Consider the following 144,179-nt stretch of genomic DNA (forward strand, 5'->3'; position numbering starts at 1 on the left):
CCCAACATAATACCCCCAAAGCCTGTAAACACCTCTGGGCCCAATAAATACTTATTTTCCTATAGTATCTCTTTAATCTGATGGTTTTACTGAATGTGAAAGCAGAACAGGTCTAACTGTTGCCAAGGGGGTTATTGTACAAAAGCAGAATGTTGAAGAAATGCAAAGCAACAAAAACAAATAGAAAAAACAGAGAACACAAATAGTTTTCACAGAACAATGGAACTAAGGCAGGATCTGTACACGGGAATGTACAACAAAGGACTGGTCAAACAGACAACAAACGCAAAACCAACGCTTCTGTCACTTCCACGTGTAAACCTGCAAACATGGATGGATTAGTGGGCCCTGGCCCTGGTCCAGGGTCCCAAGGGGTCAGGGGGGCTCTAACAACTTAGTTGAACTTTGACATGTGAATTTGCACCATTTTGCTAACCTTTCAGGAAACTACGGAGCCCCAGACATGACATGTGGGAAAAATAAATAAATTGTGGCCACAATATAGGTATAATGTGCGCACAAAATACTAATTTGTTTCCACAACATACTAATTCGTGGCCACGAAATAGTATTTTGTGCGCACATTATACCATATTGTGGCCACGAAATAGGTATAACGTGCGCACATTATACCATATTGTGGCCACGAAATAGGTATAACGTGCGCACGAAATACTAATTTGTGGCCACGGAATACTATTGTGTGCGTATGTTTTAATATCATGCCCATGAATTACCTGGACACCGGTAGAAGCAGGAAGATTTACACGTGCGTAAGGTGAGTGTCTTTTCTTATTCTGTTATCATCAATATGTTGTTGCACAGCATTTAATCATGCGGTTATTTATATTTTATATTTTGTTTCAACGGGCAGCCTTAATGCCTAATGACGTCTCGCTGCACTTACCAACTTTATCCCGTTACTAGCTTTAACATTTTTGTTAGTATGGGGCCGTAAAGCCATGCTTGTTTGTGTCTAGGAGATGCAACACACTACGGAGTGTGCTGAATTGTTTAAATAATAAACTTTGAAATAGTTTGAATTGTTTAATGTGTCACATTACTGTAGCCAGTGTTGTGCCTGAACGCGTTCATTGAACGATAGTTCATGAACTCGTTCATATTTTGGGCGAACGTGAACTGAACGTACTACTGCCTGATGAACGTTACTGTGAACTCGTTCATTCTGTAGTGATGACGAACTGACCGAACAGCCGGTTATTAACCCGATTCGTGTCACTGAGCCGGGAGAATCGAGTGCCATACGTCAATGAACCGACTCACTCCTGTTTTTTACCTCATTAGCGCCTCCACTGGAGTGGTGGTAGAATCAATCAGGAAATGGGCTACCTCGAGCAGCACGATTCATTGGACCGAAAGAGTTGTTAAGAGAGTAGAGACCGTGCACCCGGCTACTGCCGAGAGTCTGCACTGCCGAGAGTCGAGACCGAATGTAACCGTTAACAACCGCTCAAGTATATAAGCAAACTGTTTGTCTAACGGTTCTCGGCAAGTTTGAGTTATTAACCAAGCCTTGTTTCTGATGCATCTTAGGTGATTGTGTTCGGAAATTCACACATTATTGATTGGGAAGTGCATCACATACAAATACACATGTTATCTTAGTTATGTTAAGTTGAATGTTAGAGAAGTGAATGTTACAGGCTGTCACGAGCAGACCGGGCGGGCACTCGGCTACTGCCGAGACCGGGAGTAGCCGGATGCCGCAGCCGCAGGCACGTGAACCGTTGACCGAATCTATAGACTCGGTTCGCCAATCAACAACCGTCCGGTTGAACCGACTCGCGTAAAAGAGCCGATTGTCACATCACTATCATTCTGGTGTCTGTGAACGCCACGCTCTCTCAGTTTAACTTCGTCCAATAGATTTCTATAGAGCCTTCCAGGAGAAGACCCGGCTAAAACACACCGTAAACACGCCTTCATATGTAGCGGAAAAAACACCCAATCTGGCAACACGAGCCACCAGCGTCGCACCGCCGCATGCGTCATCAAAACAAAAAGCAGCGTGGAGGCGACGAAGCAGCAAGGAGGCTTCGTATGATCATTCAAATGAGTTTTATGACAAGGTCAGTGAGGATGGAAACATCTGACATTTCTGTGCAAACTTTGCCCGCCGGCTTTCAAAAAGAAAATCCGCACTTCAGTCCCATCCACAGCAAACCTGAAACGGCGCATTGAACTGATTGGATATGAAGATGAAATCTGACGCATATTTTCAGGGTGAAAACTGATCAAATAATTGCTGTCTGTGGTAGGCTAATAATTTTGAAAAAGAATAGCTCGCAGCAACATATGGAAAAAAAAGAACTATGAACTAGTTGAAGTTTGAACTATGAACTGAACTAGTTAATGTTAAAATGTGTGAACTGAACTTTGAACTAGTTCATGTAGAAAGTGAACTTTCCCAACACTGACTGTAGCAGGAATAATGTTAATGAAGCCTGGCAGGGCAAACCTATGGAGTAGGAGAAGCAAATCTCCCAAAAAGAATAAATAAAATGACTAAAAAAAGATAGGCTATGGAGGGATACTGAGTGGTTTCTGTTATACCTCGTTTATAAGTTTGCGTTATGCTCTCAAAGATTGAACAACATATTTGTCCAAAACTTTGTTTGAATTTTCAGGGTATTATGAAGATATTTTTCCAATTAGTAGTGCTATTAGTCAGACTAGTGTGACTCTAATAAGTACAGTATATGATACTATTATTTTTATTTCCTGTGGTTTACAGGTGAAAGCATGGATGCTCGGCTGCGAGAATTTTTGAAGGAGCGCCAAATTGAAGAGGATGTGATTCAGAAACTTCAAGATGAAAATGTAAGCCACTAGTTGCTGTGTATGCTTTTGTCAAGTATGTATGTTAAGAACATGCACACCAGAACAGGCATACTAAATGTGCAATGCAAATTGGGCCGCATTCAGTTTTTTAAAACATTCATTTGACAGCAAAAGTGTACACACTCTAAGAAATGTTACATGTTTTATGTAATGAAATCAAATACAAGAAAAAATATTAATAACTACACCCTTTACTGAAGCTATATCCTACATTCCTTAAATATACATTGACATTATATTCTAAGATGTATGGCATTCATTCCTTTATTGATTTAGAGTATCTTATATTTTTTCAGATTGATGAAACTGTCATTCCACTAATGACAGACAGTGACCTGGCCAAGTACATCCCTAAAGCTGGGGATAGAGTCTCCACTGTGGCCTTTTGCAGACAAGCAGCACTAACACAACAAGCACCATCCAGGAAAGAAACCATCCTATCAAGGCTACGTCAAAGACTCTCCGGAACTGAGGGGACACCTAGAGCTCCACAAAACAAATCATCTAAGTGGGCAGGAAATGCAAATGCCAAACGGAAAGTGAGGCGGGTTGAGGTTGGCTGGATGGATTTCGATGTGAAAGAGCAAAGGTACAAACAGGTGAAGTCTGTAAGCGGTGGAGGAACCAGGCATCTCTCTGTTGACAAAGATGAAACAGTAGCAGATATCAAAGTTATGGCTGAAAATCTTTTCTTCCCCAATGGCCTTTCCAAAAAAAAAAAAGATCTTTCCCACTATTCAACTCATATTGAGAGCTCCCAGACACATGTTAAGATGTCCAATAGAGTAGAAGAGTTGTATAACCAAAGCAAGGTCAAAATTCTCAGACTTTATTTGTGCACCAAAAAGAAAACAGGACCGCAGCCCGCAGTAGGAGAGGAGGATGATCTCTCAGTAACCCAGCCCCCATTGATAGATCTCACTGAACATGAACAGAAACAGGCTGTTGAAAATCTGTTGGTGGAAAACAGAAATTCAGAGTCCCCAAATGTCGATGAAACTAATTATGGAGCTTCCTCAAGTGAAGACTTGGAACTGAATGACACATTACAGTGGGATGGTCTGCTAACTCTGGGTTCTGTAGAAATATATTGGGTTTAGAATAAAAATGTCCTGTAGCCTGGGATGGCCTCGCTGTCTCCTCCTGTCTGGCATGTTTAAGATAAGACGGGTTCAAATTTAGTGGAGCAAAAGTGCTCCTGTTTTGTTTAATAAACAATTGGAACAGAATGCACCTAATGAAATCTCTTAAAGGAACAGACAATCTCTAGCGCGCAACTTCTCTATCTTCTCGGAGACAGAAAGTCTGAGGGATATCCAACCAATTGGCGGCCCACACGCAATGGCGAAAGGAGGAACCTGAAGATGAATAAAAGAATAGGGAAAAGGAAGGTCCGGTGTCAGACCCGGAAAGACTTTGTTGGTGGCTAGGGAGAGAAAGTCTCGAAGGAGCGGCTGATCCATATGCATATGAAAGATCTGTTTGCAATATTATTTTACTAAAGATTGTTATAGTTTAACTGAACGAATCCTGAGTATTCATTTCTTGGTCTGCCTTTCAACGAACACAATAAGTAAAGGGGAAACTTTGAGAAGTGACTGGTGGTTCTTAAAAGACTCTGGCATTTTGAGCCAGAGTAGAATCGGTCGCTTTTTTTCCTACATGGTGACCCCCGACGTGAGGTAAAGACCAGGAAACCAACAGAAGCCAACCAGAACTTTTTGGCTGGACTTCACACACTCAGACTCTTCTCTCCGGATCCAAATGGTGCACCAAAATTAAAGGTAAGAGAATTCCTGTTTTGTCTTTAAGAAAGACCAAAATTCTCACATTCGGACCTCAAAACTAAATTTCTTTTGGATCTGTGAGGGTAAGACATCTTGGGTTTTAATTAAAAATTGGGCTAACCAGTACTGTAAGTGATATTGCACGCAGAGACAGACGCCTCGAGTCAAGGAGTGTCGCCTGGGAAAAACTGAGAACACCTCGAGTGAGGAGTGTCGTCCAGTTTAACTGAGAACGCCTCGAGTGAGGAGTGTCGTCCAGTTTAACTGAGAACGCCTCGAGTGAGGAGTGTCGTCCAGTAAAAAGACACCTCGAGTGAGGAGTGTTGTCTAATAATAAATGTCCTGTGATTACAAAGTAAAGACATCTCGCGTAGAAAGAGCTGTCTAAAGCTGACTGGAAAACTGGGTTTCGAGATATGGTCTAAGAGTGACACCTGGTGGAGGATTGGTGTCACTATATAAAATAAGAGTAAAAAACAAAAATGCAAAAGTGATCTCACAGGGCGATTTGCCCACAGCGATCCAGTCTCGAAAACCCAGGTGAAAAGCAGTGTACTAATGTGTTTGGCGTGATGATGTGAGCAGTCAGTGTATTCATTTGTGTGGCAAATGTTTATCTAGTTTGGGTTAGTAGACTGTTAGCGTGTTGGTTTAAAAATGGCTAGAGAGAGTACTTTGAATAAATTATATAGAAATAATATAATATAATAATCAACATACTTGGTGGGACAAAAACGCTAAGTAGTGGATCTAGAAAAGATAATAATATAAAATCCTCGGTATATTAAAGAGGGTAAATAATTATTGAGGAAAATAGTCAGGAAAGCTGACAGTGAAATCCAAATGCAGGGAGAGTGTGAAGTGGGTCGCACAGCTGCGGACTGGATCAAATTACGCTTTGGGCAAAAAAAGGGGAGTGAACTGTCTGTGACTAAGCGGCTGCAACACACACACTCGTTTTTTCACTAAGGAGAAGTAGGGAAAACTTTATTGACAGAACCCTACATACACACATACACACACACACCCCTGTTAAGATAGAGCACTAGAGGTGCAGACAGGACGACAGCCAGCGAGCAACTAGCTCAAATTTCACGCATACACACACACCCTCTCACCGAGAGAGGAGGAGTCCAAGAAGTTTTGAGCATACACATAGCGGTTTCACATACCACACACACACTCACTTCATGCAATGAAGAAATGCTTTGCACTGATACACTGTTTGTTTGTTTTTGCTATTAGGGACAATTGATAATGTGATATGTTTCCCGTATCAGGTAAATAGATGTCAAATTAGAAGTACTTAGGTTTGCTCTATAGGCATAAAAAACTTTAATTTGTAATGATTTTTAGAACTATCAGACAGTGAGTAGTATAACTTTGGGTTGCAAACTAAAGATAAAAATAAAATAAACAACATATTTATGTTTAATACTTATTTTATTGGTTATATTGAAACCAATACAGGTTGATATGAGATTTCAGTCTGTAAACAATTAATTTAATATCATACTCTAGTGAGTTATTGGGTTACTATATCACAAATTGCTTAAAACTAAAGTATTAAGTTGAGGTTGAAAACATTCTATTTTGGTAATTTCCTTTTCTTTTAAAGAAATTATTCATTGAACTTTTTGTTGCTTTTATACAAGTTACAACTACTAAACAGATTATTTATATGTGCTGCGTTTTTGAGTCATGAGCTTGTCATGCCTCAAATAGAAGGGATATAGTAGCAATAATAAATAAGGTGTTTAATAAATAAGGTGTTCACATCATTTTTTAATTTAAAAAACTACTTTAAAGAAAATTTATTTTTGTTTTGATAGACTTTCACTATTTGCAGAAACATAACCTTTAAAAGTAATCTAAAAGAGAACAGTTACAAAACCAAAATTTTTATCACAATTTGGATGGATTTTATAGAGCTAAACCAGCATAAGGGAAATAAATGCTGCTTTATAATATTTGATATTCACTAAAATAACTAGAAGTTTTTCCAAGTGATAATATTGATAAAAGAACAATCGGGTCCATCTCACTCCCCCTCCAGCTGCAGGACTGGTGAAAAAACTGTACCAGGAGATTGACCATCACAGCACCTCAGACCACAGCACAGCTAGACACGATAAAGGTTTGTGGTCTGGCTACAGTTCTCGGCCCAAAGGGAAAGGGATGGTGGACCAGTGCTAGGCGTCTGGTTGTGACTTCAGTATCTGGAGATGCACTGTGTCAAAACAAAGAGCCAGCAGCAAACCACGCACCCTACCCAAAGCCTTGATGAGCATTGTGTGATGAACTAATGACGCTGAAATAAGAAGTCTCCGGAGGGGTCAATCATATGACCCCGAGGCCTGCTTCACCAAAGGAAAAGACACTCAATCCTATCTGGAGGTACGGAGCAGTAGACGGACTGAGAGAAGGAGGGGGGGAGCAAGAGACCGTTCTGCTCTGACACATCTGACGCACTGTGAAGTTAAGTAGCACACAGACTCATATTCTGAAAATACAAACACTATTAGGAGAAGATGATTAGAAGTACTTATTTTTACTTTTAAGATAAATGTTCAGTTGGTGTGTCAGCAAATATTTAAAGTACATTTCACTGTTCAAATTGGATTGATGAAAAGTTGATAAAAATGATCCATTCAAAGACTTCCTAAAAACCTTAAATTGTATTTTTCTAGTTTTTTTTGCAGTTGCTGCATCTTTCCTGAGACCTGTTGAAGTTGTGAGTTTTAGTGAGAAGGTTTGAAACCATGATGATTAAAACCAGGTATCAACAACTTCAACACAGAGATTATGATTAAAACTAACCTCTAAATGAAAATGTTTAAATGTTGATGTGAATGCTTAATGATGTACATTATGAGTAATGTACTTAGACAATGGTATACACCTATTAATTTAATACTCTCATATTTATATGTGTACACGAAAAGTAAGATATAAGATAATTAAAAGATAAAGCTAATAAACAGTAAAAGATAATGTCACTTGAATACACTAAATGTACTTTGGAATTAGGATAATGGGTTTCCTATTGATAGATTGTATAGGAGTTAAATTTAACAGTTACTTTCAATCAGAAGTCAAGTATATTTGACCTACTGCTTGCCTTTATCGGAGGGATATTTAAACGATAGTTTTCCTATTAATTAAGATGTGTTTTTTCCAAATGCCAAAAGCTGATAAATTGTGAGAATACAAAAGTAAAGTGCTAAAAATCAATAAAAAATACAGTTGAGTAGAAATTTTAAAAATAATGCTGAGAAAGACTAAATATATTTTTTATATAATTTATCCCCTGTCTCAGAACTCTAATCAATAGACTGATAATAATGGCTTTATCAAAAGAGGGTGCTCCCCTGGCTTATCAGATGTTAGCCATGACTGAATTTACTCACCCTGCCAACTATGAGAACTATTTTGACGAGGCTGGCACTTCCTCCAACGAGGAGGAGGAAGGAGTATAGTCACGCTGGGTCTAAATTACTCACAATCACCACCCAGTGCCCCCCTCTCCCTGAGTCCCTGTTTCCTATCTCCAACTGTTTTTCTATCTTCTTATCTGCTGTCAGAGATTCCCTTCTTTGTTTCACAGATATTGCGCGGGGCAGAAAATCAGCCCATAGTCAATATAGCCTTAAGCAAGACATAGGTTTGAAGTATGATTTTACAATTTTTTAATTAATTACAATAATTACAAAAGATGTTTGTTTGAAGTTTGCATGATACACAATGTTTAGGGATTTCCACAAAAATAATTGTAACCATTGGTATAGTCATAGAAAGAGCAATGGATTATGCAGCTTACATTAGGAGCTAAAATCTACATATAAGACCCATGCACCACACCGCTCTGACATGATATCTACTATCACAGTTAACTTTTGATTGCTTATTATTGATTACTAAATTGCCAGTAAGTCATACGTAGGTCTCGAAAGAGGGATCCCATTATTTTGTTTTGCCAATATTAGGATTATGTTCCACAGCGTGTTGCTGTGGAAAAAGAGGGTGTAGAAATATATTGGGTTTAGAATAAAAATGTCCTGTAGCCTGGGATGGCCTCGCTGTCTCCTCCTGTCTGGCATGTGTAAGATAAGACGGGTTCAAATTTAGTGGAGCAAAAGTGCTCCTGTTTTGTTTAATAAACAATTGGAACAGAATGCACCTAATGAAATCTCTTAAAGGAACAGACAATCTCTAGCGCGCAACTTCTCTATCTTCTCGGAGACAGAAAGTCTGAGGGATATCCAACCAATTGGCGGCCCACACGCAATGGCGAGAGGAGGAACCTGAAGATGAATAAAAGAATAGGGAAAAGGAAGGTCCGGTGTCAGACCCGGAAAGACTTTGTTGGTGGCTAGGGAGAGAAAGTCTCGAAGGAGCGGCTGATCCATATGCATATGAAAGATCTGTTTGCAATATTATTTTACTAAAGATTGTTATAGTTTAACTGAACGAATCCTGAGTATTCATTTCTTGGTCTGCCTTTCAACGAACACAATAAGTAAAGGGGAAACTTTGAGAAGTGACTGGTGGTTCTTAAAAGACTCTGGCATTTTGAGCCAGAGTAGAATCGGTCGCTTTTTTTCCTACAGTTCTGAGGCAGTTATTATCATAAGTGGGGATGACAGGTTGGATGTAACTGTGGATGAACCAAACCTTGAAACACCACACAAAGAGGATGGTGTACCTTATCAAACAGTGGATGAGTTACTGTCTGATCCAGTGCTTGCAGGGGAGACCAATGTTCCAGCCCAAGCACTTCCTGAACCACAACCTTCTCCTGTAACGCTGATTGTAAGAAGAGGTCACTGTCTTGGTGACTTGATCAGTGCCTTCAAGGACCCAAACATTCTTACAACCGAGGTCAACATCAAAATGTGTTTACCAAATGTAGAGCTTGAACAGGGTGAAGGAATTGGTGTTTTGCGAGATTGCCTGACAGAATTTTGGATGGATTTCTATGACAGCTGCACACTGGGGGTTGAGGTTAAAGTCCCCTTCATCAGACATGACTTTCAGTGTGAAGAATGGCAGGCTGTAGCTAAAGTGTTTGTACTAGGGTGGAAACAAGCTGGTTACTTCCCAGTGAAACTTGCAGTACCATTTCTGGAAGAGGTATTGTATAGCTCGACAACCAGTAGTTTCAAGGATTCCCTTTTGCTGTACGTATCACAAGAGGAAAGAGCTGTACTTTTGAAGGCTTTGGAGGACTTTCATTCAGTGGATACAGATGAACTTCTCAATGTACTCGATGCATATGAATGCAAGCAAGTCCCTAACAAGGACACACTGCTCCCTGTTTTAGCACAGATAGGACACAAAGTAATCATCCAGGCCCCAATGTATGTCATGAAGTGTTGGCGTCCTGTTGTGGGCTCTATAGCCAGTTTACTGCCACCAGAGGGTCTGCATCATTACATTGCACAAAAAAAACCAACTGCAAAAACAGTGAAGCAGCTTCTAAAATTCCCAGAGGAGATGACAACAGCCCAATCAACAGTTTCTCAGTATCTGAAAAGGTACATCGGGGAAATTGATCACAACACTCTTCAGCTCTTCCTTCGGTTCTGTACAGGATCCGATCTCCTGGATAAGGCCATACTGATTGAGTTCATGGAAACCACCGATTTCCTCCGCAGACCACAGTCCCACACATGTGGATGTGTATTAAAGCTGCCGACGGGTTACCACAGCTACCCAGATTTCCGTAGTGAATTTAACAATATTCTCACAAGCTCAATGTGGGTAATGGATGTGGTGTAGGTAATAATACCAACAATAACACAACGGATGTGACAGCTCCTTGAATGGATGGTGCTGTTATTTTAGCTCTGTAGTTCTGTGAGCCTCTTATGTGGGACATTTTATTTCATCTGCTCTGAAAGTAGTTGCTGTGTTCTTTCACATTCAAATGGTTAAAGGGATAGTTTATAGTTATATGAAGTATTTATCTCTAGTCAGTGTTACCTGCAGTAGACAGTGCTCAGCACTCTGTTTGTAGATGCAGAGCATCGTGCAGGAACAGAAAACATATTTAAGCCACCTAAAAGAACCACCACTTTTAAAAAATCATCTGAACGCTATGTTTGAAATATTGTCAGCTTCACCTGGTCATAAAACAAATGTTTCTTTTAACAGTAAAGCTCATGTATTGTGTAGGTTCATTTGTACCTGCTGCATACTATTCCTCCAGTTAGTGCCAAAAGAAACATATGTTTAAGTCTAGGTAAAGCCCTGACAATATTCCAAGTAAAGTGTACAGTTAAACAGTTTTGGAAGTGGGACTTCTTTTAGGTGGCCAAAATAATGTTTTTGTTGCTGTGTTACTGCCTCTGTTGTTAGCAGTGTATCACTCTGCTTTTAAAAACTGGGAGCTTACTGACCACTGTCTACTGCAGGTAATATAGTGATAATGTACCTCATACTACCTCACTTAAAAAAACAAATTATCCCATTTGTGTTGTTACAATGTTGTTTGTAGCAACCCCATCAGAAACAAGAATGTGAGCCTTGACTGATCGTTTTAAGGTCTTTAAAACTGAGTGAGTTGTTTACATAAGTTGTTTACACTTTATTTCAAGTAACATTATTTTGTAACTATGAACCTGGCTAACAGGAGGCTTGGAACACAGTTCCTATCCTGTTATTATTCGTGTTAGTGTACATACAAAATACATGTGTTGCTTTCAGTTATAGTGTATTTTAAAAAAGGTCAATTAACTTTTCAAGTTTGTACAAACGTTTGATGTCATCTCTGTTACATTCTATACATCTGCACGCTTTTCTTACAACATTGTTTTATACATGCTGTGATTTGTTAGAGGACACAATTTATCCACCGTGGGATTGTTTTGGTTTAATTATTCAGTTTTATTCTTGTCCACCATTATTTAAACATTAGTCTTGCATTGCCAGACCTATTTCCACAGCGCTGCGGAGAAAGAACATCATAATGCATGTACATAGGTCTTCTTGTTTAATTGATCATAACAATATATTTGTGTTGTCATTACCAGTCTGTGGGGTTGCTGTCCAGGGTGCTACTGTCCTTGTTAGAGATGAATAAAAAATGTTCTGTTAGCATTTGCAGACAGTTTTAATCACACACTAGCTGATGCCGGTAAGAAGTCTGTTTATGTTGATTTTTTTTTTACTTAACTCTAAATTTTTGGCAGAATACCAAAAACACATAACAAACATAACTTTAAATGATATGAACATAAGTATTGTAGCAGTTGTAGTGTTTACAGTTTGACAAGATAATACCAATATGGATCAGCATGAAGGATTATAACTCTAGCTAACAATAGCTATCAGGATGAGTTCAACTATTGACAGATTGCTAAAACAGTATGGTATAAGGTCTTTTCTGATTATTTTGTTTCCAACAAAGGCACAAGAAAAACAAGATATTTCCGTTTATCTAAACTGCCAGCTCAAATAACTGTGGACGAATCGAGTCCCTCAGCTGAACATATAAATCAAGTGACTGGGACATGGTAGATGGGTACTCCAAGCCTGATTCCTCCATTGTTGTTGTGCACAAATCAAACACGTCCGCATCACATGGGACTGAACTTAAAAATGTGCAGCTGTCTTTACATGTGGTCAAATCTTCAGTAAGTGGAACAAGAAAATCTTCTGTCCCCCAAAGGTGAGGGGCCATGTACATGACATCAGGTATCCCACTGGGCACGTCAGTGTTCTTGGAGGGCCGTATACGGTGAGCATTCCAAACATCCCGTATATCATTTAATACCTCCTGTTGAAGAAACAATAACGATTAGGGGATTAGTAGGCCTACAAATTAGTACGCAATTCAAACATGGATTAAGTGAAATGCCCACAAAGCAGGGCTCCTGCCTTATATTGAGTAAGAAAAAATATAGTTTTTGTAAGCAAATCGTATTGTTAGCCTATATGTCTTCTTTCACAACAGTCTAAGAACCAGTAGGCCTACATCACAGATAAACATAAACGCAACTGGCCTACATTTCTAAGCTTACATGAAGGTAATGCAAGTTGACGGCAGAGGTTCTGATGCTTACTGTCATAATATATTTACCTGAATGACTGGCATGAAGCAGTACTGTGTTAAAGCTTTGTCCAGAAAATCCCCAGAGAAAAAACTCTCATCCTTCAGTTCTCCTAGAAGCGTGATCCATTGTTCGATTCCTTCTTTTCTCATCACTCCCCACCAGCTCTCAATTCTCTGGTTTGCTGTACTTGGCCCTGTGATGTAACTTCTCTCCGCTGCTCTGTCATCTACATCATCTCTCCGTAGATACCGCTGAATGTCTCTAACCACCACGTTCTCTGTTCCCAAGTCTGTTCGTACGAGCCTTGGGCAGCCCCCACAGCGCTCCACTGCTTCCACAAAGTAGCCCCCAATAACTTTCGGGTCGCTGTTCGTGAAGGCGGCCCGCAGCCAAATTATATTGCGCGAGAAGCCATCGATGCAGCCATTAATGCATATTCCGTATGGCTTCAATTTGTCGTATGAGTCTATGTGCCACACAAAGTTAGGTCCTTGAGCAAAATACTGCCTCCTTCTGAGACGTCTGGTCTGGCGAGCTTGGGAGCCGATGGGGTCCAGTAGAGAGAGGAGGATCCTGACGTCTTCTTTTCTTATAGAGATGCCTTGTTGTATACACTTTGTATACATCCACCGGTAACCGTGATCCTTTCCAGGGCCTTTCAGTTGGTCAACAATGAAATCTATACCGGCTTCCAAGTCGTACCTTCGCCAGTAAAGCATCCGGGCTTTCAATATTCTGTTTAAATGCCTCTCTGTAATAACGATTCCTTGCAATACCAGGCTTTTTAGAATGTCTTTGTAACTCATTCCCAGCCTAAAATACAATTCAATCAAATCATCTCTGTCCATGACTGCATGTTTAGCTTGCTCTGTATAGCCTATGCCCCACACAGGTATAGCAGAACATGCCGCATTATAGTTAGGCCACGTCATTATCCCTAAAATTCTATTTTGTGGCCACAAATTAGTATTTCGTGGCCACAAATTAGTATATTGTGGCCACAAATTAGTATTTCGTGGCCACAAATTAGCATTTCGTGCCCACAAATTAGTATTTCGTGGCCACAAATTAGCATTTCGTGGCCACAAATTAGCATTTCGTTGCCACAAATTAGTATATTGTGGCCACAAATTAGTATTTCGTGGCCACAAATTAGTATTTCGTGCCCACAAATTAGTATTTCGTGGCCACAAATTAGTATATTGTGGCCACAAATTATTATTTTTTTTTCAGATGTCATGTCTGGGGCTCCGTAGGAAACAGAGAGCCAGAAAGAGTCAAAAATGGAGGACGTTTTTTTTTTTTTTACAGTTTTAGAGAAGCAGGCAGGACCGACAGGGAAGCTGCAGCAGCAAAACATATATTAGCCACCCAAAAAATAAATCAGTTTAAGTGAACGCAAATATTTCCAACTCTTTGCTGTCATGCAGCCCTTTCTCAAGGGGAACTGAATTTGTAATATCCAGTTATTCCACGATATGGGTGAATACTTGATTCTGATTGGCTACAGGGCCATTAAAAAGTGATATAGGACAAGTAGTTCAGGTGAAACTGACTGTTGACCGTTCAAAATAAATGTGCTAAATTAAATGGAGAAAAACCATCTTAATATCTTTATTTACTGTGTAGTCCTTCAGTGCCTCGTTCTCTGAACACCACAGGATGGCGCTAACACACAAGCTGAAAGAGTTTCCCTGCCCCTCTGAACTGACTTTCTTTCACATTTAGACATCACATCCAGTTACTACTTCAGGCTTACTGGATGGGAAAGAATGTTCCAGGTATTAGTCAAACCCTCAGGTGTTACCAAGAAAACAGACGTATTGTAAAAATCTTATTTTGATTGCAAAACGCATGCAAATATAAATTAGTGGTCTTAAAAAAGCGTGTTAATGCTCTTCAGTGTGTCCATTATAAGGTCATTTATGGACTCTAATTGGACATTAATTCCTGAGAATGGACACCTTAACCCATGTGCTCTTTCAAAGCCACCAGCCTTTTTATATAAATAAAGCACTATCCTACCTGTCTAGCTAATCCACAGCACGTATTCGTTCAGAGCCAGCGTGACTGATAATGGAGGATCAGACTTATGCAGAGCCACAAGAGAAGGAATCCTCATTGCCGAAATAAGCGAAAAAGGGAATAATAGCTTCTTGGTACATAACGGCTACCGTAGTTGCAACACGCATATGAAAATGCGATACGCTAGAGAGCACTGTTCGTTTGAACGCAAAATACAATTTCACCGCTAGATGGGAGAAATTCCTACACAGTTTACTTTTAACAAAGTTGTCTTTATGATCATATATTAAAACACTAACTGCAGAAAAGACAATTAGAGAATACATTTTTTTCATAATCTCTGCCTGTCCATTTCTGATTATGCATGACATCATGCATGACATTACTGCAACAATACGGATCATAATTGTAGCAACAATAAATAATTAGAAGCAGTTACTGTTCATGATGCATGTGTGTCTGCCATCTTGATTTCAAGAAGTTGCAAGACATGATGAGACATGAGCTGATTAAGTAATGTTACCATTTAACTGCACATAACTGGACTCCAAAGGAACACCTAATATAGGCAATAGATAATACATTTTTTGTAGTTGTGAACATCAGGTGTTGAAACTGGTGGTCATTATTTTCTGAGAAGAAGGGTCTCTGGTTGAGGAGTTATTGTCAGAACGAGACTTGCAGGTCAAAGCCACAGCCCACAGGAACATGAATACACCTAAGAAGAAAAGAGAAAGGCTGTGAATACTTCTGGTAAAAAAAGCAAAGTACTTTATACAGTGCTGCTCATGAGTATAGGAACCCATGCTAAAGTTGACTAAAAAGAGGAATAAAAAAATCATCTTTTGTAAATTGATCTTAATGCCTTAATTGAAAAAAATTAGGAAAAATCCAACCTTTGTGAATGAATAATGTATCGTAAATAAATAAATGTTCTTCCTTAAAATACATGGGGCATAAGTATAGACACCCCTATGTTAAATTCTCATAGAGGCAGGCAGATTTTTATTTTTAAAGGTTATTTCATGGCTCCAGGATACTATGCATCCTGATGAAGTTCCCTTGGTCTTTGGAAATAAAATAGCCCCACATCATCACATACCCTTACCATACCTAGACATTGGCATGGGGTACTTTCCATAAAATCATCTCTCAATTCAAATCAAACCAGCTATTATATATATCTGAAATAAGACCATGCCAATCTCTAGGTAAGTACAGGATGTCTGCCAACTAGTGGAGGGGAGTATGAATGACATATAACACTCTATTCAGAGAAAACAGCTGTTTGATTCAGTACCGCGTCCTGTCGCAATTTTGCGACTTTGGCGCTTAAAGGTTAATATTCAACGAGCTAAGCTGCTTGACTCTGATTGGCTAACAGCTAGCCAATGAGAGCCTGGCTATCAGCAACCTTTACCTAGCGCAACTGGGCGAGCTAATGAATAGTAATGAGCCTAGGAAACATGATGTCAGACTGACCATCTTTTGTAATTGGCCTGATTTCTCTGCTTATTTCTTTCCAGTGGCTAGAGCTGACAGAGGAGTTAGCAGTTCATTTTCAAATTCACAACATAACACAAACACATATGGACCTAACATATTTCAAAAAATGTAAGTAAAAACGGTTTTGTGTGGCAGGGCAACTTTAAGATCAATTTCCAAAAGATCAACTTAAGCATGGGTTCCTATACTCATGAGCAGCACTGTATGAGGATCGTGCACATACTGACCCTGCAGGGAGTTTAGTATAGTGAATATGTAGATCCCAGGGAGAGAGATGTAGGTGATACTCGCTAATCCCCAAGGTAAGCCCAGCACACAGCTGAGGCCCAGCACTGTGGCACAGTCTTTCAATAACTTCATCCCTTTCTCCCTGTTTATCTTCTTCCAGCCACTGCTTTGAGCGCCTCCACTACCTGCCCGTAGCCCCCAGAGCTTAAACACCACCAGCCCCAGCATGCAGGAATTACACAGTATCATCAGCACACATGGGACGGCCACGGTAGTGATGAAGCTGACCAGGAGCCTCTGTGGGAACTGGCTGCTCATCCAGCATCTGCAGGTTATTAATAAGAAAGAAAAAAAAATAAAAGCCAATATTTAGTTTTTCTATTTAGATCAAGTTAGTCTCGCTTTGCCAGACCATCCTCAAAGGCGCTGTGGAGGAGGGTCTGGCTAGTCCACACAGCATTCCGGGATGGGTGAAAAACGTGCTCTGGTTTATTGGCATTTCTTTAAACCAATCACAATCGTCATGGGCGGTGCTAAGCGCCAGATGAAGCCACGGTGCCTCGACAAAATAGCCTCGGGAAGGAACTTGTTTTGGTGGAACATGTGTACGTTCAAAAGTAGTTTTAGTCGTGCAACAGAAAACTCAGATTGGACAGATAGTCTAGCTAGCTGTCTGGATTTACCCTGCAGAGATCTGAGGAGCAGTTAACCATAGTCCAAATAAATCCACCGGAGTTTAGAACATCAACACAAAGAAAGCGGAAGGAAATGGTCATCGGCGAAATGACATGCTTCCGGCAGAATTTCCTGCGGCACCGGAGCAGTCCCTGAAGTGGAACGTCGTGGATATATAGACTAAGATCAAGTTAACTTTGAATTACAAATAATCTGCTTCTTGGCAAGGAACAAAATAACGCACGCTTAAAATCACACTATGAACAATATTTGGTTAGAATTCCAAACTCCTGTGTGGTTGAATATTTAAAACATAACAATAAATCTTGGTTTCTTACATCTGTGCTGTTGAAGTCTGGTTGTTGGCATTCCTCAGATTGTATTTACCATAAACACCTGAAATCCCACAAACCACTGCAACCAGTGTTGGAACACCTGCATGAAGACAAGAAAGATACAGAATTTACTTCAACAAGCCCTGACCAGGGACGGAGCCAGGGGGTGGCTTCTGGGGCTCCAGCCCCAAATGTTTTCTCAAAAGCCCCGGACCCGGGAAATATTCAGTGAACTCTACAAAAATGGCTTTCAAGAATAGTACTGCCGTTAACCCCCCAAATCCTACCCTATGTTATGTCACTTAAAAATAGTAACATCAGACACATTTTGGCTTTTTTAGGTAGAAAAACAGAACACGTCTGTTCTGAGGTTATATTTTATTTTATTAAATTGAAAGACCAAAATAATGTTTAACATCATAATCAATAACTTGGGATACCGTTTTCAAATGTTCTGGAACCTGTATTGTTTACATCCGCTGCAGACTTATTCTTTTCCTCTTATTGCATTGCTGCTTTTTACAGTGCATTAACACCTCCATTACCAGCATTCAGCACTAATGTCTATCCAACTCACAATCATCATGATAAACATGCTTGGGGGGGGCCAGGAACAAATAAGCTGAGGGCACCTTCTGACTCCCTCTTTGCAGTAATGTGTATAAAGGGTAAGTCTGGTGATATTCTATATTTTTTATTGTCAACAAATCCCATTTAGACCAAAAACTACAATAAATAAATCCGACTACCAATTATTGATTGTGTTACAATTAAGCAATAGCTGACGACTGACCGTGGTAGACCAGCTGTAGCTGTTCTCAGTGACTCTCCGCTACTTGCCCAGCACCGTCAGACAGACAAAGCTAGCAACTAGCAGAATACAGTAGTAGTAGTAGTAGAGATTGAAAAGAGAGCTAAAACAAGAGTGAATATACAACCCCTCCTCACCCAAAAAAACGGCCATATGGGTCAATTATGCAAACAGCTCATGACGACCCAAAATGACATTCCTGTTAGGCCTGTTGACCTGTCACAGCTGAAGTAATTATCACGAGAACAAGTGAGGAAGTGAAGTGACCGCCGTATAAGACCGCCACATTCGGCATAAGGAGGAAGGCTGGGGTGGTGGATGGGTAAAAGAAACACAGTACTTTCCCTCAGAAAACCGGGGTTTGGGTCCCGTGTCAAAACTAAAGGTCAACTGTCATTAGGAAATGAACCAAGTTTTACGACATCTTCATTTTAGTAGTTTTATGTGACTAATTCTAAGCCAAGTTTAGGCATGAGGATGTTTTAGTCAGGTTGACAGATATATGACAATGTATACTATTGACACTAATATTCTTTCTAATCTGCTGGATGTGTAAATAATACACTGTTTGCGAACAGGTTCAATTGCACCTGACTGCAGTACGCAGATCGGGGTTGGGCCAAATGTGGGCGGAGCTACACGTTTGACTCCGTGGGCGCACCATCTGGTGGCGGACATCAGGCAGCACATTCTCAAACGTTTAGCTCCGCCCACATTGAGCCACTCCTCGATCTGCGTACTGCAGTCAGGGCTTACTCAACAGGTTTGCCATATAATGTAAAAAAAAATATGTCAGTTTACAACTTGTTTCTGCTGCCCCCAAGTGGACAAAAGATCTGTTGCAGGTTGAAAGCTCTTATAATTTCAGCAAATGAAATGACCACAGACCAATTAACACACAATGGATGTAGGGACCTAATTTAATTTAATGAATTAAATTTGTCGCTTTTTCCGACGTTTTGTTGCTTTTTTCAACATTTTTTTTTTTATTCATTGTAAATAAACCTAATTTAAATGACGTTACACCTCATTTTGAGTTTACGAAAAGCAAAAATTATCAATTATTTTGAGTTAAGATCAGAGGATGCTGAGTGAATCACAGACTGGTTTGTGTCAAAGTTCAGTCAGGATGCTGTTTTAAAACCATTTAAATTTTTTTTTTCAAATCCTATAAAATGTAATAAACCACCCACAATTAAATGGAAGTTATCATTAATTTTACCTGCGAAGAACGTTGTATGTGTTCCATACAACATAAATGCATGCATCCAAGTTATTTGGTTGAAAGAAATCCATATTTCTGATATAAAAAACTTAGAAAATGGATCAAATTTGACCGAAGGAAAACACAAGGGTTAAAAACATAGCTCTACTGCACCCCAAGTGCAAAAATAGGATAAATTGGAGAAATTGCTCTGAATTAAAAATGTGCATTATACAATCTGAAAACATGAATATAGGACTGTATACACTCATAATATATGGGACTGTATGTAGAAATATTCTCACATTTCAAAATGAATAATAGTTGAAGGCTTTTTCTTCATGAATAGTCCAACTCAATTTGAGCTGCACAGGGTATTTTAATTTGGCTATTTTTCGGAGTTATAAGCAGCATTTCAAGAGAGCAGATTTATTATTATACACCTTTTGACAGAAACACCGTCCCAACCAGACTCTACTCACCCCATCCCACCATGCTGAGCTTTAGCAGGTATCTCCTGACGTAGATGTTGAAGACTCGGACTAAGAGAAGGTAGAGGTGGAAGCCTTCCAGAGCTGCCCAGCTGAAGGTGGCCAGCAGGGACCAGTGTAAAAAGAGACCCAGACCCTGGCAAACCCAGCCCTCCTCATTCTCATTCAGATGCCACACCCAGAAGCTGCACAGCAGGAAGGTGAGATGGAGGCAGAGCAGCGCTCCTGTTAGTTGCAAATGCACCCCGATAGCCTTCTCTGGACGCCGACGTCTAAAAGGAAAACAATATGATAATTTTTCTATTGCCTATTTGGCAGATACAGTACTATATATGGCCATTACTGACCTACATTCTACAGATACTTTCACCTCAACACAGTCCTATGGGCCCAGTGGAGCCGGGCTGAAGCAGTGTGCAGGTCTGTAATGTTTAAAGCCATCACAATGTGGAATAGCTTGCCAACTATCCCAGTGGAGGCACCCAGTAAGGCCAGTTTTAAAAGACTACTTAGAAAACAGTTAAACAATAAAACAATCATGTAATTTAACTTAGTTGTTGGAATGTGTTATTATTTTTACCCTAATTTACAGAACTAGTTACACACAGTAATGTTATTTACTTGCACTATAAGTCACTATAAGTTTTAAAATTGTATGTATATGTTGTGATTGTGGGATCTGAATGAATAAATAAAGAAATAAAGGACTCCCACTTATCTCTACATATGTATTAGCCCAAACTGTTTTGATGTTACCTTGTCTACTGATTAAACACTTTCTTGAAAGCAGTTTCATGTATGCTTACCACTGATGCTATTAAGATAATTCTGTTTTTTCCTGTTATGAACTTGCATTCTGACACAAAGTGAGATCAACCACAGAGCTTGTTTTCACCCACAGTATCTAAAGACAAACCTCTGCGACCTATAACACCCATCTTTGCAGCCATAAGAATGAAACTGGTACACTTTAAGACTCAAACTCCCCAGGTGATCTGCACAATAGATCATTCCTGTCGGTGGCCATCAAACTTTTCAATTCATCCTCACTCTGTCGCAGTATGGACATTAGTGGACTGGGATGCTGACAGACAGGACTAACACTAACTCTAACATTAACATTCTGTAACTCTGGCAAAGTGCAAAAGCTCTGTTGAACTTGTAACCCATAATTACATCCATTTTGCACACCTTACAGCAGTTTGCACATTGTGTGCATGTCTGTGTTTAAAGGACATACTTTTTTTAAGTTTAACATAAGTGTTGTTGATTTGTTTCTTGAAACAAGTTCAGTGAAACAAGTTTCACATAATGGAAGTAATAATGTCATCATCTCTGTTAAACTATCATTACAGGACTCTTTTAATATAATTCACTCTAGACTTATGGGAATATTAATTTGAAGTCAGGCTTTAAAACTCACTGTAGACATATATAGAGGATCAAGCTGATGACTGTGAAGAAGACGGAGAGCGCTGAGCCAATGTAGGTGATATAGCTCAGGTTCACAGCATCACTTTCTCCCACTGATAACACAGGGTTCTGGCATAGAAAAAGAGACAATATATATTCAATTTCAAAATGGATTTGAAGTTCACAAGTCTGACGGAAGAAGGTGTGATTTCTGTTAGTTTATTTGTTCTGTGTTCCTCGAGACCGCAGAGGGTGGGGGGTGGGAGAGGGTTTTTGTTCTTATTCAATTTGTGTTTCTCTGTTCTGTATGTCTAATGATAAAAAAACAATACAAAATTGATCTTAAAAAAAAAGAAGTCTGATGGAAGCCTTTTTAGTAGATATATTGTAGATATTGATTCATATGTGTCTTAGATACCACTCTATGCCTCTGTAAATTACATTTCCAACCACCTGTTTTGTATGCGCATTTTCAATAATAGTACAGCATTCACAAATGCTGGAAATTCCAAAACAGGACAAAATATCACTACAACGAAAAACCTTTTTTTGCATGGCTGCATAAATTCACATTTAATTTTGCCCATTTTCTGGAAATTCAGTTAAAATGTGTGCTATATCTGATGATTTTGTAACCCCCAGTAATAAAATCGTACCCTCAATTAGCTTATAATCGTTCAGCTACAAATCTGTGTGGTAACGTTGCTCACATAGAGCGCTTAAACACGCTGCGTTCCTTACACTTTTGCTCTTGTGTTTTTGAAAACATCACTTAAAGGCAAATCCTTTTGCACATTAGGTAGCATGTTGCGGCGGAGAGAGAATGTTCATTTTACCACAAGCACAGCAAAGAAGCTCATGTGGTTGCAGCTGCAAATAAATTCAGCTCCGGTGTCATCGGTATCACAGCCCTCTGTGCTCCAGCTACCTAAAAACACACACATACAATATGATGTTTAAATCTGAGTTGATCTTTTAATTTGGGAGCAAAAAGACTGTGGCTGGCATTTGTAGCCTACCTGTTCCATCATTAAGCATTGACTCCCGCCAAAACACACATGTCCCATCTCCCACCTGAAACACGTTCAAAAGTGTATTCAAGATATGATGAAAGCAGATTCATCCATATATATATATATACAGTGCCTTGCGAAAGTATTCGGCCCCCTTGAACTTTTCGACCTTTTGCCACATTTCAGGCCTCAAACATAAAGATATAAAACTGTAATTTTTTGTGAAGAATCAACAACAAGTGGGACACAATCATGAAGTGGAACGAAATTTATTGGATATTTCTAACCTTTTAAACAAATAAAAAACTGAAATATTGGGCGTGCAAAATTATTCAGCCCCCTTAAGTTAATACTTTGTAGCGCCACCTTTTGCTGCGATTACAGCTGTAAGTCGCTTGGGTATGTCTCTATCAGTTTTGCACATACGAAGACTGACGAAATTTTTGCCCATTCCTCCTTGCAAAACAGCTCGAGCTCAGTGAGGTTGGATGGAGAGCGTTTGTGAACAGCAGTTTTCAGTTCTTTCCACAGATTCTCGATTGGATTCAGGTCTGGACTTTGACTTGGCCATTCTAACACCTGGATATGTTTATTTGTGAACCATTCCATTGTAGATTTTGCTTTATGTTTTGGATCATTGTCTTGTTGGAAGACAAATCTCTGTCCCAGTCTCAGGTCTTTTGCAGACTCCATCAGGTTTTCTTCCAGAATGGTCCTGTATTTGGCTCCATCCATCTTCCCATCAATTTTAACCATCTTCCCTGTCCCTGCTGAAGAAAAGCAGGCCCAAACCATGATGCTGCCACCACCATGTTTGACAGTGGGGATGGTGTGTTCAGGGTGATGAGCTGTGTTCGCTTTTACGCCAAACATAACGTTTTTGCATTGTTGCCAAAAGTTCGATTTTGGTTTCATCTGACCACAGCACCTTCTTCCACATGTTTGGTGTGTCTCCCAGGTGGCTTTTGGCAAACTTTAAACGACACTTTTATGGATATCTTTAAGAAATGGCTTTCTTCTTGCCACTCTTCCATAAAGGCCAGATTTGTGCAGTATACGACTGATTGTTGTCCTATGGACAGAGTCTCCCACCTCAGCTGTAGATCTCTGCAGTTCATCCAGAGTGATCATGGGCCTCTTGGCTGCATCTCTGATCAGTCTTCTCATTGTATGAGCTGAAAGTTTAGGAGGGACGGCCGGGGTCGTTAGCTTTGTAGTGGTCTGATACTCCTTCCATTTCAATCTTATCGCTTGCACAGTGCTCCTTGGGATGTTTAAAGCTTGGGAAATCTTTTTGTATCCAAATCCGGCTTTAAACTTCTCCACAACAGTTTCGTGTGTCTCCTTGTTCTTCATGATGCCTCTCTGCGCTTTGAACGGACCTCTGAGACTATCACAGAACAGATGCATTTATACGGAGACTTGATTACACACAGCTGGATTCTATTTATCATCATTAGTCATTTAGTTCAACATTGGATCATTCAGAGATCCTCACTGAACTTCTGGAGAGAGTTTGCTGCACTGAAAGTAAAGGGGCTGAATAATTTTGCACGCCCACTTTTTCAGTTTTTATTTGTTAAAAATTTTGAAATAGCCAATGAATTTCGTTCCACTTCATTATTGGGACCCACTTGTTGTTGATTCTTCACAAAAAATTACAGTTTTATATCTTTATGTTTGAGGCCTGAAATGTGGCAAAAGGTCGAAACGTTCAAGGGGGCCGAATACTTTCGCAAGGCACTGTATATATATATATATATATATATATATATATATATATATATATATATGTGCTCTTGGGGTGCCTTCACAGCTGCTTTTGTTATTTTACCTGTTTGTTGTGTTTGAAGGTTAATTTGATGGGTTGGGAGAGGTTTTTGACAGGAAGGTTCCCTGCCCTCACTGCCAGGACTAACCCCCCCAAAACACGGACAGGCTGGTCTGGTGGTATGAGCAGTATCGCTTTTGACAGAGTGGGTCTCAGCTGCAATGAAAGAACGTTTGACAGAAGATTGTTGATGATGGAGATTTGTGTTTTTGCACTGCTGTTGTTATGCTTGATGTTGATGTTGAATTTATTAACTGATCTTTTTCTTAGAGCTGTTATCACCGCACAGACATTTCTTGATATTTAATTTTTTTTATAAATGGTTAACTATATGCACTGCGTCACACCATATTGTGTCACGCCCCCGCCTGCCGTGACTTCCGCACGGTGACAGTCTGGTGTGTGGGTGAATGTGTTTTGTTTTATTTCTTCATTTTGTTATGCCTGCAGTGTGTTTGGTGTGTTTCTGTTTCCACCTGCATGTTCCACAGTGCCCCCTTCTTTACCACCTACTCTAGTCTGCGCCTGATTTCTGTCCCCCATTCTTGACATCTTATGTATTACACACCATTAAGGTCATATTATTGTTTGTTGTATTGTATTTGTATTAAGTTGTTTTTAATGGCTGCATCGTGGCCTAAGTGCCCAAGACAAATTTCCCACCTTGTGGCAAAGGAGAAACAGGACATTAATACTAGGGTATTGTTAATTAGAGGTGAATCAGCTTCCTCAATCAACCTCCTCCATTTTTTATAGAACACAATGGCTGGCTGTGAGTGTACAGAGTTCATGGAAATCAATGCAAACCAGCATGAGGGGAATGTCATACCTTGTATAAATATACAGACGGAGCTAACTGAAAGTAGAAGCCAGTGTCAGCGCACAAAAGTATGAACGGCCTTCTTCTGTATCTATCCTCTGGAATTGCAGCTATGTTTGTGATTTCCCAAACTTAACTTCTCTTTATGTCCTCGTCCATTGTGATCAGATTAATAAGGGCAACTAAGGAGGAGTTAATATTCTGTGGCTCAAATGTGACTGACCTGGAAAAAAGTGCTGTTGATCAGAGAGGCCACCAGCAGGGTCTCCTTGTCAGGCACAGATCCCCTGCTTCTCTGGAGAGCCGAGGCTGGGATGTAAATGCTGTGTTCAGGAGTGGGACTCTCTTCAACCTAAAAGCCATAGTGTATACACAAAACATGTAAAAAAAAGTATGGAAAGGATTTATCTATGGTAATTAACTTATTGTTAATAATTTTAATTGCTTCGATTTAATTGCTCTGATGCTCAGACTGTCTTCTGAAAAACAAGCCAACATACGTTGTTTGTTCAACCAGCAATTACGACTCATATTTACGTTTAAAATGGGGGGCGCTCTCTAGTGGCTGAGGTGATTATGACGGGGGCGAAGCATAAAGTAAAACGACGAGTATAAGAGTGTCAAAATCCATTTAAGGGATGGGTCAAACAAACATTTTACTATGTTTCAGTTTAATTAACGTGTTTAAACTTAACCAAATAGTTTTCTCTTATTCTTATTCTCTTATTCTTTATTTTATAAAGGATAACACACATTAATCAACCAGCCGGCTAATTTTCAACTGTAGTCCTTTGGCCAGATGATTTTAGACCACAGTTTTGGTGCCTATACATAAAGAAATAGTTTTTTTGCCAAACCTATCCAAACTGCGAAACATTTCACAACGTTATATATGTATGTATGTATATACGTTAGATATAAGGACAGAAAAACGCTCCTGTGGGTCGTATTTAGTGCCACCACTAGGGTGCTGATTTATGAAACGCTCCTGTGTGTGACATTAGATGGGCAGAATAAAAAACCTATACAGTTGTGTGGTTTGGAGGACCTGTTGGATGTTGTACACATGTTCCAAGGAAAGACAATACAGTGTAACATCCTCAACTCTACTACACATGCTTGTGTATGGTGAAGACAACTAACACTATTTTTCTCCTGTTTTGCTTATTTATTAGTACATTTCATACAACAACTTGAGATTGACCTGATAAGACAAGAGCTGGGAGCTACCCAACCATATCCTCACCTTTTCAGACCAGCTCACACTCTGATAAATGAAGTTTGGGATCGGTCGTCTCGGTAGCCTACAGCTTCCAATGCTGTCCTCATAGCACCTACCAACACATAGTTCACATATTTCGTGATTTTTTGTTTTGTAGTATAAAGGCGGAGATTGATTTGGTGAATATGGATGATGCTCAAAGACTGAGATGGCTGTTCACATATGAAACATATAAATTAGCCAATTATCTAGATAAAGCTTGGGAGAAGAGGAAAAAAGCTATCGAGATGAATTGTAGATGAGAATTTGTTGTTTGTGTGTGGTATGTGTGTACGTGTATATACATATGTGTATATGTATATATTTGTATTCATGTATTTCTCCGAATGATTTGTATATGCGACAGGAAGATGTTTGTTAAATACATCAATTTGTGGTGTCTTGTAATCCCATGTGGGATGGGCCAAAATGTTTGGCATGACACAGAAATAAAAATAAAACATAACTAACTAAATATTTTAGCAATCCAAACACTTACATAAACTTGAATAAGCATTGATTTTAGGTGAAAAACCAACACAACTAAGATGCCTTTTGTCCTTTGACATTATTTTAAATGATTACATTACACAGTCATGTATGGGTTGTGTACCACATTGGCCAGTGAAGCCATTTAGGAAAACACTGTGGTAGAGAAATGCCCGGTCAGGTTTAGTTCCTGAAACGCTGACACACTGGTTCCCCTAACAACAATATGGTAAGTTTATGATAATTAATCAATTGTTGTTGTTTACGTACACATTTTGTTTCAGGGTCTCACAATCATGTCAGAGATATCCCAGCATTCATTAGACAGAAGCGAGCAGCCACACTTATTCATTAGTGTAAGAGAAGGATGTATTGTTGTTCAATAAGAGGAGAGTAAGATATACAGTATCAGCTTTATATGTATGAGTATGAGTTACCTGGTCCAGGGGCCACCACCTTGTTTTTGTTGTTTTAGACATTCATCAAGGACATTTTCACAGTTACCTGTCAGGGGGACAGAGAAGAAAGAGAAAGAGTCAAAGATAGTACAATATATGGCTATAGGTCTGCCAATGCAATAAGACAAGTGACATGTTGTCAGATTGTGATCACCACTTACTCAGGGAAACTGTGACTTTTAGTGTTGCAAAACTGGTTGGGTAAGAGTCCCTAACGCTGTGTATCAGGGGAACCATGAGTGACTTTGTTTTTCTCACGATGTGAAAATCTACGACCTTAATATATTCACAGTTAAAATGGTACTCACTTCATAAACACACAGCCATAAAATACACAACAAACGTGAAAAACTTACCGGCAGCTTGGGCCGTAGAAAACCACGCAAGTGTGACTAAAGAAAAAGTAATCCACATCGTCTCAGTGATGCTCAGACACATGTGATGTGACTGTTCCCTGCACAGCGGTGTTCTGCTTGATGAATGATCGGGGAGTTTCACATCTGCATTATGTCACATGGTGGTGGCTGATTGGGGGTGGAGAGCTGATAGGGACGAGAAGTGATTCATGTCTGACGCCTTTTAAAGGGTATTTTAATGACTCAAATCCTTTAAGATGCTGATGTTAATTTCCTTTTTTTGTCACATTGTTGATTTATTGATGAGTAGTGCTGCATTATCACTGAAAAGAAAGACAATAAAATCTCCTCCTTTTACAATGTGACTGTTCATAGAAAAAAATTATATTATTTTACTGTGACTAAATCTTCAAGATTACAGAAAAAAGAGGCTATAGAGAAAAGAGGAAGCTTTTGAAATGTTAACTGTTTTCCTATACGCAAGAAAAAAGAAATAGTTAAGACACAAGGGTCAATAAGTACTGACACTTCGGGCTGGGGAAGTGAAACTCTGCAACCACATAATGTTCTCAAAAGTTGCCAGCCCATACGACGTAGGAAAATGACAATGCTATTCATACTTGGATTATTTATATTAATTATATTTTTTAATATAGTATCTGAATAATTCAAAGCTATACATATGACTTTAAGGATTGGAAACTATTTGCAAACACGTGACCATTGCACTATACTGATATATTTAGACTTAATTGTAAAAATGTACATTATTCTACAGTAGGTTAGTGACAGAAACAGCTTCCCTTAAATCACACTCAGAGCTAAGCAACAATAAAAGTTTATGTGTAAAGGAAATTTCTACATTACAGAACACATTGTTTACATCACAAGTTTACAGTTTAGGGAATTTCCAACCTAACATGTCAGGAGGGGTACATATAGGAGTTTATGTTGCTATGGTTACATGACAGGGTAATACCAGCTATTCAATTCAAATCAATTTTATGTACAGTGTCAAATCATAACAGGAGTTATCTCAGGACACTTTACAGATAAAGTAGGTCTATAATTTACAGAGACTCAACAATTCCCCCAAGAGCATGCATTTGGTGCGAAACCGGTGATGAAAAACTTCCTTTTAACAGGCAGAAACCTTGAACAGAACATGGCTCTATAGGTGGGCCATCTGCCTCGACAGGTTGGGGAGAGGGAGAGAGAGAGAGAGAGAGAGAGAGAGAGAGAGAGAGAGAGAGAGAGAGAGAGAGAGAGATGCACAGCAACTATCTAACTAACTAATACCGGTAATACCTATAATAAGGCTAGAAATATGAATCATAATCATTATAGCATTAGGTATAATGGAATGGCATAATGAGCATTATGCAATATGCATTGTAGTAATAGTAAAGGTCACTGACCAATGACTAATAATAACAGTAGTAGTAGTAGTAGTAGTAGTAGTAGATAGTAGCAGTGTGCGTTCGAGCAGGACCACTCCAGCAGCCGCAGCCACGATCCAGGTGCCACCACAACCAGCTGTGCTATGCTATCAACGATTACATCAGGGCTTGATCACCTGGACTGGTGGCAGGAAAGGGTGTCTAATCAAATTTGACTGCTGAAGTCTTCACAGGAGTTGAACTCAGTCTGTCCTCCATGCGTCTCTTCCTCTGCTTCTTGGCTGACAGACAGATCCACAGGAAAATAAAGAAACCTTGACAAAGACATAAATAAATTATGAAACCATGAGTGGAGTTACAAGCTGGTGAAAGAGAACTGTTGATAAAGAACAATGTATCAACATATAGACAGGTTGAAAACCTTTTAATGGAGAGAAACTACTCAGAACTGAGAGCAGACCTTGTGCAGAGTTGAGGATGCAGAAGAGGTAGAGGATGGGGTAGTTGATATATCCTGAGCCCAGGAAGGCCAGGCCCCAGGTGGTGCCCATCAGACAGGTAAGACCCATCACGATGAGGCTACTCCTGCACGAATCGTTGAACTTCTCGGAGCCTCTCAAAGTCTTTCCCTGAGCCTCTGCTCCAAGCTTCGAAGTGCTCCTGAAGACTTGTTTCATTTTGCAGATGTTAGAGGCCACTACCAACAATATGCCAGAGTTGAAAATGAATATAAGGGTGAAATACACCAGGTTCAAGGAGTAGAAGTAGGAGTCATCTGTAATCCAGCAGCTGTGGGACAGGCAGATAACCCAATGGGCTGTCAGAATACAGTTTCACAAGGGATGATGCAGGCCAGGGGACATGCTATCATAAATAAAATAATCTGATCTTTAATGTTTGAAGATACAATCCTTAAGATTTTTTTGAGTAAATATTTGATACAATTAATGGTTGGTATTATTCCAACAGTAACAATTTAATGTAGGCTTCTTACATTCTGTAATTACCTTTCCATTGTTATTGGCGGAGTCCGCCAATCCCTTGCAGTATTCAAATGGTCTTCACACACACATTTCTGATTTTCATTAACCCCACTTGATGTTACCACCATAACCAAAGGGGGCCAAATCAACCAAGATTATAATTTTAAGGCTTTTTGTCATACAAATATGGTACAAAATGATACCTAAAAAAATGCTTTGTATGTGAGAGCACGTCGTATCAAGCAGATGATAATTATTGTCTACATAATGTCTCCTGTATGAGATGTTTGTCATATGCAGAATAAGCTTGCATATAAATCAATATGTAGCCTACATATAAACATAAGTAAAATAAACATTTTGATGAAAAACACATTGTATGATCACGTACAAGGTGTATAAATTACAGATTGTGATTTGTCTTTGTTTTTTTTTAAAGGCTTTGTAGTCGTATTGTTAAAATTTATTATTTCTGGTGTCCTGTCAAAAGCAGTTAGGATTCACCTACATGGTGTTGGTTTGGTTAGTATCAGCCATGGTCATTTCTGTATGTCCATAGAACTGTTTGAAGTCCTTCATTCCCACAGAGACTGCCACGATTACACCAGGGATTCCTGACAATCACATAACACAGAACACGGTTATATAGTCAACTAAAACTGAAATGAAAAGAAGCAGTCAAAAATAATTCTTAAACTTAAACTACATCAAAAAAACTAACACTAAACTGGATCCTAAAACTAAACTAAAGCACAATGTCTGGTTAAGAAACAATAAAAAATGATATATGAAGAAAAGTACCACAGACGAGGTAAATACTCAGAGCCTGTCTGGTTTAGTGGCTTCTGTGGAAGCCACAAAATGTTTCCTTTTTTAGTCTTTTTCTGATAAACTGAAACTGAAAATGTCTCCTGTCTGTGTTAAAATGTTGTCACCATGTTCGTCATCAGACACCCCCACACCACACGTAGAAAATAGGTGTTATCGCAGCACTCACCCCATCCAGCCAGAGACAGTTTGACCATGTAGTGTTTGAAGTAGGTGTTAAACACCTTTATCAGCAGTAGATAAAGGTGAAGTGCCTCTATGGCCATCCAGGTGAAACAGCAGAGCAAGGAGTAATGCATGAGAGCGGCGACAAACACACACACCCAGGCTGGCTCTACCGTGGCCCCCCACTCGGTCAGCAGGAAGGTTGTATTGAGCAGAAGTAAGGCCCCGCTCAGAGATACATGAATAGAGATGGAGTAATCCATTTTCTGGTTTCTGAGGGAGAGATAGGGACATATAATGACTAGGCCACATGCACAGGCAAGAGAGGTGATCTTTGATAATCAGACAGGATTTGGCTGCTCCATTTTCTTATTCTTTTATTCCAATTCTTCCTTGTGTCTCTTTCACTGCATGTATAGACAACACTGAGCTGCATGGAATGCATAAAATACATGTATACCTACCGACCGAAGACATATAGCACAAGGGAAAAAGCAGTGAAGAACGCAGACAGGCCGCAGCCTATGTAACTGATGTTCGACAGGATTTTCCAGTGGATTTCTGAAATTGGGCCTCTCATCTGCAGAAAATAGGGAATTTATTTGCAATTTACAGATGAACTTTTACCAACATCTGGGAACAAATCAGAGAGTAATTTCTCATCCTGTCATCGTTGGGGTCAAATTTGACTCCATTCAATATTTAATGTTTCTAAATAACTGCTAGACATAATTACTGTTTTGCTTCATATTTAATGACTTTTCCTAATTTAATGGGAAAACTAGGCGAACATAAAATGAACATGATGTTATGTTTTCAATGACCTGTATACATTTTGTTAGCATTAGTGTTCTTTGGGGTCAAAGACAGTTTTAGCTGTTTCAAACATAGACGATAAATCGGTATGAACATTTCTAAATGTCCTCATACCTAAACGACAGAATAGTTCAATTGCCAATGACTCCCAAAAAGGCATATTCTTTTTACTGCCGCACGGTGGCCGTTTTTTTAACACATGACTGTAACACATGAACGCAGAAGCAGTTTTAAACATGTGACTGTAGGACACGTTTCAAATTTTTTGTTATTTAGTTCTGTAAGCAGATATTGTTGTATTTTTTGCTTTTCTTTGATTTCTTTTCTTTTCTGTATATGTCATGAGGTGTTTTGGTGTTGTCTGACTGGAGGTTGATTTGGACCCCAGGAAGACTAGCTGGTCGTCTAGGCGTCAGCTAATGGGGATTCTTATAATAAATACAAATACAATCAGCAGCGAAAACCCGTGGTATTAAAAATGTTGCATGCTTGCACAAACAACAGGGGGTTAAACGCAACCTGTTTCAGTTTAATTACACTTTTGCTGTTTTGTCAGGGCTGAATGTGCCCGTAGTTAACACTGTAAAACGGAACTACCGGTAACCGTCCGTTCCCACGTGTCACGGAAACGTAAACCCACCCACGACCTTTTCCTTATCATAACTGCGTCAAAAGGGACGCCAAGAGTCACGTTAAAGGAGACTTTTAGCATCAACAACGACAAAGGAACCTGACCAAGCGTCCGTATTTTACGAGATAGGAGGGAGAATCTGTTGCAACCACTTAGTTAGGGTTAGCAAATCATAAGGGATTGTCTCACTGTGTCATGGACTAAGGTCTGTAAAAGTCAGTCCATTTTAGAAAATGACCATTGACTTTTGCATTCACAAAGAACACAACGCCCGGTCCTGTGCTTGTTTGCGCTTTCACACTCTGTCACCTCACTTTCTTGTTTGCTCCCGTGATACTTTTTTATTTCCTCTATAAAGGTTCTGAATGAATAAAGGCTTGACTAACTAATATCATCAGAAACAAGTCAGTCAAATCTAGTGTGTATTCTTACCAGTAAGACTGCAAAGGGTGTTGCATGGTTACAGTTGCAAGTAATGTGAGTCTGGGTATCATTGGTCTCACATCCATCTGATTTCCAGTGCCAATCTGGGAGTGTGAACATTTTACTTTGTTAATTCTACTGGTTGTCTAAACAGCAAGATAAACAAAAATATCATATTTTTTGTTTTACAATTTTAAATATGCTAACACGTAATAACACAATAGACAGGCAAATATGGACTAACACAAAGTCAATCATATAACTTGCTGACTTATGTTGCAGAAATCTTTTGCTGAGTTTTGTTAGAAAAGTATTTTCTCCAATTTGGAAGCAAGTTCATAAACAATAATACAATTCCATTGCTTTGCTATTTATCCTAATGTAAGCAAAACACATATACAACCTACCACTTTCATCTAAATAGTGACACTGTAACCACGAGTCATTCTGTAAAGATACAAAAAAAGAGATACATTAAAGTTAACAATGGTACATGCCAGCCAGTCAAAGAAATGTACCCAATAGATTAAAAGTAGGTTTAGCAAAACACTGTGATCAAATCCAGTGAAATCCATTTTTTTAATTCCCTTTTAAAGCCAAAGTGTTCAGTGTGGCAGTGGTCTGACACGCTAGTGATGAATTACAACAGTGGGTTACACTTTACTTGAAGGTATCTACAGAAGAGTCATGAAAGTGTCATAAACATTATAAACAAGTCATAAACGTTTATGACATAACACTTCTGTCATTAAGTGTCATTCTGTTTTGGTGATGACAAGTTAGGGTTAGGGTTAGAGTCAGGGTTAGGGTTCATGTGTCATGACAGTGTCATGTCACTCTTATGTAGATACCTTCAAGTAAAGTGTTACCAAACAGTGTTTAAATTTTCACTTAAGCAATGGTTGCCATGTGCCATCACCACAATACAGTCTAGGGCTGCAACTAATGATTACTGTCATTGTCGGTTAATCTGTCAATTGTTTTCTCGATTACTTGTTTGGTCTATAAAATGTACGAATATGGTGAAAAATGTCGATCAGTGTTCCCCAAAGCCCAAGATGACGCCCTCAAATGCTTTTTGTTTTGTCCACAACTCAGATATTCAGTTTACTGTCACAGAAGAGAAGAAGAAACCACAACATATTCACATTTAAAAAGATGGAGTCAGAGAAGTTTTACTTTTTTTCATAAAGAACGAATCAAATTGATTTATTGATTATCAAAAACGTTGACAACTAATCTATTAATTGATTAAATGTTGCAGTTCTGATAGAGTCAAATTAAATCAGCCCAACATTTGTCAAATTAACGTGTTACATCTATTACATCTGTACAATCTGTTCAGCATACAGCAGCCCTGTCTATCATAAAACCCGAGTTTGACAATCAAACAGATCAATGTTAAAAACATGAAAGCATGCATGCACAGACAGACTTACAGCCATAGCTGTGTGAAGAGCAATTCTGAAAGTCATCTTGATTGGCTTCTTCAGATTCTGAAGGCGGTGTTCGCCCAGTACCTCGATTCTGAGAACCATTGATGAGATTTCCTCCTGTTTAAACTAAAAGACAGTCAACACGACAGTTAGCCTCCAGCCAGCCCCTACAGGAACCCCAACCCAGCCAGCACAAACCCCAGCGCTGGTTGCTAACAATGCTAACGATGCTAACGACAATAACAGAAAGTTTAATCATCCGTCAACAACATGTTGAAACAATATGTTTCCCTCAAACCGTAATTAAGAATGCAGTTCAGTTGTTTGTGCTGTATATCTATGTGTATACATATATGACGTATGTCTACTCTCACACACTCACACACACACACACCCGTTATAAACAATAATCTGCTTCATTCATTCTGAATGTTAAGCTGTAACATGAGGGTGTCGGGACTGTGGATTGGACGGACGAATACATGCGTAAAAAGGATCAAGGAAATACTTTGAACTGGCTGTGCTGCATGTAGCTGACCAAACCAATAATCCTCTTCTCCTTTGGGAGGGTGTCCAGGGCGTCTGCAGGCAGCCAAATGTCAGGGATAAATGATGTGTTCTGAGGCAGCAGCTAACATTGGGTGGAAGAAGATGCCGTTAAGAACTACAGGACAGTTTGTGGTTTGGTTTGCACTCAAAACACACAAAAAAAACCCCACCAATGTTAATCTTAGCAAAGACATGTTCACCATCATGTTATCACAAACATCACCGTTCCTTCTAAATTCATCAGCACCATCTTCATCACAGCGCGTGTACCTGTGGAGCTACTATCTTGATTTCAGAGTCGGTGAGCTCAGCCCCACTGAAGTTGAGCACATTCAGAGACAAGTCCTTCAGTTCGTAGTTAATGGAGCCTCCAGTCTCAAGCTGGGATTTTCCCATGATGTTATGAATCATCTTTCTTTCCTCACTGCAAAAAAAAAAGAAATGGACCTCAAACACATTTCTTCTGATGTGACATGTACAAGTGATTGCAGAGAATTTTTGGCATTCACCAGTTTTCTTGTACTTAAAATGTTCTCGTAGGTACAAAAAAATATTCAAGAGTGAGCCAGACTTGACTTGTCGTATGAGTCTTGTGCACACGGGAAACACATTCGATTTAAGAATTATAATAGCTTCATCTAAACCTGGAGATTCATCAAGTTCTCATCATTGAGGATGTTACAATCTCTTAATTGCATCTCGGAGGAGATGAGGAGAGAGGAAGCAACAGCCCGTTGATCAAAATCTGTTCAACTGATTGGTCAGCTGATCTGATAGGGCATAAAAAGAGCTGCTGGGCTGTTGTGGAAACAGCATTACTGTAATATTAATCTTTCAACATTGGTATACTGTAGATCAGGCAAACTACCCGTGGAAACAGGAATGACATCACCATCTGCAGCTATTTAGTTACTTATATGTGTTTTTAAATGAAAAAAAGATTTCATGTGTGTAGGAAAGAATAAAGAAAAACAAAAACTTGCTAATTTAGTTTTCCTTCATAAGCCAAAAGGCATTACTTATTTTCACCTGTTTTATTTTTCTTTTCCAAAAAATACAGCTATAAAGTCACAGTGTTATTTTTAGTCCTATAATACAATCCTGAGGCTGAACGGGACCACAGACTTACTGCAGTCTTGGTTTTTCACAGACTCATTAGGCTATACATAGATTTTAGGGCTGTGGAACGAACTCCGAAAGGCGACTATAATTCCAACAGTAAAAAAAACAATACTATTCGAATGCTGAAATTACTATTCAAATTTAATTTTTCTTTTTATAAATAGGTGGGCTAACGTTAGCTAATCTCCGTCTTCTCATGGAAATCGGAAGAAGGATGGGAAAAAGTTTTAACATGACTTTATAACCGACATCCGCCAAAGTGCTTATGTTATCAATAGTTAGCTCGTTCTGGTTCCCTAACTGCGTCGTGAGTAATAGGAGCTTAGCTGGGAGCTTCATGGAGAGTTAGAGCATTAATCTCAGTTTTTTATTGCTCCCTCATGTCGGTTATGATTTATCAGTCACATTCTGGGAGACCCTGATACCTTCATATATCTATAATCATCAGACATGAGGTTTTTATCTTTGAAACCGTTACTTATTTCTACACATTTGACAGGTGAGATGCTGTGCATCATGAGTAACTGCCATCTCCTCAAAACGACCCTGGAGCGAGCAAGGATGCCCCGTTTGGTGAAAAAACACCTCCATCCTCACATTTCTCTCTTTTGCATCCTGGCTGAGAGGAGCTCAGACGTGATTGGGTGGGGGGGAGGGCATGTTATCCAAATGGAAAGCACCCAGTATAGCCCTGTCATGATGACAAATGTTAGTGTACTATTACTATTTTCTAATTGTCTAGACATTTAGACACACTCTTCTGAACGCCAAAGTTAAGAATAATGCACGGCTAAATTTGTGCTGATTTCTGACAGCAGGATTCCAAGTGTGACTTCCTTCTTTTCATACTGGATTCATCCTCTGGGAACCATGAATGTCTGAAATGTGTGCCAACCCAACCAATAGCTGTTGAGGCATTTCTAATGGCCAAATGAAACCTCATGAAGCTTTGTGAACCATTTTCTTTATTTTCTTAGCCCACAGTGTTTTCCCTAGGTATGTTAAGAACTTAGGTGCACGTGTTTGGCGGGAGATTTAGGGGTCCTCCCTCAAGAAAATGTTGCTTTTTTTAAATGAATAAAAAAAGAAATGCAATTTCACATTATTTTAGACCATTATTATTACCATATCTGTCTAAAACGTTGGGAAAGCTAAAACAGATCAATAAAAAACACTCAAAAAGCTTAAATAAAAATTAATAAAATGTGCCAAAGAAGTCCTAATACAATAATTAGATCTGAGAAAAGTCATTTTGATGCTAACGCTGAAAAACTTAAATTCGGTTTAGATAGCATACACTTTATTGTCCCAGAGGGGAAAGTTGTCTTGGACATAGTGCTACAAACATGTAACAGAAAAAAAACATTCTAAAATCAACATAAAATAAAACCAACATAAACATAAGATCAACGAAGTGTCCTAGGTCACAACAGAAGGACACACATGACAGCACAGACAACACAACATTCTAAGAAGTAACTAGTAATTGTGTAAAGTGCAAATTGCAAAATGTGCTGTTGTATTTTTTTGCACCCCTGCTCTGCTGTGCTAAGATTTACTATTAACTATTGGAGTTTAGGATAAACGATAACTTTAGTCTGTTTGTTTTATCATTTATCCCAAAGTCTACCAAGCTGCTGAACTTAGCTTCTGAGCTTTCTCACAGCACCCAATCAAGGTCAGATCAGACCCACATCACATCTGGACACAATGCAAAAAATTGGATGTGTGCCTTGAGTCTGAAAAATAATCAGGACCGTTTACTGTTGTTCTCCCTCTCACCTCTGGACAACTCCAGTGCAAGTGGATGCATTTGCACACGCATCACTGTCATTGCTTGTTGCATTATTTCTAGTCTTGCATTGCTAGACCTATGTCCACAGCGCTGTAGAGTCTGGCTACACCACACATACATTCCAGGATAGGAGAAAAAAACCCGCTGTGGGTGGTTTGAATTTCTTTTAACCAGTCCCAATTGTTTTGGGCGGTGCTATGCACCAGACGCAATGACAGCAAAATGGTCTCTGGAAGGAACTTGTTTTGGTGAAACATTTGGACCGCAAAAAAAACCCTCAACATACAATATTAAATGTTAAAGTTAACTCTTCACACAATACAGCAATGTGAGCTATTTAAATTAGCTGGATACATGGTTACACATAATTTGCTCTTACCAGTGTATTGTCGTAAGTCATTTTTATGCTCACGCTCATTTACTTAAATTTGGTGTAGGTGATGACCAAAATGGCTTGGGTGCTGCGCCTAAACCTTTTAGTGGTAGGGAAAATCCTGCACTAGATGCTGCTCATCTGTTCAACAAAGGTTTGAAAGCATACTGAATTGGAGAAGCAGGTCTGACACTTACCTAATAAAGGCTGTCTTGACTTCATGGTCGCTACTGAAGAGGTCCGGACATGAATCCCTCATGTAGAAGAGTTGCATCATGCCTGTCTCAGAGTCTTGACTAGCCAGAGAATGAATCATTGGCAAGATGGTAATGTTCTTGCATAAGTAGACACTGCAATTGCTATCTGAAAAGTGAGAGAGGAATCAGACTTAAGATGCAGATGCATGGTTTTGGAACAGGGCAGTTGGACACAACACCTTTCTGACCCCCATCAGAGCTTCATTCTTCATGCAAAGAGTCAGCAGTCTGCTTGAGAGACAGTATACTTACTTTGTGTCATGCTGTACTCAACCCTGGTGTCGTGTATTGTCACATTAGCGTCAAAGCAAGGCTGTGATAGAATGTCCAACTTCTCATTGAACGTGCATTGAAAGAGGCAGGGGAATGTATCCTTCAGGCATGTCACATAACCAGGTGCCTCATCAAGGATGTTGGTATTGTTCATGGTAATAGTTATGTTACTATCTGAAATGTTGAGACAAACTGAACACAGAAACAGAAGATGAGAAACAACTCGCTGTATTTTACAAATCTTCGGTAACAATGAAATGAAGAAAATTACTTTGTGCCTTCTTTTTAATGGTTTAGTAGTTATTTTATTGTACAAAATAAAAACTATATTTAAACACTTCAATTTTAGATTTGTATTGACTCGAGACATGATTACAAACAACAGCAAGATACATGACCCTAACCCTAACCCTAAAGGTAAAACATTATTCAAAAGAGCACCTAATTTACAGATACCTTTTGGTTTTGGGTTATACCAAAACTAATTTAAACATAGATGGATGGTTTAAATAGTTGTTTGGCGAGTAATTTTTCTTATTCACTATACTTGAATGTAATGAATCTGTCTCACGTGGCTGTCATTACAAAGGTTTCAGATCCCTTAATCCTATCTAAGTGTGTTTATTTCAACATATAGATTACATTTGAATTAAAAGGAACTGAATTTGCAAGTTTTACAGATGTCTCTCAGCTTCAGAGGAGTTTATGTAGCACGAGAGGGCAACCCAGTTTTTAACACTAGAGTATGTACATCGATAAGGGGAAATCTAGGAGATGCTGATGTAAATTGGAATTTTAGACCCCTACTACAATCATTTGAATTTTAATACTACTAGCTCTTATTTTCTTCTCTTTTTGAACGCCAAAGAACCATCTCTTAGTCAGTTCACTTTGCGTTCTGCTGCGCTTGATGACTGAAATAAGGGTATATGATTATTACATTTTCATTTTCAGCTACACTGTTCCTTTAAGTTTGTGAGAAGTAAATATAAATATAACAAAAAATAGCTAGACATAAATTTAAAAAAATAGTATCCATTTCTGCCTATTTGGAATTGATGCATTACTCTTTCTTTGGTGAACAAAACCTAAGAATAACTGACATCCGTACCTTGGTCAGCCAGCGATGTGGGCAGCAGCATCAACAGCAGTAGGGGAACCATTGTACTTCCTTTGAATAAGTGACTGCAGAAAAGCAGAAATAAAGCGACATGTTAGTGCAGATAGTATCTCAGCTGGAAGTGTATTTACATTCAAATGAAAATCTTTGTTTTAAATCAAACAAAAGAAACAAAACAGAACAGAACAAAGCTGCATTTGTAACACCTTCTGCCTAAAAGATATTGCTATGGCTTTGTTGGCCAAACAGAGGTAAATCTTACAGACAGTTCCACCTAAAGTGACATTTTAAGTCGAAATGTTAAACTTTTCAGGTAGAATACATTCCCCCAAAAGACTGCATGTCATCTTTAGACTTCAAGACAAGCAATTTCATAAGATACCCAAAGTACACACCAATGAAGGAGAAATATTTGAACTAATACTCAAATTATTACTCAGTGGACAGAGAGTAGATGTCTTCTTACCTCTGAAGTGGACAGGGCGAACTGTTCTGGTTGGGTTATCTCATGGTTAGGAGTAATATAGAATAGTGCTTGTGTTCTGTCTGCTGGATGTATTTGTTTTATGCAAATAGTTTTTTTATATCAGTGCAATAAAATGACTGCATGTGGGTTTGTTTCTTGTGTAATATGTTGAGAACTGACGTCACAGTCTAAATTCCATTGCTACAGTAAGCCGGGTCTGTCAACAGAAATTTGATATCATGTACAATAACCTCATGGTTTGGAAAACTACTGGAGACTGTAAAGCTCCTGATATGTCAGCCTTTAGTGAATTAGTAAAGGTAAAACACTTTTAAAATACTTGAAACTGCACAACATTAAAACAATATATGCAGATAAATACTCACACACACTGGCCTTTAGAAAAACATGAATAAAGTTTAATATGTATGCATGATGAAAACAGTCAGTATTCCAAATACAATATGCATCAAACCCCCTTGAAAATGAGATGGGGCTATCCATAATAAAGAAAGAAAGAAAAGAAAGAAAGATGTATTTTCTGTAGGCGCAGGACACATAATCTTCACTCTCAGAGAATCTGAGCTCTCTCACAGCACTCAATCAATGTCAGATCAGACCCACAACTCATCTGGACACAATGCAAAATAGTGGATGTGTGCCAATTTAGTGCAATTAGATGCATTTGCATACGCATAATTTGCATTTAGCACACCAGGGTAAGACATTAACGGCAAAACTTTTAAAAATAGCACTAAAACTAATATTAAAGTCACCTGCATGAGCTAGCACTAACTATCATGCTTGCTTCTCTGTTACATGGTTTTACATTCAAACATGATCTAAAGCAGAAATAATAAGGGCAAACCACACACACACACACATACACACACACACACACACACACACACACACACACACACACACACACACACACACACACACAAGCACATACAGAAGGAAAACTGTCTTGGTGTGTTGGGTTTAGGCCTAGCCGTTGGTGCTGCGTGTTTCACTACTCCTGTTATCAGCTGGTTTTCCAATTTTTCTCAGAGACATCACAAACCACAGGAAGATGAAGAAACCTGAGTCAAAGAAGAAAAGTGTTAGAGATCGTACAGGAGGAGAGAATCATGCAAATCATGCAAATGCCACTGATAAACAACTGTGTCGTGTCCCTGTTTGTCCATATACAAATAGGCCAAAATCCATTACACATACAATATTATTATGTATTACTATATGCATCTTTTACTCTTGACAATGTCCCTGACTTTTGAGGTAATATTGTCTGTTTGCAATAGGAATAAATACCCAGCCTGTGTCATGGTTAAAAAGAGAGATTTTGACCAGTAATTGTGAAGCTAGCCATGCGGTTGTACAAATTTGGGTTTCCATTACACATTGAGAGTGGGACAGTTGGCGTGTATGGTCTGGCACTGACAAAACATTACAATTCCTTCTCAAAGTTAGATTGGGCAAAAAAGTTCTGTAGTCAAACCAAGAGGATCAACGTTGCATATACAACAAGTGCAACCAATAGCCCTTTCTGTCATATTTACAGTAACATCATAGTAAACCATGTGGAAGCAGGTTGTGCAGACCTTGCAGTGAGTTCAGGATGCAGAAGAGGTAGAGGCCAGCAGTGGTCAGGTAGCCAAATGAGAAGAAGACCAGGCCCCAGGTAATGCCGAGCAGAGTGGTGACCCCCAGCAGGGTATAGATGTCTCGCTTGGCTCTGTTATGGTCTCTTGGCCCAAACTGATATGCAAAATATAGTGTATTAGTGTAATTAGTATACACATTAGCAGGTCATAGACAATCAGAAACTACCAGTTAGAGACCAGGTTAGAGACATGTTTGCTGTCTGGAAGAGTGAACATCAAAACTTTTGAGCTTTTTGAGGACAATACCCCGAGTCTAGAAAACACTGTCTTCTTCAAGTTGTTTAATACGGTGCTCTCAGGAGTCATATTATGCCCTCACGCTTATACAGACTGTATGTATAAGGGACACAACTATGATAAGAATGACTATTAAACAAATTTACCAGACATGAATGAGAAGTTATCATAAAAGCAGCAAAACACAGATTGGACAATCCAATGTATGTTGATTTCTTTTTATAAAGGGAAAGCTATCCTTTCGATATCAGACAAAGATAAAGAACAAGACCAGTGATATTCTACCATTCTTATTGTCAACAAATCTCATGAAAAGACCGAAACAAACTGTGTCAGGCGGTCTATCAATTCTTTTCAACATCCCTACTGTGTCTGTGGCCCTCGGACTCAAGTGCATCGGTTTCTACTGAAAATGACACAACGGTCACAAATATATGGTTTAATTTTTAAAGTACGACTCAGAGTCTGAGAACAGCTGGCCACTGTAGCTTTTAGCAAACAGGAGTAAATAGTTAATTTGTCAGCATAGGTGTAGATTTTGGGGGTGGGGGCAGCGGGGGACACGTGCCTCTTAATATTTAGAACATGTGCATTTGTCTCCCCAAATAAAAACATGAAAGAGGCAGAATACTTTCATTTTCGATGAACTGCTTGATGCTAAAAAGACACAACTTGGTGCATAAAAATTCACCGGAATGCAGGAAGTGAATTATGTGTTTAACGCTCAAACTTTCTTGAGCATAAAACCCCAGGTTAAAAAACAAACTTTTTTGTCAGTGATTATTTTTGACCACAGATTAAAACATATTTGTTGCTCTAGTGAGTTTTTTTTTACAGTAGCAGGTCAGTGTAAGGATCTAATGGACCATGTAACCCAGTGCAATGGTGTGGCTCAAGTATTTGTTTAGGACAATAATGGAGCTCTATTTCACTTAGAAATACATTATATTAGGCTTTGAATAAACTGAAAATGGGAACTTGTAAGTAACAATTGATTGTTGGTTTTGGTTTCATTGGATATGTTGACAGCAAGAAATATAAAAACATATATCATCAGACCTCATTTTTTTAAGATCATTTTCCGAGACAAGAGCAAAATGAAAAAAAGTGCACGTTGACTCAAACCTCTCTGCTCTGGCGGAGAGTCACAACGCGTCTGACTGTCACCCCTAACATGAACACGTTAAAGATGAACACCAAGCAAAACACTCCAACTGTAGTCACCATCTTCACTGTGTCATTGACTATATAGCATCTGAAAAGAGAGAAAGTGAGAGAGAGAGAGAGAGAGAGAGAGAGAGAGAGAAGTAGATTTCATCTCATACACTGAAAAATGTTTGTAAAAATGTCAATTCAGGTGACTAGAAATTCAGCTATATGCAGTAAAACGTATCCTGTTACTGTGAATGGGGTTTGTGCTCTGCTTCACATGCAAAACCCTTAAATGTCAGTTAATTATTAGTCTAGATTGTAGATGCTTGCACATTTTTGTTCACTCTTCTCCCTTACATTGCGGTGCTGTTGGGGTTAGCCGAGTCCAGAGATACAGGTCCATACGAGCTTCTGTCGATGATGACCACCAGGGACACAATGACTGCTGGGATACCTGAAACACAAGGATTAGGCAAGTACTGTATGTGAGTACAGTCGTGGGTACCCTTTTATGCTACTACTTCTACTCCACTACATTTCAGAGGCAAGTATTGTACTTTGTACTTCACTTTGATAACTTCAGTTACTTTGCAGATTCACATTTATAATACAAAATGTAATGAACACATAGTACATTATGATGTACTACTATTGATAAAGATGCAACTTTTTGAATCTGTGGTCAAATTCACAAGCCAGCAGTATATCTATCTATAATTCCAGGAACGTCTTTCTGTCTGTGTGTGTGTCTGTCTGGGTGTTAAGCGCATATCTCTCGAACCGTTAGTCCGATGGATTTCAAACTTGACAGGTTTCTTGCTATGGGCACGAGTAAGTGCCAACTTTGGCGTTGTTTGGATAAGAAATGCAAAAGCTATCCTTAAATACAGGCCCGCCGATAGGGGGGGACAAACGGGTCTGTTGTCCCGGGCCCACAGTAGGGGGGGGGGGCCAGAACTGGGCCCTCATTAAATTACGGAAGAATTAAAAATCTTTTTTTTAAATAGGCATATTTGTGGAAAAAAATATGTAGCATAATATTTGAATTAAATAAAAGCGTTTTATTTGTTTTCTTCCTAATTGTCCTGGAGATGGTGGTCAAGAACCCCCCACCCCCAACATAAAAATGGTTTGGCCACTGATCAAAATTTGATATTGTCACTTGATTTGAAGTTCAGTACGCTCAAAATGTCCGGTCAGCACAAGTCCGGAGCTCGGAAAAGGAAAGAAAAGAGAAGAAGAAAATAGAGGCCTTAGAGAGTTTCTAAACAAATATTTAAAAAAAAGGTGGTGACGGTGAAGATGGAACTGTCAACGTAGAGCAAGGTAAGAAACAGCGCAGCCAACGTTTACGAGCCTTGTAACGTAACGTAACAGGCCAGCTCTCATGTTAACGTCCATTAGCTTGTATAAAAGCCTGACACAACACGTTAACTTTGACAGAAACAGTTGAGTTTGGTAGCTCCGTCAGAGAGGATGAGACAGAGAGAGATCCAGCTGCAGTCAGGTGACAGAGAGAGTGATGCGGGAGGGGCCCGCTGCCCCGCAACGGAGGGACAGAGTCAGGCTACCCGTGAGAGAGAAGAGAGAGAGAGAGAGAGAGAGAGAGAGAGAGAGAGAGAGAGAGAGAGATGCGGGGGGGCTCGCTGCCCTGTCGGAGAGTCTGAGCAGGATGGATCAGAGACTGATTACACACTTAATTTCAGTGAGAGATGTGAGGAGAGGAAGAGCAAGGGAAAAGGAGAGATCTGGCCGCGAGGGGGGCCATCTAAGATCTCGTCCCGGGCCCAGGCAAGACTGTCAGCTGGCCTGCTTAAATATACAGGTAAAAGAAGCACACATTAGCTTTGGCTGCTCTAGCCGCTGGCCCCTCCCCCTCTGCTCAATGAGTGAGCAGGAGCAGGAGCAGAGAGAGAGAGACACACACACACACACACACACACACACACACACACACACACACACACACACACACACACACACACACACACACACACACACACTCTGGTTCTGGTGGTTGATGATCGCAGATATGTGCTGATTAGCTCTCATAACGGGCAGGGGGGTAGCACACTGCTGAGTCCATGACACTAATGTCTGATTACTCCACATTTTAATTGTGATATTTTGTGATTACATTCTGATTCTGCAATGTTCTCTGTCAGGTAAATATAGAAGCACAATGTCTTCCTCCATAGGCGCCGATTTATGTTTTCCTCCGTGGGTGCTCACGCGCGCATGCCCTTTAAAAAAAAAAAAAGTAGCCAAAAAATGTTTGCATTTCAGAACCTTAGGAAACGGACAGCAGCCGATACAAACACACTGTTAACTCGATAATAAAGCCGTCAAGTTTCAACTCAGGACAGCGCCACTTCTCACAAATACAGATAGGACTGGAGATGAGAAGTTTAACTGACCACCAGAGCTTAGATCGGCCCAAAAAATCAAGCCCGACCCAGCCCGAGCCCAAGAATGTTGTGTCCGAGCCCGACACGACAGTTAACTGTAATTATGAGCCCGATTTAAACCGACACTTTTTTAACACGTGGGCCGTTAGAACTGACGTTCTCAACTACAATTCCGAGTTGTTTGAACTGCAGAAATCTGTTTAGAATAATGCAACAAGGACGAAGCATGTAAACTGTTTGTTTATTCAGCCCAGCAGGCCCGGTGGGATGCGTGCGAGTAGAGGGGAGACTCCGCGCATGACACGTGTTGCATTTTGTAACTGCAGCCTAACTTTTGTACACATTTGTTACTTTTATTTTAGTTTTTTTAGTTTAGTTTTCATCCAAGAGACGCTGTGATTGGTGGATAGGATATGGAGCAGGGGACTGACAGTGACATAACCAATCACATTATGACAGATGCTCCACTTAGCACCAATTGCAATGTTTAATTTTAAATAAATGTAGCCTACTGGCAGTCTGGCACACGTGGGTGCTCAGTGGGTGCTGTTATTTTCCGTGGGTGCTCGAACTCCGGAGCACCCACGGTAATGGCGCCTATGTCTTCCTCTGATGTAGAGGTAGCCTACGCTAAGTCAATAGCTAGTAGGATACAGTGGAGTTGCATATTAAGTGCTTCAGGGTCCTTCTGGAAGTCATGTTGGGGTACACTTTGGTTTTGATAAATTCTACAAGCAGCAACACCACAGGCCAAGCAATCAGCCCGTTTTCAACGGGCACAGCACTAGTTTAGTAAAAAAAAAAAAAATAACGTTACAACTTAAAGGTCCAATATGTAATATTTGTACTGTAATAAATCCAAAAATGACACCAATGCCTCATCAGATATTAAGGAAACATGTTAAACTGAAATACTATCTTTTCTGACACCAATGCTAATGTCAGTATTTTTTCTTTTTGAAATTTACATTCCGTGACGGAATTTATGTTTATGTTTTGGTCTGTGTGTTGTTATCAACGGCCCAGTTTGACAGCCAGGCCGGGTTGCCAGATATACCTGGAAAAACGTAAACCCAGCGCGCTACAGCTGTAACGGTAGTACAGCCATGAAAGCAGCAAACAAACAAACAGGATCAACGGAGATAGATTCTACCCGACCTAAAAAATAGAAAAGAGCATGTTTCTAACAGTTGCGTGACCAGAGACGTAACAACCCCCTGGTAAATAATGGAGATGTATTTGAAAGATGGAGACAGCTTAGATCCCAAAAGGACGCAGAATTTCCTCCTCAACAGGTAAGCATTAGCTTCAGGCTAATTTATCACAGCCACTAGGGACGGGCATTTTATGTCATTTCAACATTTGTGTACTCGCATTGAATTATATAGCTAGAGTACCCGAGTTGGTTACTCGCAAAAACAATTGAGACACAGCCAGTAAAGTGATCCCGACTGGTCCTGGCTAACGCCGCCATGCTAACCCTTTTAACTGCTAAAAGCGGGCCATGGCTGTTTACAACGTGTAGTTCAGCAGCTGGAGCCGACAACGGTGAGTTATTTTAAGCCACGAGAGGGGGGCTGTAAATCGTAAAGAGAGGACTATGAGTTTGCAGTGTGTTTAGCGATTGTTGCCGTAATTCTAAGCCAATGAAGTGTGTTCAGTCAGCATGGTGGTGGTATTTTTAGCGTTTCGTATTGTAATTCTAAGCCGAGGAAGTGTGCCTGCCTGGCGTGTGGAGAGGACGGTGAGGTTGTTGTGTTTTTAGCAGTTCATACTGTAATTTTAAGCCGAAAAAGTGTGTCTGTCAGTTGGTTACAGAGCTCCGCGTCGTGTATATATCTATGGCTATGTCAATTTTGAAAGAAGCTAAAAGGAAATATTTGTCTGATATTATTCTGTCTAACTCCAACAACCCTCGTATGTTGTTCAAAACTATTGATTCTGTTCTTAACGTCCAGCACATTACCTGTGCTGACACTTCTCATGCTGTATGTGAACAATTTCTTCATTTTTTTACTGAGAAGGTCACTTCTATTAGGGCAAAAATGACACCTACTTATGACAATTCCATTTCTGTTGTCTGTTCTGCTGTCTTTGAGAAGTTTGAACCTGTTACTCCGTTTGCGCTACAGCAGATTGTTGGCCACATGAAGCCTTCAGGTTCTCCAAATGACATTGTCCCTCCTCGACTTTTAAGGATGTTTTCCCTACTATATGTACATCTGTTCTTGCAGTTGTCAATAGTAGCCTTTCCTCAGGCGTGGTCCCTGGAAATTTTAAACATGCAGTTGTCCATCCTTTAACTAAAAAACCTGGACTCGACCTTGCAGATCTAGCCAATTTCAGGCCTATATCAAAACTACCTTTCATATCTAAAATACTGGAAAAGCTGGTTTACAGTCAACTAATGGCCTTTTTGGAAGAACACGACATTCTTGAGATCTTCCAGTCTGCTTTTAAAACCCTGCACAGCACAGAAACTGCTCTTTTAAGAGTATTTAATGATATATTTTTAGCCACTGACTCTGGTGACTGTGTTGTTTTGGTGCTTCTGGACCTAACTGCTGCATTTGACACGGTGGACCATGAAATCCTGATCTCTCGTTTGGAGCAGTGGGTGGGAATCAAGGGTGTAGCTCTCAGCTGGTTCAGGTCCTATTTGGAAGGTCGCACTTTCTGTGTCAGCTATGGTGAATCGGGGTCCTCCTCTTCTCCTCTCTCGTGTGGGGTCCCACAGGGCTCTGTTTTAGGCCCTCTTCTTTTCTCACTCTATCTGCTCCCGCTTGGTACAATACTTAGGAAGCATGGCATTCTATTCCATTGCTATGCTGACGACAGCCAAATCTATGTGCCACTTAGAAAGAGCAACTCTCTCAGACCACTGCTCGAATGCCTGGATGACATAAAGGCCTGGATGGCTTCTAACTTTTTAAGTTTTAATGAAACTAAAACGGAAGTGATGGTTTTTGGTGTCCACACTGGGACCCCTTCTGTCAATTTGGGTCCCTTGGCTCAATATGTCAAGCCAACCGTTACCAATTTAGGAATAAAAATTGACTCAGATATTAAGATGGACAAACAGATTGGGGCGGTGGTTAAAGCAGGCTTTTTCCAATTACGGCAGTTAGCCAAAATAAAGCCGATTCTTACTAGACAGCACTTTGAGACAGTAATGCACGCCTTTGTGACCACTCGGTTGGATTACTGCAACTCCCTGTATGTAGGCATCAGTGCCGCTTTAGTCGCTCGTCTTCAGATGGTACAAAACGCTGCGGCGCGTCTCTTAACAAGAACACATAAATATGAACACATTACCCCCATTTTAGCCTCACTCCACTGGCTCCCCGTGTATTTTAGGATCCAATTTAAAATGAATTTACTTGTATTTAAATCCTTAAATGGTCTTGCCCCATCATACCTGTCCGACTTGCTACACCCCTACATTCCGACCCGCTCACTCAGGTCAGCTGATCAACTGCGCCTGAATGTTCCTAAAACTAAGCGGAAACTTAGAGGGGACCGTGCTTTTGCCGTGGCGGCTCCAAAAATGTGGAATGAGCTACCTCTGCCTATAAGACAGGCTTCTTCACTGTCTACTTTTAAATCTCTTCTTAAAACCTATCTTTTTTCCTTGGCCTTCCCCAGCAGAGGCTGACATTTTTCTGTAATTATTTTGACTGTGATACTGTTTTATGTTTAAATGTAGATGTAAATGTTTTATATTATTCAAAATTTTATCTGTACAGCACTTTGTGCAACGTTGGCTGCTTTTAAAGTGCTTTATAAATAAATTTGATTGATTGATTGATTGATGGCTCCGCGTGAGCACAGGCTTTTATGACTGTCGATATAGCCAGCATAACGTTAAGTACTCCGCTGTGCTGTGAAGTAATGTCTGGCTATGTGAGAAAAGTGTCTAGCAACATTGTTGTGAATGCTGCGGTCTCAGCCTGGCAACCCCCGTGAACTTCGAGTCTGGGCAGGAGGGGGCGGGGGAAACGACTGTCCAGTATTTTGAATTGGTAGTGCAGTAACTATTTTAACCGCTAGCTGCCAGTATTACATACAATATTACATATTGCACCTTTAATATAGACTACACATTAATGCATCAATAATTATAATATAATAATACAGTATTCTGAAGTGGGCCATTCTGCACAATCGGTACTTTTACTTTTGGTACTTTAAGTACAATTTGATGTTTTAACTTTTGCACTATCCTTTTAAATTACTTTCACTTATACTTTTGAGTTTTGTATGGAGGACTTTTTCTGGTATCAATGTGGTATTGCTTCTACTAAAGTCAACGCTGTTGCATGCGACACGACAATACATAGGCTACTTTATGTCATATTTAATATCTCCAGATCAATAGTATATAGACTTACATTCTTTTTTAGAGGCAGAGAAATGCACTTTTCAACGAGGTCCTCTAAAAATTGTAGGTCATCCAGAAACTTTTTTAATCCATCGTGGAATTACAGTGTTTTTGTAACATTAAAGGTCCCATGACATGCTGCTTTTTGGATGCTTTTAGACCTTAGTGGTCCCCTAATACTGTATCTGAAGTCTCTTTTATATAGACCTTAGTGGTCCCCTAATACTGTATCTGAAGTCTCTTTTATATAGACCTTAGTGGTCCACTAATACTGTATCTGAAGTCTCCTTTATATAGACCTTAGTGGTCCCCTAATACTGTATCTGAAGTCTCTTTTATATAGACCTTAGTGGTCCCCTAATACTGTATCTGAAGTCTCTTTTATATAGACCTTAGTGGTCCCCTAATACTGTATCTGAAGTCTCCTTTATATAGACCTTAGTGGTCCCCTAATACTGTATCTGAAGTCTCTTTTATATAGGCCTTAGTGGTCCCCTAATACTGTATCTGAAGTCTCTTTTATATAGACCTTAGCGGTCCCCTAATACTGTATCTGAAGTCTCTTTTATATAGACCTTAGCGGTCCCCTAATACTGTATCTGAAGTCTCTTTTATATAGACCTTAGTGGTCCCCTAATACTGTGGTTGAGTAAAATATCTGAGTAATTCTTCCACCACTGCTTAAGAGTTCATTCATTCAAACATTTGTTGACTGATGCTGACAGCGTGTAGATCCCTAGCCATGGCGACTCTACTCACCCCAACCCACCACGCTGAGTTTGAGCAAGTATTTCCTGATATAGATGTTGAAGACTCGGACTAAGAGAAGGTAGAGGTGGAAGCCCTCCAGGGCCATCCAGATGAGTGTGGCCAGCAGGGAGTAGTGAAGAGAAAGGGCCATGTAAAGGCAAAAGCCAGTGGAGGACTGTGCTGCCGCCTGGCTGGGGAGGAAATGCAGGTTGAGCAGGATCAGGGCAACGACGAGGTGGATGTGGACCTTCATAGAGAGATCTGCTCTGGCTTTTCTGTCAGACAGAGGAGAATTGATTTGTGGTAAGTGTTCCATTTTGTGCAGATTTCATCGTCATGCCATAGTGTCACTGAAATTCAAGTCATGTAAAGTGGCGGAATTAAGGTAGGATGGATAAGAGAAAGAAAATAAGGAAGGAAGGATGGCATTTACTGTCAGGAGAGAAAAAAATATGATCAGAAGAAATGTAGCACTTTGCATTTTAAAGTATTGGAAAGAAGTAAACACCTTAGTCCATTTGATGCCTGGTGTCAGGCATCAAATGGACTAAGGTGTTCTGAAAAAGTCAAACAAATTGGGGAAGAAGAGAGCTGAAGAGCTGAAAAAGTGATGGGAGAAGGTCAGAAGGATGCTGTTGTACCTGGAAATATGTGAAAGGATAGATTGAAGTGACAGTCATCAATCTAAAATAAATTACCTATTTGTTATGAAGAGCAGAACAGTGATGATCAGGGTTAACAGAGAAAGACTACAGCCAATCAGAGTGATGTATGACATAATCTCCCGGTCTTTAGGTGAGACGTTAGCAGAAACCTGACGACCAAACACAGAATTACGTTTTACATGGGAATTTTTTCTTCATGACATTTATTTGATAGAGCTGATACAATTTATATACAAAACATTATGATGCATGGTTACAAATTCAACTATGCACATGTGCAATGCACATCATTTTTAAATGATCTCATAGTCACCAGATTTAGCATGCCTCAGGTTAATTAGTCAGTAAGTTAATGCTTACTTCTATTTTTGATACCTTCGATACCAGGATATCTTTCTGATAATACTTTATTAATACTTTATTTCCCTTGTATCTTTACTTAAAGTCACAATGTAGAATTTGATGTTGTAAACTTTTGTGCCACTTGGTGGTACTGTAGCATCAAGAGACACACAGAACAATGTCCCTCTGATGGAAATATTCATCAAGTCATGGCAGTCATAGGATATATAGTCTAGTTATTTAGGATATGTTTAAGGATAAGTTAAAGGGCTGATGGTGGGTAGGTCAAAAAAAGTTATCCACTTATAAAATATGGTTTGTTATATTTAAGCCTATTTTATTTAAGATTTCCTTTTGGAAGACCAAGTTGTCGCTGTTGTGCTGTATGTATTTTCTGTTCATAAAGTTATTTCACCTACTCACACTAGTAGTTTGTAGCACTTTCATTTGCTTCAGTTGCTTCCTGTGTTATGACGAAACATGCAAATTGCCCGCCTCCCCACAGCAACATAACAACATAAAAAATAAAACACAAAAGCTTTGCAATTTGGCATTAAGAAAGTCATTCTGCTGACCCAATTTGAGAAGGATCTGTTGACTCCTTTAGGAGGAGTTTAAAAAAGTTCCATGACTATTGAAATGACTTATGACATCATCGTTCGTGCTATGGCTGAATTCCACTTTCAGGGTCCTGGTATTGTGTGAATGCTGATTCACTGTCAAAAAATGTCATGGCTTACTATGACACTTGAAACCATTGGATCCATCGTAAATGTTTTTTTATTAACACCTGTGCATTTCCTACTGTAGCAAGTCAAAACGTCTGCTGTGAAAAAGGCCTATTGTAGCCATATTTGTACATCTAACCCTCTCTCTACGATTCAACTTTGTGTTTGTGAAGAAGCCCTACCAAAAGCACGCCAAAGTATGTGAGGTGGTCACAGGAGCAGGTGACGTGACTCTGACCAAATTCCCACAGGGTTATGCAGCCATCGGGGCTATATGCTGGTAAGTCCAAACAAACAGACAGATGGATCAATTATACTCATGATCCTGACACATTTGATTTACATAAACTCACTTTACTAGTCATGTGTGAAACCACAATGAATCCAACTTATATTTAAAAACAACTAATTGTCTTAGTCATTGTTATACACAGATATATTGGCCTTACTTACCCTTTGTTGAAAAGTTAAAGAACACACATTTGGGCTGTAGGGTTTCCTGTGACACAAGAAAATACTAGGTTTACATTTGTATTTTAAATGGTTTTAACTTACTTTTGTTGGGCAGAATATACAAATCTACAAGGTTACAGAAGTGAAAGTTACGGTAAGTGATCTGTTGAATGAAGTTGTAGTTCCATTTCCAGCAAGATTCACTGTGATGTTGACACGCTCCTGTAGTCCTGAAATAGTCTTTCCCCGCACGCTCAGGCCAACCAGTCTGCTCTCATATAATTCATGTGAGCTTCCGCATAGGGTCTACAGTACAATACAGTCAATCAGTTAGTTTGAAAGATTATGCAAGACAATTATTATGTATAATGTGAACACTTTCCCAAAGTCCATTTATTGTGTTTATAGGAAAAAGCTTCCCTGTCATCCTCTTATTATCAGTCTATCAGTATTGGTCAACATCCTCATACCTAAACGACAGAGTAGTAGGTCCAATGTGGCCATAACATTTGAGCGTGGTGGCTCTGTTAATCATGTGACTGTTTTATTGAATGTAACGCCTACTATATTAAACACAAAGTTAACCTTGTGAAACAGAAATAGTTAAGTTTAGGCAACACACTAAAATGTCCAGTTAGGGTTGGTGAAACAACATGGGTTGGCTTAAAATGAGTCACTTAAAACTGCTATGGAGGAGGTAACTGCATCACAGACTAAGGTACAGTACGTAAAAGTCTGTTAATTCCAAAAAGGGACCGCTGACTTTTGGTTTCAAATGGGACACAAACCCCAGTCTCCTAAATGAAAGTCCTGTGTTTATTTGACTCAACGGTTGAGACTAAATGGGATACAGCTACGACGACGGTTACGTTAAGGCACCAAAATGACTACTTAAGTTTAGGAAAAAGATCGTAGTTTGGATTAAAACACGCGAACGAACACGCGTTTCCTGGGTGAAAGTATTACAATATATTATTATATTATATTCGATTTTGTGAGATTCATTTTGTGTAATACCAGCTGTAGCTGTAACCCTTCTAGCCACAACCCTCCCAAACCTGCCTCCCTCCTCTCCTTACACTTTGTCACCTCACTTCCTCGTTTGCTCCCACAATAATTACTACGGCCAACAGAGGCCGCCGTCTAACAGCAAATGTAAGTATGGGTCGTCATGAGCTGCTTGCACAATCAACCTATTGTTACTCGTGCATGCTTTGCTGCACTTTTTGAGGATGTTGTATTTTGTCAGAAATGGACACCTCTTCCTCTTTTGTGAAGGATGTGTCGAATCACTACTGTACTGTACACTACTTTTACATTGAAAACCAGCTCTAGGTGTCCTTTGTGTACGCCACATTATCTTAATTTGGCCAGATAACATATAAGAAAAAAACCCAAAGCTTAACATCAAATATTGAATGCTCGCAAAAATTCAATGTAAAGTGTTTTTTAATATCTTTCCCTATTTTATAAAAACAATATTGGACATATTATTAGCATTTTCAAATGAATGAGCCTTTGCCCTAGTCATCTCACTTAACTTGACACAGTGTATGCTCCTGTGGTTAAAATAGCTGTGAGTTAGTTGGAGCATGAAACTATGTGGTAATTTCAACATCTTGAGCGAGAACATTTTAAGAAATTTTGTTAGAAAAATGACTTACGCATTCGCCAGCTACAGTATAAAGAGAGATTTGCACATTCATTCATTCAATCTTTTTAAAAATCTGCTAGGGTGGATATTTTCTTTAACCACAAAATAAAGCATCTAATGAATTAAATGTTCAAACGTAATAGGAAAAACTACAACTATTTGGTTTATTTCCATTTTTTTACACAAATACAGTACACACCACAGTAAAGGCCCACTCTGGTTTCAAAACTGTCTCTGCTCAGAACTGAAATAACATGACACCACTAAAATGTTACTGACAAATTAAGAACATGTTCACCGTGATTAGCTGCACTCTCTTTATATTAATAGAATGCCAGAGGCTGCCCAGGATGCAGGAAATAATTAGAAAAACATGATTTGAAAATGAGCAACCTGACTTTTATATTAAAATACTTTGGGACATTATTACTATTAGTTATGGTAACATTTTACCAACTGTATTAGCTTGATTTAGGATACAATGTGTGTTAACACATTAGATCAGTCCGCTCCAAATACATGCTCAACCCAAATATGTAAATGTTATTGATAAGAGCATGAAAGCAATGGTGAACATGCCTGTTCTAACAGTACAGCAAACTGCAGGCAACCACAACTAGCAAACACTGCAGGTCAGAGTTAAACCAGGGAATAGCTGTGCAAAGGGCTACGGGTCCCTTGGTTTTCACTAAAAATCTGCAGCCCATTGAAATTGCTGTATTCTATAAACCAACTGAATTTAATTAGGTTTTAACATGCAAAATCAAGTTTACGATGTAAATACAATGCAAAATGAGTAGGCCTTTATTGTTTTGTGGACAACAGCTCTTGAGATTATTTTCTACAAAGTTTTATATAAAAAAGTGAAGTCTCTGACCACGCTTCTTTCAGGCCAGGTAAGCATGCAGAACACAATCGTGTTGTTTGATCCAGCGTCCAACTCTCTCGGCAGTCGAACACTCACTCTGCTGTTGGTGACAGTCTTGTTTAGCGTTGCCTGTATCAGAGGCACAGAGCCACATGAGCCAGCGACACATTCCATGTTAATACATGTACCAGAAATAATGCAGGTCTCAGAGCTACGTTTGTATCATGTCATCAGCATAGGACATAATTTGAATTTGAAAACAATGAATGCTCAGTCTTGGGTAAAACAGATAGCTTGCTAAAGTACAGTATTAAAATCACTATTAACCTGTAGTAGTGTTCTGCAACTGACACTGAGCCCTGACCTTCCTGTGGATGGGTCAAAGCAGAGAAGAGCATTTTTCCTAGTATTCCTATTTTTTCCTATCTAGTAATTATCATTTTAAAAAGAGCACATTCTAAATATAACGTCATATCTATGGATGGGTAATTTGCTTACCATTTGCAAGTATTTTAAATAGATCCTGGTAATGCTTAGTCTTTGTTGAACAACTGGTAATAGTGATTACAAATGAGAACACACTTCAGGCATAATCCACATACTACCGTCACCAACGAATAATCGAGGAAGATGTCTCGTTTTTTACACACTCCTCATTAGAAGGCAGGACGGACAAACAAATAAATGCATGTATTTTGTTTCAGAGCAGGTGTACATTAAACAAGACTAAGAGCCTACAACTATGCTAGCGGCTCATTTGTTCTTAGGTAAAGCAGTGCATTGAGCTAAATATTGTTAGCATGCAAATATTCTCACAATGGCAACGCTAACATGCTGATGTGAAGAAGGTCTCATGTTTACCATGGTCACCATGTTAGTTTTGCACGTTAGCATGCTAACATTTACTAATAAGCACTTTTGCTGGGGGCCGTGCTAGAGGCAAGGTCAGAGGATTATGTGATTATAATACATGAACGTGTGTACCATATTCCATGCCAATCCTTTCAGCAGTTGTTGAGACATTTCACTCAAAATACATGCCAACCGCATAGTGGCTCTAGAGGAAAAGTCAGGGGATCACCAAACTCAGTAGGATACATCTCTAGGAAGCATAAATGTCTGCACCAAATGTCATGGCAATCCATCCAGTAGTTATATTTTACTAAAATCCCCAAATGTCAACCTGATGATGGCACTAGAGAAAAATTCAAGGGCTCAGTAGTCAGTAGAATTTATCATCTGGGGACCCTGAATATCCATACAAAATGTCATGACAACCCATCCAGCAATTGACAAGATAGCTCAATAGGTCTGGACATTCTGACATTGCCATATCTAGGGCCAAGCTACTAGCATTCTTACCTTATTATCAGTGGCAAAAATTTCAAGTCCTTCGAAGGGGCCTTTGGGTTTGTGCAGCATGGCCACCAAACTGCCGACAGACAAGCATGTAGTCTCATTCAACTCGGTTTCCTCTAGAACCTGTTCTAGGTTCTCCATGGCTCTAGTGGAAAATGACAACAAATTATAAACATGAATCATTCTGATTAACAATTGTTTTCCTTAAACCGTATCATTAACTTTGATCTACTTAATGCCTTAACCTTAAATCTCATTTCTGCCTCAAGCCTTTGCAAATTCTTCATATTGCCCTGGTTTTTACTCCCATGTAAATAGTAATATACTTTGTATTACTCTAAAACAAACACAGATACTTACACAAACATAAACATCCAAACAGATTATATATTATTATATACATATTTATTTTGTATTTTAAATACAATTAAAATATTTACATGATAGCGTCGCTTTGGTTTCCAGTTTTGAAAATGTTGTTTACTTCTTCCATACATAATCTGGTGCATGAAACCTCTGTGGAGTACATGAATAATGTATTGACATTCAAGATATACACAAATGATATATTTCCCCCAAAAAAACATATATTGTAGCATCTCACCTGTTTTTTTTCTCTTACAGCTCATATCTGTATGGTTACACCTATCTGGATCTACATTTTCATACCTACCCTTAACAACAACTGATTTTTCACCGTTACCCTGACCTGAACTTGAATTTGCATGCCCATTCATTTTTGTACGTAAACCCTGGCCTAAAACTGGATTTGCCACCAAAGACAGGACCAGCCAACGGAGGAGCCACCACTCCATCCTGTGAAGCAAAGAGGATTCATTGAGAACAGAAACACGTCTGTGCTTTATGAACAAACATATGTCATAAATGTATGGCAAAGAAATAAAGATTGAATCGGACCACTCTGATGGCATGTATTTCAGTCTTACACCCAGACACATATTTAAGTACAAACACAAGCTCCTGACCTGATGTATTGATGTATTGAAGTATGGATAGCAGTTATTTCCATACACTTCCTTTACAGTCACTAAACTACACTCCATAAACAGTTAAATAACCAATATATTTCTTAGGCACGATAGTAGGATTAATACAGATAGCTAAATTAGGTGATTTAATGAAATAAAGGGAATCAAAACATAGCCTACCTTTACTGAGTCTGTGTAGAAAGTATTTTTGTCTGAAGGAAATACAGAGTACAGCTGATGTGACTACAGAGCAAATGCAAAAAAGGAAACTGTAATGTAAATTTCATCCTGCAATAAAAAGAGGAAGCAGCATCAGACAGAAAGCTATTTGTGCTAATTTTGTGTCACCTCTGTGCCACTGAATACGGGCTCACGTTAAATAATTGAAAAAGATTATACTCAACATTCTGTATACACGTTAAGCACTAAATCTACAGTAAAACTAAATGGGTGTAATAGCTAGTTGATCCTGAACGTCATCATGGGTGAAAACTGCACATCACCTGGTTTATGGCTGCAAGTCACTTCTCCCACCAACAGAGGGGAGTAGCACATCACAAAAATCAAGTGAAAGAAGGTGTTAAGAGTTGCATAAATTATGATATGATAACAATGAAATGCGAAACTAGGCCTGGTGGATTCAGTGATTGCAAACATTTATCACTGTAACAGGCAAACGATTTAACTGTCTGTCTCCTGGTGGCTTGATCAACACATTTCCTTTCACATCAAAACCTGAATCTGTATGGCAAGTCATTCACTATTTTCATATCTCTTGCATTGTGACATTTAGTGGAGCAAATAAAGAAGAATATCTGAACAAAACTCACAAACATTTAATTTTTTTATTGATTATTTTTAATTGCAAACATTTAATCAAAAATCTATCTTTTTAAAGTCTGTTTTCGTTTAATTCAGCATTTTTCTTACACACTTCATGTCAAGTTTTATTCCATAACACTACTTTTAATGATACATGTGAAACACATGAAATAAGTGACAATATGAAAAGTGACATCATGAAAAAAGATGAATGTCTATTATGAAAAGTCCTATATAACTGTTATAAAAAGAAATAGGGATGAAATAACATTTCATAATAATGACTTAAGTTTAAATAACTTCTTACATCATTTCACTTAGCCTATATATTTCCACAGCGTATTCTTCTGGTTATCTATGTCATAATTATTTATTTATGTATTTGATTTAATGTGAAACACTTTGGAGCTCCAGAACTGCCGGGCTCATTTGACTTGAGGAGGAAGTGGTGGTGATGGTGTTTGGTGTTTAGAGCTGGTATTGTCATCATAAGAACCGGAATTCAAGCCACCTGTTTAGTTCAAGAGACCCAGACCCATTTGTGTTTATGGACCCACCTGCAGCTTGTGATGCTGTGCATGCCTTCTGTGGCATGTGTGTGTGTGTTGAACATTATCCATCAGCAAGTTTACTAGCTGGGCATGCAGGTGGCCTTTCTGCCAGGTGGCCAGCACAGAGCCAACAAGAACTACTAGACTTGATCAGAATAGGATAGAACTGGATGAAATAAATAGAACAGATAGAACCAAATAAAATACATTTGAATAGAATTAAAAAGGTAGAACAAAATAGAATAGATATAGATCAGAGGGCTATTTTAGACTTTTGATTGATCAGGTATGATACCTAACCCAGTGAGTAATCCAGTAAGACTGTTGGTAATTGTTCTCCATCAATGAATAAATACATTTCAATTACAGTTTTATTTAAATAGTTACACACATTTCTCAATACTGAGTTGACCTTTTCAAAACTCTTTACGCAGCATAGCAACAGTAAATAACTTTTCGTCGACCACATCTTTCAAATTTCACAAACAGTTATTATTACACAAACTCAACTGCCACTAAAGTTTAATGTAAGGTTCATTACAAACGTTCATAATTGAATCTTTTCTGCGCAAAAAATAAATAATGAAAGCCACCTCAAAGACAATGGTGATACATATTGTAATGTTACTGTTTTTTTAGGTTTGTATTATGAGTGACAAGTTTTGTTGTGGGGCGACAAATAGTGTCAGGGTTTATTAAGGAAAACAATGAAGTAAAAAAGAAATCTGTCAAGAGCGAGGGATTTCCCTACGTTTGGTTGGTTGATGCCAAGCCAGTTGAGCTCCCTGGTGTGTGGCCAGGGGTTGACTGATGTTAGCCTCTGGGCTTTGATCCTACCTGAGACAGACCATCATCGACTGCTCACCTGGATACAAAGAGCCTAGTGAAGCAAAATGACTCACACACAGCAGCAGGTGCTGATCCTCATGACTAACTGGAAAATCCTAGGTTATAAAACACTCTCTTTAGTTGTAAATAAATGGTGCATTTTTAGTTGTCAGCAAAAGTGGCTACACATTATATATAATGGGGATTTCCAAGGAGTCAAACTCTTTCTTTTGGCAAAATGTTTGCTGATCTAGTGCTGTTTTTTGCCTCCTTCCCAAGTGGGAATGCTTGCAAATATCAGGTTTTGTTTTCATTTGTACTTAGGACTACATCTAAAACACTTGCTGAAAAATACTGTACTAAATACTGAGGCTAAAATACTGAGAAGCGCTTAAATAAGGAAGGCTTTGGTTTGTGTGTGTTTGGTAGATACCGGTGCCACTTCCCCTGTATCGACCTCATGCCAACAACGATAAGTAAGCATTTTAGATATACTTCGCTGCAATGCCAAGCAACAGTAAGTGCATAAATGGTGAACTTTATCATACTATCACCCTCTCTCACCCTCTTTAATCCGTTTGTGTGACTCCTCAACCAATGAGAATTGCTCCAGAAGCAGTAACCATTAACATAACCATTCTGTAAGTAGCTACTTCCTTCTGCCTTAGATCGGATCCATTGATAGGGATCTAATTATATAGACATGTCTCTCCACGGTCTCTGCTGAGAGAGCAAATGACAGGGACTGCCTGAGGAACTAGGATCATTCTCTACAGTCCTATTAACCCATCTGCAGTGATGACAGGTGCTTCCTTCTAACATGGACACATGTGGACAAGCAGATAAAAAAAAAAAAAGTTTAACCCTTGTATTGTCTTCCCGTCGACGACCATGCACTTGTCCTCCGTTTTGGTTTGCCTGTTTAAAAGCATAATGTAGCCTATAAATTATCACTCGGTTCTGTGTTACATCTTCTTAGCCAACTTTATAACTTATTACCACTAGTTTTACACTTATTTTTGGAATCGATGGCCAATAAACCTCATTTACATGAAATTATGCCTCATTTTTGAGTAAAATAAGCAAACATTATGAATCGTTTTGACAAATAGTTAGGATCAGAGGAACATATGTTTATGGATGATCACAGATTTTGACCCCGGTAGACCATGAAAGTAGTGATCATCAATAAGCGTTTGGAACCATCCATGTTGTTTTGGGGAAATTTGGTTGTAAGAAAGCCATAGTAACTGATATAGAAACTTTGAAAATGGGTCAAATTTGACCCGAGGACAACACGAGGGTTACACAAAACAGGGCTACGTTATTTCTAATAAGGTTTTTATAGTGAGTGCTGCTGCTTAAATTGCTTACAAACATGGCAAATAATGGACAGACACGGAATAGATGCCACTGCATTCAAGAAGTGTAATCACTGTGTGTTGCTGTTGCTGCCTATGTGCGCATTTGTGTGTGCCTGAACGGAACTCACAGTAGCAAAACAAAATTCTCATTCTCCTAATCCATACAGCCTCTTCTTTCTTAATGTTAAATAGTTATATGAATGTATTATTTGTTTCATTATAATTTTGTATTTGTTCATGAAAGCACCAACAACAAAAGCAAATTCCTAGGGATTTGCCTATAGGCAATAGCCTACATTCTTTTCTGTTTTTCTGATTCTGAATCTGATAGGCCTATTGGTTAATGATTAACGAGTTTATCACACATAGTGGTGGTTTTAAATCTCATACCTTATCAGCAGCCTAGTCTACATCCTGTCATATTCAGATCGTGTGTGTGTGTGTGTGTGTGTGTGTGTGTGTGTGCGTGCGTGTAATGTGGTCTTTCACTTCGCTGTGAACACAGGAAGGGGCTCTCTGCTCCCTCACCACTTCCACCTCCATCCGTCCGGTTGATAAGAGCATTGTAGTTGTCGGATCCATCAAGTTAGGCACAGAAAGACAAGACAATGCCGGAAATTGGTTGCCTTCAACATAAGAGGCAAAACCTAATCACACCTGGAAAGACATTTATTGAAAATGCTTTCAATTAAAAACAAAGACATGTTTGCATTTACATTAGCCTATCACTGGCTGCCTATATCAAATGTAATTGTATTGATCAAATAACCTGACATTTTAGACTATCTACTCCAGTGGTGTAGTGTAGTCTAATGTATTGTAGTGGGTATACTGTACTGTATATGTATATATGGGCCAGAATGGGACTTTGGGGAGTGCAAAGACTTGATTTCCTGCATTCTGATACACTTTTATCAACCAGTTTACCTTTATTTAGCCTATGCAAAGATATATAAAAAAACAACACAGATGACAATTCTAAATATGTCAAAAATATAAGGGAAAGTATGTTGTTGCGTGTCATTGGGCATTTTTAAGTGGTTATATGGAAATCCTGGAGCTTTCTTAGTGGGTATACTGCATATACCTGTGTATCACGTATAGACTACACTGATCTGCTCCATGAGCTTCCTCAAACATTTTACAGTTTTTACTTAGCGTTGCTGTTAATAGGACAATATTTGAAAAGGAAAAATGTCATAGTTTTTGTCTGTATAAATTAAACTGTTTGTATTAGTGTATCTCTTTCGTTCTGCCTAGTCTTCATTTTCATTACAATCTGGGCCGTCATATACAGTTTATTAGTCGGACTACATTTTATTTTGAAAGTCATGACAGGGACACCTCGTTACCGTGATGTCACGCTTGACGCTGGCATCTCCACGTTAGGTACCGAAACACAGCGAACAGCGGACCACTGTCCGTCCTGCTCCGGTAGGGAGACGACACAGAGCCACTGACTCAGGACGTGACTGATAGCAACTAGCAAAGTATCTGCTTCCGAGAAGATTTCCTCTGGGAAAATGGGAAAAACTGGATGTTGAGGGGAAAGAAACCGTCAAATATTTGTATTTTCTACAAGAGAGGTCGCGAGCTAAAGCAGCCGTGTTCGCTTCTGCTGGAGGAGTCGGTCAAGTGCGGTGAACTTTGGGCTTATCATTTTCTTGTTTGATAGTTTGCAACTTTCTCAGGGTATATGTAACTGCACTTTATTCGGCATTATCACGACGGGAGGTTAATATTAACCCACTGGATTTGAACATGTTTGCAGTTAATGATTTACTAAAAAGCGTTCTTGTGGTAGACCCACTTTGCTGATAGGCATTTTGCTGGAGGCATTGTGGCTCTTTTGTAAAGTGCACTTTCAAGGTTAGCCTGCTAATAGTAACGCAACAACTTTGATGTTGATTAAATGAGACGTGCGCTCTAGTGGGTAACTCCCGCTAGAGATACAGCGCAGTAGTCTAAAGAAAGGTGAGACAGTCTGTAAATTGTGAAAAGAAAAAAGAGAAAAACTTAAAAAGGAGAAAGCTGTATGAGCATTGAGCACGTGAGTCAACTCACCGACATTTATGGAGGGGCAGTTTCTAGCGCTGCTCTGACTGTAAATCTGGAATGGAGCTCTTTCCCATGATGCAAGTGCACTGTTGAGGACTGTCGTAGCATTCTTGCTAGGGGAATTAGTTTAAAAACAGTTTGTTCGCTACCGCTTGAACTAGCAATACTGCGGGTGAAAACTTGCCGAAGGCATCTTGTTACACCGTCGGGAGAACGACGACTGATTTCCCCCCTCGCGCCCAGACCATGGCCTCCACCTTATGGAACAGCTGCTTCTCGTTGCTCTGGAGACGGACCTTCCTCGCGCTGTGGCTGTGTGCGCTCGTGGCGCGTGGAGCGGAGGATGGCAGCGCCTTCAACTCAGAGGTAAAAACACACCAGTGGTTTTTCGACTACTGATAAGACCGACTAAGTAATGCTCGTTACTTACTGACCGAATCAATGAAAACCACAAGCTGCAGATGTTAGAGACTACTTTGCAATATTAACATAAACTATTTGAACGCTGCACCCTTCCAAAATGACCAAAAGGCATGGAGTCAAGCATTGTTTTTTTATTGTTTTTTTTTTTTGCTTCGGCCAAAGCAGGGACTACTTTTGGAAAGAGCACAATTTGACAACTTCTTTGCTCAAGTCAGATAAATAACAGGCCTAACTGTGATCTTCAAATGGTATTCCTCTGGTACACAATATACTGTAACAATTCTTTATGTATACCATAGCAGTGTTTCCTTTAGGTTTTTTTTTAGCAGCGGGGGCAGGTCCAACAAACCCCATGAAACGGAACTGACACTTTGCTGCAACACAAACAAATATATTTATTCACCTCTATTCACACACACAATGAGGCATATTTTCAGTTGTGATTGAACTGTATTTTTTGAGTTACGATATAGGCCAACTTTGAGCTTGACATATAGGCTAAGCATTCTGTAGCAAATAACAATAAACCCACTATTAATTACATTATCTTAATGCAGTCCGACATGGACTCTTAACAATGCAGCCCATTTCTGATACCGTGGGGGGCAGAAATGTTGCCGTGGGGGGCCGCCACGGTCAAATCAACATAGAGGAAACACTGTATAGCCTACTTATTGTGTGCCTCATTTAAATCAACTGATAAGAAGGCATGGTATTTACCTGTGTAACAGCTTCAGACGTGACCTAGCCAATCAGAATTGATGCAGGGCCATCCAGTGCACAACACCTGGTTTATGATACTAATAATACCCTGAACACACTCTTCTTTTCCAATGTGTGTAGTTTGGTTTCTAAGTAGACTGACTGGCAGGTGTACAGTCTTTTACATAACAAAGGTTTCAAAAATCAGGGACGTCACATTCACTTCATGTATTTTTCCCTGTATAGAACCTCCACCTTTTTCAGTTACTGGACATGTTTTAGTTAAGATGTTGTTTTTTTTTCTGGCCACCCCCATCACACCATTCTCAAAAAAACAACACTTGGTGGTCTCTGGTCCCTCCTCTGATAACGACTGTGCTAGAATTTAGGAATCCTGTTGTTACGATGTAGGCGAATGGGAAAACATACACAAGCAAAGCATCATGCATGCTCACCACCCTTGTAGTCATTGTTTAGTGAACTGTTTGGAATCAAACTTGTTTCTTTCAGTAATCATCACGATACAAAGCAGAATCAACAAGACCCAGCATCATTTCTACAACAAGTTATCCGGTGGCTAGGGCCGCGACGATAACCGCATCGCCGCAATACCGCGGTGACGTGACGCTACTGGGGTTATGACATCATCACCGCATTCACCGGATTTCTTTTTCTTTTTTTTTTTTTTGCTGGTGAAAGTTACGGAAATGCATATGTTGTGTGATTTGAAATATAATAAACACAATAATCATTGTTTAGTTATCATCATTGACTGAAGGGATTCTGGAGGAGAAAAACTTAAGTTGCCGTCACTTCAGCTTCACACGAAAGGGAGGGACAGTCCGTTAAAGCTATGGGGTATTTGTTTTGTGTTTGTCCAATTATTATAAATTATTTCTACTTCCAATGAATATATAATACACAGTAGGGAGGGGAGGGACATGGCATACAGCTGCAGTGTTTTTACAATTGCACTTTACACTGCATTAATTAAAATCCACATCGTTACAGCCCTACTCTTGGCTATTTTTATTGTTGCTCATAATGTGTCTTTCTCCACCCGATTTGGACCTCTTAGCCATTATGGAAACATAATTTTTTCCTCATTTCGGTGTGTCACAGACGCAAAAGTGTGCCAAAGTAACAAGTTGGAACTCAAACCAGCACTACTTGCATTTTTCTTTCGCCAGTCCAGGGGTTAGCCGGCACACGTGTTTGTTTTGAGAGACAATTCAAGAGATAAGAGCTGATGCTATATGTATAGGAAGGTGATTAGTGGTGGAGCTTTTGTTTGTTGTTTGACAGAGAGAGAAAGACAGACCGGGGGGGGGGGTCTGCTTGTCAGCCAGGTTACAACATATTCTGATGGGTTATTGTAAGAGTGTGTGTGTGGTTAGATGTTTGCTAATGTGTCTTACTGAGACAAGAGACGTAGGGTTTACACAATGTGTGGACGGATGAGAAATCCCTAAGTACTTGTTGTTAAATGTGTGTGTGTGTTTTTTTTGTGTGTGTCATCTGAAATACTTACAATTGCATTACCCATGTTGTCTCTTTAACATTTGCAATGCTCCATACAAGCACAGAGCTGTGGAAGTAAAGTGCATCTCTTGGACACAGCGCACTAAAACTACAGGTTGTAACTTGAGGAGTTAAAGAAGCCATGCTGTCTGTTTGTTGACGGACCGGCTAATCTCCACGACACGCCCACTAATCTTTATGGTAGGGGAGACCCTGCTTTTAGGAAGTCACTGGTGGTCTTTGTGGCTGATGAATCTTTCACTGGATTCTGAGCGGAACATTTGTTTTCACACACAAGTCATAATAAGTCTTAGAGTTGCAAAGATTAGTTGTTGACTAGTAAATCAATCGGCAACTATTTTGATAATCAATCAATCCATTTGTGTCATTTTTTTCATGAAATTCTCCAATTCCAGCTTTTTAAATGTGGATATTTTCTGTTTTCTTCTCTCCCAGTAAAGTAAAGTTAATATCTTTTACTTTAACAGTAAAGTTAATATCTTTGAGTTGTGGACAAAACGAGACATTTGAGGACGTCATGTTAGGCTTTTTTTGGAAATACTGATCGATATTTGTCACCATCTTCTCTCATTGTCATTGTAGACCAAACAACTAATCGATTAATCGAGAAAATAATTGACAATGAAAATAATAGATAGTTGCAGTCCTAATGAAGGTCATAGAAATGTTTATGTGTGAACAGAAATAGGCTGTTCAGGAGTTTCTGTGGTAAGGATTTGGTAAATCACTTGCTGTAAAGTCTGCTGTCTAATCTATAGGACAGGTAAAGGAGGACTTAGCCTGTCTTGATCAACATAATTAGCATATAAATGACATGTCAGTCATGTAAAAATGACACCTTGTTTGGTTTGTCTTAAAGCTGCCTGGATCTGTAAAACGAACCCAGACTGTGTTGGCTTGTGTTGAAACTACATTATACACCTACCTACTCTACAGTTTGTTCACATACTGAAATACGTCATGTCAAGTTTAATCTGATCCTTACTCTTCAGATGTGGTTCAAGCCATTTGTTTAGAAGTTGGCCCGAGACCTCTACTCCTACTCTGTCTGGACAAAAAGGATGATGTGGGATGATCGCAAAAAAATAAGGGAAAAGAGAGGGATTATGAGTGTGACAAGAATCTGAGAAATTTAGATTGAAAAAAAAAATAATTGAAAAGTCACAGCAACGGCCAAGAGAAACCTGTGGTGGAGTTATTTATGAAAGAGGGAAAGAGAGACAAAGATGGAGAGAGAAAGTTGACGGGGCACGGCGGTGGTCAGTCTCAGCTGTGCAGCATGTGATGGCTGAATGTGACAGCTGTTCTCTTACTGGGACACACACATACACATACACACACACACACACACACAACACACACAGTGCAAAGGCATGCTGGGCCTGTGACTCCGAGGCATCTTAGGAAATACAAAGGACACTCTTGTCTGAGGAGAGAGAGCTGTGAGAGAAAACTTGTGAATAGGATTGAAAGAACACGAGAGAGCACAGAAAGAAACACGGACTTGATAAGACAGGCTGCATGGAGAGAATGCTAAATGTGTGCAACAGCAATTTGAAGCTAAAGCAGAGTAATAGCAGCAAAGAGAAGGGTAATCAGTGACTTATTGCGGCATATAACTCGACTTCAACTTTCTCAATCCGTATCCTCTTTGTATCAGTGTAATCTGCAGCGTGCTGTCTCTTCACATTCCAGCCGCTGCTCCCCTGTGATTGGCTATCACCATGCCCACAAAGACTGGATGGGAACTATCTCTGAACGTTTGTTAATGTGATTTTGCATTTATTTATATGTTCTCAGGCATTTCCTGCATTTTGCAAAATGCTGTTTATGTGTCCCTGCATGCTTTATCTGTCCATACATATGTGTGGATTATTGTCTAGCATGCAGAAAAAAGAGGCACGTCTGTTTGCCTCTCGAACTCCACGCGTGCTTTATGAAATCTTCAAATTGAAGTAATCAAATCTTCTTCCTCCTGTCTATCTGTCGGTTTCTCTTTCTTTCTCACTACTCCATTTACTTATCCATCCTCTTGGTAGGACTTTGGGGGGTAAGAGATGGCAGCAGACCAAGCCTCGGCATAAAAGCTCTGTTAGTATCTTGGCTGACATTGTGGTGGAGACACACACACACACACACACACACGCTAACACTAACACTAACACTAACACTCATATACACACTTCTGGCAGGTTTTACAACTCCTTGTATATTGCTGGGTCTGGTTTTGGCAGGTAAGCTCAAGGACTCTTTGAAAGACCATTTAAGAGACGAGGCTAAGTGTACAGGCGCGGACACACGGGCGCACGCGCGCGCACACACACACACACACACGAGCACTCCACTACTCCTGTTGTTAGACTCGTTTTGTATTCAGCCCAGCTGATGATGGAAGGTGAGCGGCCAGACTGAAGTGCTCTACTGTTGCTGTAGACGATGGGCGTGGGGGGGTAGCAGGGGTTCATACGCCTCCATACATCTTCCCTACAGCACTGCAGCTCTTCCCTTGTACCCGACTACAGCCTGTTGTAAATACTTGTTTGGAAGGGACAGAGAAAGATTGTGTAGAGACTAGGGCTGCACGATATGAGACAAATATGCGATAACGTTCTGCATTTCTGCCGCTTTTAGTATTCTGTTAAAATACAACAAATTGCATGTTGAATTTAAAACAAATGAAAGAAAAATCATTTCCAACATTCTTTTATTTAACAAATTGAATTGTATATAAAAGGCAACACTAAAACAAGTTTAAAGTGCAGTTTTCTGCTGATATTTTCTTTCAACTAACACAAAAAAACCTCATGTCTTTCGCGATATGTCGCAGCCTTTTGCGATGTGTTTATTGCGCTGAAGTTGATCTTGCGATGATGATAAAAAAAATATAGAAGTATATATTGTGCAGCCCTGGTAGAGACAACATCAGATTCCTAGATATGCACAAAGACACACCACAAAGACACAAACATCAACAGACATGAAGGCATTTCCCTTTTTCATCAAGTATCACTCCATCACTGCAGCAATGACACAGAGGAGCGGGGAGGAAGTAGCTGGAATGTGAAAAGACACAGAACACTGGCTCGTTTTTTGTTTGTTTTTTAATTACTTTTATTGGAATTCTGATGGGAATTGCACTGTTACTCCGCTGTTTGTCCCACAGTGTCTGGTGTGGTTAGATGACTGTTAGTGAGTGCATTACAGCAAGTGCTTTGTTTTTATCTTCAGAATATGTATGAAATATGATCACCATTAGCTGACATGATATGTCAATCAATACTGCTCATTACTAATCAGCTCTTTAAAGATTTTCTCTCTTTTGTGGGCATGTTTTGTGTCATTTAGTAAATTCAATTATTTTTCGTCAACCCATCTAGTGGAATCTAACCTAGCGGAATTAACATTTCCTTCGGCAGTTGAATCCACAGCAGCTGCTGTTGCGGTGTCAAACTCTTTGGTAAGACGCTCTCTGAATATTTGATACTGATCGATTTGACCATTTGCTAAAACCCTCCCTCAAACAGCCAATCATAGCTTAGCAACTGGAACAAGGCACGCTTGGCCTGTCAAGCTCTGGACTTCTCCACATGCCAGAGTGGTGTGCATGGGGCTGGTGTAAGAGCGCTCCTCCGCATCTAGAGAGTTTGAAGGGTGGTGACTTTAATCACTTGAAAAAGCACACAGGCAAAGACATGCACGTAACAGGAACTTATGATCTGAGATAGCTTTACGTTTCAAGTGCATATTTAAAGCGGTCATATTATGCTCATTTTCAGGTTCATAATTGTATTTTGAGGTCGTACCAGAATAGGTTTACATGGTTTAATTTTCAAAAAACACCATATTTTTGTTGTACTGCACATTGCTGCAGCTCCTCTTTTCACCCTGTGTTCATGTGAGACATCACACTTCTGTAAGATCTTTGTTGGCAGTTGCACATGCGCAGTAGCTAGGTAAGATCACATCATCTAGCTAGCTGTTTCTCCAACTTCAGTCAGTACAAGGCAGGATTAGCCGGGAGACTTCTTCTAAACGAGGGCGCACTTCCAACTTAGCGTGGAATACCTACCGAACAGGGACATGGAAGTAGTTCTTTTGGAGATTATGGTGAACTGGTGTGTGTGTTGTAGCAGTGTTTTGCCATTGAGAACGAGCTAGCATGCTAGCGCTAGCATGCTACGGTTAGCCCCTTCGTTTCGGCTAGTGCAGTAGAAAGCCGTGCAGATTTTGGACAGCTCACCCGGAGACTGAAGGCAGGACACATTCAGAAACTGTAGCTCACTCAAAACAGCATGGATGATTTTTTTCCAAGTTGGTATGCGTGTGGAAGCACCAGAGACACAAAATAAGTGATTATTTTCATAATATGGGCACTTTAAGACCCTTTTTATAGAGCATTTACTTTAAAACAAGTCCATCGGAGATGAAGTTTTCAACCCACATGTTTATTAGTTTATTAGTTAAAAACGCTAGCTAACTACAGCTGATAATATCTCATTCCTTATATCATTTCAGTTGGCAAAATCAATAGTCAACGGCTAAAAATGAGAAGGCTGCTTTTGTTTACCTCCGTCTCAATCAAGGACCCATTGTCAATCATTACTGACAATTTAGAATGATACAGTAACTCTGCCACCGTCATCACTGTACATTGCATTATGTGCCGTGCAAGATTGGGAAACAACAGTAACAGTAACTACAAGGAGTGTGGCTTATCAATCAGTTATTTGCCTTTTTATTTCAGATGAAGTGTTTTGTGGACCGTGCCACCTGTTTTCCCCCGCCTAGTGTGTGTGTGTGTGTGTGTGTGTGTGTGTGTGTGGGTGGTGAGACAGTATTTAGATAGTGTTTCAGGAAGTGCTTGTTTGTGTTGGACTGTGTGTGTGTGTGTGTGTGTGTGTGTGTGTGTGTGTGTGTGTGTGTGTGTGTGTGTTGTGTGTGTGTGCGTGTGTGTGTGTGTGTGTGTGTGTGTGTATAATTGTGTGTCTGAAGCTTCCTTATCTAAAGGCAGAGGTGGGTCAGGGCCACGTCCAGTTCAGCCCTCTCTACATCTCTTCCTGCTCCTTCACACTCACACACACACAGCTGATACAGCCACTGGCAGACAGGGAAAGATGAAGATGAGACACAGTGAGGGAAAACATAATATTCAGAGTTCTTTTTACAGCTCTACATCAAAAGAAAAATAATAAAGGTGTAAATAACAGGCAATTAAGATACATCACTTTAATGATCCTCTGGGAAAAATGCGTTGTTAGAAAGAAGCCACCACAAGAAACAGGCCACATACAGTGAGCAGGGTGAAAAAGGACAAAAAGGACTGAGCATAGGATCCCAAAATACAAAAATGGGGAAAACTACACATGAATCAAAATTTAGTTAAAAAAATTTTAATATAATTTTACTGAAATAAAAAGTTATACACAGTATTACATAATGACATATATGCAAGACTGACCCCCAACATATATTGACAAGCAGTAGCTAAAATGACTTGTGTAGTGAAGAATGTATAAACATATAGTATATAGTATAATGGGAAAGTATAACAATAATTATAGGATTACAGGATACACAGAGATAAATAATTAATAATAATTTATAATTCAGACTTTATTAATCCCACAAGGGAAAATTACACTATAAAGACATCAGGTCCAACATGGCATCATGACTTTGCGTAAACATACAGTACACGCCACTTTCCTAAAGCCAAGTGGCGTGTTATCGGGAGAGCCTCCAGTTGAGCAAGATCAGTCCCCGGGCTAGCAGAGATGACTTCATTACATTTTAAAGATATATTTTCATGAATATGTTTTCTAACCCTAAGAGAAAGCAACTAGAACAAGCAACAAACGGGTTGCATCTTACACAGAAACGACCAGTACTATATCTTTTACATTTAACATGCATTTACGACTTACGGATCTCCTGCAGTTTTCTTTTTTACTCCTGTCAGAAAAACTTAATACACTTAATGATATAAAACCTTAAACGAAGAGGTGCTACTTTAACAAAGGCCATCTATTTATCTATTTAATTGGTGACAGTAGTTATCTACTACCTAATTGATCACAAAGGATGAGATGCCACCGGGAGCTGTCAGACTCAACTCAGCTATTGACAGGGATTGATTGATCAGGCATTATGCGTTTTATTCATTTTACAATAGTTAATCTGCTTTAATGGTGGAAGGACACATGCACGCAATAGATAGTACACGTGTCGGAAGTCGTGATGAGGTTTGATATCACCAACTGGGCTGGTGTGTTTAATCGGAGCATCTCTGCTTTGATAATATCCATTCCTCTTTTCAATGGGTGATTTCAAAAGAGAAGCACAGGTCCTTTTGTTTGCCTTCAATGACATGCAGTCATGTTGTAGTTGTGTAGACAGTGCAGAGGGGAAGGAGAATAAATCAAGGAAGGTCTGGGAGACCCTTTGTAATTTGTTTTCATTGGACAGCGGCAACATCTTGTTTGTGCAAGACATGCATACAGCAAAAGCCCTTTGTCCGTGTGTGTGTGTGTGTGTGTGTGTGTGTGTGTTGTGTGTGTGGTAGAGAAGGACTGAAAGAGGTGAGTTTGTTTTTATGGCTTTTAAGGAGTGGATGAGTAAATACGGCTTACCAAGTAGCATTTTGCGTTGTGAAAGCTGGGCGTAAACTTGCACACGCAGATGTTCACTGAGCTACATGCATGCTGAGCACACACACACACTCAGACACACACCCTTTCACATTCCCTGCCCCACCGCGGGGAGCGCGTCCATGTGTAGGCGTATCTAGTATCCCAGACGACCCAATGTGCAAGTGCTTGCATGCGTGTGATATTAGGTTTCTACCCAACAGGTGGGATAGACGTTTGTGATTGGGTCAGATATCACGTTTTCTCCCTCACGTCTGTCATTAACCCCCAACCCCCAGCCCTCCCGGTTACATACTCCCAGAAAATTCAGGTCTGAAAACTGATGTTCTCTCTTCCTTCATGTGGTTTCTGATGCTTCAGACTGAGCATTGCTCCCAGCTGTAAAAAAAAAAAGAAGACACAAATTGAACATGCATTATGCTCATATAACACTGTTTCCATCATTTCTATTTCCATTTTCCATAATTCCCTTCTTGATTATGTAAAAAGTGTCTTGTTTCTGAGATTGTATCGTGTCTGTGTAGAGTAAGCTGTCGGGGATTAAAGGCTTATTGTGGACACATTCTGTCTTCGCGCAAATCTCTCTTTTTTTTTATGCTGTCGACTTCACTAATATAAAATCTAATGAGCTTTGATTCAAGGTAGTCAGCATCACATGCTATGACTAGATGATATTTGTAACCGTTTCCCTTCTGTTTTTCATCCTGTCTCCAGGCGTGGCTGAGGATGTACGGTTACCTGCCCCAGGCCAGCAGACAGATGTCCACCATGCGATCAGCTCAGATTCTGTCCAACGCAATCAGCGACATGCAGCGCTTCTACAGCCTGGAGGTCACTGGACAGATGGACCCTCAAACCATCAGGTTAGCAGGGATTAACTACGCTGGTTTTTGTTTGATTTGGAGTTACGTCCACTTATAGCGCGGCGATTTGGAGAAAATCAAATATCACTTCAATTTATATATCAAAGTTTTTGAACAAATACATTGATATCGATATTGCGGCGATATTGTAGTTTTGGTGCTTTGACAAAATATTAACACAGTGAGATCACAAATAATGTGGATACAATGGCTAAGTGGGTAAATGCAAATAATAGAACGGCCTGTAAGTCTGGTAAGTTCAGAAAATGACATCACTTTACTGTAATGCAGCCTTTAAAACCAGGAAAAGACACCATTTGTGTCATATCACGATATTACGATGTCAGCCCACAAAACACTGTCCTGCAACTCATTTTGGGGCCCAACCTTTACTTAATTTGATAATTTGATCAATATTATAAAAACATGTTCTGTTTAATAGGATGATTTGGATAAGAATTTGGAAATACTGACTTTAAACCAGGACAGGATTTGCCGGTCAAATCCTAGCCTGGACCAGGCAGCTCACATCTACACAACAATTAAACTACAAAGCAGGACACAGACATCAAGAGGAGAAAGTAGGAGCTTTAACATCATGTTCCCCTTCATCTCTTCTCTTGGGTGCTTTTTTCCTTTCAACACACACACACACACACACACACACACACACACACACACACATCTTGCCTGCTCCTGACTTCTTTCAACTCCGTCAGTGCTATGAAGAGACCCCGCTGCGGTGTGCCTGACAAGTTCGGAGGCCAGATCAAAACCAACGTGCGGCGGAAACGCTACGCCCTCACGGGACATAAATGGAACAAGAGCCACCTCACTTACAGGTAACTAAAAGACATTGTTTGTCAAGAAAATCCATCCTGCCACGCAGTACATGCACACAAAGTCTTACTAGTTGTAGGTGGCTTCTGTAAAACGTTACATATTCAAGTTAGGATTCAGTCATTCCTTTGGTTGCTTGTGAATCCACAAGGGGTATGTTATGCACACATGTGGGACTGGCTTTTGTAAGATTTATTTTTCCCTCTTCCCCTCTTTGTTCCCACAGTATCCAAAACTACACTCCCAAGATTGGAGAGTATAACTCATTCGAAGCCATCCGTAGGGCGTTCAAAGTCTGGCAGAGTGTGACCCCATTGACTTTTGACGAAATTCCCTACCAGGAGATCAAATATGGACGCCGCAAGGAGCCCGACATTATGATCTTCTTCGCTTCGGGTTTTCATGGAGACAGCTCTCCTTTTGATGGGGAGGGAGGCTTCCTAGCCCATGCCTACTTCCCTGGACCTGGAATGGGTGGGGACACACACTTTGACTCCGATGAACCATGGACCATAGGAAACCACAACGTACAAGGTAAGAGGTTACTGTCGGTATAATTCGGAACGTCTAGTGTATTGAGCATTTTAGGGAAAATGGACATTTTCCTTAGTGAAAACCAAATGCTACAAAGGAAAAATTATAGAAAGCATAAATATCAACTGGAAAGAAATGATGGTCCAAACATACTAGTCTACAATAAACACCAAAAGGTTTTTAGGTGGCTTCAGGTGGGCTGATGTGGCAGCACAAGTTGAGTTGGTGTGTAGAATGTCTGAGTTTTACAGCTTGCTGTGTTACAAGGCTTTATCTTGAGAGCAGAGGGAGTTATTACTTCACTTTTAGGTAGAAGTGAGGATTGAGGAGTTATTAGGTCCTTGATCATTTCAGCCGATGAGCAGTTTGCAGCACTATAGTCATTTCATGTTGTGTAGGTTGTAATGGATCAGTATAATAGATTGCAAACAGCTGTCCCCATCGCTTTCCTCCACGCCTAACTAGAGTTGGCATGGCTTAGCTAGCTACATCATCTCTCACTTGGCAGGCTCCGCCACTCCATTTACCTCTGTAAAGGTTCAAAGTCGACACATCACACGTACATTGTATTGTCTTTGCACCAACTGCACCTCCTTATAGTTCTCATATGTTGCTAAGAACTTGTACTGGCATACACTAATCCATGAGCTCTGGTCCATCTGTCATTGTCACTACCCGATGTGAGTCGAGTGCAGATGTGAGTTGCGCATGCTCAGATTAAGCTGTACCAGGCACACGCACATGACAGATATTTTGTGATTTTGAGAACTTCCGTTTGCTGAAATGATTGCCAAAACATCAGTGCTACATGCTTAACCTTTACACTTTCCTTAAGATTAACCCTAAACCCAATTACAACTCTTAACATCAATGTCTAGCACTAAACTAATCATATGCAAAAGTGAGGATTAAGAAAATATCTTCATTTTTAAGAATCTTCAAGACGTCTTTAGAGTTCCTCTTCATGCTGTGCACCCATTAACCCTGCTGACTAGAGAGGGATTTCTTTGCAACAATGGACTTCCTTGCCCTGTTATCTACATACACACAGCAGACACAGACAGCTAAACTTTGTGAGTGTGTGTGTGTGTGTGTCTGTCTGTATCTGTGTGATCAGCTGTGTGTGGGATGTGTAGCAGGACAGATCACAGAGACAGTGGAATGCCACAGTAAGTGGGAGTGGGTTCCACTTGGGGGAGATCTTTAGACTGCTCCCTTTGTTGCACCACGCTACTCACACAGCTCAAAAGCAAAGGAGGACCAAATTACAATCTTTTCTGACTTTAGTTAGACACACATCTAATTAGTCGAACGTTTTGCAGGTGTTGTCTTTATTTAACTCCAGCATTTGTTACTGCCTTCCAATCACTGTTGCTGTAATGTATCCCCTACCCTTTGTGGAATTTGAATTGTTTCTTTTTTTAAGCTGGCAGAACTCTTGCATTGATCCATCAATTGGCTGATGGAGTGATAGTGTACAATACAGTCCAGATTATCTTTTCAACAACAGTATGACTTAATTCAGTTCAATGTTTCAGGCAGTTTCAGTCAAAGTATTCTGATTCTGATTAGCAAAATGCCAAAGGTTCTATGGTTCTAGCTTGTCAAATATAAATATTTTAAATATCTTTAGGTTTTACACTGGTTGTTGAACGAAACAAACTATCTAAAAATATCAATATAAAATACCCAACAAATTATAACTAAATTACTTTTTGACGAATCGGACAAATAAACCAATTTATTGATCAACAATGAAAACAATCGTTAGTTGCAGCTCTAATAGCATTTCAAATTAAATGTTGAAATGTTGTCTTTGCAGTACTGATGCAGAACAAGGATGATATAGGGACTTTCCCTTTAGAACTACCACTGTTCATATCCCGGTGCAAACAAAAGTAGGACCCTAACCTCACATGAAACAGTAGAATTTTATAAAGTAAGAAGTGAGACTTGAAGAGCCATGTTCATAGCCTGGTCGACACCAGACCCACCCTCAGTTGTAACTGAGGGTGGGTCTGGGCAAGCTTCATTCACAGCCCATTTCCAAAGGGGGCGTCACCAACGGACGCCGCTCAAATGCCTCTGGGTGCAATTGGATAGTCCTTCAACCAATCAGACCAACGATCCGGGTGACGTAGCAGCAACAGCGGCATCTACGTCTGCTTGCTGTCGCTGCGCTATCGTCATCGTGTAAAGCCCGCCTCAACGGTTGTGATTGGTGCCACGATTTAGAAAAATTGGCAATGGGCTTGAATGGGCTCTTGGCCAGACGGACTTGCAGAGCAAATCTCAAATTTGCCGGAAGTTCGTCAGGGTTTTCCCAGGCTACCATGTTCAAGCCTTAGTTAACATCTGCCCTGCTGAAGTGTCCTTAAGAATGAAACAGAATCAGCTCTGACCTCCTTTTGGGGTGTGGTCAAACAGAAACAGACTTTAGCTTAGGGATCAGTTAAACGTAAACAAATGATATGACAGCAGTGGACAGTAAAAGCACACATCCACCATCATCATTCATTGCATTTTGTTGTCTTTCCCTTTCCTTGACCTTAGTTGGATTTGTCAGTGAAGAACAATTCTATTGGTGTGTACCTTGTGATGCACGATGTGATTAATCAGCCTCTCTGGCACAGATGCTCTGACAAAAACAGCGTTTACGCTTTGTCCAAATGACTTGCTGACACGCACACTCAAACACACCTTGCTCAGATGAAACGCTGCGGGCCAGTACCAGTAAAAGGTCAGACACTTTTGTGGTTCTTTGTGGTGTGATGAGAGTGATGTGAGTAAGTCACTGGGAAAAGGCAGTGCAAACTTGGAGAGTGCACTTTGGTTGTCAGGGTGCTTTTTCAGCATGCGTGTCCTTAACAGGGAGTCCCCTTAGCTGGTGATGAATAAGTTGTCAGATGTGGTAAACAAGTGAACAAAGCTCCAGAGTTAAAATAGTGCTTGAATGACAAAACGTGTGTGTGTGTGTATGTGTGCGTGTATGTGTGTGTGCATGTGTGTGTGCGTGCGTGTGTGTGTGTACAGGGTAGTCAGAAATAGCAATAGTTGCAATGGCTGAACTTCTAACTTTGCCAAGGCTTTTGAAGTTTACTCTTGCTTTTCTGTCGAACTGAATGGTTGTCACAGTTACCTCACAAAGGCCTCTTTATCTGCTCTCAGTGCCCTCTCTCTCTCTCTCTCTCTCTCTCTCTTTGTTTTCATCCTCTGCTATCTCTAGCACTCTGTCGTGCCCTCTGCTGTTCTCTCCTTGAGTGTTAGCCGCAGCTTAGTACGCCATGAGGACACTCATGTGACTCTGAAATTATAGATGGTGGGGGAGATGAACTATGTGTGTGTGTGTGTGTGTGGGGTGTGGGTGTGTGTGTGCGTGCGTGTGCGTGCGTGCGTGTGTGTGTGTGTGTGTGTGTTATACAAAGAGTAACTGAGGAGATGCACAAGGACAGGCATCCAGAGCATCTCCCCTTCCCTTCCATGCATAGCAGTGACATCACCATGTCCTAATCCCCCAACAGCATGATGTCACTAGCACAAATCTGACCAATCAGCATGTGCCATCTGACCAGACAAAATAGCTAGCAGGTTCAAAGTTCACAGAGAGCATGGCCGGGAAACAAAGAGGTATTGACTGAAGGGGAAGTACCCAAATCTGTGCTGGCTTCACTTCAGAGATGAATTTACAGCGTCAATTCTGAACCAGGTTTTTTTTTCTTCCAGGAAGTTGGTTCAGTGGTTTGTCACTGACTTGTCAGTGTGTAATGGCTGCAGTGGCAGTGGACCCCAGCACCCTTTGATTGGTTAGAAATGTCTGTTGATTCACATCAGCAATCAGCATGCCTGTGTGTGATTTTATCTGTCAGATCTACAGATATGTTTATTGACATCATAACTGGGAGAGAACAATGAAACGCCATTCTTATACATCGACTGCATGGATTTAGTAGGACTTTCTGCTCTTGCTTATGCAGTCCCATATGTGTTTTTCATAACACCACTCAATAGGGCTCACTATATGCTTTTGTCCTGATTCGATTATTTCATGGGTGCCGATTTATTGGGATTCTAGAAGGATTGCCATTCGATATATTTGAGTATTGCAATTTTGTTTTTTTTCTTCTTAACCAAAAACAAAAGGTAAATACACTTCTAGACATTGTATCATGAGACATTTCTGAAAACTAATTGTTTACTAAAAAGAATGCACATCACATGTCAGTCAGTCAGTCTGACATTTATTTTATTTGTAAAGAAGAACATAACATGGATTTTCTGCATTTTCTGCTTCTGTTTTGCTGGAAACAGATATGTAATTGCCGTCGGCGGTACCGTATAAACACAAAATACTTAGGTGAATCATTGGTAAAAAAAAAAATAATAGTTTTAAAGTGCTCATATTATGCTTTTTGACTAATTCCCTTTCCTTTATTGTGTTACATATCTTTTTTGTGCACGTTATAGGTTTACAAAGTGAAAAAGCCCAAAGTCCCCCAAAGGGACTTACCATCTCCAACAGAAAACACTGTTCACCAACTGCTCCAAACAGCTCTGTTGTAGTCCAGCCTTTACTTCCCTGATGAATGTGTGTCACTTTGTAACACGTTAAATAATGCTCACCTAGCTGCTAGCGTAGCACGCCCTCATACTCTGCTTCTGACTGGTTAGTAGTCCTTACCTAGGTACTGTCAGGGCACGCCCTCATACTCTGCTTCTGACTGGCTAGTAGTCCTTACCTAGGTACTGTCAGGGCACGCCCTCATACTCTGCTTCTGACTGGTTAGTAGTCCTTACCTAGGTACTGTCAGGGCACGCCCTCATACTCTGCTTCTGACTGGCTAGTAGTCCTTACCTAGTTACTGTCAGGGCACGCCCTCATACTCTGCTTCTGACTGGCTAGTAGTCCTTACCTAGGTACTGTCAGGGCACGCCCTCATACTCTGCTTCTGACTGGCTAGTAGTCCTTACCTAGCTACTGAGCATGTGCGACTCCCAACAAAGATGGATCACAAGTGAGATGCCTCACTCTGTAGCTAAAACAGAGAGCTCAACACACAGGGTGAAAAGAGGAGCTGCAGCAATGTGCAGTACAACAAGATATGGTGTTTTTTGAAAATTAAACCATGTAAACCTATTCTGATATAACCTCTAAATACAATTATGAACCTGAAAATGAGCATTATATGAGAACTTTAAAAAAATGTACCAACCCTACCACTCAAACTATCCCTTTCTAGAGATTAAGTGTGAAAAAGTGCAATTTTTTATTTATTTTTTCTCCCCTAACTTGTGTCTTTGCTTGATCCTTTCCACACAGGTAATGACCTCTTCCTGGTGGCAGTCCACGAGCTGGGCCACGCCCTTGGTTTGGAGCACTCCAACAACCCCCTGGCCATCATGGCTCCCTTTTACCAATGGATGGAGACGGAGAACTTCCAGTTGCCTGACGACGACCTGCGGGGCATACAGCAGATCTATGGTAGGATGTTTTTGTTGGATGCCCCTCCTGGTGTCAAGTGTGTATAGTCCTTGCAGTGTGTTAAATCATGAGGACATGAACTGATGGTTTGCACTTTCTGCTAGATTGAAGCCTATACTGTATGCATCTTTTCCTTCAAAGGCAATTTTCCTTTCATTTTTATTTCTAAAACCCAATCCCAGTAGGTTGCCTTCATTTATTTGAAAATCCATTTCCAATTAGCATTTCAGAAACATAAAAGGAATAGAACGATATCTTGGGAAACGTCTTCTTTGCTGAGAGGTAGATGAGAAAATCGGTAACACTCATTTGTGTGTAATATGAAGCTAGTTAGCTTAGCATAAAGACTGAAAGCAGGGGTAAACAGCTAGCCTGGCTCTGCCCAAAGGTAACAATATCCACCCAGCATCACCTCTAAAGCTCATTAATTAACACCTTTATTTCTCATTTGTTTAATGCGTACGATAATTAAATTAGAGTTTAAAGGGCCCATGACATGGTGCTCTTTGGATGCTTTTATATAGGCCTTAGTGGTCCCCTAATACTGTATCTGAAGTCTCTTTTATATAGGCCTTAATGGTCCCCTAATACTGTATCTGAAGTCTCTTTTATATAGGCCTTAGTGGTCCCCTAATACTGTATCTGAAGTCTCTTTTATATAGACCTTAGTGGTCCCCTAATACTGTATCTGAAGTCTCTTTTATATAGACCTTAGTGGTCCCCTAATACTGTATCTGAAGTCTCTTTTATATAGACCTTAGTGGTCCCTTAATACTGTATCTGAAGTCTCTTTTATATAGACCTTAGTGGTCCCCTAATACTGTATCTGAAGTCTCTTTTATATAGACCTTAGTGGTCCCTTAATACTGCATCTGAAGTCTCTTTTATATAGACCTTAGTGGTCCCTTAATACTATATCTGAAGTCTCTTTCCTGAAATTCTTGGTGCAGAATTACAGCCACTAGAGCCAGTCCCACAATTAGCTTTCCTTAGTATGTGCCATTTCTGTGTCTGTAGCTTTTGAGGAGGAGAGAGGGGGGCAAGGTGGAGGGTGGGGGTGTGGCCTTGACCAGCTGCCACTTTGCTCGTTTGAAAGCCATGATGTCTCTCTCTTTCTCATGGGTGGGCCAAATTCTCTTTGGCAGGCAAAGCAGAGAAAGAGGAGGTAATCCTTATGACCTCATAAGGAGAAGATTCCAGATCGGCCCATCTGAGCTTTATTTTCTCAAAGGCAGAGCAGGATACCCAGGGCTCGGTTTACACCTATCACCATTTCTAGCCACTGGGGGACCATAGGCAGGCTGGGGGAACTCATATTAATGTTCCAAAACCTCATAAAGTGAAATTTTCATGCCACGGGACCTTTAAAAACAACACGTTATGGTTATGGGCGGATATGTGCCGGACTAATTCTTGTCCCGGAGCAGTAACTAGAAATTGTATGTGTCTACCACCGTGAGGTTGCCACGCAACTAGAGGAGACTCATAGAGATAAAACATGTTCAATAGTGAGTTTTAGAGGTACGTGTAAGCAGATTTTTTTTAACCTTTGAATAGAGCCACATATTTTGGTTTCCCATGTTTCCACTCTTCATGCTAGGTTCAGCTGACCGTCTCCTCGCTGTAGCTGTCTGTATTAACAGACGTACTGGATGTGTGAGAGTGGTATCAATCTTCTCAGCTAACTCCTGGCAAGAAAGCAAACAAATATATTTCCTACCCTATTACTTTAAGGTTTTAAGTAGTTTTGACTCTTAACTTTGATACTAGCAACACATTAAGTTTATTCCCATTTTTAATTGAATTCTAATATAATTTTCTTTCCATTAATTTGAATTAGGCAGTTTAAAGCTTGACGCTTTAGTGTTGTATTCTATCTTCAGTCAGGCAGTCCAATCATGTGATAGAATGTTTATCCCCCCCCCCCGTTGATCTGTCCCTGCAGGTCAACCAGACAGCGGCCCCACCCAGGCCCTGCCCACCGTGACACCCCGTCGCCCAGAGCCCAGGCCACCTCAAACCCCGCCTCGGCACCCTGACCGCCCCAGGACCACTGAAAGACCAGATCACTATGGACCCAATATCTGTGAAGGGAACTTTGACACGGTGGCTATGCTCCGAGGAGAGATGTTTGTTTTCAAGGTAAATGGATTGAGGATCAGGAAATAGGTGCCTCTTTTAACTAGCCTGATCTGCGTTATGACCATAAAACATTACAAGAGATATGTTTATCTTCACAGTGGTTTATGAAATGTCCTTGCTTGGAAATTCAGTCACATTCCAGCAGTGGATCTGTCCTGACAAGGTAACTGTGTCAATAATTAGTTATTCCTTTCTGTAGAATCAGTTGGAAACAAATAGCGTGTGCGCAGCCAAGACGGGGTCTGTTTTCAATCAGGTCCTTGTTGGTTGTAAACCGACAAGGCCAGTGTTTTTTTATTAGCTGGAACACTGTTAAAAGGGCGGGGTGTGGTCAGGTGTTTGCCTTAAAGAGCCTCTGGACCCACACGAAACATTCATAAGGGCTGAAGGAGCGGTGAGCTATTAGATGGATTATTACCTTTAAGAGATATGGTTTAGAAACGGGTCATTTCGCTGTTGGCTGCAGTTGCTGTCAGCTGGGTTGTATATATATATATATATTATGCAACTCAGCCCTGTGGTCATGTATTATTATACATTTGCTAAGTGGAGGTGATGGTTTCTGGTAGGGCTGCTTGATATGAGGAAAATATGCGATAAGGTTGTTGAATAGGGTTGGTATTGTTTGGAGTTTTTCCGATACCGGTGCTAAAACGATACTTTTATAACGGTGCCGGTGCCTAAATGGTGCCTAAAAAAAAAAAAAAAATTTTTTTTTTTTTTTTTTTTTAAATAAAAGAAAAATTTTTTTTTTTTTTTTTTTTTTTTTTTTTTTTTTTTTTACTTTTTTTTTCAAAAAAATTTTTTTTTTTTTTTTTTTTTTTTTTTTTTTTTTTTTTTTTCTCAAAAAATTTTTTTTTTATATATTTTTTTTCTCCCCACCTGAACCGATACTTTTAAAACGATAAAAAAATACATACTATATATTTTTTAAAGGAGCACAAAACGATAGTTGGCGACATTAAAGAACGGCTTGTTTATTGCTAAGGCCACAGGTTCAAAATTAAATGATTTATTAAAAATGTAATAACAATAACTTATTTCACCTTATTTTGTTTCAGACAAGGGCAGCTACAGTCTGTTGTTAGAATCCTCTACAGTAAAATACAGACACACTTTTACACCGTTTAGCTGTCAGCATTTTAACCGTGTTTACTCCAGCTGCTAGCTAACGGTATGCTAACGTTACCTGCTGCCAAGTGTTGTGTTAATTAGAGTGACATGCAGCGATGTTTCAGTTCCCTCTAACGTCCGTTTCGGAGCATCAGAGATAAGCGCAGGCATTTAAGTGGCACCAAAATGAGGCACTGAAATCCGCGTTGCCATTCAGTCCGGTAGATAACGGTCATTAAGGCACCGGTGCCGTATTAGCACCGCGGTGTCTCGGTACCCAACCCTATTGTTGACGTATCGCAATAAGAAAATTACTTGTGATAAATAAACATATTAAAGTGTACTCAGTTTGGCCTTTCAGCTGCTTACAGTATTCTGCTAAAATACAAAATACATATTCTGTTGAATTAAAAAAAACGGAAACAAAATTACGACAAATTGAACATAAATTGCACCACTAAAAAAAGAATGTCAGTCAGTTACATTTAAAAGTGCAGTTTTCTACTGTTATTTTCTGTAAACTAACTACAAAAAATCTCTCTCTCTGTCTTTCGCGATTTGTCGCAGCCTTTCGTTATGATTTGGCGATTCGGTATGACGATAAAAAAAATATATATATACTGTATTGTGCAGCCCTAGTTCCTGGTCAGTGTCGATGATGCAAGATATTTATGTGGTCGTTCTCAAAGTTAAATTAACTGAAATTTCAGCAGCAAATAGGCCTCCATATGACATTTTCTCTCCCCTCCAGGATTTGTACAGTGATGCTCTATACATAGTGCAGCTCTACAGAGATAAGAAATGATGTGTGTCAGTGGGAGAGGTCAGAGGAGGTGTCCAGTGTTGGCAGCGTTGAACACTGAAGAGGTTTGCAGATATTAGACTGAGCTGGACAGAGAGCGGCCAGGCTTTACAGTACAGGAGCCTCGGCTTCACTTCCAGAAATGTTGTCATGATATCTGAAATGTTGACATTAAACAGGGAACCGGAGCACTAGGGATTTCAAACAGCTGACGTTCGGCCACATCTTAAACCGGATCCCAGTAAACCCTTTGACCAAGGGTGAAATATAAAAGTACTTTGAGCTGATAAAATAACTGATGCAGGTGTTTCTATTTGAATTATTAGTGTCGAAGGGTAGACTATAACAGAGCCCTGTCACTCGGACACCCAGAGATCAGTCTATGAATATCTCATATCTCAGACTCTTAAGTGTTTTTGACACTGACCAGTAGTTTTAGACTTGGCGTACGGCTGCCTGGACAAGTGCTGCACATGGTCAAACAGTTATATCTGTGCTCTTGGGTTTCATCTCAGTCAGTAATGTTGATGCTCTTGGGTTTCATCCACAGTCATGAAGCTAGTCTGGATGGCATTAATCAGTGTCCAAAATTAACTTTTTCCTTGCCCACCAGTGCTTCTTAAACTATGACCTGATCAGAGGGAATGCAGACCAAAGGCAATTCATAGATTTTTAGTGATCAGTTCAATATTGTGAATACAATGGAACAACTACCTACCAAGTGCCAACAGTCAAATCCATCATTCGTAGCTAATTCAAATGGATTGTAGTTTTGTTTGTTAGTTTAGTTTATGTTTAGTTTATTCACTGCTTTTGTTTGCTTTGTTGTTTGCTTTCAATTTTAGCCACCAAGCGGTGTGGCTCTATAGATCCAATGTAGGTCTGTCAGTCAGTCGGTTCCCAACTTTGATCCACACTAAAATATCTCAACAGATTTCAGATGGATTGCCCTTACAATTTGAAAAGAATTGAATGGTCCTAGTGCCACCAGCAGCTTTACATTCAAATAATAAAATAATTCCCTCTGCACAATTTGAATTGTGTTAAAATAGGCTACAGTGATTTTCGTATCTTTTCTTCTACAATGTTCAAACCAATGAACAATCATATTTTATTTACTGAAAAAATGACTAGACTGTAGCGAATAAACTACATGTTGCATTCTCGCTCCGATTGAATGCAAAAGCATACCGTAGATTTACAAACTACAAATGAACAAGCACGAAAGTCAAAGCCCAAGCCATGGCGAAACAATGGCAAAGTACTTCATAAAATTAAGCCAAGATATTGCCAGCGAGGACGAGTCGGCACCAGTTACAGCCCCTCTCATTAATGTTAATGCCACAGATGCACAATCTACGTGCCATGTATGATGACGGCTCTCTGCCGGTTACGGAGGCTTGACCTTCGAAACAGCCTGTGGTGCTTATTTAGCTTGGATGCCAGCCAAACTTAGCCCCGCCCACAACATTTGAGGTCGGGAAGTTCGGTCTGGACTTGATCCGTTGTGGAGCGACTATGCTCGAACCAGAGCTGTTTGGACCAATCAAATTGTCAGGGCGGGCTTTATACGATGATGGACAGATGATCGACAGTAACATAATCAACCACGTCTTGAGTGGAATTCGTTTACAACAAAGGTGGCTGTCGCTGGAGAATTGAGATGTGTAGATTCTGCCATCGCGTGCATGCAGTTGAGTTCTGTTGACAACTATGCGTCACTCAACATACGTCACATACTCCGTTGCTCTGATTGGTTGTAGGTCTATCCAATTGAGTGCAGAGGCATTTTCTTTCCTGGTTCGGTTGAAACACGCCCCATAATCACAGCCCAGTGGAGCAGTGTCAGACTTGCATTCTGGCTAGAATCTGAGTTTGACCACGTCAGGCTAGTGCTTATTGGTAGTATGGTGAAATCTCTCCAGAATGGGTCGAACTGGCCAAAGTAGCACGCGGGATTCCTGTCTCTGGGGTGCTAGAACCGCATCAAAACAGCGCAGTGACGTCGCCTTGGGGTAGGCAAAGGCTTATGCGCATTGCGAGTTGCAGAAAGACACTCGTTTACAATTATTTTGATTCAAGTCGGCACTTTATAATTTTATGAGCCAGTTTGTTTGTACTGTAGTTTGTATTGTTTTATTTCCTCTGCCTAGCAAATGGAAAAAAGGGCTATTTGAATTCAGATCGGCACAATTATGTGCATTGGTTTATTATTATTATTATTTTGCCCTCTCCGCCTGCAGCAAGTATGCCTACATTTCAATAAAAATAGTATAAATCTACATCCCTTGATGATATTATTTTTTATATAGCCTGCCTATCAAAATTTTTTAAGTGCAATAAACTCGGAATATATTTGACCGGAACTTTTCCCATTTGACCGGTAAAATGAACCCTTGCAGGTCACATGACCGGCACCAATTTTTTTCTCCAAGTTTACAAACTCATCAACTGATTTGGACCAGAGCAAACGAACGTCGTGAAAATGCCCTTATCTTCACGTAGCGCTTGACTTGGGATTCATTTCCGACTGTGGTGTTCATATTCGAATTGTGGTCATGTAAAATTGAAAGTGATGCCTCCACAGTTCAGAACCTATAGTTATTAATAGTAGACAATGCTCTTCTCTGCTATGACTGTGCATAGGCAAAATGACTTACTTAATGTACTGTGTGGGTGGGAGGAAACCGTAGCACGTAAGTACCACTCTCTCTTCTCCACAAAGTCCTGTCCATCAAAAAAAGAAAGAAAGAAGGGCTGTCATTTTCTTTTATTCACTTTTTGTACAGTATTTCTTCCCAGCAGAGGGCTGAACATAAAGACAGCCAGCAGAGCACATGGAGCTGCTTTCATTATTGAACTCCCACAATGAGATCTGGTCTGTTCTGCCGAGGACTAATATGGTCAACTCAGTCTTAATCTGGTCAAGGGAAAGAGCTGTCAGACCACACAAATCGAAGAGCACGCAGTGTGTTCAGTTCGGCCCTGTTCTGTTTCTCTCAGCTCTCGCCAACCCATCTCCGTTCTGTTCCATTCCATACCGTGCCGCGCCGTCTTGTCTGCCAGCGTGTCCTGCATGAAGGACAAACCTACGTGAGCTTGCCAGAAAGAAGCAGCAGTGAGCATTTTACCGTTACATTATCCAGGACAAGCAGGGCTACTGACTCACCACTTATGAATGAGTCGGAGCGCTTCTGCTGTAAATCTGTCTGCTGCCTTGTGTGCACAGCATGTAGAGTAGGTATGATATACAGTGCTTGGGTTCAAATGTGCTACTAGTGATTTCCCTTGATTTGTGCCGCTGACTTGATAATGAAAACAATAACAGTGAATGTATCTTGTATCAGGCTGCGATCAACAGAGAGAGTGCAATAAGGGGGTGCGATGAAGCCACCAGAGCAGAGACCGACTATTATTAGCCGGCCAGTCTTCCACTATTGTTAGTTTATTGTACGTTCTGGTCTAGCTATCCGGCAGACCACACTTTGCTTGGCATGATGACCATCAAGCATTACTACAGCGCTGCCGGACCACACTGGGTCAACTAGTTCAAACCATTTGACGGAAAAAAAAAGAGAGCAGCTCCTGTGTCTTGTCTAATCTTTGTACTCTGTGCTCTGTTGTTTCACCTTGTAACCTCTTCTGCTTTGTTGCTAATCTTTTTGCTTCTGTGCTGTCTTGTTCTGCTCTGCTTGTGTTGTCTCTTTCTTTCAACATCGCAGGGTTTTTCCTGACTCAGAATGGGGGGGTGGGGTGGGTGGGGGGACTACGCACGGCAGGAAGCATGATGGGTCCGCGTACAGTAAAGGCAATTCTGTGTTACCTTATTTGACAGAGATCTATGCATATACCTGTGATTTCTGACAATTTGATAAACAAAAATGTATATGTTCTGCTTGTTCAACGGTCGTTTGGTAAACTGATCTTAAACACAGTAAGAGAGGATTTGAATTGCTATTTTAATTCTCAGTTCTTTTTTAGTTTGGTGCTGGTGATTTTCCTTTATGGCTGACTAAAACCTTTTTGGGGGGTGCCAAAAATTACTCTATGCAGGAAAAACCCTGCATCAAGGCCAGGGGACTACTGATGAAAAATTGCCTTTTGGCTAGTTCTGGAATTTTTAACCCATGTATAATCATGCCTTTTATCAATTTGCACTGCCTCCTTCTAAAATGAAGAAAAACTACTGAGTTTTCCACACTGAAACACACTTGTTAATGTTGTCCCCTCAGGGCCGTTGGTTCTGGCGGGTGCGTAGGAACAGGGTTCTGGATAACTACCCCATGCCCATCGGTCACTTCTGGAGGGGTCTGCCTGGAGACATAGACGCCGCCTATGAGAGACACGACGGCAGGTTCGTCTTCTTTAAAGGTAAGCAGCAAACAGTCACGAGCACACGTTAGATGAATGAAGGATGGCGTACTGGAGGGGAGTTGGGTGGTGTGTTTTTTTTATTTACTTGCACTGCTCACACTGGTCTGCACCTCGCTGTGTGTACATTCTCAAAGTTAGAAATTGTTAGTTTTATAGCCGAAAACAAGCGCTGCATTGCCTGAAGTTGTTTTACCCTCGTGTTGTCTTCGGGTCAAATTTGACCCATTTTCAAAATTGATATATCAGAAATATGAGTTTCTTGTTAATTACCTAATTTTTAATTACCCAAAAATAACACAGATGATTCCATGCAACGCACTTCGCAAGTACAACAAATGATCGGATCTCTACTCTCATTGAATTCTGGGTGTTTTATTCAATTTTTTAGCATTTGAATTTTTTTTTTAAATGTTTCGAAACAGTATCTCAACTGAATGTTGACTTATACCCTTCTGTGATTATCTTTCCTTTAATATTAGTCTAAATAATTCATAATTTCTGCTTTTTTTAACTCAAGTATTAGGTATAATTTCCTATAAATGAGGTTTATTGACCATGAATTCCAAAAATAAGTGTAAAACTAGTAATAACTTGGTGTTTGTGGTGTTTATACATGGTAGTGAAAAGAAGTGTTAAACGTCAAAAAAAGCGGAAAAAACATTGAAAAAACAGAAAAAAAACCCCCCCCCCTCTTTTTTTTCCCCCCCCCCCCCCCCCCCCCCCCCCCCCCCTTTTTTTTTTTTTTTTTTTTTTTTTTTTTACCCCCCCCCCCCCTTTTTTTTTTTTTTTTTTTTTTTTTTTTTTTTAAAACCCCTTTTTTTTTTTTTTTTTTTTTTTTTTTTTTTTTTTTTTTTAAATTTTTTCCACTTTTTTTCTCACATCTACAACACATCTGCTTCCTCTTTCTCTATCTCTCTTCTGCCCACTTACCACACACACACACACTGAGCTCTCTTAAAGGAGCCGCAGCACCATTTTACAACAAATGTCTTATCGCGCTGATGTGACTGAGCCCGACCCGAACCCGACCATCATTTCTAAATATCTGTCCGAACCTGGCCCGTCGGGACCCGTCGGGCTTGGGTCGGGTATCCATGCCTTAGGGAGGACGACAAGTGCATGGTAGAATGGGAGACGACACAAGGTTTTATGTTTGGGGCACATGTTAGTATATTTATTGTTTATATTGGTTCCACATTGGCTAGATGGACCAATTGTGACACCAAAATGAAACAAGGTTACTCAAGTCCATCATTTGAATTGCTACCTTTTACCTTACAGCCTAATGGGGGTGAATATCAAATCCTCACTCTAAAGACAGTTTACCTTTTATCATTTAGGTCACGGATTAAGTATTGAATCAAGTTTAATACGGCAGGAAACCTGCAGTTATTGTAAAACAAATAATAAACCAAATTCTTGCATCTGAACTACATTTATTTTCATAAAAGTGGTCATCAAACCAACTGATTCACATTCACCAATTCATCCATACTCGTCTTATGCCCCCCTCCACTCCATCTGCTTTAGGGAATATGAATATGTTTCTATGTTTCTGGTTATTGTTGCTGTAAAAACAGGCCTTGGCCTGTTCTAAATAATCTTCTTCTGGTGTTATTATCTGTATCTTTTAGAGCATGACAGACTTCCAGAAGCAACAACAGCCTTTGAGAATATGTCCAATTTTGAAATTAGGATAGTAGCTGCCATACTGCATGCAGGAAAGTAACTAAATACAAACGTTGTGTCACAGCGCTGCTAAGCTTAAGAAGCAACAATGACAAACAACACCAGTGTTGGGATTCAGTTTCCAGTGAAGCAGAGCAGTTTCCTCTGCCATGCCAACAGCAGCGGTAGAACATAAGATCCAGCTTTTATCATAAGTCAGTCTGTCTTACATACAGTATGTAGCAGCATGTCAGCTCTTTAAGGAAACATATTCTCTTTTTTTTTTTTTTTTTTTTTTTTTTTTTTTTTTTTTTTTTTTTTTTTTGTTTTGGGTGTTGGGGAGTGGGCCACAAGCAAACCACTTTTATTTTTTTTTCTTTTTTAAACAAAAAACAACAACCCCCTCCTTTTTTTTTTTTTTTTATATCTCTTTTTTTTTTTTTTTTTTTTTTTTTTTTTTTCTTTTTTTTTTTTTTTTTTTTTTTTTTTTTTTTTTTTTTTTTTTTTTTTTTTTTTTTTTTTTTTTTTTTTTTTTTATTTAACAACCCCCCCTCCTTGAGAAAGTACATATAGTATAAATCTCTTTAAACACAGCTCATTATTTATACTGTGAGGCACCGAGAGCCACTTCTCTTTTACAACGGTGGATAAAGTTTGTTGAATGAAAAAAGAAAGAGCTGAGTCTTTAATGCGGCTCGACTCTAGGAGCTACAGGCTTTGGGGCAGCTGTTGATGATGAGGAGGATGATGTCATCGGCCGGCCTCTCACTGTGACACTTGGCTGCAAGCCATTAGCAAAGAGAGAACTAGAGAAATGAACAGAAGGGGAGATAGAAGGGAGGAAGGAGTGGCAGACTTGAGAGCACACCAGAAGGGGGAGAGAACACACAGAGCTTTAAATGGACCAATCGGATCAACTTGACTTTCTGTCAGCGTGAAGACAGCAGCCCTTTCTCAATCCGCATTTTAATTTCTGTACCCGTTCTCATGGACTTGTGGCCTTGACTGGGCCAAGACTTGTCCAAATGCAAATGTGATGGATGGTATGGAATGGAATAAAATAAAAGGGCTCTTGTTCTTGGAGATGCTTTGGGAGCTAATGTTGAGACAGACAAGTATCGCAGCTAACAAACCCAAAACCAGCAGAGTCTACGGTTCAAATAAATGAAATCACTTCCCTTGTAAATGTCTCCTCGTATCACTTTTATTCAAGAAAAATACATTTTTATTGCGCCCCTGAAATTCTCTACGCGTGCTCCTTGGGGAAAATAAGTTAGCGTCGAGCCCTGAAAAGGCCAGAGTTTAGACGCCACATATCTACACACACTGTATATATTCTGCATAGACAAAATTACTGCGTCCGTTCTTGTTTGGAATTTGGACTGCTGAGCTTAGTTGACCGACTACCAAGAAAGCAAGTTTGGATTTGTATGTACTGAGAAGGGCCTAGGATTTTGGACATATTACATGGCATCCAAATATATATGGAATATCTTTCATCAGAAGTGTAAACTAGGCAAAAAATGATTCATTCACTTCTTTTACACAGCTGTTGGTTTACCCAGGGGGTTTCACAGCTGTTTTTATCCCACACAAGCCCAACTGTAAGAGAAACCAAACTGTTTATCCCTTTAGAAAAGCAACCGTCACACAGCAGGAAGGACTCAACTCCTTAGGTCACTGATGCACCCTGGCGCAGTTATGGAAAGTCATGGAGTAAGTCATGGGATTTTACATCAGGGCTGAGCACTACAGGGAGCCTGGGAAGCATTGCGTCAACCTCTTGTTCTCTCCAGATGCTGAGTGTAGAGCTTTCATTTTAGGTAGGCGGATTGAAGCCAAGAGGAGAGATATAATGGTGCCTGGAGGAACGGAGTCCCCCTGTCTGACACAGTAAAATCTGCTTCAGCCTGACATGAGACAAGCCGCTCCTAATGGATAATTAGAAGCTCAACCAACACTCTTAAATCAATGATGTACTCGTTTCTGCTGTGGTTTTTGATTGCTATAATTTACAAGTGTGTAAATGCTGGTTTGGTTTCTCTGATTGTTCTCATTGTTCTATTTTTATTCCTCATTTAGTTTCAATTATTAACATATTCTGTGCCAGCAAATTAATAAATGTGTGCACATGAGCAGAATGTGTATGGCTACATCTGCTCCTGTATGTGGATGTGTGTTTAACCAAGTGTACGTGACCTATACAGTATGACTGTGTGTGCTAACATTTTCAAGAGTCCATTAGGGTTATTAGTGGGGGGTGGATAGGGAATTAACTGATTTAACCACTTGCAGTGGCTGTGGCTCAGGTGATAGAGCGGGTGCCTACCAATCGGAAGGTTGGTGGTTTGATCCCGGGCCTGCAGTCGCATGTCAAAGTTTCATTCGGCAAGACACTGGACCCAGACTTACTCCCAATGCTGCAACATTGGTGTGTGAGTGTTTATCTGATGAGCAGGTGGCACCTTGTATGGCAGCCTCGGGCCACAGTGTGTGAATAGGGAATGGTTCCTGTACTATGTCAAAGCACTTTGAGTAGTCGTTAAGACTAGAAAAGTACTATATAAATACAGTCCATTTACACTTCTCTTCTCCTCTCCTCTCCTCAGGTAACAGATTCTGGCTTTTCAGGGAGGCTAACCTGGAACAGGGCTATCCATTGGAGCTGGTTGATTATGGTCAAGATATTCCCTACGACCGAATAGACACAGCCATCTGGTGGGAGCCATCCGGCTTCACTTACTTCTTTCAAGGAGACAGGTAACGTAGCCTGCAACCTGTCAGCAGCACATGAAACCCCTGTTGTTTACCCAGTATGCTAGTATATTATGTATTAGTATATCACTAGTTTGATTAGCTCTGAAAGGTTAGACAGCCCCAGCTTGATCTCAATTACTATTATTCCACCAAACTAATTTTAAATGCATTGCGTATGCTCTCAAATTGTTTTGTCCAATGCTTTGGTTCATGACCTGATATTCCCATCAACCTCAGCTATACTTTGTGTCAGCTGTACTATGTTAGCATGCTAACATGCAAAAATAAGATGGATGGACATTATACTTGCAGAACATCAGCATGTTATTATTATAAATGTGAGTAGAGCTGTAATCGGGCCTTAAAAGTTTGGCCGGACAAGGCCCGAGCCTGACAAGTACATTTTGATTGACAGCTTTTTAAAAGCCCAAACCCGTTTACAGCCCGACTGTACAAAAGGCCGTCTACCAGCAGTGATTGTTAGAGTGCATGTCGGAGAATAGCGCGGACACGCGCTTCACACCGCGAGCGGGCACGCACGCCACTCGGCGGAGAAGGGAGGGAAAGAAAAAAGAGACGAGACTGCCGCCGTCCGGAGCACTAACACCGACATTATTCAAATGTGCGCACGCACACAGCTCTTTTGCCTTTTGTCAAGAATGAGTCATCTATACATTTTTTAAAATAATTTATTCAATACTAACGTAGGTTATAGGCCACTTGGAAGTTGGAATAAAGAAATAAAATAAGTCCTCCAGAGGCCAGCCTCCGTTTCACCTCCTCAGTATCCATTTTCGCGCTAATCGAAACGCATCACCTGACCGCTAATTTACCGCGCAACCAGGAGCGCAAGCCCAAGCCCATCCCAAGCCCGTGTAAAATGATTGAAATTAAGACCGAACCTGCCCGGACCCGGGTTCAGGCAAAGATCTTCAGCTCTAAATGTGAGCATGTTAAAGTTAGCATTTAGCTCAACGCATCACCATGCTTAAACACAGCCTCACACAGCGGTTACATATTGGATTGATTTATATAATTGATGTTTGATTTTAGCTTTAAAGAGCGTTCATGTGTATTTTTAATAATGTATACATTTAATGTTATTGTTGCCAACAAATATAGGCAGGAAATAAGTTCACAAGCTGACGTATGTAGGATACCAGTAGGGTACAGATTTGATCATTGGCAAATTATCAAATATGTTTTATCAATATTAATAAAGACCTGTACCTGCACAGACCTGTTCGACCAGCATTTATTACAATAAGTACACAAATAATCACAAGCAACTGCTAATTAAGTATAATCGAATTTATTAACGTCACAATTATCAGTAGCCAATCAATAATAAAACGTATATACCTTTTTACAATATCACAACCAGAACAAAGCAAAAACAAAGCAGCTTATGTCATAGACACGTCTGTGTGTGTGTGTGTGTGGGCGTGTGTGAGAGAGAGAAGAGAGAGAGTGAGTGAGTGAGTGAGTGAGTAAGGGTGAGTGAAAGTGAAGGGGGCGGTGTCGAAATGTAGTTCTAACACAAAAACGACTCCCAAAATGGCTACTCCTGTGAGCTGCACAAAACTATTTAGCCTCAAGAGGGCGGTAGTGGTGCTGGGTGCACGAGGAGGGGTTGAAAAGGTCGAGGGGGTTGCTAGGCAACGCACACGCTTAACCCAGCCCTGGTCATGTGTGTTAGCTCTGTACAAACGTAAGCCGACCCCACGTGGTTAAGCTAGCAGCGTTAGCTCGGGAGCTACGTGGCTAGCTTGTGTCTGTGTGTGTTAGTAAAAGGAAAAAGAGTAAAAGGAGGGAAAAAAACCTCTGATCTTAGTTATCGATAATGACCACCTCAGTGGCTAACAGCTGATTTCCACGATTGTCTCGCAGACAGTAACTAAACTCCGTGAAAGGAGTGATTTAGCAGGTAGCGCTTACGGTTTTACCCAGCTACTTAACACAACATAATCAACAGTATCGTGATCAATTATACATTCACAGAAACAGATTAATAACCAGATATGGGCCAATACATGATTACAATCACAGATCACATTAATGGCAACAAGCGGTAGCGAACCCTTTGCCCATTAATAAAACAAACCAAACACACTAGTTCTAACGTCTGCCCAGAACTGTGTAAAGCCTTACTGTGTGTTGTTTGTAGTTAATCTCTCGCCAGAGTTTAACGATCCGTTTCGTCCAGAGCAGTGGACGACACGCGATCCAGATCGACGTAGCAAGAAGAGCGGAACGTAGTCCTTCTCTTGAATCCGGGCTGATTAAACCCGTTGCAGATGTGAGGAGATACTGGGTCAGTATCCCCTCGGATCCCCTTTGTATATCAGGAAGATATAAAATGTCTCAGCTCAATCTCGACCAGCGAGGTGACGCTGGTTAAGCTAGTCCGGACTACTGCACCTCCTGTCGGTAAACTGGGTTACCGTGGAAAGCAAAGAAACACAGACGCCGACAGCTTTTATCCTTCCTCCACCTCCTAGTGGCGGGGTGGTGCATTCAAAGGCCCGACAGCCAATGGGAAAAGCGCAAACCTTGTCACAGGTGTGAAGCAGTTCTTTGTCTCACCACCAGTCTGCCTTGCCCTCCATGTGTTGGAGGTAGAATCTCCATTTTGGCGACTCTGCTTCCAAGTGGCAGCCTGTAGGAGTTTGGTGAAACTGGCTTTGGGATTCACATGTAGGCCAAGACCCTTAGTTCTGCCTTCCCTGTGTCCCTTGTCTCTGCAGTCAGCTCAATCTGAGCCATTTTTGGTTGAAATCAATGTTTAACCCCCTGCTTGGTCCCAACAATATACAGTGAGAAGGGTATATGTCTATTCATCTGGAGTTTTTTTTTATTTCCATCTAATGATAGACCAAATGATTGAGATCACAGGAACAGTTTCATGTTGTTATACTGTATGTTATGCATTGTCCTGTGAGTATTAAGCTCTTAAGCTTAAGCTTGTAGTTAACTAAGTAAGAAAGTTCTGTGAACAATTGCCCTGCTATAGAACAGAAATAACAAGTGTGTGCAAGGGTAACATATGAAAATACTCATAGGAAAATGATTACACTTTAGGTCTGTGAATCCAATAAGCCCTCGCTAAGCACTGTATGACTGACTGACTTTCTAGTGCATTTACAGTCGCAGCAGATTTGAATGTTCTGTGGAAACTGTACTGTTATATACACACAGCATAGAGGCCCACCGTGTACTGTACTGTGTAAGAAGTCTGCTCCTTTCTTGTTTAGACAGTTGTTAAAACGGTAATAACCATCTTCTCCGTCGCTGTCTGCAGGTACTGGCGCTTCAACGAGCAGTCACGCTTGGCTGATCGGGGCTACCCGAAACCAATCAGCGTCTGGGGAGCATCAGTGCCCTCCTCTCCCAAGGGGGCCTTCCTCAGCGATGATGGAGGTGAGAAAAGAGGAGAGCTAACTGTGGCGTGTGTGTGTGTGCGTGTGTGTGTGTGTGTGTGTGTGTGTGTGTGTGTGTGTGTGTGTGTGTGTGTGTGTGTGTGTAAAAAGGGCAAGGAGGGGCTAGGGCCGACAGATACATGCCTGAAACAAAGAATCAGGGTGTGGTCATACAATCATCAGGAGGAAGAGGGGATGGTGTGTGTGAGAATTTCGTCTACACGTGAAATGCTTTTTGCTTTGCTGTGCTTGGTTGGATTGAAAATAGAGAGGAGTCACGCAATCTCCAAGCAGTATGGATAAGTAAACACTTTCGAGTACATTTTTGAAGCTATTATAGAATTAGTGTGACATTTTGAGAAATACAAATGATTTGCTTTCTTGCAGGGAGTTAGATGAGGTGATTGAGACCAAGATTGAAAGTAGAGGTGGTCCGATACCGTTTTTTTCTTCCCGATACCGATTCCGATACCTGAACTTGCGTATCGGCTGATACCGAGTACCGATCTGATACCAGTGTGTCATATATTTTTTTATGTTTTAACAACTGTATACTACTATCCCTGTATGGATGTGATATGATTTCTATCTTTGTTGTCGGTCTGGCTCAGGTTAAATTATTTGTGAAACATGAACAAACACAAACAATGAATGCCGTAGAACTTTCTTTTATTCTCCAGTTTGACCGTCAGTTATAACGGAAAAACAACATAAATAAACTACTTTAACATAGATTTTCTTTAGGGCTTTATTACGTGGTATCGGATCGGATCGTGCATAAATTCCAGTACTTCCCGATACCGATACCAGCGTTTTAGGCAGTATCGGAGCCTCATCTCTAATTGAAAGACTTTTTTTTTTTTTTTTTTAACCCTAACCCTTGGCAAGAGTTAAGACAATGTCCAACTATTCCTTCACGTTGTATGTCTTCAAATGGTTATGCTGGCTGACACCTTCTGCTCTCCATGCCTCCTGCAGCCTACACCTTCTTCTACAAGGGTTCCAAGTACTGGAAGTTTGACAACCACCGCATGAAGAGCGAGCCAGGCTACCCCAAGTCCATCCTGAGAGACTTCATGGGCTGCAGCGTGGACCTGGACCCAGACAGAGACACGGACACAGACGCCGGGCGCAAATACCCAGACGTGAACCGCCCGCCGTTCAACCCGGACGCAGACGGACGCGACGGCGACAAGGGCAAAGACCGAGAGGGGACGGACGGCGGCGGGACGGACAAAGACACGGGCAAAGGGTCGGACGCCGACGGCGACAAAGACGAAGACGACCGCGAGGGACGCGAGGAGGACACCAACGAGGTGGACGTGGTGCTGAAGGTGGACGACAGCGAGGAGCGGACCATGAACATCCTGATGGTGACCATCCCGCTGGTCCTGGTGCTGTGCATCCTGGGGCTGATCTACGCCATCATCAACACGCTGCAGAGCAAAGGGGCGCCGCGGCTGCTGGTGCACTGCAAGCGCTCGCTGCAGGACTGGGTCTGACCCCTGACGTTAAGGGACACTGAACTATATGAACCTAAAGTTGGACCTTAGACACCGCCCTCCTCTAATCCAAGCCTCTTCCCAGCGACCCATCTGTCTACAGTCTCTGTGCTCAGTGGCTCCCGCAAACTTGTGGTAGTAGATCCAATATCGTACTGACACACACACACACACACACACACACACACATACACTAGAAGCAAGCATAGATTATGTCTTACTTATACATACCCCTACACACACCACCCTAACCTCCTCCTGTCTCCCATGGTGCTCTACAATGCGTTGACTGTAGTCTATTTATATGAGAGAAGTTTGCACATTGTTTTTTTTTCTTCATGTTTTGGTTCATTTTGTGTGACTTTATGTTGTTGTTATTATTATTTCTGAACCAGGAAGAGCGTTCTATTCTCTCTCCCATCTCTGCACCGCCTTCCTCCTTCCCCTGATCTCTGTAGGGGCTTTGTCCTCGCCGCCGCCGCCGCCGCCGACTCCACATCTGCTTACATTATCACAGTTGCCGCAAAAGAAAGAAATGCAAAGGGTTCGAAACGAGAAAGCCATTTGTAGACGGACCACTACGCTTCAAGCGGGGCTCGGTAGCGTTCCTTCCCCCTTTCACCATCGTCGTCTTCTCCTTCGTCTTGCTCCATCTCTTCCCTTTGCTCTGCAGTACAGTGTGTCACACGGTGGGAGGTGAGCGAGAGAGAAACAGGGTTAAGTTACAACAGATATTTCGTGGCAGTTTACATTCAGAGGTATTTTGAGGCATTGAGCCTGGATATTATCCTCCCTTTGACTCCCTCTGACAGAGACTGGGCTGGGGGTGTAACTCTGAAGGTTGGAGCAGAATTTAGTATGTCATCATACAGGCACCACTTTGGTTTTAAAGGATAATTATAGTTTATTACGACTTCAATCTTATTTTGAATGGTAATTTCAACAGTAACAATAACACTGGACTCATCAAGTGAATTGCTGAGATCTGGGAATTAAATTAAAATAAATTTAAGCTCTAGTGTCAAATCATAACAGGGGTTATCTCAGGACACTTTACAGATAGAGAAGGTCTAGGCCAAACTCTATAATTTACAGAGACCTGACAAAATATGAAGACAGACGGTAAAATGATTACCACAGACCGTCTGTTGTAAACATTCAAGTTCACATACCACCTTCCTGGTTCTACTTTGACCTACCACACTTGCCGTAGTTGTGTGCAGTCTTTAAAACAAGTACAATGTTATAATAATAGATATAAATTGTCCCAAGTTGTAATAAATAGTAATTATCCTTTAAATTCTGACTACAGATGCCTTGTTTTCCTTCTGCTCACATAGTTGGACAATCGGTCTACCTTCGTCTCTTTTCCTTATTTGGAAACCATTTAAAATCCTCTTTGGCTGAAAGGGTACAGACTTGAAAGGGGATCTCTTCCCTTAACTTTCATTTATGTGGCTTCCTTTCAGTCAACAATAAGACATTTTCTTTCCTTTCTGCAAGAGAGGAGACAGACTAATGGTTCATTTAAAAATGTCACCTCACTGTGAAATAACACAAGAGAAGGGGCATTCGTTGCACATCACTGTGTGTGTGTGTGTGTGTGTGTATGTGTGTGTGTGTGACATAAAACAAGAAAGAAACAAAGCAAAGCCATGGCCTTAAACGTAGGAACAGGATGTAACACCACACATGTTACAGCAGTGGCAGGGGGCAGCTAACGTACCGTGCCGTTTCTAACGGACTTTTTTTTACTGCTAGTGTTTTGTTCAAAGGACAATTTGAGGAACTTCACAGATGAGCTGCAGTCTATCTGTTGTAAATATAATGTAGCTGTAAGCACCAGGGTGGGCTCGGGCCACGCAGGCTCTAATCCTCTTCATTAAAAAACAGCAGGTGTGTGCAAATGCTGTTAACCCCCGCAAACCCTAAACTAAACCTTGAACTCCCAAAACCCTCTCCACCCCTTTCATCTCGCAAGATCAGAGATGGGTCGAAGGGGAGTGTGGGCACCGAAAAAATGTCCATCTTAACTACTCATTATAGCTTAAAAATGTTTGATGTATTTTTTTCTGCTGTTCCTGGCAGCCATTGATTTCCATTTATTTTTGTAGAGAATGAAAATCATGCAAATTATTAAAATGCAAAAAATAATTCACTTGGATGGATCATACAACTCAACTACAAAGCACTTGTTCTTTTAGAGTTTGCTTGAGTTTACTGATTTTTATACTGTACAGAAATGAATGGAAACTAATGGCTGCCATGGAAAAAAACAATGTTTAACTAAGAGTAAAACTATTCGACAAAGAGAAGATAATTTCCCTTGACCCATGTGAATACATGTTCAATAATGTTTGTGACATTAACCCATATTTCTGCGGCATAAGCAGCCCTTCATTTTCAAGATATTTAAAACGTGTAGCGGCAGTGGAAAATGTGAAATGATCTAATCATCGCTAGTTTCTAAATAAAAAGTCTGAGTTTAAAAAAGCAGCCTGATGAGGAGATGAGAGACAGAGAGTGTAGGAGTGGACGACTTGAGAGTGCAACTTCACATAAGAATGGAAGGAAGGCTTATCGGAGGTAGCATTTGGAAGTAAGCTGCCAATCTGACCAGAGGGGGCTTAGCTCAGCCGGCTCATGTTACAGATGTGGAAGGGGGTGGGGTGGGGGGTGAAGAGAGACTGAATTTCTTGTTGCTGAGACAAGGGAAGGGGGAGGGAGGCTGACCCCTGACTTGCTAAGCTTGGATCTCAGGAATAAGGAGGGTGTATAGAGAGAGAGAGAGAGACAGAACTTTGATGGCTCTATCCCGCTGGCAGTAGCTCTTACCCAAATTCTCCTGCTATCTCAACAACAGTTCCTGCCAAAGAGGAAACTTTAGCATACAAGACAGAGCTTTTTCAGCAATACTTGCTGTACGTGCTTCACTTGTAGTTGCGAATATACCCAGTTACACGTAGCTAAGGGGGATGTAACTAAGTACATTTACTCAAGTACTGTACTGTACAAGTAAACTTTACTTGAGTCCTTTCTTTTCCGTGCCACTTTCTCCTTCTACTCCGCTCCATTTCAGAAAGAAATATTGTGCTTTTTACTCCACTACATTCACCTGCCAGCTGTAGTTACTTTACAAAACACATGTAGTTTCTAAAATACAATGTCTTATTATAAATTAAACTACAATATAAAAAACTACAGTTCGCTACAACTGATGATGATGATAAGTGAAGGATCTTAATACCTCTTCCACCACCGCTCGCAGTGGCAACTTCTTCCGTCCTCCGTCCTCCCGCGCCAGTCGCGCTGTACGTTGACAGACGGTGCCGATACACAAGACGGCTGTTCCGTTACCTCCCCTCCAGCTAGGTGCAGACAGGTTGAGGTGAGACACCCACGCAGACAGGCGGTAGAGTTAACACGACACTTAACTGCAAGGAAGAAAAAGGAAGAACACAATAAGCCGTCACCAGAAGTCTAGAGATTGATCTGTGGCCAGTCAATAGCTGTTGCCAGGAAACGGTGTCCTGTGTCCATCGCTCACCTCCTCACCATCAGGGTTTGGGGGGTGGGTGGGGGAAGGTTGATGGACGTAGCTAATCAGCGTTAAAGCACCCCCTTCACCCCTCCTCTGTTCTCTCCTCTCCTGTCCTGTTCTTCCATTGGTCCTCCAGGCACATCCGTGCTTAGACAGCCTAGTGTCTGGACAGGCTTAGAAAATGTCGACTCATTGTACTCGACACAGCATTGTGTGTACGGAGTTCTCGTTTATCAGCCCCTCCTTTTCTCCACTGTGACTTCCACACAGCAATCCCACTGGGAGTTACCCACTTCAAAAGCTGAAGTAACCACTCAAAAGTTGAAACAAAATGTAGCGTACCTGAGTTTTCTTAATTTGAAATCACAGTTTCTGCGATCCGGCAGCTCGAGAGATTCTCTGTAGGGTGACACTGACAGGGAATCCTTGTCTTAGGACAGCAAGCACAAGAGAAAAATATTGAAAACGCTGGGAAAGAAAGCTGTCCACGCTGATTGATGTGTGTGTGTGTGTGTGTGTGTGTGTGTGTGTGTGTGTGTGTGTGTGTGTGTGTGTGTTTGTGTCGAGGTGTTTAGTTAATCAGCTCTACTCTCCATAAGCGAAGGCCGGTTTCCTGACTGTAAATCTCCCACACTCTCTCTATCACCCCCCCCCACACACACACACACACACCAGCCCAGCCCTGCCCACTAAGCCCGAGGGGATCATAATAACAACAATGGCCTTCTCTCTCACTCTCTCTCCCTCTCTCAGAAACACACTCTCTTTCTCCTGCGCCTATTTTCCCCTCTCCCTAATACACACACACACACACACACACACACAAACACGTTATTGTCTTCCCCAACCTCACCTTCCTCCTCCCCCCTCCTTAGGAAACTAGTCCAGGCCAAGGTCCAGCCTCACACAGCAGAGCCTGGTTTTAGATCCACCTCCTTGTTCAGCAACATCTAATAATGTGGAAGGATTCGCTTCCAAACACTGTACCTAAGTTATTTTATGTTCATATTGCCCCGTTCGTTTTGGAGTGCATTGCCTCGATATGCAAAGTTGAGGTAAGGTTAGGGCATCGCTGAGCTTGTCTGAGCTTTCATCTCTCTCAGGATGGGTTTCTGTAAACACTGCATGTTAATCGTTCCTTATTCAGCCCCGCTGTTTTGGCTTTATACCTTGCTTTTTTTTTTTGTGTCTTTTATTATAATGAACATCTCGGTGAAAAAAATCTCCACAATCACTCAGAAGGCACGTACGCTTCTAGCCGTGTCTGCGCTCTCCACTCTGTGCACTTGTGTTGTGTTTTCAGCTTCCTGAGGTCACCGCGTATACCTGCACTTCTTAATAACGGCAAGCTTCAAAAAGTCATTGCATCAGCCCTGTGCAAAGTCTAGCTCGGCAGGGGAAAACCGGATCAATAAATAACGGACTGAACAGGACAAAGGAGGAAAAAAATAAATAAAAAAAAAGATCTGTCCAACGTGACATGCAGTACGACTGTGTTCTGTTTCACTTCCACTTGGGTCAACCTTGTGGCTTATGATGGCTGGAACCCAAAAGGATCGTGGGTTGTCCAGATGCTTCTCTCTTTTCCCAGAGTGCATCTCACCTTGCATTGACCCCCACCCCCCGCCCCCCCACCATCCACTCTGAAACCACTCATTTTAGCACCACTCGGCTAACTCGACTACACACCCCGCGGGGGACGAGACAGAAAAGGTGGCTGACAAATGGCTTTCAGCATCTGAGTCGGGACGAGTGCATCGGATCAGCTCTCACGGTGCTTCAGACAGGCATTGGAAGTCTTGAGCAGCCCCGCTCAAGAAAACTGCTTTCATCCACTAACCGCAGCTACAGTAGAGAGTAGAGTCGGATGGATTCAGTTATTTCTCACACTGACCGTCAGTAGTGGAACTTGGCATCTCACACTCAGCCTCTCTTCATTACTACCTGAGTAATGGTTCAGTGACTTTCAGAAGAAAAAAAAACTTAACCATCGTCCTTGACTGGGATAAGAACAAAAAGGAAAAAAAAAAGCAGCAGTCAATAAAAAACAGATGAGGTTATTGTTTATCTTTGATAATTGTCTTATTTTGATTGTATTTTGTGCATTTTTTGTCTCTCCAAACTTGATAGGATATTTTTTTTGTTAACATTCCAATTCTCTTTTTTTTGTTGATTGGTTGTTAGTGGGGTTTTTTTTTCTGTAGAAAACGTAAGATTTTATACATTTGTGTTGTTGTGTGTTCACCTCTAGTTGAGTGTGTTAACAAAGCCATGCTGGACATGTACACATTAAAAATTGCTCTGAAAATATGCTCTGAAGTTTTTTTGTAAGCTTTTTGTGCGGCGACTGTGACATGCTATGCTGTCTGAACTATCTGGAGAGAATTAGAGAATTGCAATTCTGCACACACATACAGCACACCACACACACCCGGCGTTCTCTTCCTGCAGTGAGGTCACTGTCCATAGGGCCATGCTTCCTGTCTCACATGGGACAGGCAGCAGAGCGGTCTTATGAAGCATGGGAGGTGGGGAGAGAGGGCTCTGGCTGATTGCCAGGAAGCCAAATGAGCAAAGAGGAAGTTAGCGAGCAGCCTGTAGAGCCTATAAGAAACTGACAGGGCAATGGTGTCATCACACCGAGAGGAAATTCATTGTTCGCAGCACCGCAGGGCTTTTTTTTGGTGATGGATTTGATCCAAACACCAAAATTACAGAAACGGCTGCTTTTAATGAGATGTTTTTGTGACTCAGACTAAGTTGTTAACCAAAGACCGAAAATAAATGCAACACCTTCTCACATCCCGTCGCAGGCGTAATTGACACCAAATGAGTTATTTTGTCTTCGTCTGAGTCCTCGTGATCAGTAAATGGAGGAGCCTCTGAGGGCTGCAAGCTTTTTGAATGAAAAGGCATTCATCACTGGGGATGAGATAAAGAAAAGCAGACATGCTAGTGACATGTCTTAAGGGGTGACGGTGTCTGACACATTCGTACCGAGTTAGTTCAGATGACAATGGTCCTAACTTAACCCTTGTGTTGTCTTCCTGTCGTTTTGTGCACTTTTTGGGGGGCTTTTTTCTATGCTTCTGACCCTTTTTTAAACGTTTCTGTCACTTTTTTCAACGTTTGTTTTTATTTATGGTCAATAAATCTCATTTAAATGACATTATACCTAATTTATGAGTTTAAAAAAAGTGGAAATTATTTATATAGCATTTTCAAATGCTATGAAATTGAATAAAACACCCAAAATTCAAGTAATCATTAATTTTGCCTGCCATGTACGTTGCATGGGTTCCTACAACGTACATCCATGCATCCATGTTATTTTTGGGCAATTTGGTTGAAAGAAATCAATTTTTCTGATTTAAAAAGAACTTTGAAAATGGGTCAAATTTGACCTGAGGACAACACAAGTGTTAAAGGATATACATATTGTCAACAGATCCCATAAAAATACGAAAAACCAACTATCCATTAGTCCATCTCTCCATACTTTCCGACTTCCCTACTCTGTCTGTGGTGCCCATTTGTTCCTACTGAAGACATGAACATTTAAAAAACTAATAGGTCACAAATACATTATTTAATTTATTAACAAGAAGGGCACTCAGAGAGCACAGACCTCCACTTCTCTAAAAATGTTAATGCAATGAGAAATTTCCCTCATGGGAACTAATTTTTCCAATTATTTCGACACCACCGAATGCAGCACAAATGCCCTAACAATGTTAACAAAAGAGAAACATAATTTGTGTATCTGCTAGTGTTCATTTTGTCACCTATTTTTAATTAAGTCTTAGTCTTGTGCCAAATGTCCTTGTTAGTTTTAGTCATATTTAGTCATTCACATATTCTTTTTTGTTAGTCAAGTTTTAGTCGACTAAAAGTCTCGTCATTTTAGTCTAGTTCTAGTCAAAAGAGAACTCAATATATCTAACAAAAAAGAGAGAACAGGTTTATTGCTAAGGCCTATGGTCAAAATTAAATAAGTTATTTATAATGTAATAACTTTTAACAATAACTTATTTCACCAATGAATTGCTGAACATCCACTAGATAGGAAAAGGGTATTTTAGCAGGTGGTGACTGTAGGACGTCCCGCCATAGGAATCCTTTACAGTTAAATACAGTCACACTTTACACCGTTTAGCTGTCAGCATTTCTACCCTGTTTAATCCAGCTGCTAGCTAACACTAGGCTAACGTTACCTGCTGTCAATATAAAATATTCACTTACAGTATGTTTACCGCCTGTTGTTTTAAAATGTGGCCACCAAATGTTTGTAGCTTAAAAAAGACTTAGCTAGCTTCTTCCCTTAACACAACAGATTCCAAAAATGATCCAGTCTCATGGATGTTCACATTTCTCATGGTATAGCCTACCACTCGCTATACACCTTTTTGTTTCTTGTGTTTGTTAGCTATTACATTTTAGCACAGCTAAGTTTGCTTAAGTCGCGTGCAAACATTTTACAAACACATATAACAACATTTTCTTGCCTCACTTGTGTTGATACAATTGGGAATATGTCTCCTTTTTTCATCCATCCAACAATTTTGGTTTAATTTAGGTGTAATGTTCTCTCTCTGTTTATGTCTGAGGGAAATATCTGGCTCTTTAGCTGCTAAATGCTAGCCTGGATGCCAGCCGAACTTAGCCCCGCCCACAACATTTGTGGTTGGGGCTAAGTGAGGTCGGGAAGTTCGGTCTGGACTTGATCCGTTGTGGAGCAACTATGCTCGAAACCAGAGCTGTTCGGACCAATCAAATTGTCAGGGGGCGGGCTTTATACGATGATGGACAGATGATCAACAGTAACATGATCAACCACGTCACCAAAGAGCACTTGGGTTGAATTTGTTTACAACAAAGATGGCTGCCATCGTGTATGTTATAGACATTGACATATATATAATGGACCAACAGAGCCCGTGTCTCTGGACGGAGACCAGTGAAGTCTGTTAGAAGCACTTTTCCAGTGATGGCCAGCTTTACTGAGCAGCCTCCAACTGAGAGAGACAACGTAAATGTGACGTGAGCAACCTGTCTGAAAGTGTGAAGTCTTTTGGTAGCTGTGCCAAGAGAAATCTCAATCATTCCCAATCTTACAGAGACGGAGAGTGTAGGTAAATGTAAGGAGATAACATAGGCACAGGCTAATTATTGCTAACTAAAATGCTAGTTAACATTAGTAATTAAACCTAAACAGCTAACGTAAGTCAAAACTGCCTGTGAGCTTCTCCTGTACTATACGGTAATTCCTCTACTATGCGACAGTAAGTCTCGTGGTTATGACCCAATCGTTAGCCTATTTTTACAAAAGCGTCTGCTACGGAGCCATAACGTGAGGTACAAGGTAATGGAGCCTTTTATACATTGTTGTGTTTCTTTAGAAATAAACAACGGACAAATAGAGTCTTTAAACGCTTCAGATGTAAAGTTATTCGCAGTCAAGTGACGTAAAAAAAAAATGGCGGTCAATGGAATGCTAACAAGAGGAGATACCTTTGTAGCAACAAAATGGCGCCATCGAAGGCTCGAGTTCTGAAGCAAAGCTTACCCCCTTGGTCTGTTATAGAAGATAGCGACAGCGCATTAATTTTTGCTCTGATTGGTTCTAGGTCGATCCACTGGAGTGCAGAGGCATTTTCTTTCCTGGTTCGGTTGAAACACGCCCCATAATCACAGCCCAATGGAGAGCCGAAGTCCCGCCCCTTCCGGTGGACCTCATAGGACCTTAAAGTGATGGTTCGGAGTAATTCACCCTAGGGTCCTTTGCACCATGACCTCGAGCCAAACACCCCCCCAGAAGCTTTTTTCACCTGGGTCTAACATTGGGCGAGTTAGCGTAGAGTAGCGTTAGCTGCTGAATAGCTTAGCGCAGGGGCTAACGGACCCACGTTTGTATCTCTGAAATGACCCCACTAATAATGCCCAAAATGATACCAAAGGTCTACACTAGTATATATAGGTTATGCTCTCATAAAACGATGGATTGTAAAGTTTGTAAGTACACCAGAAGGTTATGTAAATAACACTTGCCTGTTGGCTTCTGCTCTCTGCTGTTGTTGCTGCTGTAAGACGAGTGCTTAGGGCCGTCTACAAATTAAAACACCGAAAAGAGATGCAACAAAAATATTTTTTAATTTAACTTATTTTTTAAAGTAAGTGCTGTAGTATAACTAGCAGGAGACAAGTAATAATTGAGGTAAGTTTGGAGACATTACCTTATTTAATCATTAAATTAATACATATTTTTGTTGTATCTCTTTTCGGTGTAGTAATTTATAGACGGCCCTAAGCACTCAGCAGCAGCAACAGAGAGCAGAAGAGAGCAGGCAAGTGTTCAAAATTATGGTGTACTTACAAACTTTCCAATCCATCGTTTTATGAGTTGCAAACCTATATATACTAGTGTACAGACCTTTGGTATCATTTCGAAATAGGGGTTATTAAGAACGTGGCGATTAGTCCAGCTGGCTAACGCTTCTAACAGCTTCACGCTAACTCGCCCAGTGTTAGACCCAGGTGAAAAAAGCTTCTGGGGGGGTGTTTGGCTCGAGGTCATGGTGCAAAGGACCCTAGGGTGAATTACTCCGAACCATCACTTTAACTCGGAAAAAATATGAACAGTAGTGAACAGGGAGAGGCAAATCATTTTTTGGTCATTACAAATATGATGTTAGTCAATTTAAAAGATAATTTTTCAACCGAAGAAAGGTTTGTCATATGACCTCGTAGTTTTGTGTGAAACCGCTCAGTGAACTACATGTCCCGTCTCACACAATCTACCTCACCTAGCTTGATGCTCAACTTGCTTGCTAGCTAGCTAGCTTAGCTCTGTTCCACAACACATGTAACATTATCTAACCTGCTGTGTTTTATCCAGTCAAGTGTTTTCAACAGATAAGCAAAAGAACAAGCGAGATCCTCTGCTCATTAGAGTAACGTTACATCCCCGCTACGATACACACAGACATCGGAGCTTCAGCCAGGCGTCATCCATGTGTGTGTAGTCTTTCTAATTACGTATTTTCACAGTCTTATACTTCACCAGTTTAACAACAAACTGAGACTTTCTTCGGTTGAAAAATAATGTTTTAAATTGACGAACATCATATTTTTAATCCATGGCTCAATTCAAACAGGATCAAAAAATAATTATTATCTCTCCATTGACTCTCGTTCATATTTTTTCCTGAAATATTACAGTCCAGGGGTTTATTAATTCATTAAAATGAATGAATGTATCATTGAGGTGAATAATTGTCATATGCACATTTAAGGAGGTTACTTCCCCAACAAAAGACGCAAAACAGGAGGGAAGAATAAATGATGCTGACTCATATAATTAGAAAAGTCGACCCAAAGGACAATAAATAGATGAATGCAATACAGAATGCCTGAGAGCCTTATTGCAATATATTCCATTATGTTTTTGTGTTTTGAATTGCCCCCTATGTTTTCCTTTACATAAAGGTATTCCCAGCATAAATTGATTCAGAAAAAGGTAGACATAGGTGCATAAAAATTCACCTGAATGCAGGAAATGAAGTTTTTAATGTTCACATCATCAGTCGCCACACAGATCTGGAAACGGAACCCTGGCCTTTCAGGCTAGTTATGATTAGGCCAAATGTTGGTGCCATCTAAATAACATCTACAAACTGGGCAGCTGAAATGAACATACACTGACTATTAACAAGCCAAATGCTGTTTTGCATTGCATTCAGTTTATTTAAATGGGTCTAAGCCCAGACCCTCCTCAAGTCCTAGAAACGCCCCTCAGAACAGCATTAATGACCATTACGGGTGCTTTGGTTGCTACAGAGGTATCTGCCGAAATATACTGAAACTTCTTAGAATAAACTACTAACATCTAGATTAATTCAGTGTCTGGTTTGTTGCTGGTCACATGTCACTTTATTGACTTGCTTGAGAAAGCAAGTGTCTGACTCTGTTATCACACTGGAGGATGGATACATAACCAGTGTACAAACTTTCCGTCTCCTAATGACCTACTTTTAGATGCGCTGTAAACCATTAACATAACTCGGTGCACTTTGTAAACAAACAACTTTAACGGAGCATTTGGTGTGTTTATATGCGATCTCCGAGTACGTTGGCCTGTTTTGCGCCGTGTTTACATGCTTTAAATGCTTTCCTGCTGTGTAAGTCAGGCCTGGGTCTGGCCAGGTTCATTGCTTGTTAAATCTATCTGCTACAGTTATCACCAGGTACACCCTGTGGAGTACCATAATTACTTGCAGTCATCTCGTTCCTCTGGGTAGAAAATAAACTCACTTTTAGACCTACAACACACACAAAAGTGAATGTGCACATGCGCGCGCGCACCACACACACACACACAGTTAATCACTTGCAGCTACAGCTAATGACTCAACTGCAAATGTGGTGAAGCTGTACCACCTGTTTCAGAATATTTTTACAGTAATACACCTGTTGGGCATCCTGAGTGCTGTATACTATCCAGTCCCTCCCGAAAAATGCGATTATGCAATCGCATAATTCAATTCAATTTTATTTATAGTATCAAATCATAACAAGTGTTATCTCGAGACACTTTACAGATAGAGTACGTCTAGACCACACTCTATAATTTACAAAGCCCCAACAATTTTAATAATTCCCCCAAGAGCGAGCAGAGCGACAGTGGCGAGGAATGATGTGATGTGATGTGATGAACAGTGGCAATAATAGTCACATTAAAGATAATGGAATAGTGACTTCAAATGGTAGTCGTAGTAGTTCATGTCATATCCGAGCACTGTAGGGCATTACAGGATGTAGTGTGGCACAGCAAAGCATGGACGGACGTAGCAGGAAGCAGCAGGGTTCAGCAGGACGCAGCATGACATTGCAGGGCACCGCAGAGCTTAGCAGGGAGTGCAGCAGGACCACGGCGACAGCTGCAACCAGGATCTTGGTGCCAACGTGCTCCAAGGAAATACGCTGGGTGAGAAAAAATCAAAACACAAGGACTCCGGGGAGTAAACTCCTCAGAGCCCGTTTCAATGCATAATCAGCCAAAGTCCGCATATTTTTGCGGGGGCCGATTTTTTCAAATACGCCGCACTTTCGCCGCATAAATTGCCGATTTAAGTATATGATGGTCGCCTGGCAAAAATGACACAGAAAATAACGAGGGACCCTGGTCACCCTCTTCATGGTAATTTGACTGGTAGGGTTATGGAACGTAGTGGTAGGCTTAGGCCTCCTGTGACAAACTAAGCAGTATGCTCTCTCTTTTATACCACAGCAAGCACTTTAAACAGACATTTGTATAATTTCTGTACTGTATTTATGGTCTGTTTGTATTGTATTTATGCTCTATCTTTTTATGGGCATTAAGGCGGGAATGAGCACTGTAATTTCCATTTCTATGGATGAAATAAACTTGACTTGAGTTTGGAGCCGCGGTATCACGGTCCCACCCATTCACCCACCTGACTCAATCGAGTCAATCACAGCTGTCAATCATGGCGTTACACTCTGTTTTTAATAGCATCAAATAACTAATTAAAACCCAACTCGTGAACAATGAACACTTAAATATACATGGAAAATGCATGGGAAAAATCTATTTGATGTGTACTTTGTTTTTTTTAGTTTAGCCCGTGTCCTATCCGCTAACATGGAGGGGCGGGGTTCATGACGATACTGTCATACTGTCAGGCACCAGGGGGCGATCAAGATGTTTTGGCTTCACTTTTGGGGAGCTCTCATTAGTTGTGTGCGATACTGCAAAATTTTGTATCGAGCCGATACCAAGTAAATACAGGGCCAGTATCGCCTATACCGATACCGATAACGATACTTTTTAATAATTAAGGTGGATTAACTATCAAATAGCTAAATCTGAATGAATTTCCATGACCTTTAGGTGTTTATGTAATTATACCTTTGGATATTAAAAGTTTAGTTTTCATATGCTTGTAAAATTTGTTGTGTTAACACTGAATCTTACAGCCTTTTTACAAATGCTTGCCGTCGTTTCATTTTTGGCCTGAAAATCTAGCCACACGGCGCTCCTCTTCCTCTCGACCATTCTTCTGCTCCGTCTCTGTCCTGCTCGGGCCTGGCTGCTTGCTTGTTTGCCTGGCGCCGCTGAGTCACGTGACGGTACAACATCAAATCACAAGAGGGGGGAGGAGGAGCAGGAGAAGTGTGCCTGCTCTGTGCTGGGACACTGTGAGCGGCACTGACACAGACACAGACAGCCAGGTCGCCTCTTTGATGAAACCGCAGCGGTGCACGCTGGAGAGAAACTGAAACTAAAATATCGATCTCATTACACTGGTATTGCTCAATATCTATGTTGGTATGTATCGATATTATCGATATTTGGATCGATCCGTCCACCACTAGCTGTCATGTCGTCCATATTAATGTTTAGTCTATCTATGGTCCATATTCAACCCAACTTTGGTTTTTAAACTAAATACCTGCAAAACAAATCACGATTCCAGTCAGCCACATCAGAATTTTCTGTTAACACTTATAAACATATTTTGGCATGCTAATATGCTAAACTACGATGAATATGGTAAAGAGTTTACCTGCTAAACATCAGCGTGTTAGCATTATCATTGTGAGCATGTTAGCATGGTGACATTAGCATTTAGCTCGACGTGTACCTACAGTATGCATCTCCTCAGATCCAGTAGTGTGACTGCAGACTCTTACTTAGTCTTTTTCAAATATTTTGAGCCACATAAATGAAATTCCCTTTACCTCCACTGTGTTTCACAGCTGGATTTAGTAGTCGAATAAAACCTGACTGACTGAAAAACTGACTCTTTAAAACTTTGATCCCTGGACCATGGTCCCACTTTTTTCACATTAAAAAAAATGTATGGATCCATTTTCTTCTGCTTATCTGGGGCTGGGTTGAGGTGGCAGCAGGCTATGGAATTCCAGACGTCCCTCTCCCCAGCTCCTCCTGGGGGATCCCAAGGCATTGCCAGGCCAGATGAGATAGCCTATATAATCTCAGCAGTGTGTTCTGCGTCTACCCCAGAGTCCCGTGACAGTTGGACGTGCCCCGAAAACCTCCAAAGTGTGGCACCCAGGAGGCTTCCTTATCAAATGACCAAACCACCTCAACTGGCTCCTTCTAACGCAAAAGGAGCAGCGGCTCTACGCCGAGCTCCCTCCAGATGTCTGAGCTCCTCAGCCTCTCTCTTTGGGAACCCAATCAACACCCACCACATTTATGAAAAATGTTGAAAAAATGTTGGAAAGTTAAAAGTCTGAAAGTAATGTCATACAGCATGCACTGTAAGGCAATTTGGGGACGTGTAAAAAAGATTGCATGTCCTGTAGTAGAAAAAAGGAAATCCAAAGGACTCCAATGTTCTTTTATTGTACTTTTCTTTAGGTGTAACATCATTTATTTAGAGTAGCGGATTAGATTAAATGAAACTTTCATAAGTAATGGGGGTGATCTGAGGCAGCAGATAATGGGATATAAAGCAAAGAAAAATAATAGAGCAGATGCGCTTTCAGAGAAAAAAAAGCATCTCGGCTGTACATAATTACATCCTGTGACCATACAAAGACCAAGAATAGGAGATATGACTAAAATGAACACAATATTTGTAATTTGAACCTAAATGAAGGTAATAGAAAGCGGTGTGTATAAGTACTCTGCCATACACTCAAACCCAGTTCAGCTGACCCGCCTCATAATGTTTTCTGGTGTGGGATGTAAAAATTCCTCACTATAAAAACAAAGTTTCCATTTGCTTTTCTCATCTCGGTCACATCCCCCTTCCCTCCTTCACTTTTATTGTTTCACAGTGAGGTAATGTTGAGGTAACATATGGAGCATTAAAATATAGAGCTTGGTCCAGTGTGTTTTGGTGCTAGATTTGGAACAAATTGCCACAGCACAGTGAGAGGACATTCTACTCCAGGGCAGCATGGCTTTACTGGTGGGATCGAAGAGTTTTGGTCAGTGAAGCAGGGAAGCATGCACAGCAATAATTTAATTAACGCTTGTGTTGGCCATGCAACTTTTGGTTTTTCTGGGTCAAAATTTAAATTTAAAAATTTAAATTTTGAAACCATAAGAAGCTTTTGTCGTTTGCTCTTCTTTTTTTAACCAAGTTTTTTAAGCTTTTCCCGACATTTGTCACTTTTTTCCGATGTTTTGCCACTTTCTGGAGTTTTTTTCTGCGCTTCTGACGTTTTGGTTCTTGTTTTTTCTGACATTTTTGTCACTTTTTTCAATGTTCTTTTATCAATTCTTTTCTTCAAATGTTATAAAATTCAATAAAAAACACCCACCTTCAATTAAAGTAGTGAACTGATAATTAATTTTACTAGTGAAGAGCGTTGTATTGTTATATTGTTATTATTTTTGACATATTTGGTTGAAAGAAAACCACATTTCTGATATAGAAACTTTTTTTTAAAAAACTGGTCAAATTTGACCTGAGGACAACAGGAGGGTTAAGCATGTCATTTATTGAGGATAACTCAACATAAAGTGCGGGTGCTATGAAACTGTAAGCACTAACCTCCTGGAAGACTACATGTGGCATGAACACAGGACAAACTAAACACAATCAAACCAAACCAAACCAAACTGGGTTGCAGAGGCAGTCACTTTCATTCTGGCCAGGGCTGTCACATACGGCTCTAGAGAAGTTTACGTCAAGCCAAGTTGTTGTGATTTATTTATTTTTCATCTGGTGATAAGCACTCAGAATCAGAATCAGAGTCAGCTTTATTGGCCAGGTTTGCATAAACAAAGAAAGAATTTGACTCTGGTTAATCTTTGCTCTCAAAGTACAACACTCACTTAACATCCATCCATCCATCCATCCATCGTCAACCACCTATCCTGCGCACAGGGTCGTGGGGGGGCTGGAGCCAATCCCAGCATACGTCGGGCGAAAGGCGGGGTACACCCTGGACAGGTCGCCAGTCCATCGCAGGGCCACACATAGACGAACAACCACACACTCACACATGCACACCTACGGACAATTTAGGGACACCAATAAACCTAGCCCGCATGTCTTTGGTCGGCAGGAGGAAGCCGGAGTACCCGGAGAGAACCCACACAGACACGGGGAGAACATGCAAACTCCACACAGAAAGGCTGGGCCAACCGGGGTACGAACCCACAACCTTCTTGCTGTGAGGCGACAGCGCTAACCACCGCACCACCGTGTCCCCCTCACTTAACATATAAAGAATAAAAAACAGAAAGGACAGTAAGAAATAAAAAATAAAAAATACTGTTAGTATATAGTATAACAATACAATAGAATTTACTAATTCAATACCAACTGAAGAGAGGGAAGGAATAGTGCAATATCAGTATAGTCTGAGATTTAAGATTTAAATATAGATATAGTGCAAGGCAGTTCAGTGTCAAAGACCTGTCAACCAGACTTTGTTGTCAGCCCTGCAACTTTTTTCACCTTGAACTTCCAGTAGATGAAGTTTCTGTAGGCGCCTCTGTCTGTTCAGCTGTCAGCGTGAATGCTACTTACCCAGTCCTGCTCCTTCTTTCTGGGAAAGACACCAGGTGCACTAGCCTAATTAACCTATCAAGGGACATAGTGCAGTAGTACCCCCCCCCCACCACCACATGAAACCCAGACATAAACCTTCCTTATCTACCTTGCAGACCTGTTTCCAGCTTTAATATAATTGAGCTTGAAGGGCTTTCATCGCTGGAAATCAATGCTAGGCCCACAATATGGCCAGCTAGAATTTTACCTCCAAACTTAACAGTGATAACAACATGAAATCATCTTCAAATCATTAACTGTCAGGATCGGTCTGTGACTGACTGCCTTTGTGCCACTCTTGTGGCCTTTTTGTGTATTTTGTTGTGGTTTGTGCTTGTTGCTGTGTTCCATGTGTTCTGTGGTTACCTGTCTGTCATATGTCTTTGTGACATTAACACTATGGAAAAAAATGACTTGCCAGCTAAGAGTGAGAAAACATGTTTTCATTTAATTATTGGAAGGACAATTTATGGCAGTGGAAATAGTGTATGACCTAACTGATGTAGATGTTCTCACATACTGGATTTGTACTTCAATGGTGGACATCTGTAACTTATTGATATTGTTTTCATTTATTTTTATATCTGTCACTGAACAAAATATGTTTGGCTATATGCACAAAAAAACAAATAAAGATTAAAGTAAAAAAATCTTCAAATTACGGTGATCATTTCTGGCAGGAAAAAGCCGCGTAAAAATCAGAATTTATTTTATTCAAAAATAGCCTCCGAGAGGTCAGAAGCACTTTTGCAGCATTACACCCAGCATCATCATCAGATAAAAAAAAATAAAATCTTAATGGAAATAGGTTGGATAACCTTTGTATTAGCGCAGTCAGACAGTATTATTACCTAAAAGTCATATTTCTATGCCATTCTTCAAATGAGTAGGCTGCCACTGCTTTATGTAATTACTGCAATTTAGCCATTTTAAAACAACAGTGAGATTTTTGACTTAGCGTGCACCTGTGTAAAATCACAGATCTGAGCCCTGTGTGCTTGACCCTGTGTAGAGAGGTCCAGCCCACTCAGCTGCTAAGGAAGCCCAGCTGGCCTCCAGCATGGAACCACAAACAGCACCTGGATGTACTCACTTCATCCCATCTGGACACACAAACATGCAAAGAATGCATGAATTAACATGTACAGGTGCAGAGTGCAGATGCATGCATGAGTACCTTGGAAACACACACACACACACACACACACACACACACACACACACACACACACACACACACACACAGGTGGGTGTCATAGAGCACATCGTGTGGTGATGATAATGGATCCTTAGGGCTCAAATCGGTTTATTTTGATTATTAAAAAATTAAAACTACAAAAGTCCCCAAATCTGACTAAAAATGAACTAATATTTTTAATAAATAAATAAAATAAAAAGCGTGAAGATCTGTAAACATTTGGTTAAAATCTATAAAAACTGAAAACAACCAGCATTACAGATAGTGTCAGCGCATTCTCATGACAGAGTTTGTACGATATTGTACAAAAAGTTATGCACAACAATTTGTATGATAGCTTAATTACAGCTGGTCACATGACAGCTACGGCAACCAGTCACGTGACCGTTCAGTTTGTCCACAGAAAGGTGTCTGTGATGCCGGTACCGTTCACCGTGAGGTGATGGTCATGATAGCAGACGTGAGCGTTAGGTTTACGCCCCTATGAAGAGCCGTTTCCTGGGTAAAAGTCTTGTGTTGTCCCCTTAACTTCTTCAAGGACACAAACTCTGCTCTCTGTTTTAGGAGCCACCCATCCACCCCACCCTCCTCCCCAGATGGATTTTTTACAGTCTTATAGTAGGTGCTTCGGTCATAAGTACTACAGCCACTAGCGGTCCAGTGGTACAGTAATAACTAGGGATGCACTGAATCCAGGATTCGGCTTCGGATTTGGCCAAATATTGGGCTTTTTGACGGGGTTGGGTTTCTGCCGAACATTAGAATTTTTTTCCACCGACCCAAACCCTACGCTTGCACCTACGCGCACTACGCTGGTCGACGTGATGACGGCGCCGTTGATTACGGGAAGGTGTTTACGTAGGTGGAACGGTCGACGCAGTAGGTTGTGAGAAAGTGGAAATGGAACTGAAAAAAGTCTTGTTTGGCAGTACTACCTACCGTAGAGACATGTATGCTTGGTAACTGGGACTACAGTTGAAAATTAGCCGGCTGGCTAACACTGGCGCATTTAGAGAAATGTTGATTAATGTGCATTGTCCTCATAAAGAAAAAAGAAAGTGGAATACATACACATCTTTAAAACTTATCTTTATGTACGAATGGTTCATGAGAACACCCTGATACTGTATGTGTTTATGTGTTAGTGTGGATTTGCGTGGCGGATTGGTCCCGTTGCTCCACAACGCTTCCACAGTCAGTCAGCCCGCCTCCCTTTTCCTGAGGGAAAGTTCTGACCTCAGCAGCTGAATCTGAAAGGCAAGCAGACTTCCCACAATCCCTTGTGTTATGAACCTTTGACATCCACGGACCCAGGAGAGACGAGACATACAAGCAGCAGAAGTATTCTCAAGATGAATCCTCTCTTGTATCTGTGAAGCTATTGTGTGAAGTATATATAAGGAAAATGAAGAAGTTTACAATTTGGCAACACAGTCTTTTTAAATGACTCATTTCACAATAATTACATAATTGTACGATTAAATTGTGGTTTGATGAAACTGTAAGGGTAAAATCTATTTCCTTTGCCACAAGTCTTTTCAATTATTACACCCTTACATCACAGTATCCTAGATGAACCAAAATATTCTCAACATCCTTTACCCTGTGGGGAACATTTGCAGGCTAGAAATATGAGATCTCCAACGCTCTACATTCAGCTCACGCATCAAACTCCACAGGGAAATCGCTCAACAGTCATGGGAAGACTTACCTGGTCATCATGTTCTCCTGACTTTATATTATCCTCTCTACACTTTTATCACATCCTACATCAACTCTCTGCAGCGGCTGATATGTAGCACTGTGCGCTGACGTGCACTACAAAGCTGAGACTACAAAGAGAACCCAGATGAGGTGGTGAGATTTAATGCAAACCTGCTGTGTCCGTGTATTTTATTATGATATGTAGTTCCCCATCTGCACAATAAAAGCTGTATCTGTGCGAGTGTGTGTTTACACTCTAATGGGCATGCATTAAGAACGTACATGCAGATAAAACCTGCAAAGAGTCTGGTTTCACGCTGATGTTAAATCAATTACCATAACAACCGGCAAGAAAGCTCATAACATTACGGGCTGTAATAAAGTTAATGAGCAAAACATCACAAGGGACACATGGAGCGTGTATCTGTAGCTGTGTTTGTGTGTGTGTGTGTGTGTGTGTGTGTGTGTGTTTGTGTGTGCATGTGAGTGATTGCAGTGAGGGAAATGGATGAAGCTGACCTCTTTGTTTGTGTAAGAGACCACTGTCTTCAGTTCAAATGAATCAAACAAAGTTGAAATATATATTTGTGGCCTTTTTTTTAGTCCAATAAAGTTTGGGGGGCTTGAATCCAACATGCAGACACTTTTCCTTAATTGAATCTGTTATCTTGCACCTAGCTGGTCTAAATATAGCACATGATGTGCACACAGCTACCTTTGTGCATCTTGTATGCTGTCTTACCAGAATAGTTTTTTCTCGGTGCATTTATCAACAGACTGGACAGACTGGACTGGCACGTGCTAGCTTGCCACTCGCAGGATTGCAGGCAGACAGCCTCCGCCAAATAGGTTCAAAAGTTGTCATAGGGGGCTTTCACACCTGCCTCACTTAGTTATGGTTTCCCGCCTTGGTGCGGTTCGTTTGGGCAGGTGTGAATATAGCAATCGCACTCAGATGCGCACCAACTCTGAAGTGGTGCGTTTGTGGTAAGATCGTGATCCAAACTCGAACCGCACCAACTATGTGTACTCTGCAAGTCAACTGCGGCCAAGCTCGCCGTAACTGGCATTTTTGTAGTCAAACCCACCGGCGCTGAAGTTGGAGACATACTGAACCACATCAGTTCAACATATATAATAAAGTAATATACAGCGCATTGAAAGAATGGAATGAAAGAATTCATTCCCAAATCATTTTACACAACAAAATAATATATATGGTGTTAAAAAAGCACAATAATAGCATTACATGAAAATAAACTTAAGTAAGTATTATTTGGTGTGTAAGGGTTTCATGGGCATTCTATGTTAAATGATGATATGTATCTGTTAGATCATGGTTAGTCTATACTCATGACGTTCCACTTCCGGGATTGCTCCGGTGCCGCAGGTAATTGCATGTCTTTTCACAGATTTCCATTTCCTTCCGCTTCCTTTGTGTTGGCGTTCTAACCTCCGGTGGATTTGTGAGGACTATGGTTAACTGCTCCTCAGATCTCTGCAGGGTAAATCCAGACAGCTAGCTAGACTATCTGTCCAATCAGAGTTTTCTTTCGCACGACTAAAACAACTTTTCAAAGTACACACGTTCCACCAAAACAAGTTCCTTCCCGAGGCTATTTCGCAGCAGCAATGTGCCAAGCTTAGCACAGCCTATGAGGATTGTGATTGGTTTAAAGAAATGCCAATAAACCAGAGCAGGTTTTTCTCCCATCCCAGAATGCTGTGAGGACTAGCCAGACCCTCCTCCGCAGCGCTGTGGAGGAGGGTCTGGCAAAGTGAGACTAGATCATGGTAGAATATATCTGATCCAATTTAAAATGCCCGTTAAAATGAAACGTAGTAGTGTGGATATAGCCTCAGCTGGAGACGGTCTATTTTTTCTTTTTTATTACGATGTGTTCTTGTGATGAGTAGTGTGCATGTGCATTTCTGTATTGTCACCATGTAAACTGTGTGGACCCCAGGAAGAGTAGCTGCTGCAATGCAAAAGCTAATGGGGATCTTAATAAACAAAAACTCCATATACACTAAAACAATAAAGGTCTCAAAAGTAGAACTTGTTACAGTGCCACGCTACAAAACATGACCACGAGATAAGCTAAAATTGTGACATGAACGTGGGAATTTTGGGGCCCTTGGGTGTCTGGGGCTGTGTGGCTTGGGCTACCAACTGGTTTGTCTGGATCACCGGAAGTATATTTCCCGGATAATAGTTTGACATCTGGTGCGCTTCCGCTCTCTGCGTTTTGCTGTTCTCAAACTCTGTTCGCTTTTGAAAAACAACAAACTTCGAGCTAGCAAGCCACACGGTGAAAATGGCAAGTTTTTAAGTTTTTCATTGGTTATTTGTCATCAGGAGTAAGTAACAGTGCCAGTGGGACTGAAATGGCTTGTTTGAAATGGTTTGTACAGTGTGTATGTACTGATATTTGCTATGAATATAAACCAAAGTTCCAACTTAAGGAGCCATACTGTAATAAACAGGCCTTCGCCTGTTTAGCTCCGACCTCCTTAAAATATGTTTATTTTTATTTTGTCCCATTATTAGTCTTTGTTCCTCCATGGTTACGTTCAAGTAGCATTTTTAAAATGGCTTAGGCCTGTAAATGCATGCATGCATGCATGCATGTTGTTGTGAGGGTGTGATGAGTGTGTTTATTGCAGGTAATTCAGCTGATATTGCCGAAAACACACACTCGATAACGATACACTGAGCATCTGGATACAAGATTACTTAAACATTCCCTAACAGCTGTTAGGGTTGCACAAACACACAAACAAAGAAAGGCACACACCTACAGACACACAAATCCTTAATCTGGAGAAAATCTGCCTCCATCAGGGCAAGGATGTCTGGAGCTGAGTCAAAAGAGAGGCAGCATTAGTGGGCCACACAGCGGGAGGGGAGCCCCTGGTCCAGGCTCTGGAGATGCCGTCATGTTTTCCAGGCAGCTGGAGCAGGAGTGGTGAGACGGGCTACTAACTAGCAGAAAACAAACAGATGCCAAATGGAAAATGGATCGAAAGACCCACAAGTGCATGTGTGCGTTTGTGAGGAAATGAGAAACTTTTACACGCCAGGTGGTTTCCCAAGTGCCGTTGCTCTAATTCTGCTTTAAGGGGGAAAAAAAAATATTCATACTGGATGAATGCCAATAATGCATTAATGATCACTGATGACATTCAGGACAAGGACTCTTCATCAAGGACACCTCAACAGGATAAATTGCTGCAGCTGGGTAGAACAACACTTTTGGACACTTATTTGCGTGCTTACCGAGAGTTTTATAAGAAGATCAATACCAGGAGCACACGGATTCACACAATGTACACCGTTTGTTCTGTACACAAACAGGAATGTAAAAAAACATTTAAAGTAGGGAAATATTGGAGATACAAAGTCAATATGAGGTTCTCATTATTTTGAGATTTTAAGTTATTATTTTGAGATAATGTCTCATTATTTTAAGATACTAAGTCTATATTTACAGAGACTAAGTCAATATTTTGAGATTCTAAGTCAATATTTTAAAATGTCTCAAAATTAGTCAATTTTTTGAGATAATAAATCAATATTTTGATGTACCAAGTCAATATTTTGAGATACTAAGTCAATATTTAAAAGTTTCTCATTATTTTTAGATAAGTCAATATTTGAGATTCTAAGTCAATATTTTAAAATGTCTCAATATTTTGAGATACTAAGTCAATACTTTGAGATACTAAGTCAATATTTTAAAATTTTGCATTATTTTGAGGTACTAAGTCAATATTTTGAGATTCTAAGTCAATATTTTAAAATGTCTCAAAATTAGTCAATATTTTGAGATACTAAGTCAATATTTAAAAGTTTCTCATTATTTTTAGATAAGTCAATATTTGAGATTCTAAGTCAATATTTTAAAATGTCTCAATATTTTGAGATACTAAGTCAATACTTGAGATACTATGTCAATATTTTAAAATTTTGCATTATTTTGAGATACTAAGTCAATATTTTGAGATACTAAGTCAATATCCTAAGTCAATATTTTGAGATACTAAATCCGTATTTCAAATTTGCTCATTATTTTGAGATTCTAAGTCAATACTTGGAGATACTAAGTCAATATTTTAAAATGTTGCATTATTTTGAGATACTAAGTCAATATTTTGAGATTCTAAGTCAATATTTTGAGATACTGAGCGTCATCTAAAAGTCCAAGACCCTGTAGAACCCGTTCTGTTTTCACTAAGTAATACCCATTTTTGAATAATCCAATCAAATGTAAGGATTTGATTTAAATCCCTCTTTATTAAAATAACATAGGCTACATTACAGATGCTAAATAAGCTTTTACATTCCTTTTTTACATTTCCGTTTGTGTGTGAAACAAACCAGATAGATCTGTGTTAGTTAGTGAGCTTCAGACGAGGTAGGTGTATTTCTGAGCTTTGGAGAGAGCCAGACTAGCTGTTAATCCTGCCTCTAGTCTTTATGCTAACGTCATGTCATTGCCTCCTGGCTCAGGCTCTGTACTTAACCCCCAAACACAAGAGTGATACTGAGCTTGTCACCTAACTCTCGGCAAGACATCAAATAAGTTTATCTCTAAAAACGTCTTCTTTAAAAGTTGGTGATTTGCAATAAAAATGTGTTAACTTTCAAATAACTACATTTTCCCTCTGACATTTGGCAGACACGGATACAGTAAATACAAAAGAGATCCTTGAGGAGTGTCATCCAATTTCATTCTAGTCATTTTACATTGTGGATTATATCCACTGCTGCATGGCACAAGGCTTAAAAGCACAACACAGAGACGCACTGCACTTTCAGCATAAATAGATCCAAGTACTAACATCCTGTTTATGAGAAGCAATGGGTGTCAGAGAATATGGTTGTATTTTGAGAAACATTAGCATGAACAATACTGCCTGCTGCCATGACAGTACATTTTTGGACCACAGTCTCATTTGTTAATGTGGATTAAAGCAAGCTTCCTAAAGGAAGGTGTGATACTACATGTAGCTAATTGAATATTGCTGCTTTCTTCACTCACCTCTTTCTGCAAGAATAGCTTCTAGTCTTTACACGCAGTAGTCAGACAGTGCTCACCGTCAGGCTGACAGTGATAAGAACTCTTTTCAGCTTGGGGCTCTACATCTTAGCTCCCTTTTGGCCCCATTTTCATCTTTTTTTTTTGTTTATGGCAGAATCACTTCTCGGCTCGCTTCATCTGCCTCTATCACTCCTGCTCATTCATCGCGCTGTCGAGGCGAGTCTGTTCTGTCTTCGTTTCAGCTTCTCCGTCAGATCCTGCCTGGGGCCACAAGGATTCCTGTGATAGCACTCTCAAAGTTAAGATATGCCTGCACACTGACACACATGAAAGGCGAGGCTGTAAGTCAGCCAGGCAGAGAGTGAGCATGAGAGACTTGAAGTGATTGGTCCCTGTTGGCAGTTCAGATTCGATTTGCTTGATTTAAATTGTTAAATTTAAAAGTGCAAATGACAACGTAATGAAAAAAACTATTCTCTTTCATTAATGTTTTAATAGACTGGAAATGAAAGTAAATGTCTGGTTTTGGAAATTCCCATTTCCTGACTCTTAATTGAACAAAAAAAACATTTTGAGCCAAACCCTGCTTCAGAGATGTCCTTTGCTGTTTTCGACGTCAGCAACTCATTTCGTCGAGCCAGTTGGTTGTCAGTCTCCTCTCACCCCCTCCCTGCATTGGTCTAACAAATACTGTGCCTTTCTCTCATGTCAGAATAAATGATTATTGTGCAGAGCGACAGCAGTCTGGCCTGACTCTCGCATCTACATGTATTCCAGCCTCCGTCTCATCTCAGCCCAGGGCAATGGCTTCAGTCTTGATGCACTCCTGACTGGCTGAGTGGGCTGAGTAGGTGGCTGCTTTCTATCTGCTGTCTGCCTGCACGACTTTCTAACAGACTGACGAGGTTGATAAGCAGCTAAGCGTGGGTGTTATTTGGAGTTCAGGTTTTTTGCTTCCTGAGTGTCTGACATTAGCCTCATTTCAATTCTACACAACTGGTGAGTTTTTACATGCAGTCCAACCCAGAGTTAGGCCTTTTGCAAGATGCGTACTTAAGGTGACAATAGAAATAAGCAAGACCTGCGGTGTTTCTGTCATTATATTCAGATTCTGACTATAGTACCTCTGGCAAAAAGTGTTTTTAAAAAATCCTTTATTCCAAATGCCATCAGTATCCTCAACCAAACCAAGTGATAACATCAATATGAGCTGCTATCCTAATGATTTTAAGCATATTTATATATTTTTCTTTTCTTCTTCTTTTTTATATTCAATTTACTATGTCTGACATGTTGTTTGTATTTTTATTTTTTGTATGTCTGGTGAGCCAAAGAAAAATTTCCACCCCGGTGGACAATAAAGATTTATTCTATTCTATTCTATTCTAGTAACGTGTGATTATTCCACACAAGTACATGTCTGTATGCTGTATGTTGCTTCTATAAGATCCCTTTCCCAGAAGCCAAATAAACACCCACTAGCATTTGGCTTTTGTCTTCAGTGGGAAAGGTTACAATTGGCATTCATTCCCGGGACACATGACTCTGCGGTAGTAGTAGACAGGTATTTATCGACTCCCGCTCCGATCGCCAGTAATGGACACATGACAGCAGGGTGGTCACGCTAATTTACGATCCCTTTTCTGGCGCAATGCTATGACGTGCGTCGCTTCCGTCGGCCACAAATGCAGTCCATCTTTTATTAAAGATTTTAGGCCTTTGTTTGAGAGGACAGCTGAAGAAATGAAGGTTGAGAGATAGGGGGGATGACATGCAGACATAGGTGCCGAAAATACTGAGCATCTGAGCAGACTGCCAGTAGGCTACATTCATTTGAAATTAAACAATGCATTTGGTGCTAAGTGGAGCACCTGTCATCGTGTGATTGGTTATGTTGGTGGCATTGATTCTTGATTTCCCCCGAAGCTGATCGCAGTTACGTGTCAGTTAAACGTTTCATCTCCAATCCTATCTGCATTTGTGAGACGTGGCGCTGTCCTGAGTTGAAAGAGAGCTTACTTTATTATCAAGTTGATAGGCGTGTGTGTGTTCCTGTCAGCCGCCGTCCATTTCTTAAGGTTCTGAAATGCAAACATTTTTTGACAACAATTTTATAAAGGCCGTGTGCCTGTGAGCTCCCAAGAAGGAAAACATGAATCGGCGCCTATGCATGCAGCTAAGGGCTGCAGCTCGGAATCGAACCCCAGGACTGAGCCTCTGTACATGGGGCACACACTCAACCAGGCGAGCTACCAGGTTGCCCCAATTCCGTCCATCCGTGCCCAAGCAGCAAATTAGTCCAATTAGTCGGCATCGAGCTTGAAAGAGAGACTGAATGAGTAAGAGATATAAAAAAGAAGCAACACCGTAACATTTTCACTAGCGTCCCTGCAGCTTTCTACTGCTTACTTACTATTTTCTGCCATGTTCGTGACGTCGACACTTGGCAATGTAAAGGGAGTCTATCCTCTATTTGTAGTGTATTTACCTGCGTTTAATCTTGCGTATATATGCTAATTTTGGTAGAACAAGGGTAGTAGTGTGTTCATATGTGTATTTATTCATTCAAATAGAGAGTGGAGAAGTGGATTATGCTGCAGGAACACTTATGCGGTGCACGGAAAAACACGGTGGTGTCACTAGTGTTACCATGGCAATGATATGCAATATCATTGTCATGGGGCAAGAGTATGCTTGTTTTGCTTCCATTGTTTTCAACAGCTGTAAACAACTATGTAGAGTCTACAACATTTGAGCCCACATTTTGATTTTATTATTTTGGATAAATCTCTGCTCTAAAAATCCATCTCCTTCCTTCAGCATGGTTCATTTATAGTTTGCATTACATTTTGCGCCACAACTGCAAATACCAGTTTGGTGTTGCTACAATTCAGGATACATTTGTTATTGTAAAAAAAGTTCGGAGACTGGGATGCAATAACTAAATTAATAAATGTACAAGCAAAGGCATCATCAAACTACCACTCTTTAAATATGTCAAATTTGCACATCTCAATTCACAGAAGGCATGCATACTTAATATGCAATATATTAAACTGTACATTCTCAATCAGGCCCTTGGTGATAAACTGGCTGTTTGACCTGCTGGATGTGTGTCTGGCCCGCTGGCTGCCGGCTGGTTGAATGGCAGCATTGTCCTCGCACTGTGACCTAGCAAAATCTCATCCTTGAGATTGATAACCACATTGCAGGCAGAGCTGGAGGACAGTTACAGTAGAGGGGAATACCATTCCATACGTTGGACATTAAACGCCTGAGGCAGTCCAGCTGGAAACCTGAAATCATTAGAAAGTTCAGCTTTGAAAAAGAAATGAGCTGTGTGTTTAGTTTTAGTTTACTGAATAACAACTTAGGAAAGCTCTTTTGCACACCTCTTTTTTTCGGCCAGGTGCTTATGATGTGACCCAAAGTGGCAGATCAGAAGCTTAGAAAAAACGTTTCGGGACCGAAACGTTGTATTTTCTAAATAAATTATTGCTTGCGTAATGGTCAGTGTGTGAATAGCACAACGATTGTGGACTAAATCCAGACTCTGCTTCGTCTTATTGGATTGAGTTTGTTTATTAAGCATACAATGAAGAGGCTGTCCCTGGGTTAGGGAGCTCCTATAATTTTAAATAATTTAAAACATTTTGGGGAAAAGGCTATTTCGCTTTCAAAGCAGAGAGAAACAGTTAGCCTGACTCACAAAATATCCCCCTACTGTACCTTGATAGCTATGTAACTGTGGCTAAACCAAACTCTTTTACTGGTATCTCTGTGTCATGTACATTTAAATGTGACAACTAGTGCTGTCAAACGATTAAAATATTGAATCGCGATTAATCGCATTAATGTCATAGTTAACTCGCAATTAATCACACATTTTTATCTATTCTAAATGTCCCTTGATTTCTTTTTGTCCCATTATTTTTTCTCATTTTAATGCTCTTATCAACATGGAAAAGTGGATCAGCTTGCTTTGTGCTTCTGTCGCCTGGCTTTGACGAGGGGGGCGGAGAATTCGCATCAGCTGTGTGCTTGGCCATCAGCTGTGTGTTTGGCCATCAGCTGTGTGCTTGGCCATCAGCTGTGTGCTTGGCCATCAGCTGTGTGCTTGGCCATCAATCAAAGTATTTCCGACTGGACGTGCTGCGATGATAGTTCAGTTCACAACGACAGAACACACAGATCACTTTGGTCTTGTCAATGGAACCATTTGGCAACTTTTTAAAAGTAAACTTTCCATTCAGAATCTTATTGGCATCCATTTCGGCGTCTCGCGCTCGCCATCCACTCAAAGCGTAACGTTAGCCTGCTACTAACGTTACTAGTTGTTGCGACAGCATGTGAAAAAAACTACAAAGTTTGCTAGGACAAAAAGGAACGTTAATCTCGCGATTAACTGAAAAAAATTTACACTGTTAAAATGGGTTTGCGTTAACGCCGTTAATAAGGCGTTTAACTGACAGCATTAGTGACAACTAAATAAGACTCTCACAATAAGCCAGACTGAAAGTGAAACATAGAAGCCTTCATAACAGAGGATAAGATGGATTTTTAGAGCAGCGATGTATCAGAAACAAGAAGTGAACACATGTAGAAGTGTGGTGAGACTGCTAAATACTGCAGTAATGAAAGTTGGCTTTTTTGGCTTTAGTGTAAAACCTTTTAGCTGAAATCTATTCAGCAACAACATTATGAACCTCTGCAGAAATACAACATCGCCATCTATTATATTACAATATCATCATCTGGTTGAATGAGACTCTCAAAATCCTACTCCCCTTAAAAAACAATAATGCAATTGTGTTCCCATTCAGGGTTGTAAAATAGAGTTCAGATCAGACGTAGCAGAGAGACAGCAAGTAAAAAAGATGGATGCATCAGCACCAGTGGACATGAGTATGCACGCTGGGTGAAAATTAAATGAGACGCCACTATAAGAACATCGCTGCCACCCCGGTTATTGTCTGTTGCACGGAATGTGTTTGCATTGGGTTTTGTATTGTGTTGTCTTGTTATTTTATCTGGCTCAGGAATGCAGACAGATAGTAAGTTAGCAAACACCTCCGTCATGACCACTAACTCACATCCCTGGGGTGATGCACTAACAAAACAATGTCAAGTTCACACACACACACACACACACACACACACACACACACACACACACACACACACACACACACACACACAGTAGGCAGCTCAGTAGATTTATAGGGCTATTTATCCTGCCAGTCGGCTGTCTGTCTAGTCCTCGTCTATTCTTGTCATGCAGCTGTGTAGGTGGGGATTAAACCGCTTCCTGGATGATGCACACCACAAGTACATCTCACTTAATGAGAGAAGTACATGCCATTTAAATGTTACGCGGCTAGACCTGGCCGGAAATATTTGGAACTGAAGGTCGTGTCCTGCATGGTGCAACCACTGCACATGCTGAAGCAACCGGAGACAATTCATGGGAAATTGTGTTTCTCGGTTCCCCTGGGGGCACAGCGGGCTATAAGAGGCATATCGCACTGTCTGGTGCATGACCTTTCTCTTGTGTAATCTCTGCAACTCTCCTACTTTGTTTTCTTTCTAACAAGTTCTCCAAACCATACTACGATATAGGCTGTTTATTCCTACCCTCTAATATGACCCACATGAGCGTTTCACAGATCAGATTCCCTAGCGGTGGCAGGAAATACAACCTTATATCTAAACCAGAGAACATTACGGTGGCAGTTTGGTTAGGTTTAGGCACAACAACTACTTGGTTATGTTTAGGAACCAACACTTATTAGTGAAGTTTACAAAAAATGGTTTGGGTTAAAATCAGACGCCACTACACTTCCGATTATGCACGTGAAGCAGAATGTGACCTGTTTACTTTCAAATAGGACCTAAACACTGGTTTGTTTGAACACATTACATCACATTTAGCTGACGCTTTAATCCAAAGCATTTTACAATTGCTATATATGTCAGAGGTTGCACACCTCTGGAGCAACTAGGGGTTAAGTGTCTTGCTCAGGGACACATTGGTTGATGTATCACAGTGGGATTCGAACCCGGGCCTCCCATGCCAAAGGTATGTGTTATATCGACTGCGCCATCCCCACCCCAACCTACCTTCTTACCTTCATGTGAAAAATTTGGCGCTCTTATACTACGTCACCTTACTTCCTGATTTGCTCCTGTTATGATTACTATGGCCTCTTGTGGGCCAGTTCCCTATAAACATAAATAAAGGTCGTAATTGCTGCTTGAACAAACAACATATGTAGGCGTTTTTCGGGGAAGGACAGTCTCTTTCTTTCTTTGTGTACGATCTAGTGCAGTGAAGCAGTAACCCCCCAATCATAGTGCTATTTCAAGCCCCGAGGCTCAAGCGACAGGTGTGGCAGGTATGGCAATTTGCAAGAGATGTGGAAAATGTCCCCTCCTTAAGATGACCAGCGCGTGAGATTTGTGCTTTTAAAATGACTACATCAAAACAACAGTACAAACTGAGCAGTTGAGTTAAGAATGTCAAAAATTTGCCTTAGGATGTACTAAAGTAAGACCTCAACCACAAGCAGACAAGAAATGGCCTCCCGCCTCAACAGAGGAATTACATCAAGTCTACATCCCTTAGGACATGGGATATTGTGCGTTGTACACAATGCCTCGTGTTTGTGGGACTTTCTGTCTTTGTCTGTGACTTGTTCTGTGGGTGTCTGCGTGTTTGAATTGCTTTGAGCTCATGTGATGTTTTCCCTGCTGGCTACAAGTCGCAGTTGTCTGACGGTGACTGACATAGCACTGTATGTGCCAGAAACTACTGGTACACCGCCTTGTCTCTGACTTCACTGTGAAGCAAGGAACTTTAAGTCTTTAAAAGACGATCTTGCCGCCTGAAGACTCCTCCTTATGAATAATTCTGTCTGATTTTCCCTGGGTCTCTGTGTAAGGTAACTTGCACTGACACATACAAGACATAGAAATGTAGTTTTTTAGCTTCTCCCAGTTTAAGTGTGCAGCCACAGAGGCCACTCTGATGTCATGCTGATTTAATGTGCATTAAGTGCTCTCGAGGAGTTTGAAATACTTGGTTAGCTTCATTTGTCACAATTCAGACATTGATGATAAAAATAATGAGGTTGTTGCAAAGACAGGCTGACAAAGACAACACCCCTTAAAAATAGTTCCTCGCATTTTTCTTTTCCATTTTCAGATACACTCGGGGATTTGTGCATTATATATTTTTGTTCCCTGAGCAGAGCAGTTCCTCTCAGAATAGTTCAAACCTAAACGCAACGAAGGCTGTAACTGTTATAGTAATTATTAATGTTGCCTGAGAAGTTGTCGATGGCATCCAAAAATGACCCGTATGCACATAGGTGTGATTAAGAATAATAGGTTCAGACTTTGTCAAGACTATCTCACTGTGATACAACAATGTCCATATGACACCCTTCACAGTATACATTGTCATTCCATTAATTGTTAAAGGGCTGTACTCGATATTCAGCACATTAATATAGCAGCAAACTAGGCATGCACCGAATCCAGGATTCAGGTTCGGACGAATATTGGGGTTTTGGCGGGGTTCGGTTTCTGACGAATCTTAGAATTTTTTCCCGCCGAACCGAACCCTACGCTTGCACAGTGTTTACGTAGGTGGAGCGTTCAATGCAGTAGGCTGTGAGAAATTGAAAATGGAACTCACAAGCAGAAAAAGCGCTGCCGGACAGCACCCCTAGCCAAAAGAAGGCGACCCAAGCCGAGCCAGAAGCCCAACTCGTAATGCAGACCGGTGCTGCGGCGGCAAGGACCCCAAACACCATACAACATCGCCACTGCCAAAACACCTGCGCATGAAACATCCGAAATAATACAAGCCACGCATGAAGGAATCTCCAGACAGCAGCCAAAACGCAGCAACTTCAGGTACGGCAAAGGAAGGACAGTCACAGCTAAAAACTGGTGTTAACCAGACAGTGCCTCTCCCGGGCTGTCAGCTGTTCTCTCGGCGTCTCCCTACAGTGGGAGCAGAGCGACCGAACGGCCGGCTGCTGCTCGTTAGCTAACGTTAGCTTTCTAATTTCACCCACCCAACATGCCTTCATCATACACTGGTTAGCGAAAATTTGCCAAACAAAATTGTCACTCATCTGGCGATAGCGATGTACTTTCCTACGATGTGAAAAGAGCGTGTGAATTCAACATTAAGTTGTTAGATTTAACTATTTTAGAGGCTGTGGACGTTGTTTACTTCATTAATGTGTTTACTGTGTTAATGGACCGAGGATGGGAGGAGGATTCAGTATTCGGTTTCAGATTCGGCCGAAACCCAAATATCTGGATTTGGTGCATCCCTACAGCAAACAAATATTTGCTCTGTAAAGATATAGTGAAGCAATGGGGTCCTGAGCAGAGAATGTGTTCTTTATTTTCGGGCCGTGCATGCATGTTAGTGCATGTAACCGTGAAAAAACGCAGGTATTTTACGTATTGGGGAACGGTCTGTGAGAGCCGTGTGGAGGTAATCCCAGCTCACTGTTTTATTTTTTTCAGTATTTCGAGTACAGCCCTGTCACGGTTTGCACATTCAAAAGGAGGACCCTAATGCAGTAGGCAGGTTGATAGAAGAAGAAAGCAAGCTTTAGAATTTAATAACAATAGCTGGATCCAAAAACATGCGCTAAGGAGGTAATAATGCACAGTCAACCCTCTTTACATTGACCACTGGGTTTTCCTGAAAGGAGAGAGAGAGAGGGAGAGGGAGAAGCGGGGGGCATTAACTGTCAATGCCCACTCAGAAACTACACAAAAGTATTTTTTTTATCCTAGTAATTCAGACGAAATATGAGTTGGTATTTACCTGATTAAGATTACCAGTCATCTGGATCAGTTTAGTGTATCTGGCCTCATTGACGTTATTCACATTTCCCTTCATCCCATAGAGGGAACAAATGAACTGTTCTGCTTCACACTGATTTGGTTCCTCTGTGGAAGATAGCTTGCTGAAGAACTGGATCAGTGTCCCTGTAGTATCTTTCTGAAGAACCTCGAGTGCCTTCACTTTACCCTTTCTGTAAAATGCTGAGGTGAAGTCAGTGCCTGTAAATGTATGAAGGCCTGGCAAAACTGGTGTTTTGTGCTTGTGCCATGTCTGCCTTCTTCAGGGCACATTAACAAAAAGACTAAGGATGAAGGCTGCTCAGGTTAAAAAGGCTAGGGTGCAGGTGTCTGTAATTAGTCCTAATGGAGCTAGTTGAAAGTGTCTCTATTGAAGGAATGTTCTAATTTCAAATCAGTATAATGTGGTGGAAGGCAACCCCTTATGTTTGGTCAAATGTTTGAACTAACCTAAATTATGGTGCACTTGTGCTCTGTGACCGTTCACAATTTCTTGGGGTCATGTGGTTCTTTCATTATGTACTCAAGGTGAATCGATATAGAATGTGGGGACTGTATTTCAGGGCTGTCTGGTGGACCTTAAGCAGCTGAAAATTTGTCTGGCATGCTGATGGTTGTACTTTGTGGATGTGCACAATTGGTTCAGAAACTGTTTGAAGTGGTACTCTCAACATTTACTCTATGTCAATTGTATGATATTGTATATTGGGGCCGCATTTGAGGGGTGTCTGGCAGGCCCTTTGCAGCAAGTAATTTGTCTGGCATGGTGATTTTCGGGTTCGGTGGGATGTGCTTTTTCATTTCAAGGTGGTTTCATGTGGTACCTCCTTCGTTTGATCTAGGCCATATTTGAGGGGCCCTTTTTTGGTGTCTGCTGGGCCCTTTGCAGCGGATAATTTGTCTGGCAGGGGCCATTCAGTACTCTGTGTGACCTACCTGTTCATATCAGATTGGTTTGAGATTGTACTTTTGAATGTTTGATCGAACACGTTTTTTCAGCCCTCTTTGAGGCCCCCAGGGGCCAAACGCAGCAGTGGGGCTCCGGCAGACATCCATATCTGCACATGAGAGGTCATGTTTTCATTTGATCAAAAGGCTTTGGGCTGCCGGACTATGTATAGTGTGTTTGCCATTTTGTAGTGGTGTTCGAACTCACCGCTGTAAATTTCATTCACTATATAGCCCACTATAATTAAACCACAATGCACAGTTAATTTTAATGTACATACAATGTACCCTACATAATACTCCCGTATACCACAATTCCACGAGGTTGTGTTTTTCCCGAGGAGAAGAAGAAGCAGAAGCACCCATGAAAACTGAAAAGGAGTGGAAATGTAACACGCAACACCGATACAACCTTTTACATTCTCCGGAGCACTTTTCACGTTTCAGGGACGTATTAGACGTATTTTTGTTTCGGTTTGTTTACATGATGCTGGGCGCGCCCGCCTCCGTCACAGGTAGGGTTGGGCATCAGTTGGATTTTAACAATTCCGATTCCAATTCTGATTCCGGTTCTTATCGATTCTTGATTCTGGTTCTTTGAGGGGTGGAGTTGAAACGGGTCACATGCCTATTTTCACAAATGAGAGTAAAGTTTTATTTCGATTCAATGGCAGTTTGCAGTTTTACCGGGGCGTAAAACAAAGCCAGACTAGAGCGCCACTTACTGTGCTCCACGGCTGCAACACAACGAGCGCCTGGCTGCTACGGAAACCAAATCGGAGGACTGGGCATCAAGAACCGATTCAGATGGAATCGGTTCTTGATGCCCAGTCCTCCGTCACACACATAACCGGCACATCTACTGACGCAACGATATTTTCAGCAACTTTCCGAAATCTCGTTTGATCGTTCCCTAAATAGTTCACCATTTTAATAAACGTTATATAAGGAATAGTGAGTGAGTGAATGAGGGAACGGTTTCGAACACAGCTAACGAATGGATCTAGGAAAACAAAACGGAGAACAAGGAAAAAAATAACACGGGCAAACGAAACATAACCATGGACAAGGTACGTGAATCCAGATACATGGAGAGAAGAGACAGAAACGGGAGACAATGAAAACAATACAGCAAAACAGGATACAGAGAACAGGGAAACACACAGGGGATCAAACCACAACACGGCCCCTTCAATAGTCAAACTGTTGATTTCTATGAGCCAAGCAAATGTAACATTAGCTGTAAGGTTGTTAGCTGTAGCTTTTCTCTGGATGGAGACGCTGTTGAGGAGACAGTTTCAATTTCTTTTCTTTTTGAGTCATCACTTTCCCCGAGCAGGGAATGTTTCTGTCCAGTGTTCAAACAGAACAATTTAATTTAACTTAAGCAAACAGTGCATTGATTTAGCTGGAATTTGGTGCTCTTCTGAATTTCAACCTTGCTTCCTGATTCAGGCAGATGGAAGATGGGTGGATTGTGTATACAAATCTTGTCTGCTGTATCTTTTGGACCCATTAGCTTCATGTAGGATTGCTCTGTTTTCAGATACAGTAGGTATAGGCTACACTTGGGAGAGCTCATGCCAGTAGCAATATATTCTATCTGCAATAGAATATTCCATAAAGCTTTCTGAATTAGACAGATGGTTATGACTCAGTCCACATTTCTGCTTGAACCAGATGCTAAACAGGTTGCATTAGAAAGGGAAGCCACATAGCCAGTGAGGATCATTTGATCTGAACACCTTCTGTGGCTACAGACAGCCAGCTGCTGGACACTTCACTCTGTGGTTCAAACCCATTTGGCCACCTTTTAAAAAAAAACTCATAAATCCTTTACCCTACCCCCCCACACACACACACACACACACACACACACACACACACACACACACACACACACACACACACACACACACACACACACACACACCAGTTTGCTCTGTCAGCCAGCTGGCACTGTGCCCATCTGAGTTCTGCCATTTATGTTCCCAACTCGTCCACAGGCCTTCCCGTGTGTGTGTGTGTGTGTGTCTTCCTGTGGGCCAGTCCCTTGGCACACATAGTCACATTTCCACACCCAGTTCCTACACAGCTCCATCCGTGCACCTCCCCATTCATACTGTCACAGTACGTCATACACACACACACACACACACACACACACATACATTAGTGGGTTAATTGGTTAGCTGAACCTACTGTTACTGGAAGTGAGCTGTGGGTGGAGTCTGTGCGTGTGATTGGTGGGAGGGAGTGTACGCATGTGTAAGTGCATTACTTTTTGATCCGGGAGGCAGACAGTGACTCCACATTAAGGACTAAGCTTAAAACTCTTCTCTTTGATAAAGTTTATAGTTAGGGCTGGCTCAGCTTTTCCTCGGACCAGCCCTGAGTTATGCGTATAGGTTCAGACTCTCCTCTCTCCTTCTCTCTCTCTCTCTCTCTCTCCATATGTGTGCATTCATTTCCCATTAAGGCATGTAAGTCAGCCTCTTCCCTAGCCTGACGTCGTCATACTCAGATTCTAGTCAGAATATTTCCCCGACCTCAAATGTTGTGGGCGGGGCTAAGTTTAGCTGGCATCCAGGCTACCTCTTCCCAGGAGTCCTGGAGCTTTCTTGCATCACAGATGTCCTTGTATTGTGGTGGCACTTGGATCATGGCTGCAGCTAGATGAAATTGAATTGAATGGAATGATATTAATTCAGTTCCTATCGGCTAAAGTGTGCATGGTTGTTGATATGAATAAATACCTAACCTACTTCTTGGTTCATCACTGGTGACACACTGGTGATCCCTCACCATCTTTTGTCACTGCCTTCCAAAAACAGTTACAGATCACAGCTCCAAAAATTAAAATTGTTTGGTAAAATGAGGCACATTAACCCTTGTGTTGTCTGTTTTGCACATATATGAAGCATATAGTATAAAATTAACCTAATTCTGTGTTACATCTTCTTAGCCAACTTCATTCCAACTTATTACCGCTCGTTTTACACTTATGTTTGGAGTTAATGGTCAATAAAACTAATTCATAGTAAATTATATATAATATTCGACTTAAAACCCCCCAGAAATTACGAATAATTTTGGCTAATAGTTAAGATCAGAGAAACGTATGTTGATGGACAATCACATCCGTGTTTTCTGGCAATTTGGTTGAAAGAATCCCATATTTTTCATATAGAAACTTTGAAAACGGGTGAAATTTGACCGGCGGACAACAGAAGGGTTAAAAACTTGATAGAGTTAGGAATAATGGTTGGGTTAAAATAAGGACTTACAAACCGACACTGATTGTGAGTAGAAGACAGGAACCGAACAGCGGTCTCCAATATCAAAGTCCGGAGTTGTTTGTTGACCCATCCATGCAACTTGACCTCCATCCTGTGTGGACGTCACACTACTTCCTCCTTTGTTCCTGAAGGACAAGCTACAGCTGCTAGAGGGCCACATTTACACGTGTCATTTCAAGTGTCCGGATAAAAACCAGATAAAAAGTAAGACACTTTAGGGGTGACCTCTGGCTCACCCAGTGGGAGCGTTCGCCCCATGTTGGCTGAGTCCTGCAGTGGCGCGGGTTCGGGTCCAGCCTGCCGCACTTTGCTGCGTGTCATCCCCCATCTCTTTCCCCCTTTCATGTCTATCCACTGTCACTGTCTAAATAAAGGGAGAAGACCCAAAGAAATGATCTTAAAAAAGTAAGACATTTTACACTTTTACAAATCAGGGTTGGCTCAACTCCAGTCCAGAGGGTGCTCTTAAAGCACTTGAAGCTGCTTGGAAAACCTGAAGAATAAATTGTAAACTTGTAAATACAGACACTGAAAATACACAGAACACAAACAAGTACAGAAACACTTAAAGTAGTACCATGTATGGACTGAAACAGCTGGGGCACACTTACTGACTTACAAGCTATGGGAAACCTGTATTGGGTTGTGTGTTCTCACTTAGTGTTTTTTCGGTAACACTTTACTTGAAGGTATCTACATAAGAGTGACGTGACACTGTCATGAACACATGACACTGTCATGACACAGTCATGACACATGAACCCTAACCCTAACTCTAACCCAGTGGGTCCCAACCTTTTTTCCTTGGCGCCCCACTCATGTCTAAGAAAAGCTGAGCCCCCCGCCCCCCGCGAAACCGAAGTTGAGGTAACTCTCAAGATAGAGCCTTACTTTCTTTTTTGATACAGAGGAGTTATCAGCACTTTGATGTTTCTCCGCCATGTTTCATTCATAAAATAGTGATGCCGTGGTGGCAGGAAAGACGAGGATGATAGCAGCTAGCAGTTAGCAGCTAGCAGTTAGCAGCTAGCAGTTAGCAGCTAGCTGCTGACCTGATGACAGCAAGGGTCCCAGGTTAAGACGTCCCAGAGGTTTGGCCTACTAAGTAGCCTGACTACAATTTTAAGCGAGAACAAAAATATATACTTTTATACAGACTTTTGTATACATTATATATTCTAGTGTATTATCATAATTTGTTTAACATGTGCAAATATTTTTTTTTAACCTCAACCTCAAACCAGATAAAGACTTGCGCCCCCCCCTGTGATCTTTGCCGCCCCGCTGAGGGGTGCCCGGACCCCAGGTTGGGAACCACTGCTCTAACCCTAACCCTAACTTGTCATGACAAAAAAAGAATGACACTTACTAAAAGAAGCGTTATGTCATGAACGTTTATGACTTGTTTATAATGTCTGTGACACGTTCATGACAGTGTCATGTCACTCTTATGTAGATACCTTCAAGTAAAGTGTAACTGTTTTTTCTAAGTGCTGCGCATGTGTTGTTTTCTTTAATTGTTAGTTTTTTTCTATTTATCCAAATAGAAAAAAACTCTAACAATTAAAGAAAACATCCGTCTTTACTTACAATTTTTTTATTTCGATTGCTTAACGACATTGAAGCCTTATGTGCAAAACTCTAACCACAGTCTGCGCTACCAACAGTCACCTGATTTAAACAGTTCACATCACCTGCAACACTCATTCACAGCAACACAACTCTTCACACACGTCTCAGACGTATTTCATACAATTCAATATTTTCTTTAAAGAAAAGAGTAACTCTTTCACATGAATTTATGTATTTTATTTTATAACATAACCAGTTTTTTTAAGGTGAACAAGAAGGAATGAAAATCAGCAGTTTGCCTCAATAGATATATATTTTTATTTTGTTGGTAGCAATTAACGTAATTACTGGAAGAAAAAAAGTTACAAACTAAAGGTATGTATAGTAACAAAGCACCGTGGGGCTAATTCTGCCTCTCTCCAGCATCAGGCCACACGTTTTCATCAACATCACATTGGATGTCCTGGCTTGCCATGCACCTGCATCAATTCAACCATTCAAATGAATGTGGTGTTTCCATTGCTTCCATCTCCATTACTTTCTGAAAGTGCACAGTTTTACTGTAGTATTCACTGTTTCTCTATAACGGTAACTGTATATTCCTATGTAGGGAAAGCTCATAAAGACTCTGAAGCTCCAAGCAAGAATAAAACAGTTACACACACACACACACACACACACACACACACACACACACACACATATATATAAATATATATATACTGTATGTGTTCACTAAAAAATTTAAAACAAGACACTTGCTTAGCCTTTCAGCTGAAATTGCAATCAGCAGTGTTTAAAATTAATCAGGCTGAAATCCATTCTGTTGTGAATGTGCGGTTAACAGTTTTGACAGCAGTGTGTTTGATTTGAACAAAGTGTGTTCTAGCAATGAAACACAAACTTAAGTGTGGTCCACATGAGATGCCGCTGTGCAGATGTAGCTCCAGTTGTGCCCACTGTCGTTTAGCAATCGAAAAAAAAAAAATAAGGTAAATTGCAGTATGTTGAGCTCTCAGGGCGGCAGGATGGAATATGTGGGAATGACCCAAAATCACAGTTCCTATGTTAATGGAAATGAAGGAACATGGCATTGATGTGTTTGTAATAGTTTATGGACATCAATGGAGCTCTAAGACCCAGAGGAATAGGATATATCAGGCTTATTGACAATACAGACAATATTTGTTAGTACCATTAATTCATTGTTGGTTTTGGTGTTTTCATAAAAGTTGACAAATAAAGAATAGCACCAGCCTTATCCTTTAAAGGAATTTAGTTGACACGAGTTGATATAATTTTTTCTAATATCACCTAATTGCATGCCCTCTGAAGGTGGAAACAAGACATTCACTCTCACAGACATAAACTCTCACAGACCTATACATAGAGAGACAGCCTTAGTGTTGTTTATGAAATTATCAAAAGATTTTTTATTGCCCTTCTGCTGTACAGGATCTTCTGGAGTTTTCATGACTTAAAGTGGAATCAGTTGGATGCTGAATGTTATTCCTTATGTCAGATACAGAAACGTGAAATATAGTGAGAAGGTTTAGTAGAGACAGAAGAGAGATCTGTCTAGATTAGATAAGAGCAATAAAATGTGATCCTAAAGTCACAGTGACATATTAGTGTTATTATGAGTGGTTGTCAGTGGGAGTTGGTATGTCTGTCTCCATGTGTGTGTGTGTGTGTGTGTGTGTGTGTGTGTGTGTGTGTGTGAATCCCTTCATAAAGCTTGGCTGTTAAGAGGAGACTGAATGTGTAATGCATTATGGATCTTGTAACCAGCCTTAACACACACATGCAAAAATCAACACACAATATGGACCCTTATCATTTGATATGCTGTAATCTCATTACAAACAATGTTAACAATAATCAGTTTGATAAAAAAAGCATTGCCTCTGCTTCCTCGTCTTCTTCTTCATGTGCTGTTGCAGACCAAAAGCAGCGGTGACTGAGAGAAAAAGAGATGAGAAGGGAGACAGCAGGATGTCTGAGTCCACGCTGTCCACCCAGATGATGTACTGTACCTACTTTGTCTTGTGTTTTTATCTCTGTACACTGTATGCCATTTCTCTCTAATTATTTGTACTAGTACTGCTTTACAGCTTATCTTTTCATACTTGCGTTGGCTCAAGCACAGATTGTGCTGTTTAAAGGCTCAAAGACATATGTATGCATTGAGAAATTAGAATCATAATTATGAGTTTAAATTAAAACTGTGACCTTATTAGGGCAATAAAGTGCCAAGAAACAAACGCAAAATGTATTTGAATAAAAATTGTATCATACTATTCAGGATACACATTTGGACCTTTGAAATATCACCTGTTTAAGGCCAATCAGTGATTTTCTTTTTAAGTGTCAGAGCACTGGTAACATGTACTATCACTATTTAAACTAACTATTTTGTCCGAATCTTTTGAAATTCTAAAGCTGACGTCCTTTAATCGCAACAGGCCTATGTACACTGGTGATTTTTGCAGTTTATGTAGAAAGTCTTTTGATGAAAATAGTGCATTAGTTCAAGTCACATGTTAAACTACTAACTAACTAACCTAAATTATAGTCCATTTCTTTCTAAAGCTACAGCTTTTGCCATTTTTGATGTGTACAGTTACCATGGTTACAAATGTTCTCGTCTATCGCAAGGTTAGCGGGAAAGGTGATGTGTGGTTAAACTTAGTCTCATATTGCAAAACTTATCTCCAAAGCGTTGTGTCAGCGCTGTTGAGCTAGGTTTGGTTACAGCACATATCATTCTGGGATTTGGGAAAAAACGCTCTGGCTTTTTTGTATTTCTTTAAACCAATCAAAACCGTCCTGAGCTTCACTAACCCTGGGATGCATAATGGTGGCCTTATAGAGATAGATAGAGTTGCGCCAGGGTAGGTTAAACTAGACAATAATATAATACACACACACACACACACACACACACACACACACACACACACACACACACACACACACAGTACCCACGTAACTCTCTCTGACTAATAAACTCCTATTCCTCAGTAAATACAGTTCTTATTCTCTTTGAACATAGTTGCTCTTCCTCACTAGTCTATATCGATGACGTTTCACTTCTGGGATTGTTCAGGTGGCGCTGGAAATTGCGGCGGATGTCCCTAATTTTCGGCTGGATGTCTGTCACCTTCCTCTTTCTTTGTGTTGTAAATCTAAGCGCCGGTGGATTTCTGAGGACTATGGTTCCTCAGATCTCTGCAGGGTAAATCCAGACAGCTAACTAGACTATCTGTCCAATCTGAGTTTTCTGTTGCACGACTAAAACTACTTTTGAACGTAGACATGTTCAACCAAAACAAGTTCCTTCCCGAGGCCTGAGAATGCTTTTTTTCCCCCATCCTGGAATGTTGGGTGGACTAGCCAGATCCTCCTCTGCAGTGCTGTGGAGGAAGGTCTGGCAATGCAAAACTACTTCCTCACTGTCACTGTCATGACAAAACTATGTTCCCTCAGCCCTATGTTCCCTCAGCCCTATGTTCCCTCAGCCCTATGTTCCCTCAGCCCTATGATCCCTCAGCCCTATGTTCCCTCAGCCCTATGTTCCCTCAGCCCTATGATCCCTCAGCCCTATGTTCCCTCAGCCCTATGTTCCTTCAGCCCTATGTTCCCTCAGCCCTATGTTCCCTCAGCCCTATGTTCCCTCAACCCTATGTTCCCTCAGCCCTATGTTCCCTCAGCCCTATGTTCCCTCAGCCCTATGATCCCTCAGCCCTATGTTCCCTCAGCCCTATGATCCCTCAGCCCTATGATCCCTCAGCCCTATGTTCTCTCAGCCCTATGTTCCCTCAACCCTATGTTTCCTCAGCCCTATGTTCCCTCGGCCCTATGTTTCCTCGGCCCTATGTTTCCTCAGACCTATGTTCCCTCAGTCCTATGTTCCCTCAGCCCTATGTTTCCTCGGCCCTATGTTTCCTCAGCCCTATGTTTCCTCAGCCCTATGTTCCTTCAGCCCTATGTTCCCTCAGCCCTGTGTTCCCTCAGCCCTATGTTCATTCAGCCCTATGTTCCCTCCTGCATTCCCTCAGCCCTTTGTTCCCTCAGCCCTATGTTCCCTCAGCCCTATGTTCTCCGGCCCTATGTTTCCTCGGCCCTATGTTTCCTCAGACCTATGTTCCCTCAGTCCTATGTTCCCTCAGCCCTATGTTTCCTTGGCCCTATGTTTCCTCAGCCCTATGTTCCCTCAGCCCTATGTTCCCCTTAGCCCTGTGTTCCCTCAACCCTATGTTCCCTCAGTCCTATGTTCCCTCAGCCCTATGTTTCCTTGGCCCTATGTTTCCTCAGCCCTATGTTTCCTCAGCCCTATGTTCCTTCAGCCCTATGTTCCCTCAGCCCTGTGTTCCCTCAGCCCTATGTTCATTCAGCCCTATGTTCCCTCCTGCATTCCCTCAGCCCTTTGTTCCCTCAGCCCTATGTTCCCTCAGCCCTAGCAGCAGCAGCCATAAGTCCGCCCACCGACTCTATACACGATGTGATTGGCCTGAACAGAGTTTGGTTTTTCCAGCTCGCAACCCAACGGAGAGTGCCTAGACCCCCCTGGCTGCAAATTACATTTGCTGCCGCTAGGGTGCGTCTAGATTTCTAGGCTAAAGATGATCAGTATTACTGCAGCAATAAATACAAGATCACATATCCAAAACATAAAATACATGTGATGTAAAATGTGATGAAATCCCATTTGTCAGTAGAGCAGAACAAAATATAGTATACACAGTAGTATGTATTGTCAGAAATGAGAAATTCCGATAAGAAGAGCGATCCTGACTGGAAGTGCTGCGACTAAATGGAAGAAGATGAAAAGAGAGAGAACAAGAGAAAAAAGAGAAGTGCAACAACCGTACAGCTCAAGGACACGTCCTCTTTGAAGTTTTTGTCACTTGTCCAAATTTCCGCACTTGAGATTCTAAGTGGAAATAAATCAGCTGACAGGCCTGTATGTGAATGAGAATCAGTAGTGTTTGTGTGTACGAGATAGCCAGAGAAGAAGTACACACTCATGTATTTCTGTTGTGCCAGACAGATTGGGAGGGAAAAACCATCCGTCATCTCGCCCCCTCCCAACCTCCTCCTCCACCTCCTCAGTGTCCATTCACATTGTCCCGGCCTCAACAAGTATCATAAACTTGCACACCCGTGATTGGTGAACTGTCTGCACCGGGTGACCATCACATAAGTCGTCTGTCCACCTTACTTTGTGCTTTGTTCCCTCTAATTTGTGGGCCTTTTTTGTTTTTCTGTGAACATCCATCTTAAAGTAATATTTCTGTTTCTTCTCCGCCAGTCCATCTATCACACTCATTGGTTTATCCTCCTCTTTCAACCTTCCATGTCCCTTCTTTCTAGTTTTCCCCTCCACTATTGTGATAATACTATATGAAAGTTCCCCGTAGCTCAAGCGTACAATATAGTGAAGAGTAAATGGTTGGTGTGTCTGTGTGTGTGTGTGTGTGTGTGTGTGTGTGTGTGTGTGTGTGTGTGTGTGTGTGTGTGTGTGTGTGTGTGTGTGTGGCCGGTCAGTCCACAGTTCCATTAGCCTGATGGAGTTTCTATTAAATTAGAAACTCTCTCTCTCTCTCTCTCTATCTCTGTCTCTTTCCTTCTCTCTCTCTCTCTCTCTCTCTTCCCAATCACATTAGTGCTCTTATCTCATTTGTGGAAGCTCTGCAGGCAGTGAGGGGTGGGGGCAGTGGAGGGGTGGAGTTATGATCTGGAAGCAGACAGGAAAAAGGACAAGCCCTCGTTAAGAGAGAGAAGCTGGGCGGGCAATTGATGTGTATCTACAGCCTGTGTGTGCCTACGTTGAATGACACGGTGTGTCTGTGTGTGTGTGTGTGTGTGTGTGTGTGTGTGTGTGTGTGTGTGTGTGCTAGAGTGATTGTGTGTGCACATGTTTGGTGTATATATATGGAATCATGTGTGTGATGAATGTGACTATTCAATTTTCAGGGATGATTAAAATGAAGTTGGTCCATCAACAACTGACCGACACGGCATGCCGCCTTTACTGCTGCCTGATGAAGGAAATGCAGCACTGAGGGGTGAGAGGAGT

The 144,179-nt window shown here is 40.7% G+C and overlaps 4 protein-coding genes across 4 annotated transcripts; 2 read left to right on the plus strand and 2 right to left on the minus strand.

Annotated features, from left to right (window-relative positions):
* The first annotated feature begins 2,758 nt into the window (after nt 1-2,758).
* Nucleotides 2,759-3,962, plus strand: LOC120555909. The gene is made up of 2 exons (XM_039795099.1): nt 2,759-2,841; nt 3,159-3,962. The coding sequence occupies exons 1-2, from the start codon at nt 2,764-2,766 to the stop codon at nt 3,960-3,962; spliced, it is 882 nt and encodes a 293-aa protein (XP_039651033.1). The 5' UTR covers nt 2,759-2,763.
* Nucleotides 3,963-15,314: 11,352 nt separating this feature from the next.
* LOC120555910 lies at nt 15,315-40,289 on the minus strand. The gene is made up of 25 exons (XM_039795100.1): nt 40,260-40,289; nt 39,785-39,858; nt 38,653-38,865; nt 38,341-38,506; nt 35,124-35,277; nt 34,813-34,935; nt 34,308-34,430; nt 33,276-33,315; nt 32,878-32,972; nt 31,463-31,578; nt 31,003-31,271; nt 30,514-30,619; nt 29,483-29,811; nt 27,623-27,766; nt 27,246-27,312; nt 26,305-26,392; nt 25,282-25,410; nt 24,242-24,394; nt 22,414-22,468; nt 22,231-22,322; nt 21,405-21,523; nt 19,973-20,253; nt 17,479-17,575; nt 16,465-16,790; nt 15,315-15,449 (listed from the first exon to the last, which is right to left on the minus strand). Exons 2-25 carry the CDS (start codon nt 39,834-39,836, stop codon nt 15,334-15,336), a joined length of 3,453 nt encoding a protein of 1,150 aa, XP_039651034.1. The 5' UTR covers nt 39,837-39,858; nt 40,260-40,289; the 3' UTR covers nt 15,315-15,333.
* A 373-nt stretch (nt 40,290-40,662) lies between these two features.
* LOC120555474 (adhesion G-protein coupled receptor G2-like) lies at nt 40,663-57,448 on the minus strand. The gene is made up of 12 exons (XM_039794173.1): nt 57,364-57,448; nt 56,927-57,068; nt 55,574-55,693; nt 53,196-53,348; nt 53,043-53,088; nt 52,772-52,866; nt 51,553-51,668; nt 50,864-51,129; nt 43,673-43,769; nt 43,289-43,418; nt 41,864-42,020; nt 40,663-41,344 (listed from the first exon to the last, which is right to left on the minus strand). Exons 1-12 carry the CDS (start codon nt 57,414-57,416, stop codon nt 41,250-41,252), a joined length of 1,470 nt encoding a protein of 489 aa, XP_039650107.1. The 5' UTR covers nt 57,417-57,448; the 3' UTR covers nt 40,663-41,249.
* Nucleotides 57,449-62,852: 5,404 nt separating this feature from the next.
* On the plus strand, nt 62,853-99,642 carry mmp15b (matrix metallopeptidase 15b). The gene is made up of 10 exons (XM_039794972.1): nt 62,853-63,901; nt 73,564-73,712; nt 74,432-74,554; nt 74,779-75,086; nt 80,404-80,565; nt 82,511-82,707; nt 88,855-88,993; nt 93,274-93,424; nt 96,723-96,841; nt 97,819-99,642. Exons 1-10 carry the CDS (start codon nt 63,782-63,784, stop codon nt 98,340-98,342), a joined length of 1,992 nt encoding a protein of 663 aa, XP_039650906.1. The 5' UTR covers nt 62,853-63,781; the 3' UTR covers nt 98,343-99,642.
* Nucleotides 99,643-144,179: the final 44,537 nt, after the last annotated feature.

This window comes from Perca fluviatilis, chromosome 3 (genome assembly GCF_010015445.1).
Source record: "Perca fluviatilis chromosome 3, GENO_Pfluv_1.0, whole genome shotgun sequence".
NCBI classification, from domain to species: Eukaryota; Metazoa; Chordata; class Actinopteri; order Perciformes; family Percidae; genus Perca; species Perca fluviatilis.

Coding starts and splice junctions, on each gene's coding strand:
- LOC120555909 (XM_039795099.1), top strand. CDS start 2,764: ATGGATGCTCGGCTGCGAGAATTTTTGAAGGAGCGCCAAATTGAAGAG. Junction 2,842..3,158: donor AGAAACTTCAAGATGAAAAT/GTAAGCCACTAG, acceptor ATATTTTTTCAG/ATTGATGAAACTGTCATTCC.
- LOC120555910 (XM_039795100.1), bottom strand. CDS start 39,836: ATGGTTCCCCTACTGCTGTTGATGCTGCTGCCCACATCGCTGGCTGAC. Junction 22,469..24,241: donor CCTTCAAACACAACAAACAG/GTAAAATAACAA, acceptor AACGTGTTTCAG/GTGGGAGATGGGACATGTGT. Junction 16,791..17,478: donor CAGACTTCAACAGCACAGAT/GTAAGAAACCAA, acceptor AATAACCTGCAG/ATGCTGGATGAGCAGCCAGT.
- LOC120555474 (XM_039794173.1), bottom strand. CDS start 57,416: ATGGAAGAAGTAAACAACATTTTCAAAACTGGAAACCAAAGCGACGCT. Junction 53,089..53,195: donor CATTCAACAGATCACTTACC/GTAACTTTCACT, acceptor CTTGTGTCACAG/GAAACCCTACAGCCCAAATG. Junction 42,021..43,288: donor CTCTCCGCCAGAGCAGAGAG/GTTTGAGTCAAC, acceptor TTTGCATATCAG/TTTGGGCCAAGAGACCATAA.
- mmp15b (XM_039794972.1), top strand. CDS start 63,782: ATGGCCTCCACCTTATGGAACAGCTGCTTCTCGTTGCTCTGGAGACGG. Junction 80,566..82,510: donor GGGCATACAGCAGATCTATG/GTAGGATGTTTT, acceptor CTGTCCCTGCAG/GTCAACCAGACAGCGGCCCC. Junction 88,994..93,273: donor CAGGTTCGTCTTCTTTAAAG/GTAAGCAGCAAA, acceptor TCCTCTCCTCAG/GTAACAGATTCTGGCTTTTC.